Source organism: Salminus brasiliensis, chromosome 7 (genome assembly GCF_030463535.1).
Source record: "Salminus brasiliensis chromosome 7, fSalBra1.hap2, whole genome shotgun sequence".
NCBI classification, from domain to species: domain Eukaryota; kingdom Metazoa; phylum Chordata; class Actinopteri; order Characiformes; family Bryconidae; genus Salminus; species Salminus brasiliensis.
This window is the reverse complement of record NC_132884.1, coordinates 35,274,318-35,387,725: the sequence shown is the minus strand read 5'-3', so window position 1 is coordinate 35,387,725 and position 113,408 is coordinate 35,274,318. Positions and strand designations below refer to the sequence as shown.

The following is a 113,408-nucleotide window of genomic DNA, read 5'->3' as shown; positions in this document are numbered from 1 at the left end:
CAGGGGATAAAAGTGACCCCATTCACTCCTGCTGGAAAGATAACATCTGCCTCCGCGTGACTCAACCTCCTTTATCTTTATGATAGGAAAGATAGATAGTCAACATGTTAGAGAAAGAGAGAGAGAGAGAGAGGGAGAGAGAGGGGTGTCTGGGCATGAAGAGAGAGCACATGAAATCACTGCATTAAGTTTCAAAGACAGAACTATGTGTGTGTTGTTTATATCATGGGGATAAATATTATATATAACAACCTCGAGTCGCAGAGTAAAACATCTTAACTTTTAATGCACGTAAATGAAGTGATATAGCAAAAACATCCTAATTCCAAGCCATTTTGGAGCATTTCTATTGGCCCATAATTAAAAATAAATAAATAAATCGACACAGTGTCGAAAGAACAACTGCTAGACTCGTATTATGTCAAAAAGTGTACAAATCTGGGATGCAAACAGTATTATAAATAAATAACACCCTTTATTAACTATTATATCACTATTATGAACGGTACCAGGGAATCATTAGCTGAGCTGAGCTGCACCCCAGTGGAGGGAGGGGGGGGGGGGGGGTTTGGGGTGTGGGTGCAGGTAGGAGGGGGGTTCTTTATTATTTTCAGGTGATTCCAGTGGGCTAAACTACTGTTAAAAGATGAAAGACAAAAGCAACTCGACACTTCACTCGTGTTATTATTATTATCTCACTTTAGCAAAAAAAAAAAAAAGTGCTGGGGGGCACAAAAAAAAAAAAATTAAATAAATAAAAAAATTTTAAAAAAAAAAAGGGAGAGAAAAGAGCAACGCTGCCCAGATACTCGTCGTAACAACTACGGATATAATCCTCTGTTTTTAGGGGTGTATTGCCAACGCCAGCAAAATGGATACATTTTCTTACGCCCTTATAAGGTATTTTGTCTGGTTTTCCTTTTAATACAAGGCTGTTTAATAAAACATGCCCGGGTTTCTGCTAGTCTTATCTCCGACTAGAAACCGGTTGCCAACGATTGCATCATTCCTTTCATGTGACTCCCTTACGCCCCAAATTCGTCCTGCCCGTCTTAGGACTGCATCACAGCTTTCTGTTCACACAAGCTCCTCTCGGAGACACAACCAGCACCCCCTCCTGCGCCCGCCCCCTCCGCGCTCAGCCCGCGCGCTCATTGGATGTCTCTAAGCAAAAGTGCCGCATTCCTCCTTCGCGATTGGTCCGCGGACACGCTCGTCCGCGCCGAACTGCGCTGATCCGCGCTAGGTTGTGGCCGAGGCCCCGCCCCCGGGTTTGGTTGGCGTGGTGGCCGCGTATAAAAGTCCCCGGGAGTTTCCGAAATTCACACTCGGTGACTTCAACTGAACAATGGTTAACATGAGCTATCAGCAACCTCAACAAAAATACATACATACCCCGAGTCCAAGAGAGACCAAAAAACGACATAATAAAAGAAAAAGGGTGAGTAGCGTTTTTTTATCATTTGCTCACTTTCCCGTCGCGCTTTAATGCTTATTTCTGGTCAAACTTCGTGTCTGATCTCTGTCTCTCCTCCGCTGCTGCTGCTGCTGCTTTTCCTTTTGGAAAACAAGGGTGCTCATGTTTTGGCAGCTCTCCCACGGCTGTTTTTGGAGCGCAGTTGCCCCCCTCGCCTCTGAGCTTGACAGGACTTTCTATAGACCACCTCTCATTCCTCAGCGGATGGACGAATAGGAGAAATGACCGACGTCTTCATTTCGTTTAGTTTTAGTGGCGAGTTTTATAAGTTTGGCAGCCGTGCGAGCTGTCACTTCATCAAATCTCGGAACATGTCCGAACAAAACTCCTCGGAGACTCATTTAGGAGTTAATAATGAATAAAACGCTCAAACCAACTGTTAAAGTCGTTATTATTAATTTATTATTATTATCTAACATGTTTAAAGCGATTTTTAAGCTTATTATTAGTGAATTAAACCTTTAAATTATGTATTATTATTATTATTATTTATTTATTATTATTTAATTTATCCTGTGTTGGGATATATTGGATTTTCTTTTTTTCCTTTTATTTTTATTTTTGTAATTTTCTCCTTTTGTCTCCTCCGTCCTGTACTTTGCTTCCATGACGTAATTGGCTGGCTTTCAGTTTATTTAACCATTGTCCAGATCGGCATGGGCTCGTGCACAGTTATGCAAGTTTCTCCTCAACTTTTACATCTACAGACACTCATCTTATAAAACATTTCATAACTACTCATTATTCTAGTTCACCCCAGTGTGCCTCAATTTATAGCTATAATAATATTAATATCAATAATATCTGCTTGTCAAGTTCATTGGGACTAACCCTTAGTTACCTATGGGCTAACCTGGAGCATTGGGGTTTTCCAAAACACTAGGATGTCACACAGCAATTAATTAATTAATCTTTTAACTTCTGACCATTTACACAGATTTCTGTCAAAGCGTTTAATAATGTTCTGTTTTTAAAGCGAGTTTAAAGCAAAATGCATTAAAGGAAACTTACCTCCCAGGACTCGAATAAGTGCCTGTTTTACTGCTGACTTTTCCATCTTCTCTTGTAAAAAAAGAGGACAGGCAGTATTAGTGAGGAGACTGAATCAGCGCACTGCCTCCAGCCCTGTAGAGGAAGTCCGTTAGCTGGATGGGACGAGCTGTTGTGAAAGCTCCTCGTCTGTGATGTCAGACTCCCACAGAGGGCGCCACTGGGCTCCAAATGCTCCTTTTGTTTACATAAAGACCCAATGACCTCAATTTTGCTTCATTATTCTGAAACTAAACAATCAATTAACTTCAGTGATCTACTTACTGGGCATTTTTAACTTAATACCAATTTTAATTTTCTGTAAAAGCTTATTTATTAATACAGGTGCATTATTTTGGGTGTGAAAACAGTAATATTTGAGCTGATTTTGAAGAAGACTGGACCACAACTGTTTTTGCAACTGTTTTCTAAAAAATGTTTGTTTAGTTTCATTTAATTCAATTCCTCTTTTGAACAGGCTATATACTAATTATTTTTTATTTTTAATAGAATTTCTGGGACACAATATCGCCATCGTCCCACAATCACACTTGATTAAGAAGAAACGCTTTAAGGTAAGACTTTCTTTTATTTATTAATTAATTTATTAATTTATTTAATTTAATTTTTTTTTAGAAATGTTCATTTCCTTAATAATAAAATAGTCCATATCACAGTAATTGCTGTTGCATGTCAGGTGTATTGCACAATTTGACCAAATTAGAAATTGTCTGACTGGCTTGTAAAGGTTTGCAGCTGTTTTTAAATCTTGCTGAAGTTGATTTTTAAAATTTTACACCGATGTCCAGCTGTTTTTTTAAGAAGCATGTGCATGCAGCTGTGTGTATTATAGAATGGCTACAGTTGGACTGCTGTGCTTTCTGCAGTAACTCCCTCTGGCCACTGAGTGTCCTTGTAGCACTGAACGCCTTAATCTGTCAATCTCGATCTCGGCGACGATGGGTCACTGCAATTTCGATATTCTTCCACTACTCTTTGCTGCTAGTCACACTCTATACCGTTCTGTATGTGAGCCTGTTTTTTTTTTTTTTTTTCTTTTTTTTTTTTTTTAAATAAGTGGAGCTACCGAAGCACCTTGTTACCGCTGTGACCTAGCAACAGCGTTTGGAGATTTTTATTTATTTATTTATTTTTATCCCTGTTTTCCAAATTTTAAAAATTTATTTAATTTTTTTTTTTCGTATCTGGGCCAGGTCTGCTGTGCTGGGTGTGGAAGCATATCGAATCGTGTCTGTGCGTTAGCGGCTGATTGGTGAGGATGACTGCGGAGTGGCTGTACCCCCCTGGCGTGGGGCCGCTGTGTGGTGCAGAGTTGGAGGCGTGGTATGAGGACCTGCAGGATATACTGGGCTCCGACGCAGGTGGGGCCAAGCACACACGTGCCCCGCCCTGCGCCGAGGTCAGTCACGCCAAACGCTCCGTCTTGCCATCTTTCTGCTCTTCTGCCTCCAAATGTTACGCTCTCCCTCCTCCATTCTGTCCTCCGTAAATGCATTTGACGCTTTTGACGACCTGCTTTTCTCCACTGTCTGCCACTGTTCCCTTTAAGGGGTCATTTCAAGAGGAAACACCTGGTCAGAGATGACACCTGATGCAACTGAATTTTGTCCAAATGCTCACTCTTAGAGGGAACAGTGCTGTGGATTGGACTTGCATTTTGAAATCAATTCATCTAGTCGTCTTTGTCGGTGAATGACCTCTTCTCTCTCTGTCCTCTTGTTTGTTTCTGCAGAAGGAGCCGGAGTTCCTGGACGTTCTGGAGAGCTGCTCCCTCACCTGGCTGACGGAGGGGCAGGTGTGGGGGGAGGGGGTGCAGCGTGTGATGGAGGAGCAGCCGCTGCAGCTCCCGGGCCACCCCTCAGCCTCCTGCCTTAGCCCCCCGCCACAGGAGGAGCGCCGCGGGGCGGGTGAAGCGGGGAGCTCCGGTGGCGGCGGCGACCTGCTACCACCGGAGTTCTTCGAGCTGTTGAGCGAGGGTGGAGTCGGTCTGGTGGAAACCGGGGCAGTAATGGTGACCGGCGGCTACCACCATCACCACCAGCACCCCCCACACCCCCCACCCGCCTCTCCGGCTGCCAGCGAGGAAGACCTGCCCACCGTGCCCGACTCTTCGTCCTGTTCCTCCTCGTCGTCGGCCTCACAGTCGCCGTCCCTCAACTGCTCCCCTCCTTCCTCCCCACCTAGCCTCTCTCCGCCGGCACCTGCCTCATCTGCTGCCTCCCAGCGCCTGGGCAAGCGGAAGAGGGGAAGCGCCCTGGCCTCGCCTCCTTCGGGGAAGAAGAGCCGGAAGGAGCGGGAGCAGGAGAACGAGAGGAAGGTGCAGGAGCTGACCGACCAGAACGAGCGGCTGAAGGCTGAGATTGAGCGGCTCGGGGAAGAGGTGCAGCGGACGCGGCGCGCGCTCATTGAGAGGCTCGTCAACACCAGGAAATGAGGGGTGGGAGGGCAGGGATGAGGTGGATTGAGAGAATGAATGAATGAATGAATGAATGAATGAAAAGAAGGAAGGAATAAATAGAAACGAGTCCAGTGGTACACATGAAATGCACATTTAGAACGAAGAAAGGAAATAAAAAAAGACATGTGGGCACTGGGGGAGAGAGGGATTCACTTAGAGTCTCCCCTACGAATGGATGAAAGCGTGTGTAAGAGAGAGAAGCCAGAGAAAGCATGATGAGGAAGTCTAATTTAGCCATAGAAAGATACGTGGACCCCAGATTTGGAGTTTATGCTGTTAGAAGAAGCCTCAATATCAGGCACCTTATTTGTAATTTGATACATTGTTAGCTACGCAGGTATCTGACAGTAGGTTGATCATCTTTCCTTGAACATTGCAGCTGCAATACATTGCTTTTGAACTGGAGCGAGAGCCGGAGAAGCAAGCAATAAGACAGACAGCTTATAAGGTGGTAATAGACTCCTGGGGTGGGTGTAACTGGCAATTACTAGTTACAGCTTTCTAAAACTGAACGCTTATTACTACTACTTGTCCGTTTACCCTTGAAAACGATTTGCAGAAGTGTAAAATGGTTCTAAGTAAGGATTCCAGGTGCATTTCATTGTAACCCATTTACAGATGCAGTTCAACATCTTGTTTTATCATCAATAATTAAAGGGCTTATAAACACAACATTAATATTTTAGAGCCACGCCTAGTTCAGAGATTAACAGCTCAGGAATGTTTTTGCAGAGCGAATGCGTTATGCGATATCTGTTTGTTGGTTTTTATATTTTTATTTTCTGAAGCTCAGCTCAAGCCAAGGCCTCTAAGCGTGTGTGTATGGGAAATATAGGCGTGAAATGTGGTTGGGTGTAGTACTCATTTTGTTTTCACTATTTTTTTTTTAAATCTTCTTTTTTAAAATAGAATTAGCTGTTTACAATGTGCAGTTTACCCCAACCCACACTTATTTTTCTATTACCCGCCTATGTAAATCATTTATCATTATATATATCATCTCACACTGTAGCACTATAGTAATGTGTAATAAATGATATATGCATGCATGACAAAATTGCTGTATTTACATAGTTAAACAACTGTTAGACTTTCATTTTGTATTTACTTATTGTATTGGACACATTTATTAATAAAATTTTTAAACAAAATAAATGTGTTGAGTTTTCATTTCTCCAGTTTTCTTCTTTTTTTAATCTTACATGAGGCATCCACAACATTAAAAAAAGAACAAGTCCGGCTACAAATGCATATATTTTATTGAATTTTAAAAAGATCCTTACAGCATTTAAATATTGGCTATGAGAAGTACTGGAGTATATGAAGATAACCAGAAAGGACTGCTTTACTACACATGGTGGTTTCTGTAACAGTTGTACAGCTGTGCAGTGTTTGCACTAAAATAGACACCACGCCTCTCTCTAAAGGCTGGCTGCGGCTTCGTGTTTCCTCGAGCACACTGATTTTTTTCTTCCTGCAAATATCCCTGCACATTGTACCTCCTCCTACACGCCCAAAGGATGGAATCCTCACTTGTGCTGTGCCTCTCGTCACTTCTTCTTTCCCTTCTGAGGGGAGGGTTCGGGGTTTTTGCCTTCAGCCAGAGTGAGTTCCTTCTTCAGCTCAAGGAGTTTGGTGACCTCCACCGTGATCACAGACTTCTCCGCCTTCTGAGCCTTCAGAGCACGCACTTTATCACCCTGAGACACACACACACACACACACACACAAACAGTGAATCAAATATATTTAAGTTAAATTCTTTTTAGATTTTAAGATTTTAACACAGGATTTAATGTTGTCCATATTTAAGTCAACCTTTTCTGATCTGCTTTTAATGAATAATTGAATGCAGTAAAATATTTGATTGGATTGTAATGTGCATTCCTTTATTTACCTTTACCTATTTACCTCCTTTATTTTTTTATGTATGTAAAGCAACTTTTATTATTGTTTTTTATCCTGAAATTATTATTATTATTATTATATATTATCTTAGTATCCTGCAAAAACCTTACATTCACAGGAGAAGGACATCACCTAACCAACAAAAAACAAAAAAAAACAAAAAAAGCTTTGCGATTACAAAAAACAATTAACTATAGCATTATGGAACAATATGGTTCCTCTGTCTGTTTTTTAAAATATATAATATATATGAAAAGATTTCCTTATGACAGCAATTTAAAACGTATATTTTTGGTCGCTGTTACGCAAAAAGCTTGTTTCTCCATTTCCGCCGTTTTTTACTTTTTGGCATAATTTGAAATCAGCAACCGCCGTTTATATTGTGTCAAAATTCCATGAGCAATGGACCAATAGAAATGCTACAAAATGATATGGAATAAAATCTTTTTACTGTGACTTTCACTGAGCGTTTAGAAGGTTTTTCTTTCTCCTGTAAATTTGCTGTTTTAAAGATAACAGTGACTCTGTCTTGTCAGGGTCATTATATTTTGACTCAATATAAAGAACAACTGTCAGATTCAAATTGTGTCAAAATGTGAAAAACAGCAAAACTTGAGATACAAGACTTAAATAAATACATACATAAATAAACACATACACACACACACACACTATAGTCAATTATCTAGGCTGAATTTGTCTCCAAATATCAAAACACAATGGACAACAGTGGCCAAGCAGCCGACCACGCCTTTACTACTTGGTAGCGTATAGAAAACGGCACATGATCCAAATCGGCAGAGAATGTTTATTCATTTTCTCAGATTGTGCCTTATGCTATAAACAGTGGCAAGAAGGTAATAATCACTAGAGTGTCTTTTTGTGTCTATTTACATGTGTGTGTGTTCTGACCTGTTCGGCCACTGCAGCAGCCAGCTGTTTGGCTCTCTCCGGGTCGGCTGCGCTCACCCTTGCATTAGCAACGGGCTCTGCAGCAGCGGGAGGTTTGGGCTGTGCCGAGTTCACCATGCTGCTGGGGACCTGACCGAGACAAGAGCACACATACAGTATATTATATATCCAAAGGCTTCTCAAAAGAGTTTTACTCTTCTAGAAAAATGCAAACGGCACAGAAATAAAAATTTAAAAACGCGCACATATCACTCCACACACACTCCAGCCGACACAACTCAAACAGGAGCAAGTGACTGGGATTAAAAAAGATGGTACATTAACTGCTAGGAAATATGACTCCACAAAAGCAAACAATTAGTAATCCTTAGGGGGGAGGGAGAAATCCACAAACATGCATGTGTTTTAGTAAACATTAGTGATCATCCGGGCTGTGAAATTGCCATTCCTTTTTCTTATGCTAATGAAAAAGGCCAATCTGCACAGATGGCAGTTTGTTTAAATATCCGGATTTTAAATGAACTTTTTTTTTTTACTGCATGCCCACCGGCAAACTGTATTCAGAGTTGAGAAGAAAAAAAATAATAAGGTAACACTGTGACTGACAGTACTGGGCTTTGATCCCAGCGCTGCTGCGGTCTGAATACAGACGTCGTCGCTAGATCAATTTCATGCTTGGCGCATAAGTGGAGGTGGCAGTGCGGAGACACAAAAGCACGCAACAGTTGCAGTCAGATCTACCTCTCCTGCAGGGGTCTCGTCCTCTGGCTGAAAAGAGGGTAAGTCAAGCAAAGAGAAATGAGACAGGAGAAGGACTACATTAAAGCTCTGAGTAGCACTTGCCGGAACAGAGCCATGGCTGCCCCGGGACTAGCCCTGGACTACTGGAACACAGTAAGGTAAAGGTGCATGCGTGTAAACTAGGTGTTTGATGACCCTTTGCTATTACTGTGGGCAGTGAGTCCTGACCGGAGCCCGAAATAATCACCCCGTCTCTCATTTTGAACAAAAAAAACAAACAAAAAAAGTGTTGCAACAGGTGTGTGTGTGGAGCTTGTTGTTCCACCCCGCAATGATGTAACAACCAGACACCTCGCCGCTGTGTCATGACTCCTTCACCAACCGCTAATCAGGAGGCCTTTTTGTCAAATGACACTGAAGAAAATCTGTACTTTTCGCATCATCTGAGTTTTTTTTTTTGTTTGTTTTTTACACACCTGCTGTCCTCCAAATCTCTTTTTCAGAGCCTCGATCTGATCAGACTCCAGCTTCTGGAACAACGGACTGACCTGGCAAGAAAAAAAAAAAATTAGGTTGAAAAAGATCAAATGTACGTATTTTATTTGTTTATTTTATTCTTTTTTTATTTTAAATCACTAGTAAACCCACTGTAAATTCAAAGCTGCTAAGTGTTATAACACTGTGGTTACATGGTTATTACATGATCATTACCGTGCCGATTCGATGGCCGGACGAGAGAGTGCAGAGGAAGCCTCCGTCGGCACACAGCATGGCACTTGAGCAGTGAGCTGGAGCCTGCAGCTGGTCACGGATGGTCTGGCTGACCGTGGGCATGTATGGCTCCAGCATGGCCGACAGGAGACACGCCACGTTCACAGACACGCCCGTCACTGTGCCTGCACGCTGCCTACAGCACGCATACACACACACACACACACACACACACACACACACAGGTCAAATGGTGTGAATTCCAGATCAGCTGTTGATTGAGGAAATGTCCCTAAATGTCCCTAACTTATTTATTTTACATTCTCTAAATTATTTATTTATTTATTGTGTTTATTTATTTTGAGGCGGGTCTGGAATAAATTCCACGCCTTAAAAATTCGTCTGCCCTGCGACCCATTGCTTGACTAAAGTGACCCAGACTACAATCACACTTGCTGGTCCCACAAGACGGCAGATCACGTTCACTTGCCTGTCGTCATCTCCTCCTTTGATCTTCTTCCAGGGTTCGTTAACCTGGATATACTGGTTGCCATGGCGAGAGATGTTGAGGATGCACTTTAGGGCATCACGGATCCTGGCAACAACCAATAAGAAACGAGCAGACAGATATTTATGGTAAGCATTATGAAATATGTTTAAAACCTGTTTTCATATTTCTAACTACCTTCCAGCCAAAAACAACAGCAATTTTATTGATGAAGATATTTTGGATATTTGACCTCTGACCTTTTAGGCAACAAATCACAGCCATATAGAATATATCACAGGGTCTATAATTTTCCAGAATTATGATCCTTTTAAAATTTTCTTGATAAAAGGTTAACACTAAATGACCCATTAGATGCCTATATTGTACACAGAGACTCTTATAAAAAAAATCATACAACTGTAATAAAGTCCTATAAACGTCAAATTGTTTTTAGAACCGACACGTCTTTTAGTAATGATGACCTCAAATAAAAGACTATTACTGTATTGTGAGTTATCTGGGAAAAATCTGGACACTGTACAATGTGGCATCTGAGATCATTAAATAAAAAAAAATCTATTCAGCTGGGTAGTAAGAGGGATCTTACTAATATTAGAATGAATAGAAACAAGGCAAATATAAAAAATAAAATATTTATTATGTGTTCCTTTGCTTGTTTAACCACATCCAAAGCTCTCCCAAGCCTAGTATTATTATTATCCATCATCTAATATCTGAAATGGTTAATCAGTGCTTCCTTAAGTTATCAGGCGAGTTGCTGCCACTGCTGTTGCTGGTGGATTACAACAAATCTATGCGGCGGCTGGGAACACTGAGGAGAAACCGGGAACTAAACCTTTGTTCATTAAACAACCATATAAGAACACAAGGTTACTTTTTACTGTATTTATTTGTATTTGCCACTCATATTAGTAATAAAAAAGCAAATCCATTTAACTACTAATTTAATTTGTCTAATTTAACCATACAAATAAAACATAATTTTATTTTTAATCTTTTGATGCACTAAAAAAAACTGAAGACCAGACTATAATTACTATAATTACTAAAAATTATAGTATTATTAATTTTTTTTTTATATATATTAATTATTTGCACAAATAATATTGCATATTATATTTTATATATAACTATTTAATACATATTTTAAAATCTGAGTTTTAATATTTAATTACCCTTGTTACCATTAGCCATAACATTATAAATATTGCAAAGATTTTGAACATAAATATACTACAGAAATAAATATTCAACTTCAACGTGCATAAACATCCTGTTTAGTTTTTTTTTTAAACCAGTGCTCAGAAGTGTATTAATATATTAATATACACTAAGAAATACGCTGGTTCTTAAGCATAACACATTTTTAAAAAACCTACTGTATCCTCCTATTTTATGTTTGGAAAGCAAAATCATTCCAAATACCTTACTTTCATACCAAGCTTAATACATTTGCTGTATATAACATAAAATCCAGTTAATTAAAGTTATCCAGCAATATAATCTAACTTAAAGAATCTAAACTGTAACTAAAATAATAATTTATCATTTAGATAAAATCATCTAAAATCTGTAAATTTTTCCATATTCTTGTAATCAGCTAAAATATTGGACTAAATTGTCCCAATAACAATTCTCAGTTTTAGAGATCCTAACTATAAACACAGTTATAACCCAATGTCCTGAAAAATCTTCGGGATGAGAACTGTAGGGTAAATTATACAAGGTGCTACCTATTTAAACAGCATGTCAGGGGCGGGCAATGTTACCGGTATCATGGTAATACACCACTTCATCACCATTTCAAACACAGTGGCAAACAATGACAAATTTCTTGAATATTGTGCTTCTCATTTTTAACTGTTTTGTATTTCCATAAACATTAAAACATTAAAAATAAGGATTTTAATGTTTTGACACAAATTATAGATATAAATATATATATTATATGAAATATAATAAGTAATAATAAAAAAAGAAAAAGAAGAGGGTGTTTTCTGACCTGACTTTGTCCAGCAACTGGATGTACTGTTTGAGCTCCCAGCACACCTGAGCAATGAGACGCTTATCTTCATCCTGCAGCACCATTTCAGGCACATGTCCCTCAAAGAACTTACTGACAAACATCCCTGCCCTAGAAGAGAGAAAGAGAGAAAGAATGCGAGAGAGAAAACTGTACATGTCCACATGATACCACGAGTTGGGAGGGTTCAGACTAGTTGGTGCTTCCCCTGCATCTTCTCAAACTGCCACTAATATAGAACCAGCTCAATACTTTTAGAATTGAGCTGAATTTTACAATTTAAAAGAGTTAACTCCCAATTCTGTGGCATCAGCCAACACGCCACCTGTCCGCTGGCTATGCCGAGTGATGGGGGAGAGGGACGACCATCCTACCCTCCCAGGAGAGAGAGGCCAATTATGCGGCCTTGGACTCATATATTGAATATTTGTGTGTGTGTGTGTGTAGGTGTCTGATCTTCATACCTGTTGATAAAATTCCCCAGGTTGTTGAGCAATTCAGAGTTGTTCTTTAGAGCCATATCAGTCCAGGAGAAGGCCGAGTCCTGACCCTCAGGTCTCAGATATAGCAGATAGAAACGCCAAACATCAGACGGAATTCCTGTGTCTTTAGCCATGTCACCAAACACACCAACACCACGGCTCTTCGAGAACTTGGTGTCCTCATAGTTCAGGTATTCTGCATGCATAATAATGAAATTAATTAAGAAATAAATACACAAACATTATATGAATAAATTAGTAAAAAGGCACAACTTCTGCACAATCTGGATTTTTTTAAGCCATTACGTTTTACTGATTTAAAACCTGGCTTTTATACTTTCTCCCCATTATTGTTTTCTTCCTTTTTTTATGAATTTAATTGGACAAATTGCTGGACAATTAATAAAAAAAATTCAGAAGCTTTAATCGATGTAAACTTGCCAATGTAAAAAATTGCAGTTATCTGTAATGCATTTTTAAAATTCTGTGAGTTCTTTCTCCACTGTGTATGTTCATGTACTGTCCCCTTAAAACATACTACCGCTTGTGCAATCATGTGACTCCAGCCTGTCCAGTCTGCGATATAGAGCGACATGGAGAATTTAAGCAGGAAGTTAACTAAGCAACTCAAGCAGTTTCTCTAATCGTTCATTAATCGCAAATCAAGTTAAATTGTTTAATTAATCATGATTGACTGATTTGAGGTCATATCTCCCAGCACTATTCTGATTTATATAATTTCATTTATTGAACAGGTGATGATGTGCGGTATGTGTGGACAATGACAGGGGTGAGTCTATGTTATTTTGTTCAGGGTTAAGAATATAATTCTAATTAAGATTCTGTGATTTTGTCACATCGTCAGCGTCACACATCAAGCCTTGTATCTCAATTTTTTCACTTTTCACATTATGTGACCAATAGAAATGCTTTAAAATGAGCATGAATGGGATAAAATATTTTACACCGACTTCCATTGAAAGTTCTTTCTCCTGTAAGTAAAAAGTGTAAAGCTATTTTGGAGACACAAGGTGTTTGCAGTGATATACTGTATTGTAAATACAGGCTGTGTTGTGTGATGTATTTTGTACAGTAATCTCATCTGAATAAATTAAAGAATGGATTTTGCAATTTGAGATATTAGCTTTTGTACAATATTGTACAAAAAGCCCCAAACTTTCATATAAAAACATAAGCTAGATCCTTAATTGTAAACACAATAGAATATATATATTTTTTATTTTATTTGACTGTTTTAAGGCCACACATTTTAAAAAAAAATATTATTTTAATACCTAAAAACATGGAAATAATTTCTAGCAAATCTTATATTGTTTTTATTGACCTAACCTCCATTCAGCATTTCAAATTTCAGCTTTCTGTTACTACAAAATTAGACAAACATTATTTTGTGTATATGTGTGTGAGGTGTGTGTGTGTGTGTGTGTTATTCTTGTTTTCACCACGTCCCATTGTGAGTGTGTGAAAGTCACCTGTAGCAACAAGGTTGTTGACGAGTGTGTAGTTGTCCTGAGCTCCGAGCAGAGAGCAGGGGAACACTACACTGTGGAAAGGAACGTTGTCTTTCGCCATGAAGTTATACAGCTCCACCTGCAGGACACATGCAGGAAAAACATGTTGAATAATCCTGAAATAGTACAGAACAGCTGAATATGGTCACGGAGGTAAGATAAGGACACCTGCTGCGGATTCTTCCACCATTTCTCCCATTCGCTGGTATAGTTGGCTGTTATAGAGAGGTAGCCAATGGGGGCGTCGAACCACACGTAAAAGACCTTTAGGAAGAAGGAATACAGCTGTAATAAATGTATAATTAGCAGCAACTAAGCCTACATTTACAATACAAGCCTCATATGCGAGTTCTGGTCATCCGTATCTTTGACCTGTATTTTAAAGGGCTCCAAATACAGACAGATTTGCATAGTACCAGTTAGAACCATATAATACGAATAGTACACTGTCCTACATCGATTCTGTATGGATTTTAATGCGTGGTTCAGTTAATTAACATCTTGAGCAAGTACATGAAAATAATATATATATTTAATAAGTGAAACCATTTATCAACTCAGAAACACTGAGATTAGAATAAATACAAATAATAATAATGCAATTATTCAATATCTTCAATGTCCAGGACGTCGGCATTATTTGCATTATCCAGGACCTAATCAGTGTTAATCAGTGATTCATTAAATACATTATTTTAATGAAACACCTAAAGCCATTTAGAAAAAATGTGGATTAATGTTTGTTTTAACCGACTGAAATGATATGAAATGATGACACACTCAGATAATGTTTTATATAATTTTATTAGGAGCACAGGTATCCTCTCTGCAAGATTTTAGATCTTAGGTCTTAGAATTTAATTGTATTATTTGTCAAATATTTATATTCTTCGTTTTCCATTCAAGTATGCATCAATTCCACCACGGTATATTTGAAAACGACCCAAAAGGACCCTGAAAGGACCCTCATGCATACATTCTTCATAATTTCAAAATCAAATATGCCTGATTCACACAGGCCATGCTTATTTGCTCTGCAGGTTGGCTAAGAGATCATCAGCTGTTCTTGATGAAGTAAGCTGCTGCAGACTTGCTGTCACCGCTGATTAATGATGTATTAATCTTATATTATATTATCATTAATGAGTGTAATTTACTAAGAATTCTGATCTCAAATCGAATGTGTGTAAAGTGAATGCAACAGTTTGTCTGATAAAATGTGCAACACACTCTTGTCTCCTCCTACCTTGTCGATGTAGTCTGGGTGTGGGACAGGCGTCCCCCACTTCAGATCTCTCGTGATGCAGCGAGGTTTCAGACCATCTCTCAGCCACGAGCGTGTGATGTGCTTGGCGTTAGTCGTCCAGTCTCCAGAACTCGTAGATTTCTCCAGCCACTGCTCCAGCTCGCCTTCCAGCTAACAGACATGCCCACACACACACACACACACACACACACACACACACACACACACACACACACGTGCAGGAAAACAGGGGAAGATTACAACACTTTTTTTATTATTTATTTAAGCAAGTACATTCCATAAATCCATAATGTGGGGCTACAAAAATATACACATTTTAAAAAGAAAAAGAAAAAAACGCTAAATATTAGGCTTAAAAGGAAGATCTTATACTCTCACAAGAACCTTAAAACAAACAAATAAGTACCAGGTTGCTTTTGTATTTTGTCTGCATTTGAAGAACATTTAACTTATTAAACACACATTTTAACTGTTTCATTGTTTTGCAATGAGATTTTTTTGCAACAGCATCAGTGTACAGTTCAGTATCAGACACTGTATTGGTACTGAAGTTTAAATTCTGGTATAATCACAGCGTTATTGTGCACAAAGGTACAAATTTTTCTGTGGTCAGTCAAATTAATGTCTGTCAGTGGCTTGGAAGACACTGGGTAATGCTGTTCTACCCAATGTAATAATTATTTCCCAATATGTAATAACACTCAGAAATGTAATAAAATTACCTTTAATAAAATCTAATGGTGTAATAACCTGCCTAATATTGTAATTGAGGGTCTTGAACATTAATGTAATACCATTTTACCAATAATGTAATCCTTTATTACATTATTGAGAAATGATTACATTTTTAGCTTGATCATTTCTAATATCTCACATTACATTATTGGCTTTTATTACAAACACTTTAGTGCAAACACTTTCCATTTCTGGGATAATAACTACGGGGAAATTATTACAATACTAAGTGAAAAGACATGTCAACTGTCTTCCCAGAAAACTCCAAACTAACATGTTTCTGTACTTCTGTAGACTTTTCTGGTGCAGCAGTTTCCAAAGGTGTGTTTCCCCTCAATGAAGTACTGTGAGCTATATAGCAGACTATGTTGCTATAAAGAAACAGGTAAATAATAAAGAAATGTGACATTGGTGTTTATCATTACTGTCAGTGAGCCCAGTTAATAGAGAAGTTACCTTGGGCAGGTCCAGGAACAGATGTTTAGAGGAACGAATCATAGGAGTCTGCCGGCACACCTTACACTGCGGCTCCTATGAGGACGACACAAGCAAAAACACATATTTCCATTTACATCCGCAGCTTTGATCAGAGCTGGAAACGAGGGCATCCAGTTTCATCATCAGGTATAGCATATGTCAATTCAGCATCAAACATCACTGATACCACTGAAATGACTGAAAGACGAGCACTTAATAAGCATTTAATAAGTGATTTATTTATTTAATCTGACACTTCGACTGAAGTATCTTTGGCTATGTTTACATTGTAAACCTTAGTGATGTTCATGAAGGGTGCATTGACAGATATTGTCACTTTCTGTGAAAGATAAGATAAGATAAGATAATATAAGATAAGATAAGATAAGGTATGATAAGATAAGGTATGATAAGATAAGATGAGATAAGATAAGATGAGATAAGATATGGTATGATAAGATAAGATAAGATAAGATAAGATAAGATAATCCTTTATTAGTCCCACCATGGGGAAATTCTCAGTGTCACAGCAGAAAGGGATAGCAAGACACTCATTTACAAAACCGTAGATAAATAAATTACACTATATACACAAAAGAATACAAATCAGCACATTTTCTAAATCAATAACATCATATGCAAACGGTATATTTGGGAGATTATCCATCACTATAGGGATAAAATGCTGAATTGACCTGATCTGACTAACATCCCTATATACTGTCCTAAGTGTCAATTTCCCTGTTGCATCACTGACAACAGTCACTGTTACTGTATTTATTTTTTTTAATGCTCCTGGTTAGCACTTGCTAACATGCTGCTGATAATCATGGTGATATGTACATCTAACACTAACCAAAAAACACAAATCCTAATATTCTAATTACAGGTTTTCACCTTTTGGCATAATATTAATTTCCAAGCTGTCCCTCATATTGTGTCCAAAAATGGACAATAGAAATGCTCCAAAATGACTAGTAATAAAATCTTTTTACAGTGACTTCCACTGAAGGTTGAGAAGATGTTGCCTTCTCCTGTAGAGTGGCCATTGTGAAGATTTTTGAAGTTTGTAGCATGACAGCAACTATATGCAATGTTGAAAGGTTCATATTTTTTAAAGGTTTATTTAGATTATTTTTTAATGTAACTACTCTGATTTTTACCCGTTCGTTTTGCACCCAATATGTTGTTTTTTTTTTATGTATGTGCTCAGCTACATTACAAGTGAGGGTCCCTCTCAATGCCCTCATTTAAATACAAGTTTGATCTGATGTTTTGGTGAACAGCTCTGAAATACATCAAGAATTTGTTGCATTTAAAGGGATAAAAAATAGTATAGCATACCTTAAGCTCCACAGCGTTGATGAGACGGCCACATTTGTCACATTGGTCCCCTCTGGCCTCTGGGTACCTGCAGTGGGGACACACACCCTCCACGAAGCGGTCAGCCAGGAAGCGCTGACAGTTCTCACAACGCAACTGCTCCACTGTGTCCTCCAGCAGAAAGCCCCGCTCATGCAGCCGCCAGAATATGTTCTGTGAGATTCTGAGAGAGGAAGGAAAAGAGAGAGAGGACGAGAATGACATAAGGGAGAAGAAGAGCAGAGGATCAACCTCATAAATTCTAAGGTTGTTTCGGCATGACTTCAAACCCTCACTCTCTTAGCTAACTTACACTAAACGTCACTACATGCATGTCAATAATGGATAATGTGCCTCATAATTAAGATTGGATAATAGGCTGAGAGCTAAAAGTCACATTTAGTGTTAAATTTCACTTAGTGGGAACTTTCAGGACCATTTCATAGTGATAAGCTCATCCATTATTGTGAGCCCAACACCCATTCTCTCTCTCTCACACCCACACACTGTTAGCATACTCTGTCTGTCGTTCGGTGGTGGTGCGGCCAAAGTGGTCAAAGCTGATCTGGAACCACTTGTAAATGGCACAGTGGACGGCGTGGTATTTATCACAGATCTCTTGTGGCGTCAGGCCCTCCTCGCGAGCCTTGTTCTCTGTTGCAGTCCCATACTCATCTGTTCCACACACATAGAGCATGTTCCAGCCTCGCAAACGTCCATATCTGCAGGGGAACAGAAAGAGTTGTTTAAAGAGAGAGAAAGGGGCAAATAGGCCTGCTGCGATTAGTTGGCAAATTCAATTATTAAGGTTAATTAAGGTTACAGGATAAAAAATGCGTTATTTACTCAAAGACAAAAACACTGCATGATACTCTTTAATATTCATATGATGCACACGGTCAGCCGGGCATACTGCAATACACCACAGGAAGTGCAGGGTAAATGTAGCTTCTACTGTTTGTTGAGCCATAAAAGAAGAAACTGTGACATAGATGGATTTGAATGATGCCGGTGCTGCAACAAGAGCGAACTGAGTGGAAACAGCAGAAAGAGTTATCTATTTCTCAACTGTTTTCTTGTTACTTGTTTAAACTCGCTGTAACACCGAGCATCAGGTCAACCACCAAGCATCTCCATGCATTAGAAGTGGGCAATATGACAACATTGCCAGGTCAAAACCGTGATCATGAGGAGATGATGAGATACACGGGACAAGACAAAATCTGAGTAAACAGACGAGGGTCAAAAACCTGCGTAGCAAAAGGGGCAAATCCAAAACAGTAACTGGGCCATCATGGGTCATAAGAAAAATGGGTCATCATCAGATATGAACAAATATTCATACAAAGCTTGATTATTTGGATAACTGTCCATGATTGGTAGGTGCAATACATGTGACCGGGGTACTGGAAAGTAGTTAGAAACAGAGGGAGAACCGAATAGTGTGGTATGTATCATTAAAAATAAATTTAAAAAACCCTTATTGAGCATATCATGGATGGATATCAATAGGGCTTGAATAACTGCATGTTTCATCATAAAGACCATCATTAGTTTAACTGGATGGACTGCAGCACTAAGTACGGAATAGCTTTTGGATAGCGTTATTTAAAACCTGCTACTACTGGTGCAGTTTGTCTGCATGTCAAAATACTGTTATAAACATAAAAATACTGTGATATAATAATTGTGAAGGAATTATTACATTAATCAATCAAAATACTGTTGATAGGTTAATCAGTTATTTAAGTATTTCAGGGTGTTTTCACAGCAATATTTTGCTTGTTCTGCTCTAAATCTGTTAACAGGTCTGTAAACCAGGATCGTTTTTCGCTTTGGTTTGGTTTGTCACAACAAACCACGTGAGAACGTTCTCTCGGCTTATTGGTCAGACTTGTGTTCTGGACTAGTGCATAATTCTGTGCAGTTTAACATGGAGCAACGGCAGAGATGGCACTTGTTCATAGCTGTAGTAATTATCTGAGCAGTACACCAGGTTTAGCTCAAACTTGCAAAGTACACCTGATAGTTGGGTGGTCAGTAGTCATGGTCAGATCACATCCTCGCCACAAACAAACTGCTCAAGAGTTCGTTTGGGACAGGGCAGAGAGCACCACCTCTCAAGAGACTCAGTGTGGTTATTTTGGTGAGCATCTGTATTTTGGTGATTACTGTATTCACACTTTTCCAAACTAATCACACCAAGGGTTTAAACCTGTAGGATGTAAAAATGGCAGGTGTGGAAACAGCATTAGTTCCAGAACTAAAGCATCAACGTGCCAAAATGTAGGGCTGTCCTCTGCTTCCAAATAGTGGTGTAATACATAATAGGGGTGTAATAAAATATGGATACACTCGTGTATCACAATATTATGTTTTGCAAAACTGTACTGATTCTCAAAACCACAATATTGATTTTTTATTAATAGTTTACTTGTAAAGATTGCTGACAGACAGTGTATAATTTTGTGTGTGTTTAAATCCCTGACCAAGGAAAGAGAGGAACAGAGTGTAGAAGAGGGAGAAAGGCAGAGAGCAGAAGGAGGTAGATGATTTATCTACCAGCTGTTACCTGGCAAATACATCAGCGCTGAGCACACAACCGATGATGTTTCCCAGGTGAGGCACGTTGTTGACGTAGGGCAGTGCACTTGTCACCAACACATTGCGCATTCCCTCCTGTGGTAGACTGAGCAGAGCCCAAACATGCAATACGTTACACATAGGTTCAAAAAGGTTCTTAAATCAATCACTAATATATTACCCCTCAATGTTCTGTAAAACTAGGGCAGTACCCAAATTAATATTTTTTATAATAATAATTCTGATCCAATTATGCATCCCTACCAACTAGTCAAAATCTTAAGTAAGACTGTAATCTGACACAGGGCGTATTCATGAGTACACAGGATGTCTCCTCTGTCTTAAGGGGATTAGAATCTTACATAGGGTGTTTCTTCAGTGTGGTGGCTGGACAGTCTGGAAGTCCTTTACTCCAGGCCTGAGCAGCTGCCTCGATCTCTTCCTGTGTCATCACAGGCTGCGAGTCTTCCGTCTAAAGACAGAAAACAGTCCATAACACAGGGTTTAATACACATGCATGCAGCAGTTTCTCTTTCGGATGCAAAAGAAAAAGCGCTGTACCTCAGTGGCATCGGCACTGGGTGGGCTGTCCTTCCGCTGAATTTGTGGAACTGGCTGCTTTTGAAGGAAACCCTTCAGAGCCTCAAGCCCCTTCCCCTGCAGAACCCTCTGTGCAGCTGACTGGCACGCTGGGACCTGCCTTACATGCTCAAACCAGCCCCGCAAAGACGGTAAGTCACCTGCAAGCAGACAGGATTGGGTTATTATATAATGAGTATCATTTTTTTCCCCTCAAACATCTACACATCATCACCAATAATTACAAAGTGAAAACAGGTTTTTAGAAAATATGCTATTTTATTCAACTGACACAAATGAATTATTTAGTGGTTACTTCTGTACACCACCCCTAATACTTGGTTGATGCACCTTTGGCAGCATTTACATCATCAAGGCATCTTGGGAAAGAAGCTACAAGCTTGGCACACTTGTTTCTGGACATTTTTGCCCATTTGTCTTGTCATATCCTTGCAAGCTCCATCAAGTTGGATGGGGAGCATCAATACACAGCCATTTTCAGCTCCTTCCAGAGATGTTTAATTGGCTCTGGCTGAGCCACTCAATGACATTCACAGACTTTCTCTAAAGCCACTCTTTTGTTCTCTTGGCTATGTGCTTCGAGTCGTTGTCATGTTGGAAAGTAAAACCTTTGCCCCAGTCTGAGGTCTAGAGCAGGTTTTCTTTAAGGATCTCCGTGTATGTAGCTACATTTATCTTTCCCTCCATCAGATCTAGTCGCCCCTGTCCCGTTGGTTTAAGAGTGATCAAGGTGGCTTTTGGCAAACTCCAAGCGGGTTATGGTGCTCTCTGAGACCTGCAGCATTTTTTCTGTATTCTTCTCCAGATCTATGCCTTGACACAATCCTGTTTCTGAGGTCTGCAGATAATTTATTTGACCCCATGGCTTGAAGTTTGCTCTGACATGCACTGTTAACTGTGGGACCTTATACAGGCAGGTGTTGGCAATCCCTAATCATGTCCAATCAATTGAATATACCACAGGTGGACTCCAATTAAGTTGTAGAAACACCTTAAGCCGTATGCGTGGAAGGAAAACCTCCTCAGCTCAAAATGTGAGGAAGGTGAAAAGGGGTGTGCAGACATTCTTGGACAAGTACAATAAATATAACAGCACTAATAAACTAATAACTAATAACACACATAATTAAGTGTAAAAGGTAATTGTTTCTTATCTCACCAACTTCAAAAGATGGGTCAGACAGAACGGGATACAGCGCTGCCCACAGCACAACATCTGCAACTATCTCCTGAAACAGAATAAGAACACAAATCAGAAACAGGTTTCCACACACTGACACTCACCAGAGGGTCAGGAAGTGTTCAGGCTGATGTATGTGTATCACTCCAGAAACACTCCATCTGCCTTTATGTACATTAAATAAATTATAAATTATGGTACTATAGAGTGTAACAGAGGTACATGGTACATATTTGCTTGGTTTACAGGGGCTGGACAAATGCCTGAGACTCTAGTGGCATGTATGTATGTATGTATGTATGTATGTGTGTTTGAGACACTATGTGGTTCAAAACCAAGACCAGCAGCCTGTATCACAGAGCAGGTTCCTGACCAGGTCTCACCTTCACAGGAGCAAACATATCAACAAATGTAGCTATTCACTTTACGAAGTTGGTTAACAACCTTTTCTGTTAACACAGCCTTATATACTACAACTGTCCAATGACTGACAGCAATGCAGGAAAATGCTAAATTCAAAAAAGTAAAATATCCTAATTCAGTGGAATCCTAATCCATCAAAGTGGAAAAACAATAAATGAACACAAGGTTTCAAGGTGAATTATTGAAATGAATCACCTTTGATAGAGTGACTGTGTCAAACACTGACAAAATAATTCTGTGGGAGCAGGAGAGTGAACACTGGCACACAACCAGCACAGACTCACACTCACCAACACAGAAAACGGTAACTTGCTCTTACAGCCGACAGCACTGAGGCCAGGCAGTCAACAGCTCTGCTTACCCCTGTAAGGAATGATGTGGTCCTTTTACTCAGGTACTTCTCCAGCCAGCTCAGAGGTCCCTTCAGCACAGAGGCAGCCTCACTGGACTTCCCCTGGAGCGCCAGCATATGTAGCGCCTGCAGCAGCACAGGCTAACACACAAACACAAAGCAGTGATTACCACCATAGGACATAATTCAAGGCTTATGTTCAGTATAGTTTATTGATAAAAGCATTTATTGATTTAATTATAACAAACCAATTTCAGCTAATTCAGTTAATTCAATTCAATCTACAATCATATTTTATAATATATAAAATATGATTATATAATTATAAATATAATTTTATATTTTATAATCACTTTAGATACAGCTAACAGCCCACACTGATTTCTTTCAGTAGAAAAAAAAAAGTCTTTATGCAGGCTAAGACGTTTATGTACATTTTATGTGCAAATGTGATTTGCAGTGCTTTACCAAAGTAAGCAAATGAACAGCAAAACCAAACCTAAGAAGAAATTACATTCAGACCTTAATTTAATGTGTAACATGCCTTTATTGGGATTTACCAGTCCCAGTACAACGAAACCCTTCTCTTTGCATATCACTGGGTCAACCATGCTACAGCCCCTAGGAATAGAAATGTTTCAAGGCCTTGCTCAAGCCTTGCTTAGTTTAGTGGACATGGGTATTGAACCCATTACCCTGTGATCAGTAACCTAGTGCTCTAAACATTGAGCCGCCACTGCCACAACATTGAATGTATAAATAATAATAATAAACCTATCCTGAATAAGCGCTTAAGTGTATTTGAGCTGCACATTAAGATGGTTTAATTTAGGGCATGTCCGACATCTTCCGGTAGTTGGTTCCAGAAGATGTCTCAGTATGTAAAATGTATTATTTGTAATATATTAGTTATTACTATTATTATTACTAATTATATATTACTAATACTGTTGTAATTCAAGCCCCACCCCCAGGAAGCCAGACATGAGTAATAACATCATTATAATCATATCATTATAACTGTCTGTCAGCAGATCCTGACCTGTAGTTCTGTTGCTTCCCATTCTAGTAACTGATCGCTCCCGTCACTGGACTCTTTGCCAGCAACCTCGAACAGGTATCTGTGGAGACACAAACGTTTCAGACAGCAGCCCACGGAGCCTTTGTTCCTCAGAGAAAGACTACAGTCTACAGTGCCAAGTTCAGGATTATGTTAAGAGATACTCACTGGCAGATGGCATTAGCACTGAAGAGGTGTTGCCCGCTGGGCAGCAGCAGAACAGGTAAGACTGGACGATTTAGGAAGGGCACCACTCTTTCTGAGAATATTCACAAACAGACATGCAGACAATTAGGCAAACCACGGGCAAACAGACAGACAATGAAGTCAGCTGAGCTTTCACAATAACCCACAAGCATTCTCATCTACACCAGACCAGCAGTTACAGGAAGGTACAGGAATTATTACCTGGAACAGATTTAAAGGCCCCATATCTTGTTTCATCATAGTTTTTATATTTTAAAGAATTTGATGCAAGACGCAAACACTAAATCTTTACACTTTTAAAATGTTCACTCTATTATTATCATGTTGCATATGGCCCAAAATTCATTGTTTTTGACGGGCCAATAGAAATGCTCTGAATTCCTTGAAATATATATATATTTTTGGAGATATAGCTTTTCGTTGGACAGCAACGATATATACAGATCTGCATCCCAAGTTAGAAATAATTTTCAGGTTTTCCAATAAATGAAGGCAGTGGTGGCTCAGCAGCTAGAGCTCCAGGCTATTGATGACAGGGTTGTAGGTTCGAGCTGCCACTGTTGGGCCCTTGAGCAAGGCCCTCACCCTTTATGCTCCTCGGGCTGCCCAGCGCTCCGGGGACGTGTGCACCCTGTCCTGTGTGCGTTTCCCTGGTGTGTATGTGTATGTTTACTGCATGGGGGGGGGGGGGGGGGGGTGACTGCATATGTGTCCACAACAGTAAATATGGTTGGGTTTTGGGTTGGTAATAATATCTTGTGTGTGTCAACAGTGTGAACACCTGACACTGGTATGTATAAGTCCACTGGTTAGGACTTATATAACACAAGGGTGGCACGGAAGATAGTCGCCCACCAGCAAAAGTGATGATTGATACTACATCCTGAGTTTAAGTTGCTCACCTTAGGCCGGCACCATAGAGCATAGAGTAGCTATTAGAGTATCTCTAATTAAAAGAAAAAGTTCCTAATGCAATTAACTGTATTAGCAAAGCACATTTTATCTGCGTTAGGCCTCCTCTGTGTTATGTATATACGGCAATGTGTTGTATATTGTGGATGTGTAGATAAATGTCCAGCATTGGCTGGACAGTAAAGCTATTCTATATGCAGCAGCCAATCAAAACGGTGATTATCCACATATTGTCGCTGTCCAATGAAAAACATGTATCTCCAAAATAGAAACTTTACAAGAGGAGGAAAAAACCTCTGAACTTTAAATTGAAGTCAATGTACAAATATCTGAATCCAGGTCATTCAGAGCGTTTCTATTGGTCCATGTATTCAGAAATCTTCACACAGTGAACAGAAGCAGCTACAGGGTTCAAATTAAAAATGAAGGAAACTAAAATAGAGATGGATGGTTTTCTTGCCTGGACAGCAGTGATATATTCCTGAAGGAAGTCTGTTATTAATTGTTCATTCTTACGTATAAAAAAAGAGGCAGGAAATGGTCCCATAAAATAAAATGTGACTGTTCTGGCAAGTGGTCTTGTGGGACATGGGCTCTGTAATGTAGGCTGGCTGGGTGGAGTAGAGTTAGAAGGTACTCAGACCAGGAATGAGATCAGGTACTGAAAGACCACACATGGAGAATGTAAGTGACACATTTACATAGAAATCTCTCTCTCTCTTTCTGTCTGTCTCTCTCTCTCTCTCTCTCTCTCTCTCTCTTTCTGTCTGTCTCTCTCTTTCTCTCTCTCTCTGTCTCGCTCTCTCTCTTTCTGTCTGTCTCTCTCTCTCTCACTCTTTCTGTCTCTCTCTCTTTCTGTCTGTCTCTCTCTTTCTGTCTGTCTCTCTCTTTCTGTCTCACTCTCTTTCTGTCGCTCTCTCTCTTTCTGTCTCACTCTCTTTCTCTCTCTCTTTCTGTCTGTCTCTTTCTTTCTGTCTGTCTCTCTCTTTCTGTCTCACTCTCTTTCTCACTCTTTTTTTCTCTCTCACTCTCTGTCTCTCTCTCTTTCTGTCTCACTCTTTCTCTCTCTCTCTCTCTCTCTCTCTCTCTCTCATACAGGTGAGGCTGAAACTGTCTAGTGAATACCAAATCAGCACCACACACACACACACACAGCATGCCCAGATAGCAGCAGCTCAGTGCTGAAGTCAGCTCGGCTCCCTCACCCTCGTGGCTGACCAGCTGTACGTCACATTTCACGCCCGTCAGTTCCAGCGCCGCTAACACCTTCACGCAGTGCGGGTTCCCTTCGCTGACAAACAGTTTCATTTGGCCCCTTCTTCGCGTCTCTCCGTGATCGGAATGGAGGTGTGGATCTGACAGCTCTGTCCCTTTCTCTCCCGAAAACACAGCGCATTCAACTCAGCCGGCTTTCCAACCTCTTCACGCTGATGCAACTGCGCACCAACCCGAGACGGGGCGAGTTGTAGTTTCTGAACATCGAAAATAGCCCGCAAGTCTACGGCAGAGAGCCGCCGGCGGGACTACAATACCCAGAAACCACGTCCGGTGTCGTAAAGACGTCCCTGCGCGTGCGTTGACCTTATTGGTCGCTGGGTTTGTTGACGCGCTAAGCCTCCCTGCGCGAGTTTAATAAAGATGAATAATTGAGATTATGCGCGGTTACATGTTTACGCTGTGCGGCCGGGGAGTATATTAAATGCGCGGTTCTTTCACCCTGTTGCGTTCACTTGTTCTTTAATACAGCAGAAAAAGTTTTAAGTGAGAAATCGCGCTCTCCTCCATGTTAAACGTCCCGCCGGCTGCGTTCCAATCTGCATGCTAGTGTGCTCAGTAGATGGAGCTCATTAGAGAAAGGCTGCCTACTCTGCTGCCTTCGAGCCCTACGCGGAAGTCGCGCTCCGTGCTCACGCAGTACGACGTGGTTTTGTTTGGAAACACCATGAAAATCCTGGATAAAAAGGTTTGTTTGTTTACTACTTTAGTTTAAGCATATTTAGCATTTTTGTAGAATTTGAGCTTGAGGTTTTATCCGAAGCATCCTTTTGTAGTTACATTTATTTTTGTTTCATTTATAATTAAATCATGTAGTTATTATTAAATTATCCATATAATAATTTATAAAACAATATAAAATTATTATATAAAACATAATTTATACATATAATCAATAGTATGTAATTTAATTTTAGACTTTACAGTATTTTTAGAGTGTTCATGCGTTGCTACCAAATTACTAAAATACGACCAAAATACATATAATTCATATTTCATTTTTGTTAAGTTTTTTTGCATATTTTGCATGCTGTATTGACACGCCCCTGTCTCAGAAAGTAAGTCAGGTAACTTAAACCCAAGGTCTAAACCTGTCCTGTCCTGAAAGTTATGTGTTATGTTATGGGCCTCCCTGGTGAATCCTGCTTAAGTAAATCTAACAACCCCGATAGACAGGCTTTCGTTCCTAAAACACCTTTAAAATCACCAGTCTGTCAAAAATTGCCTGCGTTCATGTTAGGCTCAACACACGCAACAGATGCAAGGGGATATGGCCGCCTTCAAGTCCATCAGAATGACCGTATGTATACAGTGAGTGCACACAAGTGGCAACCTGTCGCAATTACAAGTGGGACACCTGCTCATTCATTGTTGCTCTTGTTGGAGAAACTGTCTCTACTCTCCAAAAAAAGGCTTTCTACAAGATGTTACAGCATTGCAGTGAGGATTTGATTGCATTCTGCCACCAGAGCATCAGTGAGGTCAGGATGTTGGATCATCACCACCCCACCTCATCCCCAAAAATATTGAATGGCACACCACCACCATCATCATTCCAGAGAACACAGTCCCCCTGCTTCACAGCTCAATGCTTGGGGGCTTTGCAGCCCCCTCTAGCCCACGCCTGGCATTAGGCAGAGATGGTGCCAGTAGGTTGATGTTTGTCTACTCCAGATAGTCCTATTCTATTGGCAGTGCTTCTCTACAGGGTGTCAGCAATGGGTGCAACTGGTAGGGGTGTCCACAAACATCTGGACATATAGTGTGTGTGTATACACAGCCTACAGTGTATACAGTTAGTTTTTGGCCAAACTAAAACCACTTAGAGGCAGTAAGTGTCCTTGCTAGTGCGCTACTTCTTTGTCCCAGAGAACGTGTGTGCGCCGATGGGAACACAGCCAGTTAGTGAGCGTCTCCCCCCCCTCCCCCCTTGTCACGTGACAGGGGACTAACAGGTTCTCGCTCGGGGCAGAGTGGCAGAGCGCGCCGCTGCTGCATCGGTGAGTTGGAGGAGGCATAAAACGCTGTGCTGATTTTATGGCATTTGGAATAAACAGGCGCCTGAAGCAACGGGTGAGTTAACACACAAACTTGGTTATTTAGATTAGCTCTTTTACAGATTTACAGACTCCTGCGCCTTCATTTTTACATATAGTAGCATGCATAATATACCAAATTACATGCATATACCATAAACCATGATATAGAGTGTGTAAAATGTGTATTTACATTAATGAGAGTAAAACACAGGAGAGGGTGTGTGAGTTTCTTGCAGTTATTTACTCACTAATTGAAAGACTTTTACTTATTACATGTGGTACGTATATATATATATATATATATATATATATACATACAGAACAAGGTGTAAAGAAAATGAAGCCAGTGGACAGTTTGAAAGAAAAGTGAGCTTTAGCTCCTGAAGGGGTCTCACTGGGGTTCAGCAGCAGTTTACAGTATTTTCTGTGCCAGTCTCCACAGGCTGCTTTGTTTTTAGCCTACTTACTTGCCTCCTGCAGACTCTGTGTTCTCAGGGGTGCTGGGAAATGTTTGCAAAGTCTTATCTGCCTTTTCTCTAAGGCCTGCTTTAACATAGATCTGGGCGATACTGATAAAAATGCAATATGCATATTTTCATTATATTCCCAACTATATCACATTATTAGATCATACCTCATTTGCATTAGTAAAGTTTATGAGCCCATCAAGAAGGGCTGCTACTCCTTGCTTATAAAACGTCTTACAGAAACTGGTGCAGCTTATCAGCTTCTCATAAAATCACCTTAAACCTGTTTATTATACTGTTTATCGGATGTTTATAGATTTCAGAAATCAGGCTGAATCATCCAGCGTGTGATATACGCTACACTCAGCTGTCCGTTCCTGTGTGCGATGGGTAACGTGCACAAAACATGGACTAGATGACCTTAGAGACCCTGCTGGTTCAGAGGCCGTATGTCATACCATGGATTATTGATCAGTTCACTTGCTAAACGCATGTATTACTAACAACATTTATTTAATATTAAAACCTCTCTGTGACACTTTCTGACACTTCTATCTCTGTAGATTAACAACCCACAAGCGCACGAGGGGCTAGTGTGGCCGGCGTGTCAGCTTGAATTTACTTGTATCTCTCAGACAAAAAAAAAATAGTGCACAATTGGGCCATTGAGCGCTGAGGGACAGTGTTTGTGTTTGTGTGTGAGAGTGTGTGTCCGCATGGTGATTGCGTGAGCTGGACAGAGCGAGAGGAAGACGGGACAGAGGGGCAAGTGGGCAGGGCAGCCCACATGAAGGGGGTAATCTAGCGTAGACGAGCACAGCTCTAGGTCACATTTAGGGCCTGGGTGGTAAAGTACCGGAGGCAAGTGCAGGTTTATGTAAGAGCAGTGGAGTCTGTAATATTGCATAATCTCTGCATAAGTCTGCGAATGAAATGCCCTCTGTCAGCCAGGAGCAGGAACAGGGCGAGATGGCAGGAGAAACACTATAACATGTGAAATATGTCACAGTATTTACTTATTTCTGAAGTTGTGAGGCAACACGTACACCAGTAAAACACTCGTGCTACATTTTGAAAGGCCGTGAAACAAGGGCGACACTGTTTTTGTCTTAATTACTTCCAAAATAAGTGTTAAAAAGTAACAGCCGGATTTCCTCTAAAGATCAGCACACAAAAATGTAGTGGCAGAAGAGAACAGCGTAGTGGTCTGGCTTCTGATTGGCTGCCTGTTGGGAATCTAAGCAGTTATACTGAAGAACGTGTGAAAGAACATGCCAATGGATGGTGTGGTGTAGCAGGTAACACCTTGAGCTGGGCAATATGACGATATTTCATCGTATTGTGATTATTTTTTTTTTGCTGTGATACACAGCATGCTTCTCTAAGCACATAGAGGATATTGTCAGTGCCTAATAATTACTGATCAGCTGCAGGTTTCATTATGAACAGTGTAATTAGACTGGTTTATTTAGATGAAGAGCAGCAGATGTTGAATAAAAATCACTGTATTCAGTACAGGAGAGGATCTGAGTAGTAGTTTATAAGAATCTGTTGCTACTGATGTTGTTAGTCTGTGATTACATGTATCATGATTAATATTGTGTATCGTGAACAATGTCTTTCACTATCGCAATATAGTATATTTACCAACACCTATAATTAAATAATATCTATCAATATCATTCGAGCTTCAGCTGCCCCCTCATGGACAGCTGTACACGTGCATTTGCTGACAGCCCGAAGTGAAAGAAGCATGTGGACTGAGGCGGTAGATTAAGCAATAGAGTAAGAGAGGGAGTGTGTTATTGAAATTACAGCTGTACCTCGAGTGTTGCTTTGGAAAATAAATAAATTAACAATAAATAAATTGAACGCAGCATTTGATATGTTTGAACGTTAGTGCTTCCTTCCGCCGAATTATAGCTAGTTCCTTAATAAGCAGCTTGTTTCTCCGTCACAGTAACGACCTCCACTCTCTCACTGAACAGCCTGCTGTTCCTTCTCCAGCTCCTAACACAGACCAGCTAATTAACCTCTTCATTCATGTTTTCTTTAGCTCTGGGTGTTTACGTTACTTCCGGGTTATGTATATGATTTATAGCAATGGTGATCAATGGAGTGATACAGTGTTGGAGCACTTCTCAACCAATCAGCCTGCGTGGCCAGAACTAACTGTTATATTAATAGTAATGTTACAGGATTTTACACAAACATAACTCAATATGCAGGGTTACACTGTGTTACACTGCAGCTCCACCAGAGTTATGTAGCGCAGTAGCATTCTTCTTGTTACAGTCATTTGTTTTTCATACTTTAAGATAAAATTGTTACCTTAAAAATGTTGGGTTAAATCAACCAAAGTCAGTCAATAAAAAATAATGTCTGTAAAATGATCAAATAAATAAATACAATAATAGTATTAATAATAATAATAGTAGTTGTTGTCCGAGTATCCACATAGATTGTCTGTTGTATCTAAGCTAGCACAGTATTTCAGTCTGTCTGATGATTTAATACTAGAAGACAAGATTGTATTGGTCATCTTTAAAACCTTCTGCTTTGTAGGTTTTAATCAGTTCTTTTAATCAGTTCTGTGTTGTTGAGTAGTTTCAGTAAAGTATCATGACTTGCCAGGTTGTTTGGTCAGTTCAAACACACGTATCTGCCAATGGCTTCTGGTTCCATCTATTTGCATGTCGGGCATGTCTTTCCCTACCTTCTTTCCCCTTGTTTTACCTACCATCACTGTGTTGTCTTTCCTCTAACTTGAGTAAGCTCTTTACAAAGGGGCTACAAATGGTTAAATGGTTAAAGATTCTTAGTTTGATGGTTCTTCATTTGCCTAAGTCTTTCTAAAACGTCCTAACAAAACGTCTACTTCTACGTCTACAGATTTGTCACATAAACTGAAGATTAGTTCGCAGCTCTGCTCTTAATGACGATGGATCCCATTGTCCTCATAAGTCCCCCTAACATTGCCGAACGTCTGAATCTTTGGGAAAAGAAGAAATTTATGCTTAAGAACGGTTGGTAAATAAGGCACATGGTTCTTTAAGGACACAAAATTGGTTCTTTTATGGCATCGCTCAAAGAACCATTTGCAGCACCTTTATTTTAAAGCAGCATTATGTGAGAATTGGGCCGATTCTCTGAGTCTGCGTTCTTGTCTGTACTTGTGTTTCTGTGGACTTGTGAAACGTCATCAGCTGCAGGCCAAGCACTGCTCCATTCAAAAGTTCATATACAGCCAAGTACAGATGTGTACGGATGCATCAGGACGTGGCTTGTGTGGACTTGGCACAGCCAAATACCCCCCAAAATGGGATGCGCACCACACTGCTGTTTCAATTGCATGATTAAAGTACGGCATCCTTCAGTTCTCACATGAAACACACCAGGGGACTGAGTCGAAGTTGGCAAGTCAGTACTACCAAGTACACCTGTCCGCACTTGGCGTGCTTTGTATTGAGAAGAATCCCCCTTGGTGTTTTATGCTCCTAGGCTCCCCCTACAGTTCAGAAGTGGAAGTCGTGCTTTGAGCCACCCCTAAAGGATTTTTGAGAGATACAGAACCATCACTGAGACGGAAAGAAGCCTGTGGATTGAGTTAGTAGAGTCCTATTACAGGATTTTACACAAATATAACTCGGATTGCATTACGCAGTTTTCGTGAGAGTTTTCGTGTGCCAAGCCGTGGCAGTAGCAGTGACAGAGATGCTATTCTCCCTATTACAGTCAGTAGAGTATCGCAATGATTTGGATGATGAGGCTAAATGCTTCACAATGTTGCCTTAAGATGGTAAAATAAGGAGGAACATCAGCAAATGGAGAAAGTATGTATGGAAATTCTCTCTGCAATGCAGTCATATTCAGATACCATGATTTTAATGGAAGTATCCAGCACTGATCAGGACAGAGCCAGGCCTCTCAGCCCTGAGCGTCAGGATAGTAGTGTGGGTCATTATGGGGAAACAAGGATGTGGTCAACATTGTTTCAGAATCATAAGACAACTCACTCAGCTTTAATCATGGTGCTCTGTCTTTACTGACACGGCACTCACAGTTTCAGTTTGACTCTCTTGAGGCTCTCTGAGCCGTGGGCACACGCTGAGTTTTCGAACATCCGCCCGCTTTCTCTAAAACGGTTAAAGTGGAGCAAGTGTGCGTCTCCGAGCAGACCTGCGTCTGTCAGGAGCATGTGATATTGTGGTGAGTACACTACTGACCCTACAAGAAGGAACAGAGAGACACACACACACATACACATACACACACATGCTCACACGCACACTGACATACAGTCACACACCACGCTGTAATGTGTTTATGAATTTTCAAGTGACCTTTCACACACTCACAGGGTCACATTACGACTATATATGTGTGTGTGTGGGTGGGGGGGGGGGAGGGTTGTTCTTAAACATTTTAAAGAACCAAATCGTACAGATTTAGTTATACAGCCACAGGGACTAGACATTGTAAGTTGTACATTTATATATATAAAAGCAGACGCTTTTATGCAGAGCAAAAAATATGTCCAGATGTTTGTGGACACCCCTTCTAATAAATGCTTTCAGCTACTTTAAGTTGCACCCATTGCTGATGTGACACAGATGTGCAAATGCTTATCTAGTCCCTGTAAAGAAGTATTGCTAATAGAATAGGACTTTCTAGAGCAGATAAGCATGAGCTTGTTGACATCATGCCTAATGCCAGGCGTGGGCTAGAGGTGTATAAAAGCACCCCCAGAACTGAGCTGTGGAGCCGTGGAAGGACAGTGTTCTCTGGAATGATGGATGGTGCTCCATCCAGTACATTTGGGATGAGTTGGTTAGTTGAGGATGAGGTGAAGTGGTTATCATCTAACATCCTGACCTCACTAATGCTTATGTCACTGAATGCAATCAAATCCGCACAGCTATGCTCCTCCAAAACCTAGTTGTAAGCCTTCTTCCCTGGACAATAGAGACAGTTCCTCCAACAGAAACAAAATAAAGCCTGATTTTTCTTTCTCTCTCTCTCTCTCTCTCTCTCTCTCTCACTCTCTGGATCAATGTGGCTGCTGATCTGCTGCCGTAAGCTCAGTGTGAGCACTCAGCCTCATCTCTGTGTTCAAAGGCCTGTAATGGAAAAATCACACTGACACGTGCTCCCATCACTCCAGTACAAAGACACACACACACACACACACACCCCATACGGGGCATAATCAAGCTGTGCAACTCATTCATGCACTGTGGACCTTCGTAAAGCCTTTCCTCAAACAAAGTCTTTGAAAGCCTGGAAGGAATACTCCAGCGTTTTCCAAACTATTGTCTGTCTGACTCACTTACTCAAAGCTCACTGTCAGTTGAAGCCCGCTGTCCTCTTTAACACCTATAAATGGGTTTATGAAGATGAATGGGTTTCTGTGATGGGTTTCTGTATTATTATGATATTATTAAGTGCAAGGAAATTATTACCTTAGCCCTTGGCTACATATATAGGTGGGGCAGATTTAGGGTCACAAATTTATGAAATATTTGAAGATATGGACATGTGATGTTCATGTGATCAGTTCTGGAAGATGAAGGTAATATTATTAAACACATACAACTAAAAAAAATATTTATAAAATACAATTAATATCACTTGTATTGTGAGGACCCACACATTTACTACTACTTACAATGCCTAAAATTAGAATCAGGTGCAGCACATCAGCTGCAGATGTTTAGAACATGGTTAGAGAGGATTCTGGATCAGCCTGTCTTGTTTAAACCTCAGGTATTTAGGGTGTGTCCCAATTGCATACTAATTACTAATACTAGCTTTATAGTTTTTGAGGATGACGTGTTTAGTACAGATAAAAGTATCCAGGTTAGGCATACTCAATTATCCACAATGTGAACTAGGCCCAAGCAGTCAGTTTTTAAGTGTGGTTACAGTGAACACTGTTATCCCACAATGCAATGAAAAAATTGAAAGGGAGGAGCTGCTAACATATCAAACAATTATTAGAAAAAATGGTGGGTAATGATGCAAGTGCAGCAGCAATGGCAGCTGGAGAACTAGCAGTGACGTATGTTGGCATAGCAACACTTTCATCATCATTTCCTGTTAATAGAAACAGGTTATTACATTACTATTGTGTGAACTAACCTGTAGTATAGTATTATAACCTTATAGTATTAGTGTGTATTATGAAATTGGGACGCAGCCTTTAGTTTGCCATTGATTGTTAAAGTGAATAGAGAAGATCAACATGGCCAGATCCAAAGAGCTCCCTGAGGCCTTCAGAAAGACGTTGTGGATGCAGAGGAGTCTGGGAAAGTTCCACTAAAAATCAGCATTAGAGAGGTCAATCATCCTAGCAAGTTGAGCCCAAAAGCATGCAGGCTGTTGTACTAATGAATGTTGGCATGTTCTAACTTTTTCCTCAAAATGAAAATTGCATTTCTATTTTTATTTTTATGAATGTAAGACATTTCTGCAGTTGTTTGTGTTTAGGTACATTACCTCCATCTCTCAGTGTTGTTCACGCGAAGATCAAATCTCCACATGTTTAAATATTTTATAAAAAGATAAAAGACTTAATGGGTGTCCTCATTTTTTTCACATGACTGTAGATGAGGTTGAAAAAGGCTTGAGCTTCTGTAAGATGCACAATACTACCCTGCTGCTGCTTATCTATACTGCCTCAGAGCGGAGCGGAGCAGAACATGCAAAGTAGAGAGCAAACACCTGATTTGTGTATTACGATGTGGACCTGCTGCCATAAAGGGTGAGGATGAGCTCTGCTGCAGTCCGAGCCATAAAGCATAAAGAGTAGAAGTCATTGTAGAGGATCAGCAGCAGATCAGTGTAGCACTCTTTGCATAATGACATTAGGCCTTTACCGAGCTCTGTTCACTCTTATAGCAGGAGAGTCCTGCAGCTGATCTGTGGACAGCGTACTGGTTCTGTCGATGCGTGATTGAACATCTGTCTCTCTGCTCTGGTGCTTTAGTTTGGCTCTTCTCCCTCCTACGTTTTCAGTTACCATGCCGAGAGTCTGGACTGACCAATAGAAATGCTTCGGAGCTTTTAGTGCCTTGCTGATTGGCTGTTTGCCGGAGAGGGAACGATATTGCTCTGTGTGATGCAAAGATTGTTGCATTTGTACACTCCCTGGAGCGAGGTGCTGTCTGAGAAATTAGATGGAGGTTTTTTTGTTTTTTTTTTGGGGAGGGTACGTCTCCACTCTGAAGTGGTTTCAGATCAGTTTATGAGTGATCCTCGATCCACACACACACACACACACACACACACACACACACAAACTAAACACTCCTACAGGGACACAGGGAGAGAGTTGACGGTATGCGTTTACTAATTTAGGAGAAGAGTAGTTTTAGGTCACTGTGCAGCAATTCGTTATCATTTATTGGAGTGGTGAGTGAATTGATTGGCCTCTTTTGGAGCCACAGTGGCTACACATGCGTCGCGTTGGCTCTGTATTGTATATGTGTGTGTGTGTGTGTTATTGCTTAGGGCTTGCACAATAATGCAATAAACTACAACTACAACAATAAATAAATGCCTCATAATGCAAATGACTTGAGCTCAGTGCTCTTCAGTAGAGGTGGGTGATACGGCATAAATGCAGTATCACAATATGTCTGATACATTAGATTTAGGGCTGCACAATATTGGAAAAAAGTGACGTTGTGATATTTTGCTGCAATATATATTGTGATATTAACAAAATAAGGAATTTCCACCAGATTTCACCAAAAGACAACGATCCAACGGTCATGATATTAGTAATGCACTGGGTGTATCAAACAAACAAACAAAAAAGAATGACTGCTGGCATATTTAAAATACTATAAAAATCTGCATATATACATATGAGTACATATTATTTTTATTCAGTGTTCAAACACTGCTCTCCACTAAATCAATTAACATGACAATAATCACAGTATTGTTAATATAATGCAGTATAATATATATATATATATATATATATATATATATATATATATATATAGTATTATATAATGTAATTTATCACAATAATGAGAAATGTCACCATATTGCCCAGCCCTGCTCTCTAGAATTAATAGTACCCTTGATAAATACACCTGGTCTTTTACACCTGGTCTAGTGACTAGTATCTGGATTTTATCCTGTTAAGATTTTAGCCACATGTATTTAAAAAGGTAAAGGTGCACGTATTTGTCACTGTACACTGTACAGCGAAATGTGTCCTCCGCATTTAACCCATCTGGTAGTGAACACACACTCACACACACACATGTGTTAGGGGCAGTGAGTGCACACACACACCCAGAACGGTGGGCAGCCAACTCCAGCGCCCTGGTACACCTGGTAGTCACACTAAAACTGATCGCTGTTTGGGATGGAATATGCAAATCGCTCACCACATGACAATTATTACTGGTGTTTGGGTCGGACTGGAAGGGGTTTTGTTTGTGCAATGTGTCTTGGAGAGACGGCTGTGTTCACACTGCTTGTGTGAACATGTGGCTCAAATGTGTCTCAGGCCTCCTCCTGAAGTGGTTTGAGTAATGGGCTTTGTATCTGGTCTTGGGTGAGCTTACGCTTGCATTTTTGTGTTATCCTTATAGATATAATCCTGATATTCAAGACTCATGAAGTAACCAGGTGTAAACAGGGTAAAAATTTTGAAAAAGTTTGTTAGTTTATAACATATTTAATTATTTAATAATTTAATTTAGATTTCACTCATATTGTTACTGTGAGATCAGGTTGATAAACATAGACATAAATAAGGTACTGTTTTGACCCATTTTACCTGATCTTTACCAGGGGTGCCGATAGCTCTCTAGGTCCCTGAAATGATTAGACGTGACTGGTTTGGGAAAACCCACTAATTTCCAACACGTCTCATATACTGTACGCTATCTATCAAAGCCAAAGGTGTGTAGACATCTGCTCCTTCACAGTTTCATCTGTTCTTAAGAGTATATATAGGCTGGTGTTGGTTCTCCATTCCTGCAGTAACAGCCTCTACTTATCTGGGAAGGCCTTAGACAAGACCAGTGGTTCTCAAACCGGCCCTCAGTGCCTCCCAGTTGGGTCATGTTTTTGCTCTGTTCCAGCTACCAACACACCTGTACCAGTATTCTTAAGTTGGTTTAGGTGTATTGTGAGCTCAGATAGAGCAAAAACATGGACAGTCTTGGGGAACACTACACTAGATGTTGGAACATTGATGTAAGGGTTTGATTGCTTTCAGCCACAAGAGCATCAGTGAGATTAGGTACTGTTGCTGAATGGTCAGTTCTGCTCATTTAGTCCAGAGAATGCAGCTCCACTGCTCAGCGGCCTAGTGGTGGGGGGTGGCTTTATAGCCCTCTGGCTGATGCTTGGCTATGCACGGGACTGTTTAGTCTGCATGGACTTTACACCAGTGTCATTCCCTCTGACAGTAATACTGAGAATGTGTCCTGCACTCACGCACGTCTTCATAATTCCTGCTATGCTTTCACATCAGTCACAGGCCTTCATTATCTCACTCTATCTGACCAGTTACTGTACTGCTTTCTTGTTATCTGTTGTGCTGTCTGGTGTAGACCAGAGGAGGACGGTTTCTACTTTTGAGTCTTGGGAAATCGAACTGAAATTAAATTCAGTGTCTCATGCTCATGGCCACTGGCTTTTCTATTGAGGTTATAGAAGCTGTGTATGGGGACACTCCTTAAATTAGCTGAATTCAGCCATTAGTAAAATTGTCTGGATACAATGTGTTTTGCAGAAGTGCTTTAAATAAGTGAAGCCTGTCTGCCTTTCTTACAGCAGCATTTTGTGAGAATTCCCCCTATAGTCAGGAAGTGTATTTTTGCCTTACCCCCCCCCCCCCGAAGGACAAGTTACATGCATTTCTGGACAAGCTGAGAGCTAAAAAAGCATGTGGACTGACACAGTAGGGTAGTATTACAGGACGTTACACAAATGTGACACAGGTTACACATTTCAGGTTACACAGCATTTCAAAGTTCTGCCCGTTTCACCAAAGTCCCATAGTGCAGTCAGCAGCATGCTGAGCCCGACGGTGCCCTGATAGAGACGCTATTCTTTATGTGACATGTCAAAAACTTTAAACAATAGCAAAACCAAATTTTAGAAATTATTGTTTAATTGTGCATGTGTGTGTGTGTGTGTGTGTGTGTGTGTGTGTTTCCCCAGTGTTACCTTAACCTTCACTCCAACAATAAGCGACTATGTGTTCAGAAAAGCAGCCTGGTGATTGCACATCAGCTTTAACTCAGTTGTTAGAGGAATGAGAGGCAGCTATTTGATGTGTGTGTCCTATGACAGCAAAGGAGCGTGGATCAATGGCTGAATCACTGAGGCGAGCTGACCAACCGAGCTTGACACTGTAATAGAGGATGAGGTAGAGTGGATATGTGTGTGTGTGTGTGTGTGTGTGTATGTGTGTGTATGCTGGTGCAAAGTATTTTGCAGTTTAAACTCTCCTCTAAATCTGATCTGAATGGAGGAGCTGTGGCTCAAGGCTGATCCAGGATCAGTCCGCAGGGATTAGGAGTGAGATATGGAGATATGGAGTCACATACACACACATTTTCAGCCCCTATACACACACTCTCAACCCGAAAGTTTAGGGATTAGGCCTGTTTTTTTCATGAGCTGTGAGAACCTATTTCCCCATTAGCTAGTTAATATTTTAATATGGAGCTTATGCCATTCCTCACATTGTTTCCCATCTGGGAAATATTGGATACAGATATATAGACTGTGCTAGGCTTGCATCATCCTCATCATGATCATCTCTCTCCTTTCCTCTCTCTCTCCCTCTCTCTCTGATCTTTGTGCCCTTCATTGTTGGCACAGGCTGGGTGTACAGCAGCTTCTATCCACTCTACAGGGACAAGTGTGTTTCTGGCACCACATGAGCTTATGAGTGTGTGTGTGTGTGTGTATGTGGGGGTGTGTACACGAGCTGCAAATAGCCTGCTGATGTCTGTATGTATTGGTTTGCATATGGCCCTAGACCAAGGTAGGAAAGGTGCTTTTTGCAGGGGATGCACAGAGATTTAGAGGCTTTTTACACACTGTGTTAAATCAGCGTATTAATTAGCTGTTTAATCATACTTTACAAATAATGCAGCATAAACATGTACAAAAATATGTGGTAATGACAGAATTTCAACACATTTAGTTTGAATTAGTCGAATCAGGTGAGACTTTATTTTAATTAAATCTCAAATTAGACATTTCAAAATGACTTATTCACTATGCATTACGTTTTTTTCATGATTATCTTTATTATTTAGGTAATTGGAGAACTCTTATGTGTTAATCACTGATAACTGCATAATCTGTTGCAGTCATAATAATGTAATAATGCACAATAAGCACTTTGTTACCACCCTGTAATGGAAAGCATTGCACTTAAATTATCACATAAATTTGTTAGTCACATTTTATTAGTGTGTAATTGACAGTACTGTCATTCATGTCAATTCTAAACAGTGCTCGATTAATAAGAGTTAATAATAATCACTAATACATCAATACATATTCTGTATTCCAAAGGGAGGTTCTACTCAACACTAATTAGAAACTAAAAAGCCCAAATATTGTGAAGAATATTCCAGAGTTATATTAAGCATTTATCTGTTAAAAGTGTCCAGAATACACTCCTGACATGGTTGAGGGGTAGAAAACGCATGCTAATATCAGAAGCAGTTATTAATTTAAAGAATAGCTAGATTGGGCGTGTGATTTGCTGATATGTCAAGACAAGTGTATTAATTTTACTGCATTCATTATTCTATAGATACACTGTGTGCTCAGAAGTTTGTAGACACATGTTTATCCAATGTTTCTTCTAAAATCAAGGAGACCCCTTTTGGTGTGCTAATTGCCTCTAATATTTTAGAAACGTTTACACACCAGATATTAGAACATTGCTTGTGGCTGATTGCATTCAGCCACAAGAGTATTAGTGAGATCAGGTACTGATGTTGAATGATCCATTCTGGATCAGAAATGCCCAAAGGTATTGGATGGAGCTCCATCACACCAGAGACTGTAGTTCCACTGCTCCACAGCCCTGTGCTGGGGGCTTTGTACCCTTCTTATGTATCGCTATTGAAAGGTCTGTAGGTACATCAGGTACAACGCATTGGGTATCAGCATGGACCCACAATTCCTGTACAGGTGTATTCCTATTGTATAGATTCTTTTTAATGGAAAACTGGTGGTGATGAACGCTCTGAGATTGAACCAATCCAATCCAATCATCGCTTCCAGCAGTATCTCGTATAATGTAGTTCTGGAAGGATGAGTGTGTTCATGCTGTCAGATCAAGATCAGCTGACATAGTACTGTGGCTATTTTATTGGTGATAACACTTTGCGTTTATCAGGGCTGTGTACATCATGCTGTTTGTTCGTATTTTTCCTATTCTAACACTCCTGGTCCAGAATATGTTAATAAGTGTTAATAAGTGAAGGAGATAAATCAGACTTTCTAGATGGGGGGAAGCATAAGGACTGGGATTGAAAAATATTGTATTAGTGCAATACTGGTATTCATTATAAATTATATTTAGAATGAATGTTTGTCACACAAATCTTTTTGACATCTGGCAGTTGTTTTTTACATTGTGTCATAAATCCAATGATGAATAGACCAATATAAATTGTTTTTACCTTGAACAGTTAAACATGGTGGAATTCTGCTCTCTATCAGAAAATCCTGAAAAATAACCTAAAGCTCAAGTGCAGTTGGGTTAGGCAGCAGGACAATGATTCGAAGCACAAAATTAAGCCTCTGAGTAAATAAAAAAAGAACAAAATTAAGGTTTTGTAGTGGCAAAGTTCTGACTTAAATTCTGTTGAGATGCTGCAGCAAGATTGTAATTAGACAGTTTATGCTTAAAAAACTCTCCAGTGAAGAAGAAACCCACCAAATTAAACAATTCAGCAGAGAAAAGCGGACCAGAATTCCTTCACTGCGATGTTAAAGAATCATTGCAAGGTATTGATTGATACATTTTTGATTGCAGTTTTTGCCAGTTTTTGGGAAGGGGGGTTCTTTTTATTACAGGGTGATATAAGCTTTGAATGAGTCGTTATAATTTAGCACATTGATTAATCATTTAAAAGCTGCGTTGTATGTGTAGTCATGTTGTCTTTATCTTATAGTAAAATCTCTGACGAATTAAAATAGGGGGCATATTTTACCCTGAATATGTGTTGTAATGGGGAAGAAATGTATATGGAGAAAAGGAGCAGCAACCTAGCCTCTGTCTGTTGGACTTTTGGTGATGTTAAACATGCGGTTTCCTGTTTTCTCCACTCGTCCTCACTGCACCTCTCTACTTCCTGTAGAGACAGAGAAACTGAGTGAAGCGCAAGGCAAACTCAACTGACTGAGAAGCAAAAGTATCAAAACATGGTCAGTTTTTTTTTAAGATGATAATATTATTTCTCATGCATCTTTGATGAGTAGTAAGGCTTTAAGGCAGTAAGGCCACATATGCACATATGTAGTAACATACACACACACTTTCACACTCACCTACACTCAGGCTCACTGGGCTTGAAGAGGAATTCTGCACAATTCGGTCATTGAGATGTAAACAAAGAAGTTCAGAGTGGGGTTGGTGTGAAACAGTTAATTGTAGAGAAACTTACAGACACTGATTTCCTAACAGTGGTGGTGACAGGAACCAGAGGTCACATTGTCTACAGTGCGGGCACAACCATTTCAGTCACGAAAATGGCATGTAGTCATGTAGTGTTGATGATGGTGAAATAGTATATATAATAATTCTGAAAATCTTTCTCTGGGGACTATTTTGCCTAAACGTCCTAAATGGAACCCTCCACCATTTCATTTTTCTTTAACCATTTAATTATGCATTTTGAAAATCACTATTATCAGAACACTTTCACCTTGGAAAGACTAATTCAGATTCAGATTCTACCTCAGTGGAACAGAAATGTATGGGCATCAAACCAGCCCTACCAGGCCCAAGCCCCCTTTTCTGACCTTCAGGCCACGGCTTCCCCAAAATGGGGTAAGATGATTGAAGATCATGTAGGTACAAATAAAACAAATGCAGTACAATTTCCCTTTAAAATGACTAATTCAGATTCTACCTCAATAGAACAGAAATGTATGGGCATCAAACCAGCAACCTACCAGGCCCAAGTCTATTTTTTAACCTTTAGGCCACTGCATCCCCGCTGATTTTGGGATCAGCCCAAAATTCCCATATTTAGTCAGTACAATTCCCCTTTAAAATGACAAATTCAGATTCTACCTCAGTGGGACATTTATGGGCAGCAACCTACCAGGCCCAAGCCCCCTTTTCTAACCTTTAGGCCATGGCTTTGGATTGGAATTAGTCCACAATTCCCATACATATATACATTCTCTTTAAATGGATTTTAATTCTGTTTTTTATGAGTACAGTTTCTCTTTAAAATGCCTAATTAATGGCATCAAAAACCGCAACCTACCAGGCCCATATCCATTTTTTTAACCTTTATGTTACTTTTCCCCCTAAAATGGATAGATGAATGGAAAACATGTGCCTGAGAAACACACTAAATGTACCCCTCCACTATTTTAGTTTACTTTATAACTATTTTATTGTTTTTTATATAAAAGCAGTACAGTTCCTATTTAAAATTACTAATGTAAAATGACTGCTGCGCCCAAACACCCTTTGCTAACCTTTAGGCCATGGTTTTACCCCAAACGTGGGGTAAGATGATTGATCATATGTAGGTATGTGAGTGTGTTGATGTTGTCAGATTAAGATAATGGTTAAATAGGTTTTCTTTGGACTATTTTACACATTTTCTTATTATGTACCCTTTCACCAATTTCACTAATTTACTTCACAACCCTTCAAATATTCAGACATTTCTGAATCAGTACAGTTCTCCGGTACAAAAGACTAATTCATATTCGACTGCTACCTTAGTGGAACAGACATCTGCTGAAATCCATTGTGTCTGTGTGTGTGTGTGTGTTTGTGTGTGCCTGTGCACGTGTGTGTTTTTATGGGCGAGTGTAATAGGAGTGCACGTGTGCTCCATATGCTGATAGGCAGGGTTTTAACCAAGCATCACTCAACCGCACCGCTCTGCAGTGAGGATTATCAAAGCTCCCCCACCCTTCCTCCACACACACATACACACACACTAAAGCACAAACAGACATACAGCAGGCTAGCAGACAGCTCCGTGGTTTTATTTACCCTTAGTATACCAAGCTGTTCTGACATGAACCCGCCTGCTATATAGAGAAGTGCAGTTCTACCTTAATTAACTCTTCTCTTAAATCTAGTTCTTTAGGATACACACTATGTGACGTCATTCATACAGACATAAACTAAAATTACGCTATTATATTAAAAACATTTACAAATCATATACAGGCAGTGTATATTAAGATGTATTGATCTGAGAATTTCAATTTATTGTTTTTTTTTTTTGTTTACCAGTTTTTAGCAGTTTGATCTAAATGAAAAAAATCTAAATGCCTGTTGTTAGTTTTTTTTTTGTTTCTGTAGAAAAACAGTTTGTATCATTGCATTTTATGAAATTGGTATATTGTTACACCCTTACACAAGAAAAAGGGTTCTTCGTGTTTTCTTTGGTAAATGCCATGGTTCTATACAGAATTAGGACAATTCAAAGACATCTTTGGATGCTTAAATAGTTCTTTGCCTGGTTCTACACCGGTAGAAAAACATAGATGGTAGATACCTATAGCACTTAATATTGTAATAATTTCCCAATATTCTAATAACATCAAGATGTGTGATACGTAAAATCTAATAATGTAGTAATTTCAGAATTTAAACATTATTGTTATACAAGTTTTTACCAATAACGTAATACCTTATTATATTATTGGGTATTTATTCAATCTTTGTGGTTGATCATTAGTTATACCGTATTAGATTATTGAAAATGTATTAAATTCTCAAATTGTGAATTTGTATACATCCACAGTTTATGACATTATTACTAAATTATTTCATTATTATTAAATTATTGCAATATTAAGTTCTGTAATGTAAGGCTGGGTATTCTACCGTAAATTAAAGCTTTAAGGAAAGTTCTACGAAGACTCTAATGCTCTAATCACTTTTACCTGGACCAGTCACCAGCTTCCACCTGTCTTTAAAATACCTTTGCCTACACGCCTATTCCACAGCTCTCCGATGCTGATGTTTTGTATTTTTCCCCTCCATTCTCCCCGCTGCCATCAGTTGGTTCCTGCCTGGTTGCCCAGAGGGTTGGCTCTGCCTCTGCCTTCTCATACAGCAGAATTTGTGACGGTTCAGATGTTGCAAGACCTGGGTCGACACCGGGGCCTAACTTACAAAGCATTGTCCCATCCAGTTGTTGATACATTGTCATATTAAAGGTTTTCCTTTCATACACTTGTCTCTGAAGTCTTCTGGTAGAAATATTGACATATTAAAAACATTAAATATATTTTATTCAAGATAAAAATGACCATATTTGTGATATTGCACCTGCTCCACAGGTTACCACCTGTGTGCGATTTAAATCCAAAAAAGGCTGTACACGGGTCATTTGTCTAGAAATGGATGGATGGCACAAATTACTTGGTAGAAACATCACAGTTAAAGGTGGCAGCATGACGACTTTATTTCACCCTCTCAAACAACATCATTCAGTGCTGAATGGATATTTACTAATATCCAGCATTCTGTTTTTTTGGTGTTACAAATAAATAGTGATACGTTAACATCATATTTCATCATGACAATATTGTATATTGCCATTTTTCATGAGCATATCGAGAAATTCTTTTTTTTGTAATACCGCCCATCCCTGCTACAGTGGTTCTTACGCTTTTTACTTACTTTACTTTTCTTACATTTCTGGTGGTACCTACTGCTCTCTCAAAAAATGTTCCTTTAGAGTTTCTTAGAACCACAATAAATGCTTAATTAATTATTTACCTGCTTAAGTGGTTCTTATCTATGGGAGACAACATCTTGGAGATGGTTCTTTACAGAACCTTTAAAAAGGGTTCCACTATTGTTGTGAGTCAAAGAACACTTTTACAGTACCATATAGTAATATAATGTTTCTCATTAGAGATGAACTTGTGAAGCTTCAGAGTTGCCGTAGAGACAGTTACGGCCCAGTTATTTTGCAGAGGAAAAAATGCATGGCTCTTTTTTTCTTTGTTGTGCGGATGCGTTAAAATGGGGCTGACCAATCAGAGCTCCGTTGTCATGGTTGCAAACCAAACAAACACAAAAGCCTATATGATGAGCAGCAACATGCGACCATACAAAGGTGAAGGTTAAAGTAAATATATGGTGGAGCAGAGCTGAAAGGCTGGGGAATGACAGTGAGAACTTCACAGCCACTTCATGAACCCTTATTATTATTATTATTATTATTATTATTATTATTATTAAGCTTGTCAAATGTTTTGAACGATTTTTGTATGTTTGGGTACCTTGGTTATGTGTTTATTAGATTTCCGTAGTGAAACAAATACACAATTACTGTTTATTAGCGGGATTTGACATAAAATAGCTAAACAGTAAAATCTAAAATGTGACATATTCCAATGTGCTATATTTTATCTTTAGTTCCCCAGTATATTAAATACAATACATTAACAGACATGTACCATGTTTACCGTCTCCCTCTTGGAGAAGTGCGAAACTTATTGCAGTTCAGACATCCCTTGTTGAAGGTTCTCTGATATGCTCTACTCTACTTTCTCTCTCTCTTTACACATGTTCTTTCTCAGATACCCCTCTCTCCTGATGTCTTTCTTCATAGACTGATAGACAGACATTGCAGACTTTGACATTTTCAGACTGGCAGTGTCTGATGATGTTGATGTAGATGTGCCTGATTTGACGGAGATAAAAACAAACATTCATGTGACATTTAGATGTGCACTCGTCTTCCTAAGTATCGGTGCTGTTCCTTGAAAAACAAAACACATTAGTTGACTAATAGTGTAAGTAAGGCCGATAATGTAGGTGTTATCAGCCTTACCCCAGTTTCCTCAGCTTGTCTGTAAGATATCCTGTTAGCCAGGTAAACAAATCTAGCTAGCAAGCGTATGAGCAGATTGTACTTTTTGACTCATCTGTGTAACTAGATATCTATATCTAGAGTTCATTATCATTGTTTGTAAAAGCTCAAAAATTGAATCAATAGTTCAGTCAGTGAGTCATTTAGGACCATTGACTCTTCTTGACCAACTCACTGAGCAGTCCATCCATGTTAAAGTTAAGAGCAGCCTTCATCAGTCCTGAGCCTACAGTAGAATAACTGCTGTAGCACTACAGTGACCCCTCACTGCTGAAAACATGTTAATGTAAGTATGTAATTGACAAAGAGCTGGATGTTCTAGTCAAAAAGAAGTACACAGTGTGCTACTTATGTAATGTTACCACAGAGGTCTACCTCTTCGCTTTTCTCTCCGTTCTTGGTTTTACTCAGAAGACGGATCTCAAAGAGAGGTCAGGACAGAACCCACCCGTTATAAAAATACTTTACTGAGCAATCAACGGTTTACTTATGTTACAATGAACTTGTGCTTTACATTAAATGTTAAGGTTCATTTATTAATATGCTTGTAAAAAAATATTTGCAGCTGACAGTGTATTAGTAACATGATAATTGCATTTATGCTGAAGTAGCATCTTTAGCATTTATTTAGCATAGTATTACAATAATTATATTGTATGTATTTCTTGTGTTGACTACTTGTGCGATCACTGACTAATGTTAACATCCAAACAACATAATTTACATCTTTTTCCTTTGTGTTTTTGTTTGTTGTAGCAATTGCCCATTTCTAACAGACCTGAAGATTACTAGTAGCATCACTGACCGTTGTTTAACTGGGTGAATCAGTTTCCTGGAGTTGCACCCTGGGAAATGTGGTTACTCCAGTTTTATTTACTCTAAAGGCAGAAAGTTGGAGGGTAACGTAAGCTGGAATAAATACCACGTTACTAAATTCCTGTTGGAGCATCCATGTGATGGAACACGTTCTTGAAGACTTCCGATTTTGAAGCTTCTAGGTGGTCGAAAAGTTTAATCAGGGATCCTGGATGTCACTCCCTGCTCTCATTGTAAACAAAATGAAAAGCCACATGTTTACAATCGTGTAAATGTATTTGGCTCTCAGTCCATGTTCAGTGGGCCAACAGTCATTTCTGCTTCTCTAGGCTAATCTGGACCACTTCATGTTTAAATCCCTGTTGCTTTTCTGTGATCTATAGTTGTCTGCTGTTTCAAATAATTGCATTTGGTGGGATCAGTCATTTTTTCAGGCCAGCAGTTCCTGGAGAATTCCAGTGCAGTTGCGACAATGCTCGTCATCCTGTGCATGTGTGTGGATTTAATGGTATGTGGTATGTGCTAATGTTTCTTTCTATCCTGTGTTTCAGAGCATGGCACAGTGGACATCGCCCAGTCTCCAGACCCTACCTTGTAGTGCCAGCTGCTGCCGTGGCGACGCCCCCTCCACCTGCTGCCACTGAGAGTCATGCTGTCGAGCAGCTGGCGGCGGGGCACGGCCGGACCCACCTGCAGCCTCCCGGCAGGCAGGGGGTCTGTGTCAGGCGGCACGGTGGTGCTGGAGGCACAGTATGACTACTCGTACCGCGGGGCGGACGGGCGGGTTGTCTCCATACATGAGGGCGAACGATTTCTCCTGCTGAGGAAGACCAACGCTGACTGGTGGCAGGCACGGCGGCTTGGAGTGAACATAAAGAGCAAGCCACTGTATGTCCCCGCCACATATGTCATTGAGGTGCCGATAGCCACGCTACAAACACCGCAGAACAGCAGCCATCCAGTAGCCTCACCTCAACGACTGGTGGCACGAGCGTCACTCACACCGTGCTCTCAGACACAGTGCTCAGGTATAGTCTTTGTGTGTATGTGTGTGCGTTGCTTGTTTGTGGGTTGTGGGGTCCCATTTTTAAAAGCTTTAGCACATCTCAATAGTCACTTCCCTGGTAATCCACGGATATGGGGGTGGAATTTGTTTCATTATTTATTTACTGCTGACCCCATTCCCATTCAGCTCTGTATTTTGGACCTTCAATCAGATCAAGCTTGGTGGCACAGGCTGTCCAGTCATCATGCCACAGAATAGAGACATTCCATTAGACCTATCACACACTAAGGTGTATTACTCAGTAACTACAGGTACTGTAGAAACCGGTGGGGCTATTCCTTGGTATTAGTTTGTAATAACACTTTCAGCCCACCAGCAGATTAACCAGCATTGCAGTTATTGCTGCTACGTTGGGTGTAAGCAGAGGCAATCACTTTTTCAGGACTGTGTTTTAAATATTTTTTCTTGATAACTATATAAAATGTCAATCATATTATTCTGTTCATTTTCTCTCTGGGTTCCTTTCATTCATTCTACTCAGGAATTCAGATGGGGGTAATGGGGGAAGTCTGTGAACAAATTTTTTACAAGCTGTTAGTTAGGAGTTATTGGGAAATCTTGCCTTGTCAAAAATCTTGCTGGATTAATGGTATTCAGAAATATATAGTAGCTGTTACTGTACTGTTTTATTAAACTCACTCTAATGCAGCAATACGCAGTGAAAGATCTATGAAGCACAATAAAAAATGACAAAATTTTAAAGGAAATTCAAAAATTAATGGTAATTGTCAAGCAAAATCCTAGCTAACTATGTTGTCCTACATGTTTCCTTCTGGTAGGCTTGAAGTATTTTACCCAACCATAAATTAGGAAATGTCCTATTTTCGAACATTTGATGTTTTGAACATAATGCAACAATCAGCTTTAATTCTACTGATTCATCAAAGTCGTCCACTGATCAGTCTTTCCACAACATACAGCGCATCCTAAAAATGCAGGGATATTCTGTTTCACCTTAAATGATGCTTGTATTGAAATGACTCTGTGGGTGGACCATTACAGGTAGTCAGAACTTACTTGCGAAGGGGTTCAGTAGAGTAAAGTAACTGATCTGACAGTTTATCCGTTTTGTACAAGAAAAACGTCTGTAGAACTTGAACAAATAGCTGTTTTTCAAAAATAAAGCCTGCTGAAGCGCTCTGCAGCGGCAACTCTGTATGTGTGAATGACCAATGCCCGCAAGCAGCAGCAGACACACTGTTATAGATGCTCATGCCATGCCGACACAGCATGTGTGAAACCAGCCTGAGTCTTTATCTACAGGATCAGAAAGCATCACTGTTCTCTAAAAATGAAATGCTATCTGAAATGAGGCTTTGTTAGGAACCTCTCACAAGCCCTTCATATCTGTACCTGTCTTTTAGACATACACAGATGTGCAAATGCACACGTACAGCTTGCCTGGTCCCTGTAGAGTAGTATTGCCAATAGAATAGGACTCTCTGAAGCAAATAAACCTTAGCCCTGTTGGCCACATGCCTAATGCCAGGTGTAAGCTAGAGGGTATAAAGCCCCCACATCACTGAGCTGTGGAGCTGTGGAACTGTGTTCTCTGGATTGATGGGGCTCCATCCAACACTTTTGTGATGAGATGGGGTAGTCATCATCCACTATCCTGACCTTGCTAACGCTTTCCTGGACAGTAGAGACAGTTACTCCAGCAGTATGCAGTGGTGGCTCAGCGGTTAGAACGCCGGGCTATCGATATCAGGGTTGTGGGTTTGATTCCCGGGCTTGGCAAGCTGCCACTGTTGGGCCCTTGAGCAAGGCCCTTTACCCTCTCTACTCCCCGGGTGCTGGAGTTGGCTGCCCACCGCTCTGGGTGTGTGTGTGTACTCACTGCCCCTAACACATGTGTGTGTGTGAGTGTGTGGTCACTACCACAGATGGGTTAAATGCGGAGGACACATTTCGCTGTACAGTGTACAGTGACAAATACGTGCACCTTTACCTTTTTAATACCTACAATAAATGAGCAGGTGTCCCAATAATTTGGTCCGTATAGTGTGTTCGAGTTTATGTGTTGCCATAATCTTCTGTCACTGAACACTGTTAAGGTATATGATCCTTGAGAATCCTTGAGATCCTTGAGGTTCTTCCATAGTTTCAAACTAAAGAATATCCAAAAATCCTCAAGGATTGTATACTTTTAACAGTGTACACTATATGGACAAAAGTATTCGGACATCTACTCATTTGATCTTTCTTCCAAAATCAAGGGTATTAATAAGAGTGTATCCTGCTTTTGTTGAAGTAACTGTCTCTACTGTCCGGGAAGAGCATTAGCAAGGTCAGGATGTTGAATGATCACCACCCCACCTCATCTCCAACTCCCCAACTCATCCCAAAAGTAGTGGAGTATCGAGCAAAACAGAGCTGCTGTACATTCCGGGAACTGCTGGACTTCACAATGACCTTACCATCTCCTTTGAGAACTCACTGGTCACTCCATCTACTAGAGCACAAAGCCTTGGTGTAGTCATGGATGATTAGTAATCGCTCTCAAGTCGCAAATCTAACTCGGTCATGCAGATTTCTCCTGTACAACATTCAGAGAATTCGACCATTCCTCTCTAGAGAGGCTGCCCAGGTGCTGGTTCAGTCTCTTGTTACTTTAAGACTTGATTACTGCAACTCTCTTCTGGCTGGTCAACCTTTAGACACCATCAGGCCCCTGCAACCTATCCAGAATGCATCGTCTTTAACGTTTCTAAATTCAGCCATGTTACTCCACTGCTGCGTTCTCTTCACTGGCTTCCTTTAGCTGCCCGCATCAGATTCAAAACCCTGACACTGGCCTACAAAGCCAAGAACGGACCAGCCCCTCCGTACTTGGTGGCAATGGGCAATGGTCAATGGTCTGCACCAAGAGCCCTTTGAGCTTCAAGTACTGCTCGGCTCGGCTTGACCTGCCATCCCTTAAGATCCACGGAAGACAAGCCTCAAAGGCTTTTTTTTGTCCTGGCACCGAAATGGTAGGACGAACTTCCCCGAACAGCAGAGTCACTCGCTCTCTTCAAACGCAGACTGAAGACCCCACCTCTATTATGGCCTCCTTATTGACTTGTGTTTAGTAGTGTCTAAGCTTAAAGGTATCTTTGAATTTTAGCGTCTGCTAAATGGCGTAAATGTAAATGTAAATTATTCCAGAGAACACAGTTCCACTGCTTTATACCCCTCTAGCCCACGACTGGCATTAGGCATGTGGCCAATAGGTTCATGTTTGTTTGCTTCAGAGAGTTCCTTAAGAATCTTCTAATCTTCTAGGGTCCATGTTACTTCTGGGTCCATGTCAGAATCAGCCTTTTTTAGTAAATAATGTGTAAACAAGATTTGCCAACTTTGGCCAACATAGGGCCCAACCGACATGTTTTTTTTTTGTCTGGTGCGTTACCAAAACATATAGTGTATTAGTCTAGATACTGTTTTGTATCACAAAAGCTCCATAGGTCTCCATTTAATGTGAACTCTCTTGGGGGCATCTTCTATTGTCTGACCAAATGAGAAAACTAGTTTAACAGGAAGTGCCTCATATTGTGTTCCCCAGGTGCACAACTATGTAAAGTATGTATCTGTGTCGCAACACAGAAGAGGATAATGGTTAAGGATAGCTTGTGCTATAGAAGTTCATGCCTTTCATATCTTAACTACACATTGTTCATCTGTGTAGCTGTGCCTCAAACAAATGCTGTATTGGCTCTCTAGTAGCAATGGGGGCGGTACCTTTCAGACAATACAAGGACTGAACAAGACATGTATGGACACTGACCCCTAGCATTGTAACTCGTTGTCTCTCCTCTTTCCTCCACCAGTGCCCTCTAAAGCATTCTGTCGTTCTATGGAAGACCTAAACAGAAACAGTGCCTTCACAAGCAAGCGCATGGGACGAGGCTCAGCAGGTGCTCATTTCCCTACGCTACCCCTGTCCACCTCCTCTGCCTCGCCGTCACGTCAACTCACAGTTCCTGGCGGGTCGCTGGGGTCAGGTGGCCTGATCTCACGCAGCCAAAGCTCCAGCAACCTACCCCAGAACCCGTATGAAGAAGCCCACAGCAGCAGGACAGGTCCAGGCAGCCCCACCAGGTCCTACAGCCAGTGGGACATGGCAAGCAGCACACGGCGGCACACTGATGGACACATCCAGGTAGAACACACAAAAAACTTATTTAAGAAGGATTACCTGAGCAGTATTTACCTTAAAAAAACAACACACCAGGCTCTGATTTGCTCAGCAGAATAAGACGTTGACACTGGCCCGAGGATTGCAAGTTCGAATCCCGGGACCTGCTGCTTCTCAATCAGCAGCCGGAACCAGAGGGAGCAATTGTCCATGCTCTCTCTGGGTGGGTAGATGGCGCTCGCTCTCCTCAGCACTCCCATTGTGATGCTGGCTGGCACAGGCATCTGCTAGCTGAAGTATTGGTGCACTCCTGCCTAGTAATGGTGCATTTTAAAAAGAGGCTGACTTAACATGTATGTTTCTCCTCACCCTCACCTGTTGGGAGCATTGCAAGTGATAGGGAGAGTCCTAGTGAGTGGGAGGGTCAATTGGTTCAGCTAAAATTGGTAAAATAAAATTGAAATAAATAAAAATTGATGTGTGATGATATAATTGGTCATTTTATGCAAGAAACTTAGTGCTGTCTTTATTGTTGAAAGCACTGTGATAGTTTCTGAAATAGCATGTGAAATAGCAAGTTATTAAGGCAAACAAACAAAAGTCAAAATAACAACAAACTGTCAAAATAAAAGTCACTAATACAAATAAACAAACAGATTGTCAAAATAAGTCACTAGTACAAATGAAGCAGTAACACAGAATACTAAGCTAAAATGACTGTCTCAAATTTCTCTCTTTTTTTTCTTTTTTTGCTGATCTGAAAAAATGATCTGTGATTCCAAAACCGCGAAGTGATCCAAACAGTGAGCTTTTTCATCAGTTTCACCACCAATTGATACTGATATGCCATCTATAGAGTTGATATAGTAAAAGCTAAGATTTGGTTCCACTTCTCCTAAATACTCTTTAGGCATTGCATGGATTCGATCAGTTCTACCACCAGCACATCTTTAACTTAATGAAGTATTGATTTGCTGATCCAGGCATTGGATGTAGTCACACACCAAACCACAGTCCATCGTATTATAGCCTATTCGTATTCATACTAATGTTGGTCTTCTTCTGAGCAGAAAAATGCTTACTGTGCAGATAAATAGCTATAGATGTAATTTGTCCAGGAGACCTTTACACAGTACTTTACACACACACACACACACACACACACACATACGCAGATACAGTATATACAAATGTCAAGGAAAATGCTAAATCACTGCCTCAGGACCGCATTGTAATTATCAGGCTGATAATAATTAACAATCATTCAATCTCTCTCTCTCTCTCTCTCTCACTCTCTCTCTCTCTCTCTCTCTCTCACTCTCTCTCTCTCTTTCTCTCTCTCTCTCTCTGCCTCCTTCTCATGCACTCATGACTCTAAACTAAGTAATCAGGGATTACGGCTACATTTAGGTCACAAGCTCCTCATTTCCCACCATGCAGTTTACGTAACACACATAAACACAAAACGCACACTCACATACTCCAAAGCTCTTCATCCTTACCAAGCAGTCTCCATAACATCCACATTACGCACACACACACAAACACACACACACACACACACACACACACACACACACACGCACACAGAGGTTTGTTTTCATGTTAGAATGTGGGACCATTTTTATATATTCAAACTATAAATATTTATATGTATATATTTATATATAGTGTGTCATTCAAAACCCGCAAAATGTCCAAAATATTATTCAAAATATCATTATTATTATTATTATTTTGGAGCATTTCTATCGGTCTGTTCCAGTGTGTGAGTGTTGGTCTTAACATTAGCCTTAGCTTTCTGGCCATGCTGCCGAGACGTCACCCATTCGCTCCGCTCCCCAAGGCACCCAGGGCTGCTGGCAATGAATCCTGCTCTCTATCCCTTAATAAACCCCGGATGTGCACCTCTAACTGGTCCATCATAGTGCTGACTAGCTGGCACCCATCACACACACAGTCACTATCATTATCACTATGGTGGAAAAGGGTTTAAAGTAAACATGCCACACCCTAAACAAGCAAACAACCCAGCAGCAGCCATAATTATGCAGGTACTCAACGCTCTCGGCTGATTTAGGAACTTACAAACTTTGTTGCAGGGGCAAACAGCTACTCTGCTTTCTATAAACAAAGACCAGTGAACTAAAAACGCAGTCTGAAAGCTGTTAATATGTGTAAAAAGCAATACATAAACTGAAGAGACAAAAGAGACATAAGCACTAGAAAGCTGAGAATAGCGCTGAAGCTGAGAATAGCGCTGAAGCTGAGAATAGCGCTGAAGCTTCATTAGTGATAAATGTGTAATCTGGAAAGTAAAGTGTAAGCTAAACTGTGTGTTTGACAAAAAGTCTGTTTGCAGGGTCTATAAAGGTTTGCATCTATGGCTGCAGACCAAAGTAAATGGCACACCACAAGTCTCATGTAAGGCTCACACGGATATGCCATGGTCATTATATCCATATGTTTAGGTCTGATGGTTTCCCAACATAACATAATTATATTAATATATGAGAGGGCAGTGCTAGCTTAGCGGTTAGAGCTCTGGGCAATTGATGACAGGGTTGTGGGTTCGATACCCGGTCTCTGCAAGGTGCCACTGATGGGTCCATGAACAGGGCCCTTCACCCTTTCTGCTCCCCGGGCGCTGGAGTTGGCTGCCCACCACTCTGGGTGTGTGTGCTCACTGCCCCTAGTTCACTAGTTTTGTGTGCTTATTACCACAGATAAGTAAAATGCGGAGAACCCATTTTGCTCTACTGTTCTGCACCTTTACTTTTACCTTAATTAGTGTTTATCTTAGTACCTTACACCCCCCCCCCAACTCCTCAACTCATCCCAAAAGTATTGAATGGAGCACCATCCATCATCCCAGAGAACACAGTTCCACTGCTCCACTGGTCAATGTTGAGGGGCTTTATACCCGTCTAGAGTAGACAAGTGTGTGTGTGTGTGTGTATTTGTGTCTGTGTCAACAATGGGTGAAACTTAAAGTAGCTGAATGCACTCAATAGGAGGGGTGTCCACAAACATTTGGACATAGCGCTCCTCTGTATTCAGAAGATATATTACCCAGCACTGTTCCACAGCTCAGTGCTGGGGGGCTTTTACTGGCATGGTGCCAATAGGTTAATGTTTATCTGCTGCAGAGAGTCCTATTCTATTGGCAGTACTTCTCTACATGGACTAGACAAGCTGTGTGTGTGTGCATTTGCACATATGTGTCAGCAGTGGTTGCAACTCAAAGTAGCTCAACGCATTCATTTGGACATTTATTGAATGTATATCTGTAACTTCTCATTTGTAAAGAAAAATGTCCTAAAACGTGTCCTAAAATGTTAAATCACTTTACAGGGTCAGTCTTACAGGGTCAGTCTTACAGGGTCAGTCTTGTTTATCTCTGATTTTAGTGCCAAATCAAAGCATTTTTGGACAGAAAGTATATGAAATCACACACACACACATGCACGCACACATGCAGATGCATCAGTGTATCCAGTGGAGCCTCAGTCACACCATGAGCCTCTGAAGTTTTTAATGCGCCCTCTATTTTTAATGAACTCTTTATACAGACCCATAAATACTCCTCGCTAAAATCTTGAAGCAGTCTGAGTCAGAAATAGCTCCACTCTGATCCAGCACATAGCCTCGGAGGTCTGCTCTGCTGCGTGGACATACGCCGATTGCCCACCCATATGCTCATCTTTCCCAAACTCTGGTTTAACCTTTGGCTAATTCTGGCACTATCCACACACACACACACACACACACACACACTCAGCTTAAGCTAAGGTCATATTTCTTCTAAAATGCCTGAAGGGAAGTGATGTAATTTCTGTCCCAGGCTGATACCACATGCTGCACTTTACTTCAGCTGTATTCAGAAATGACATTAGAGTGTGTGGGCTGTGTGTGTGTATCAAGGCAAGCAAACCGTTAGTTGGAACAGTTTATGTCTGTGTGTTAAGCAGTGGTGACTGTTCAGTAAAAGCACACACACACACACACACAAACACACACACACACACACACACACACACACACACACACACAAAGAACAGAAACAACATCAGTTGAACCACAACAGTTTCCCCTCTTCAACAGAACCTGAGGTGACTTCGTGAGCAACAGATCTACAGCCACCAACCCTGCGTACTGAAGCTCAGTATAAACTGAAGGGTTCTGATAGAACGAGTGCTCTGATACAGTATAGAGGAACAGACTCTAATAGAATATAGTATAGCATCAATATTAGAAGTACAGTAGACGCAGTGGATATTATATAAAACAAAAAAATGTGGAAGATTTACATTTCAGCAGGTCTGAAATGTAATGTGGAACAAATGCAAATTATTACATATAAAAATATTCATCATAACCAATATCAGACTATCATCTTCCTGGGAATTCCATGAATTTATCTTGAGATGAAGGCACCTGGCTGATGCTCTTCTTCAGAGTGGCTTACATGTTGAGTCATGTTACACAGGTCGGCGAATGCAGCTTTAGTAGTCTTCCTCATGCATCCTTCCTCAGGCGCAGTGGTGTGGATTCGAACCCCAGTCTGCCATGGAGAAGGAAGCCAAATCTAAGAATGTGCTTTGATACTTATGTACAACAAAAGTCTTCTCTTTACTCATCCCATATTAGAAAGCAGGGGTCAAAGTGCAGGGTCAGCCATCGTTCCAATAGCCTTCTGACTTGCCTCCATGTGATCTTTAGATGAACAGATGGGCAGCAGTGTTCTTTTTTGAAGAACTGCGGCTTTCTAGTTGCAGCCTTGCCATGCACGCCATTGTTGTTCAGTGTTCTTCTGATGGTGGACTTATGAACGATAACATTAGCCAGTGTGAGAGCGGCCTTTAGTTGCTCAGAAGGCACCATGGGTTTCTTTGTGCTGTCACAGGCTTGTACACGTCTGATTGTGGAATGGTGGAGTAGAGATGGTTTTGTAACCTTTTCCAGTCTGATGAGCATCTACAACTCTTCTTCAGAGGTCTTTAGAAATCTCCTTTGTCAGACCTTGGTAGATTCCTGTTCTTTAAAAAAAACACAGATTAATACTGGCTCATTTTCCTTAGTAAATAAATCACCAAGTCTAATGCTTTTGTCTTATTTGTTCGATTAGTTTGACAATCTGATAAAGTTTTCTTTATGCTGAAATATAGAAAATACACAATTTCCCAAACAACACTCAACTTCAGAGTATACAGTGTATATTATTTTAAGCTAAAAAGAGATGTTTCCTCTGTAAGTGTATACCAGGTTTGGTTCAGTCTCATAGTGTGGAAGTGTAATAAAATGAAGCATAACAATATATATATATCTTTTTTATTTATTGGTGTAGTGGTGGCTCAGAGCAGTAGGTGACAGGGTTGTGGATTCGACACCCGGACTCGGGAAGCTATCACTGCTGGGCCCTTAACCACCTCTGCTTCCCAGGTGCCGCAGTGATGGCTGCCCACTGTTACGGGCACATGTTCACTGTGTTCACTGTGTTCACTTTGTGTGTGTGTTTGCTTACAAGTGTGTATGTATCTGTTCACTGCATGTATGGGTTAAGGGCGGAGGCCAAATTCTGTCTGTGTCCAACACAAATGGTAAATATGGGTGTCTTTGTCTTTGTCAGAGGATCTGTGGAGGACCAGAATCTGCAGATCTATGATTGTGTGTTGTAACATAAACAGTCAGCGAGGTACACAGCCTCTCTTTCTCTCTCTCTCTCTCTCTTTATTTCACTTCACAGTGTGTTGCAGCATTTGTAGAGGGTGTATTGGATGATTCTTATGAAGCTTAGTAAAAAGAGCATCACAATAATCCATTGTAACAAATGCCAGGAAGTGGTTAACTTCTCCTGCTTCTGCTAATGTCAGCAAAACCGCCATCTGCTGGTGATTGTTAGAACTACACCTCATTCACACGTGCAGACAGGCTGTGGGTCAGCACTGGTGCTGAGTTATGTAATCCAATTCAGGCTGCATGAGCTCACCCTGACTTACCTGGCCCTGTCCCTTTCCCTATACACACCCAACACACTGAAGACTGAGGGTGCCTAAAGGAGTTTAAACTGAGTGCATTTCAGTGGAGGCTTTTATCTGCAGTCTAACTTTAGTGCTGGAGGTGACATCCGCCCCTCTGCGAGTTTTTATTTTTCTTTCTGCATTATACGCAAGTTTTTTCCTGTGTGCAGCCTCTAAAAGGCTTTAATGGCTGTCTCTTTCTCTCTGTCTGCCTCTATTTTTCCTTTTGGCCATTAGATCTCTCTCTCTCAATCTCTTGGTTCCTTCTCTTTCTGCGTATCTGCATCTTTAAAATTGAACTGATTTCCGTTCACCAGCTGTAGCTTGGAGCTGCCTGTTAACCTATTATAGCCTACATAGTACACAGTACAGAGTTTCATACTTGGGATCCTTTTGTTTCTTTTATTTTGCATAGATTTCTGTATGTTTAACATATTTAGGTTTGTATATTAGTGCTATTCAGCTGTAGAGTGAGTACCTGAGCCTCACCAAAAGCATTTCAATGCATGTACGTCCCGACATGTTGTGCAAATGACAAATAAAAAAACATGACTTGACTTGACAAAGGCAGTAACCTAACCCCAATCAAAGCTGTAAGCATAGGCCTCATACAAAACCATATTACAATCCATACAATGCATTATTTACCTTTTTTTATAAAGCATTTGAACCACAACAGTTTTTCCTCTACATCAGACTGTGAAGTGACTTCTGTGAGTAACAGATCTACAGCTGCTAATTCTGTGTACTGAAACTCACTATAAACTGAAGGGTTTTGATAAGGGAGTGCTCTGCTACTGTACAGGGGAATAGAATATAGGACAGCATCAGTAATAGAAGTAGAGAAGTAGAGGCAGTGTTACGGCCAAACCGGGAATGATTATCTGCTCAAGGTAAAGACAGCTGGACTCTATTTTATAAACTTTAGAAAAGGACGTCTAAGCTGTAAGTTGTGTAAAATTATTTTCTGCTGAACTTTAAACTAACAATTTTTTCTTGCCCTCCCTGCACCCAACTTTCCTCACAGGCCTACATCTCCCAAAGTTCATTGCCAGGACAGGAGCGAAGGCAGTGGCCGGAGCCTCCCAGTCCACTCCCGGGTCAGAAGCCCTTACAGACACTGCAGATGTGGGAGCAGTACAAAGACTTCTCCACTGGCCGCTGTTACTACGTCCACACTGTCACCAAGGAGCGCTCGTGGAAGCCACCACGCCGAGCTCGCCAGAGTGACCCTGGCCAAAACAAGCTAGCCAACCAGGTCAGTGGCATGTTGGAATTTTATATTAAAGGGAGTTCTTAATAATGATAAAATGGAAAATTCATTTCCAGCATCTGTCTTTTGTCCACTGAGTGAAAAAAAAAATTAATCTAATTTATTCAAATACAGTCATGTTAAAATCATGTAAAGTCATGTAAAGTTTGATCTTGAGGAAAAAGTTATAACACTGCCATTTTTATTACTACCTAAAATGCCTCAGGTGCCTCAGAATCAGGTGCAGCACATCAGCTGCAAATGATTAGAACATGTTTAGAAAGGATTTTGGAGTAACCTATTATTACTTTATCTGGTTTAAGTCTGGTTTGCTCTTCATGGTTGAAGTGAGTGGTTAAGATCACGATCATGGCCAGATTCAAAGAGCTCTCAGAGGCCTTCAGAAAAAAGGTGGTGGATGCAGATGAGTCTGGGAAGGGATTTAAGAAGAAATCAGTCATTCCACTGTCTGCACAGTAATGTACAAGTGGAGAACATTTAAACAACTGTCAGCATGGCAAGTTTAAATTTAAAGTTAAATGTCAAACTATAGCATCTACCATCAGAGAGACTCAACTAGTTGGAGGAAACACATGCTGTCTTGCTCGGATGTTATGTTACCCTGTGGGTACATATTACATATTATAACCAGATCAATTTATATCACACACCAACCACTAGGCCACTGACACCTTTAACCACTTCATCTCTGTCTCATCTCTCACTTTCTCTCTTTTACAGACCACACAAGTTGTCACACAGGTTGGGACGTTCCCACGGGACACTGGCCACCTGTCACTTCCCTTACACAACTCAGGAAGCAACTCGTTGCACAGGGTAAACCAGCTGTGTGGAGGTTTACAGTGTCTAAGTACAGTTACTAAGTGCCTGCTTGTGTTTGCACGCAGTTTAGCCCTGAGAACAAACATGATGGTGAGAAATGTAGCCATTACTCCTGACATTACCTGAATTTTAGACTAATGTAGCTATCAAGCTAGGTGGAGGTCTATAGCCCACCTATTCTGAGCTGCTAGGTAGTCTAAACAGACTCGCTTAAGTGGTGTAATAAGCTGTCAAGCTGTAAGAATTTGATTGCAATCAGCAACAAGAGCGTTAGTGAGGTCAGGATGCTGGATGTTCACCATCCCACCTCATCCCAACTTGCCAACTCATCCCAAAAGTATTAGATGGAGCACCAACCATCATTCCAGAGAACCCAGTTCCACTTCTCCACAGCTCAATGCAGGGGGGCTTTATGCTAGACAAGGACTAGACAAGCTGTGTGTCTGTGTGCATTTACCCATCTGTGTCAGCAGTGGGTGCAACTTAAAGTAGCTAGATTAATTCATTAGAAATATTGTCCACAAATATATGGACATATAGTGTTGCTCTAGTGGAAAACTCACACAATCACACAACTCCACAGTGCTGAGAGGTGGTAGGCTAGCATGTGCTTCTCCTGAGTCATGTGACAGTAGCTTACAGCTTCTTTTGGAACTGCCGCTAATGTCAATGCACAGCTGAACACGCTTGGAGGAGAATACTAACTCACAGCTCTGTTAAATCAGCTAACAGAAGCCCACACTGGCTAGGGAGCGGGACAGCCATTCTATCCACCCAGGCTGTGGCTGCGTTCTCAATGTGATGGAGTCTACACTGGAGACGGCTGCTTCACTCAGGAGCTAACCCAGTAGTTGTGACCCAGAACACTGCATCGAATGCTGTACCATGACCATAGATCAAGGTTCCTGCTTACCAAGGTTCTGTTTTACAATGAACTCAGAGGCCTAGCTTCTTCTCTCACTGAGTTATTTATATGCTTCAAAAATATACCATGTTCCGATCACCACACCAGTATTTGGAGAAGTGAATTTAATGGGAAATCCTTAAAGCTGTACTAATTTTTTCCAAGGCATAAAGGGCTGCAACAGTGAAATGCTAAAAGTGAAGTGCTAAATATACCACACAGTTAATGTGAAAAATTATGCTCTGAAGACCGTCACTGTCACACAAAAGCCTTGTTCCTCCAGAATGGCATCAAGAAGGAGAAAAGCTTCTTAACTTTCAATGGAAGTCAGTGTAAAAGGATTTTATTCCAAGTCATTTGGAGCATTTCTATTAGTCCATTTACATGGAAAACAACTGCCAGATTTACATGAAAGTAAATCTGGCAAAAAGTGAAAAATAGCAAAAATGGAGCTTTAAGTTTTTTTGCTGGACAGCAACAAAATATTCCAAGGCCAATATGTGGACAGCAGGGCTGGACATTGTTCAAATGGCATCAGTTTTTTCCAATCCAATAATAATAACAGTAATAATAATAATATTTTTTCCCCAAGATCATGCTTGCATTATTGTATTTTTCCTAATCTAACTTAATTATCATTTAATTATAAAGCTAGTCTGTGAGCTGAGCCTGCTTGTTTCACCTTAAAAAGCAGAAACATGAGGGGTCTCCAAGGCTGGCAGGATTGGGAAATGCTGACGTATGTCTAATCTGTGGTAAAATACCTAAATCTGTAAGTCTGGGATATGGCTGCTTTTCTCCTCCTCTTCCGAGATAGCTCGGTGTTGTTTGTGCAGGTGGTGTACAGCTGAAGGCTGTGCAGTTTTAGGTCCACGTAAGCCTGATAATGACATCCAAGAGATGAAGTGTAGGTTTGTCCCTGGCTGCCCTCTAACTGCTTCCTTTTATGAATGTGTGTGTGTGGGTTTGTGTGTGGATGTGCATTTGTGAGTGAAATGCTCTATGCAAGAACTGAGCTGATTAACAGAAGATTAAGTCATATTAGAAATGGAGCTATTACACAGAAAAGGACATACCAGTACAAAGCCGGGCTGTGTTTTCTGGATGACATTATCTCTGGACAATCCTTTACTTTCTAGCCAGACGTCTCTCGTTGACACACACACGTACACACACGCATGGAGTGGCAGCTTGCCCAAGCACAGAGGGTCTGCCTCATGGTGCAGATTAGAGCAGAAGGCAGAGCCAAATTAAAAAGGAGATTACGCCTGCCAGCTCCACTTATTTATTTATTTCCCTCAAATGGCTTTTTTGTTTAGCTAATCCTGCTAGTGCTAAGAGGGTAATGCCTGTTGATCTAATGCTGGGGGCCAGAACAGGTTCACATATATTGGTAACCGGATGCACGCACACACATACACACACACACACACACCAACATTGTTCAGTAAGTAGCCATATTATATTCAGGTTGCTCAGAAAAGCCTATTTAATGTCTGTGCAATATGGGTAACTGATCTTAACCCCTTAACAATGATGGACATCCACATCCAGAGGCCTGTTGTTTAGTATCTGTATGGAAAACAATGTCAAATGACTAAGGTGTGGAGTTACAGTGAATATTACATGCTTGGATCTGCTAGTGTGAGTCCTAAAGGTGATAATTAATAATAATTATGATAATAATAATAATATTAATAAAAATATTATTGTTATTATTATTATCAGCACTATTATTTTTGTAACTAGCTGTTTTTATTGTTTTTTATTATCTTATGTTGCGAAGCAATTTAAGCTTCATTATACAATAATAATAAAAAATATTATTATTATTTTATTGTTATTATAATAATAATAATTATTATTATATAATGCAGCTTAAATTGCTTTGCAACATAAGATAGTAGAAACAATAAAAACATCTTCAATATACAATATATATTATACAATATATATACATATATGTACATAAATATAAATATATATATATATATATTGTATATGTATATATATATATATATAAAGAAATAATAAATAAAAAAGAAAATTATAATAATATAGTATTTAGTAGTAATGAACTATTAAACACATTCTATCAATAAAATATATAATAAAAGATATAAGTAAAATTAAATTTTGATTTAAGGGCAATCTAAATAAAGACACTATATTGTCAGAAGTATTGGGACACCATTGGACTCTTTTGTTGTTTCTTCCTAATTCAAGGGCATTAAAACGTTTATCCTGCTTTTGTTGGAGTAACTGTCTCTACTGTCCAGGGAATAAGGCTTTCTACTATATTTTGGCGCATTGCCCCAACTCATTCCAAGCACCATCATTTCAGAGAACACTGCTCCACTGCTCCACAGCTCAGTGCTGGGAGGCTTAATACCCATCTAGCCCAGGCCTGACATAAGGCATAGTGGCAACAAGCCTCCAGAGAGGGCTATTTCATTGATAATGCTTCACCACTAGTACTAGACATGCTGTGTCACAGCAATGGGTGCAACCTAAAGTAGCTGAATGCATTAATTCGAAGGGGTGTCCAGGGCTCTGAGTGTTCCAGTGGACTAAGGTGTTGCTACTATGATCCGTGGATTGCTGGTTGGAATCCTGGGTCATGTTCCTTGCAATCAGCTGCCGGAATATGAGAGACCACAGTTGGCCTTGCTCTCTTAGGGGTGGCTTGATGGCACTTCCTCCCCACATCCCTTTTAGTGTCAGCAGTGCACATATGTGTCAGCAATGGGTGTAACTTAAAGTAGCTAAATGTGCTCATTAGAAGGGGTGTCCACAAACATTTGCACTTATAGTGTATATTTGTACTCGCTTTTTTAAAGCTGCTGATGTTTGGTCCATTGCAGCATTCTGAACTAGTAGGATTCTAGACATTGGTCTGTTTGCTGTGAACAGTGCTCTGCAGTAGTCTAGATGCAAGAAGACAAAAGCATGAATCGTTTTTTTTGTCTAGCAGCTTGAGAAAAGACCTGACTCATCTTGCATTTCTTAAATGTAAGAAAGCTGGTTTTGTACTTTTTGAAACATACTTAGTTTTTTTACAGAAGCATCCAGGGATTTTTTTCTGTTCTGGCATCGAAGTAGTGGAATGAACTTGCCCTGGATGTCCGAACTGAGCAGACTGAAGACCCTGCTCTTCCAGGAGTACTTGGGCAAAGAGTAGTGTGGCGTGTTGTGGTCTCCACACTGACTTTTGTATTTAGTAGAAATCTAAGCATAGAGGTATCTTTTAGATCCTAGCTGATACAAACTAGCTAAGGGTATTTTCTTAGTAAAGAGTGAAGCACTTTTGTAAGTCGCTCTGGAGAAGAGTGTCTGCTAAATACCTTAAATGTAAATGTGAATGTGATGTGTGTTTTTTCAGCAGGTCGTTATTGTAACATAGCAACAAGCTGCTTCTTAAGGAATTATAATTTAAGACATATGAAATGTTATGTTCACGGCTCAATTAATGTACGTTTAAAGCATTTGGCAGACACTCTTATCCAGAGCAATTTACAAAAGTTGTTTGCTTAAATGCGGCCAGAAGTCAGAATTTGTTTATTTCCTATTTTATTTATTTTCTAATTTGTTGTAAAAAAAGCAGAGGAGCACTCAAGGCCTTTGTCTCATGTCTGCTTCATCTATCTTTTATTCCTAAGTTCACTGCTTTGCACTTTTGGTTAGATACTAACTCCATTTCCATTGCCTGTACTTGTACCTAAAGCTTTTTGAGGCATTTTTGACCCTTTAGACATTTAATTCTACATTAATTGTCTAGAACGCAGCTACTGGATTATGCAGAAATTGTGAATTATCACTGGAATGCCCCTTTAATAGTGAGGGAGATTCTGGAGGTCAGAGAAGCTCAAACAATGAAACACTTCCTGTAGTGCTGAGAGAGTATAAGGCTGATTTTGCCACCTTCCTCCAAAAAATGAGGAAGCTCAGCTTTTCACCAGAAGAATGAGTGGCTGAATTGGGGCTGCGGTTCAGAGATGAGAACAACCTTTTAATGTGGGACACACATGTGTGGTAAGGTATGGGAAAAAGTGTGAGAGATATGAGCTTGTGTGTGAAAGTAGAAGACTCTCCCCTCTGGATTAAGCTGCAGGTTGCTGGACTGTAATCTGAGGTTAGATTGAGGAGCTATGCTGCTGTACGTTGGGTGTGATGTTTTAAGCAAAGAGGAAGAAACTCGCCTATGACTATTATTTCAGCTGACAGGAACTAACACATAGCTCGAGAAGGGCATGCTCAGTGAAGCGAAATGTAGAAACACAGCAGAACGCAGTCGTGTATCAGCACACTTTAGAGACAGCAGGCCTCCTGAAAGCTGATGGAAATATCATGCAGGTTTGTGACTTTGGGTTTTGAGAATTTCGTCTGTTGGAGAACTTTTGAGGAGCTTGAGTGAGGAGAATGCTGAAGAATACTGCCTTGTTTTTTGTCTCTGTTGCTGTTTAACGGTTAGTTTCAGTTTGGCTGTGCCTCTGTGGTGAGTGTGTCCACCTCAGCATCCTGTCACTGCTTGAAAGAGTGTGTATTTGCTTGAGTGCATATGTGTGTTTGTGTGTCACCTAAGATTTTCATACTCAAAACTTTCCCTCATTCTCTCTCTCTCTCTCTCTCTCTCTCCCTCTCTCTCTCTTACTCTCTCACAGCTCTCCCCTGACTTCATCTACAGTACCCAGAATGCAAATGCTTGGCAGCTGAGTCAGGTGAGGCAAATCATCTTCAAACACAAGGTCTGCTCTTTTGGTCATTGCTTGGTTATTGTTTGGCTGTGCGTACTCAGAAACCCTGAAGGGACTACTCTAAATGAGTCATTTTGCCAGTCCAGGCTGAATCTTCTCTTCCTGTGAAATAGGATGCTGATGGTAGCATTTTAGTGCTAGTGGCGAAACTCTAGGCTTTGATCTGTGCATATCCGACCCTAAATCAGAGGTTTCCATCTCTTCCCTGGGTTTTCCCAGTTGTAATCCAGACCATATGGACACCCGGTTGGGCTGATCTTCACTGCCACACTGCACACTTGGGGGTTCAGCCTCTCTGATAAGCTGCTTTGATCATTCCTACAGTGAATGAGTTTGTTCATGAAAATGAGAAGAAATGGAAAGAGAGAGACTGGACGTCAACCTGAACTGCACTGAGATATAGTAGAATGGTCATGGACGAGCACAGGGTCAGTGTGTAGTTACTCTTTCCTTTCTCGTTTAGACCATGCAGCGTGCAGCGTCATCGGACGGCCTCAGCTCCACCTCCTTCAATAGTGCCGATATCCAGCGCAGAAACTCTGCCTTAGTCGGGGGCGGGGATTACATCAGCCACTCCTACTCCAGTCCAATCTCATCAAATGGCAAGGTATTGCTGAACCACACACATACATGCTAACACACTCCATTGGGGACACCTGACTTTCATTTTTTCAAGTAATCTTTCATTTTCATTGTTATCTAAAAAAAGAACCGTATGTTTGGTTAAAACTGCTTAAAAGGATTCCTCTTGGAAATATTTCAGTGTATTCATTTCAGTAATTACTAATAATGAACCATATCTTTCATAACTGAGTAGTAACCCTAAAACTGAATGGCTTTTGAACAGCTGTTCACAAACACTTTGGACAGATTGTGCTGATTTGTATTACTGAGAGTAATAAAAAGTGAAGTACGGCAGAAGAAGTACCTCAGTTTTTGCAAAACAAAGTCTGCCAATATCTAATCAATATTTAATCAATATCTAATCAGCTTCGGGCTCTGAGTGGCTCAGCAGTCAAATGCACTACCATTATGGCCTGGAGGTCATGAGATTGAATCCTAAACCATGGCACTTTGCCATCAGTGGCCAGACAATTGGCTGCACAATTGTCTCTGCTCCCTCCGGGTGGGTAGACAGTGCTTTCTCCCCTCATCACTCTTAAAAGCAATGTTGCCTGGGACATGCGTCTATTAGCTGGTGCGGTGGATCTGGGGACCTAGTGCTTGGGCTGGGGAAGGCTATGCTATGCTGGGGACCTGAGTGTTTGGGCTGCCCGGCAATGTTAGTTTGAAAAGAGGTGTTGTTTGATTTTGCAGTTATCTGAGAAGACGTATGTTAAGTTCTTACCCTCTCTTAGTGTAGGGAGCATTAGTAGTGCTAGGGGGAGCTACGAATGGGTGGCAGTACCAAATTGGGATTTTTTAAAATTATTATTATTTAATATAGGAAGTTATTACCTATTTTAATATCATGAACTAAAAAAAACATTTTGAAAAGTAGGTGCGCCCAAACTTTCTGTACTTTCTTGAGTTGAGCCAGACTCTCAACAACAAAAAGACATATGAAGGCTATGCTGTTATGTTTTATTTATTTTCCAATATGTCAAATCAGCAAAATCCTTCCTAACTTCCTAAATTTTAATGGAAGTCAGTGTAAACTTTTGTAGTCGGATATGTATATTGTTTAGTTTCTCTAAAAACAACAGAGTTAATACAATCAATCCCTTCTGCTTTTAATCATGTACTTTTTATGTAATATGGAGTGGAGGGCAGGTGTGTCAAAGGCCCTGTTTACACCTGATCATTTCTTGCATCTTTATTAGCAGGGTAGTATCTGGATTAGACCAAGCCACCAAAAAATGCAAATGTGAACACACCCAAGACATTAGAGAACCAAAACCCCTCCCAGTACAACCAAAACACCAGTAATAATCCAAGCGAATTTGCATATTCTGCCCCACACAGTGATCAGATTTTATTCGGACTGGAGAAATTTGACTACTAAGTGAATTCATGTGGCTAAAATCTCATCAGGATAGAATCCAGATACTAGTCATAAGAAGAAACCAGGTGTATATGGGGCTCAGGGTCTGCAAAGTCTTTGGTATTGTATAAATTGTAACTGTATGTTTGTGGTGTAGCCAGAAAATGATGCAAATTAATAAACCTAGTTACAGCACACACCACAACGTAATTCTTTTCTCATGTTCGACAGTAATAACATTTTAATGTCCTTTTACAGTCAGAGTACCAAGTGGTGGTGGAGTCACCCTCTACTGACAGCTCCCCGGACAGTGATGGAATGACACCGGTGAGAGACACACTAAAGCATGCATGTTTTACTATGTTAGCAAGGACTGCAATTGATTTTTGTGTTGTTATAGCTGAGTAAAGCTTAACTACACCTAAACGTAAACCTAACCATAACCTTCACCTCAGTAAACTAGAACTAAGCTTAACCCTTAACCCTAAACATTAACCTCAGTATTTAAAAATCTGCCCTTTCTGCCCTTTTAGTTTGTTAGTTTGTGAAAGTTGCATGTGTGAACAGCTAGTTTAATAGCGAGGACATAAAAAATGTCCTAATTTCAGCTATTTTGTCATATTGTCCTATCATTATCATTTTTATTGCGGGGGGCAGTGGTGGCTAGGGGGGCAGTGGTGACTAAAGAGCAGTAGTGGCTCAGTAGTTGGAGCACTGGTTAATTGCTGACAGGGTTGTGGGTTTGATACCTGTGTTTGCCCAGGGCATGGGTGTGCTCTGTCCACTGTTTGGACACTGTGTGTGATTACTAGTGTGTAAGTGTGTGTTCACTGCACTGATAGGTTAAAGATGGAGGTTAGATTTCAGCTGTGTCTATCATAAATGGTGATGGCAGTTCAGTTGTCCTCACAATGATAGTAGTACATAAATCACACACACACACACACACACAACTTGAATTTGTTCTTATGTCTTAAGGCTTTTCTTGTCTGTAACTCCAAATATGAATCATTGTTCCATACGTGCTCCATCTTTAAGCAGTCGTAAAGCCGGCCATCCCAGGCCTACTAGCCTAAACAGCACTTTGGCTGTGTGTGTGTGTGATTACAGCCAGACTCTCCCAGACCTTTGTAGCACATTGGCTTTGTTCACATTCTCTGTATGTTCTCCTAAGTGGTTTCTTATGTGCTTGTGGGTTATTCATGTTCATAATGCTGGATATAGCATTTACACATTCCTCATGTCTGACCAGGCCTGCTGGACACTGGCCTATTTAACACTTAGTAACTCCTTAGAAGCTTTGTCAGAAGTAATCAGAGCAAGTAATGAATCTCAAAAGTGCTCTAAAGCTTCACATTTTTGTTAATCTACTGTGGCTTTATCGCTGCTATTCAACACTTTTTCACTGAAAATTGACTGTACGAAAGTCTGTTCTTGAAGTACTGCAAGTAACTGTACACTAACCTTTCACACACGTTAACATCCCGCTCACTTCTGCTGAACATATGCTAACATTCACTTCTTGTGATGCAGGAGCTGGAAAAAGCAGGTCTGCTGAACAAAACCAAGATAGCAGAGGGAGGCAGGAAACTGAGGTACGCTTATCTCAAATGACACGTGTCACAAACACACACACATATGGATGTGTAGCCATGTTTTCTTGCCTCTGTAGTCCTTATGCAATGTTCACTCTTTTACTAACATGATTTCTGAAGTGCTGTGGTCTCATTATCGTATGTCCAAATGTTTGTGGACACCCTTTTCTTTTTTTAAATCATTTATTTCTAATTTCACTCCATTTTCTGTTGCCCATCCCAATTTGAAAGGCCAGTTACCCAATCCTTGTCCCATTCATGTGAACTGCCACTTTCACTAGCAATGCCCCCAAGACCAGGACTAGGTGAAGACTAGCACGTCTCCTCCGACACGACATGTTAAGCCAGCCGCCGCCTCTTTTTGAGTGCCAGGTAGCCAGGTTGTTTCGGAGGACATGTAAAGACGTCAGTATCAGTATATTATCAGTATTGTTAAGCAAAATGTCTGCCCAAATTACATTCCATATAAATGTTATTAAATATATGTACAGTGCACAATATTTCATTTGTTCACAGTATTGTCATGTTGGCCTTTCACATGCTGATATTGCAGAAGGCTCCAAATATGGAAATGAGTCCTCTGACCTATCACAACCAGTCACAATGCGTAGCAATAAAACTATAGTACTCATATCATGCCGTCTTAGTCAGTTTTGTTCTCCTGATGAGAAATAACCTTTCAGAACAATTCACTTATCAATTCTTTAAACCTTTGTATGTAGAACTCCTCACATCATAAACATTTAGAAGGCCTGTGTTCATTACCTATCATTAGCTTCGACCCATAAGTGCTAGACCTAGATGTTCAGTTTAGGCCACAAATGTCAAAACCTGTTGAAAATGAGGATAACAATATAGGTCACATACATAGTCATACATGTTACAACTAGCAGTGAAATATTTTGATAACTGCCTGCTGACTTGAAACAATAAGATATTATATAAAAATTCAAAATATAAAGATAAAGCAAATATATCAATAAAAAAATTTATATAAAACAGAAACATGTATCAAATAACAAGAAAACAATAATAAATAAATTTTATATATATTATATTTGAAGCTATATTTGAATAATAAAAGACATTATTATAATAACAACACAGTACTAATATTTGAACTTTGAGAGCGTTCAAAATTCACAATCCCAAAGTCTGACTGAAACCTGGTTGAAACCAGAGTCAGTGATATACTTCCTGAGGATCCAGAGTGCAGTTTTTTTTTTTGGTCTTGCGTTTGTACATTGTACATTCTCAGTCAGTTCCTAATTGTGTTGGTGGTTAAACTGGTGTGTTAGCTTTCAGTTTTACCAGTGAGCTTTGAGAATTCTTTACTCACTGCATAGAACTTCAAACTGTGGTTGGCAACAAAGATTACATATTAAAATAAGGCCACTACTGTAATACTTGCAGAGTTTAAACACAAACATGATTCTGTTCCAGACATATATATTTTTTCAAAGTAATTCAAACTAGGACTGGAAACTGAAACCAAGTTCTGACATTAAAGACCTCGGAAAAGCCTTGTGTTTCAGAGCAGCAAAATTCATGAGAAACATTGAAACACTGGCCACCAGGCCATGTTGCTCTGCAAGTTTTCTGTTTGAGAAGAAAACTGGCTGTAACTGTTTTTCACTGATGCGGAGATGTCCCGAAAGTAAACCACCAGAATATTGGGTCATGTTCTCACACTACTTACCGCCTGTATGCTCTCATTTCTGAATATAACTCTAAATATGTGTGTGTGTGTGTGTGTGTGTGTGTGTGTGTGTGGTCTACAGGAAAAACTGGAACCCTTCCTGGGTGGTGTTGGTGGGGAACAGTCTTGTATTCTTTAAAGATCCCAAGACACAAAGTCCTGCCAGCTGGGTAAGAGGTCCTTCATGCATTAGAGAGGCTGATACTAGAGCAAAAGAGATCAAACTCCCTATTAATACTCTACATTTCATCAGAAACTTTAGATAAACAATTGGTTATGTTGGTTGATGGTGTACTGGTGCTGCAATTCCTTTGGTCTTTAGTGAATGGGACTACATTTTATAGTGATGTTTACATGCAGTGACACAAATTCAGTTGATTGTGCTGTATCTGTGTGGGTCTGTGTAGAAGCCAGGTAACAGTTGTCCAGAGAGCAGTGTGGATCTCAGAGGGGCTCAACTGCAGTGGGCCAATGACCTTTCCAGCAGGAAGAATGTCTTCAAGGTAAGAGAGAGAGAAAGAATGAGCAAGAGATAGATATACAGAGACACAGATGGGCTTTAAGGTTTTTACTGTGAAAATTAGAGTTTAACCAAAATTAGCGTTTAATTACTCAGTAAAACAGTTTACACAATAAAAGTCATACAAAAATGAGTGTTTTTTATCACTGTGTTCATTAAAACAGCTCTGAAGTTCTCCTCATGGGAGTCTGGTATTATTTATAGGTATCATCAACCCCCTGGTTTGATTAGCCATTGCTTAAGGGTGGTAAATCAGGTGAGCTGCTGCTGCTGATGGAATTGAACACATCCACACGCAGGAGAAATCTGGAACTGAGCTTTGTTCTTCAGACTAGCTCATCTCAACTACTTTCTTCAGAATTATTCAGGAATTATTAATCTTCGTAGGTCCCTAAAACTGTTGCACAGCACTGTAAAGTGACCAAAATCCAGAGGAAAAGATGTTTCTGTTTGTTTCCAGTAAAAAACAACAGCAGATTTTATAAAAATAAAAAATTTTAATTGCTTAAAAATGAAAGGCTTCAGTTTTAAAAGTGTAACCATTGCTGTGTTGAAACCATGTGTGACTTAAACCGCTAGTTCCTCTCTTACTTCCTCCATAAAAAAAGTGAAAGCTATAAACAGAGTAACATATATGTGGTGTGTGTTTGTGTGTGTGTGTGTGTGTGTGTGTGTAGCTGAGAACAGTTACAGGCAATGAATTTTTGCTGCAGTCCGAGACAGACTCTCTGATTAGAGAGTGGTACAGCACCATTCAGAAAGTCATTGACAGATTGGTGGGTCCTCCTTTTTTTTATATATATAAATATTGTCGCTGTCACACAAAAACCTTGTATCTCCATTTTTGCAGTTAAATTTTCATCATTCAGATGTAAATCGGGTAGTTACTCTTTACATTGTGTAACAGTTTCATGATATATGGACCAATAAATGATATATGGTCCATTAAAAGTTACAAAAGGTTTTTTTCCTTCTGCTATAAAGTTGCTGTTTCGAAGATACAAGGTTTTTGTCTAACAACAACAATATTTAATGATATAATATAGTTCATCTCTGTATTATTACCATATACTTGATATTTGTGTGTTTGTGTCTGTGTGTGTTGTAGGATAAAGAGAATCCTCTAGATAACGTGTTGCTGTATTCTTTGAGGAGAGCTGGCTCCATGGAGATGCTGGACCAGAGTGGAGATGAGGACGAGAATCGTGCAGGATCCAAGGCTTCACGTCAGTTAGACAAACACACTCACACACACAGGGCAGTTTAAATAGCGTGTAAATGTAGACCTTGGGCTGAGCTAGGATTCTGAAGAAAGTAGTGGAGATCTTGTGAGCTAGTCTGAAGAACAAAGATCGGTTCCAGGTTTCTCCTGGACGGCCCCAGCCCAGCCAGAACAGCGTGGATATGTTCAATTCCATAAGCAGTAGCTCACCTGATTTACCACTCATTAAGCTCTAAATTTACCAAACCAGGTGTTGGATGATATCTAAATAATACTATACCTCCATGAGGAGAACTTTGGAAATGTTTTATTCAACACAGTGATGGAAAACCACGACTTTATGAATGTTATTATTATTTATTCTGATATTAGCTCAAGACAAACTCATATATAAACTCAAAGACATACTCACATATTTCTCTCACTCTCTCTCTCTTCGCCTGTTTAGTCCCTCGTTCCAGCTCTAATTTGGAGAATTCAGAGCGGAAGCGAGTGAAGAGTCGTCTGAAGAAGCTCATTCTGAGAAGACCCCCACTTCAGGCACTACAGGAGAAAGGCCTTATCAAAGGTGAGCTAGCATCTGCACATCTATCAGCTACAGTAAACCCACAGTGCCACAACCATGTGAGATTTGCCACCGATTGACATGTGTTGGTGTGTTAGTAGCGTATGTTGCGCTGGTACGAGTGGTTCAGAAACAGCAGTGCTTCTGGAGTGGAGCTGATATAATGGGCCGAGTTCATTCCAGACCAGAGATTTCTGTGTACATATGGATACATTTGAAACATGAGAAATGAATTGTGTCATATTTAAAGTGAAAACACATCCTTAAGAGACAGAGAAGATTGATTCCAGCAGATATTAGATCATTCTGTATGCTATGAGCTAAACTGGATAAAGCTATTAGCACCCATTCATTTTGATAGTGCAAAGTAAACATGCGGAAAATGCTAGCTACGTGTGACAATTACAGAAACATCTTTAGGTTGCCTTTCTGTAGTTCTAGGTTCAGATCTGACAAGATTTTTTTATACATTCATATTACAGAAGCATGTCTTATCCATATATTTATATATATATTCAGACTTAAGATATAAAATATATCTTACAAAATCACTTCCAATTGAGGTTAATAATCAGGTTATCTATACAAAATAGAAATGTGAAAATATATTTCAAGGTGCACTATTTTGTTTTTCATTGTACCTGTAGAAATGACCTTTTCCATGTAATTTTAATTTCAGCCACTAGAAGGCATTGCACATTCACTAAGTAAGTCACTAGTAGTGATGTAGGAATTTGGCATGCTAGTTTTAGGTAGTATTCCTACTCTTTACCGACTGATGTGTTTTATTACACTAAAGTTAACCCCTTAAACAGCCTATGGATCGCCAGCAGGCCAAAAGTGTCATTACAAACTTCTATGACCAAATAACGCCAACCAGTTTGTATGGAGGTCCATGTAGTAACTGAAGAATACACCTTAGTGTGTAATAAGCCTTTCTGAATTAACGGGTTAAAGTAGCTTTAACTCTACAGATGACTCACTTGTCAAAGTCCAGAAGAACCGCATCCCCTATATGGTAAATACTCTTAAAAATAAAGGCGCTACACAGAGTTTCTAGAGCAATACCATAGAAGAACCACTTTTGGTGTCCTAAATAAGCATTTTTGTCAGAGAGATATAAGTGTGAAGAACCTTCAGTTGATGTAAACTTATTACCAGGTAAAAGGTTCATCACGCTCACACCTTTCTTTTAAAAAACATGGTTCTTTGTGGAACCCAAAGTGGTTCAACTCTCAAAGAACCTTTTGTAGCGCATTTATTTGTAGGAGTGAACATAATCTGCACCAAGACTTTTACACAACAAATTGATCTTCTTGTGGTGTTTTTTCGTGCAAAAAAGTAGGCCATGGTGGATGATGCAGTGGCAAATGTGTGTGTGTGTGTGGTTGTTGCTTTCAGACCAGGTGTTTGGCTGCAGTTTGGAAGTGCTGTGTGAGAGAGAGAAGAGCACTGTGCCACGGTTCGTTAGAAACTGCACGGAAACAGTGGAGAAGAAAGGTGCGAACATGTGACATGGCATATCTGTGACACTTACATCAGTCCATCATTACCACCTAAGAGTGAACCCACATGCACACTCTGGTAAGTAGGTAATTGACTTGTGTGTGTCTGTATGTTCTTTCAGGTTTAGAGTCAGATGGCATCTACAGAGTGAGTGGGAACCTGGCAGTGATCCAGAAACTTCGCTTTGCTGTCAATCATGGTGAGAGAGGGAGCTTGCGCACATGGGAGAGAAAGTATAATAATAATAATAATGTATTGTTTTGCTCATCAGTATCTCTATTCAGTCTTCTGCTCTGAAAAGACCTGATAAGATACTGATGTAACGAGGTGCGAGAGAGTGTACAGTCTGTATGGTGTTGGTGGGTGGGCTGTAACTCATGTCCATTTTTCCAGAGCGAGCGGTGTCTACAGATGGACGCTACCTATTCCCAGAGGAGTTAGTGCAAGGTAGCCCACCCAAATCAGCAGGGGTGAAAATCCTTGCACCTTCACACTCCAAAGCTGCCTTGCTATCAGTCTGTGGTCCAGGAGGAAGCTGCCTTTTTGCACTGATCTGAGCAGATGCTCATATGCAAGCCAAACGGAAGATATTTTAGAAGTCTTTGAAAGTCTTTAGCAAGAACCAAAGTGTAAAGTTATTTGAAAAGTTCTGGCAGAACTGGGGGGTTCTAAACTTTCAATCATCAGAAAGCATCAGAACATCAGATGGGGTGGTACCCTCAGGGTTTCATCTTCAGTATCTTTGATTATCTGAAGGGAACAAAATTGCACCATAGTTGAATCAACTCCATATCATCTCTACCTTAAAACACTACATGTCCAAATGTTTGTGGACACCCCTTTCAATCTAGGATTCCCCTTCTAGTTCTGTTCAGCTACTTTAAGCTGCACTCATTGCTGACACAGATTGTCTAGTCCCTGTAGAGAAGTACTGCCAATAGAATAGGACTCTGTTCTTTCGAAACATTAACCTATTGGCATCATGACTTGGGCAAGATAAATCTCCCAGCATTGAGCTGTGAAGCAGTGGGACTGTTTTTTCTGGAATGATAGTTGGATGTTCCAAAATCTAGTAGAAAGTCTTCTTCCCTTCACAGTCGAAAGTTACTCCAACAAAAGCAGGATAAACTCTTTTGTAATTTCCTTGATTTCAGAAGAAACTATATGAATAAGCATATAAATATGATCTCAGCATGGGCAGCTTCATCCATATCTTCGAAGCACACAGGCTTCTTCATGTCTTCATGGGCTCTGTGACTGACACCTTGTGGCTGATGTCACTGCGAGAGATGCATGCTGCTGTGTTGATCTTTATTGCTTGATGATGTCACGTGGCTCTCTTTTTTTGCTTGCGCTCCAGGGTAAAGCAGACCCGGGGAAATTCTGCATGGAGTTCATGATGGGCTCTGATAATTGAGATAGAGCTATTAGTTTTGGGAGTGGGATTGAGAACCAGTTCTCATTTGAGACGTGTGTGTGTGTGTGTGTGTGTGTTTGTGTGACCAGCAGAAAGGTACCTGAAGAGATGCTAAAGGCTAGTGTTTGCATTTCCACAAGCTGTCCTCGTTTTTGCTCTGCAGCAGATTCTACTTCTCTTTCTCTCTATCTATCCTTCGATTGTACACTCACAGTTCCTCTTCTGCAGCCTCATGCCAAGCAACTCAGCACCATTATAAGTGCATGTGTGTTTTTTGATGCTTTGTATAGCCCTCTGAGAAATGTGGGCACTTGCCTTCTCTTTTACCTCCCTTCTATTCCTTATGTCTGTGTTTTCTCCAATGCCTTCTCTTCTCCCTCTTCCATTCCTTATGGATGTGGCTCAGTGGAGCGTGTGGACCTGGAGGACCCGCAGTGGGAGGACATTCATGTAATAACAGGAGCCCTGAAACTCTTCTTCAGAGAGCTGCCTGAACCTTTGGTTCCGTATGGATTCTTCCATGACATTGTGGAGACTGTCAGTAAGTGAAAAAGAGAGAGAGAGTGTGATGGTAGATGGATGGGTGGGTAAAGGGTAGTCATGAAGTATCAGGATAATGACATTTTTTGTATATGCATTAGTTTGTTGCCTTGGGCAGGCTTGGGCTAGAGGGGTATAAATACCCCCAGCATTGAGCTGTGAAGCAGTGGGACTGTTTTCTCTGGAATGATGGTTGGTGCTCCATCCATTACTCTTGGGATTCAATGCAGCAATGTTCCAAAATCTAGTAGAAAGTCTTCTTCGCTGAACAGTCGAAAGTTACTCCAACAAAAGCAGGATAAACTCTTTTGTAATTCCCTTGATTTCAGAAGGGTAGGGTGAAGGGTAGTCATAAAGTATCAGGATAATGAAATTGTATTTTTGTTTATGCACTAGTTTGTTTATTTCTGCACAATACTAACACTAGTATTTGGTTGTGTTAACTACGTCTTGGGCAAAATTCAGAGACCACCCTTCATTTAATGCAGTTTTGAGCCAAAATAGCCAATAAGTATTATTCATTTTTTTCAAGAAAAAGAAGAAAAGAACATATATTAAAAAGAAAATAACACTGAAGCCTCAACAACTAAATATATTATCAAATAATTCAGTGTTTAATATGTTCGCCCATTACCATAATTACATCTTCCATTCCTTTCAGTTCTTTTACATACATCTGAAAGGAGATTTTTTTGACACCTCCCAAGTTCACTTTAAGAATTGGAGCATTTTCTGCTTCTCACCATCCCTGTGAACAAACACATTCAGTGAGGTCAGGACTCAGGAGCTGGTTTAGGCCATGAGAACACCATCAGCTTCTTTGTCCTGCTTTAATGTTTCCCTTTCCCTTTCCTTGTAAATGGATTATCTTCCATCTAATTTGCTCAGGAATATCTCCTGAAAATGAATGACCTGTACTTAATGGTTGTTTGGGCTGGAAATATCCAGACATGAAGGGTGGTTTGACTTTGTACAGTACTGTACATGGCAGTAACTACATTAAACCATCTGATAGACGTTTATTAGTGTGTAACTCCAAAACTACAAATTATATTACAAGCATTATATTATGTCACTGAGCCATTCGTCCTGTTGCTTTAATATGGACATGTCCATCTGTCCTGTAGAGATGTCTGAATACTTGGATAAGGTGGACCGGATGAAATTGCTAATCATCAGCATGCCACCCTCCAACCACGACACCATGAGACACATGTTTCGCCACCTTAAGCGGTAAGCAATTTGCATTCAGAAGATGTGGAATAATGTGTATACTGTATATAGGGGCAGTGGTGGCTCAGCGGTTAGAGCACCAGGCTATTGATGACAGGGGTGTGGGTTCAATACCTGGGATCAGCAAGAATGGCAAATACAATACAGGAGAAGGAGAAGAAATTTCCATTTAAGTCAATGTAAAAAATGATTTATTTATGCCAAGAAAAGAAAATTGCAACTGGCAGATTTAAGTTATGCCAAAAGTATTATGCAGAGATGAGGTACCTAAATACATTAGTTAAAAGCATTTCTCTCAGCAGTAAGAGAGTTTTTGCTGTAAAAACTCCAGATCACATTAGAACAGATGCAGGTTAACATAAATACAGTAAAAAGAACAAGAATTTCTAATTTTGAAGAAAGTAGTGGAGATTTTGTGAGCTAGTTTGAAGAACAGAGCTTGGTTCCAGGTTTCTACTGGACGCCCCCAGCCCAGAAAATATTATTATTTTCACTGAGCAAATAAGCACTTAATGCCCAGATAAGCAGCTTTTATATGAAACTAAACCTACTGTAAATATATAAAATAATGATATACAATATTGTTTATTTCATTTTCCCAACTGCAGAAATTACTCTTTAATTTCCATGTAATTTTAATTTCAGCCACTAGAAGGCATTACACACTCATTGCTCACGTTGAAGAAAGTTGGCTGAGCAGAACTGAGTATAATTGAGCAGAGTGAGTGCTATAGATAGCCACGTTTGCCCATATGTATCAAATCTCTGAGTGCTGAAGAAGGTTTTTCCTCTAATTTGGTAATGAATTTGATTACATGGCCCAGGGAGCTGGCCCTAAATCACCACTATCCTCTCACAGAAGTGTATTATATAAAAACAGCAGCCTATATAAACCTCATTAGTGCCAGATTGTGAAAAGTCTTTTCTCCATTTACTCCATATTGTCTTTCCTGCTCACTCCTCGCTTTGCTGTTTGCTGTCTCTCTATTGTCATCTCAAGTGATCTTTGTGGGGCCTCTGCTGGAAGTAGCACCAGGACCACCTCCGCCACCGCTGGAACCTCTCCTTTTCTCTTCTCTCCTCTCCTCTGGCGTTCTCCAGCTCCTCTCCTCCCTTTCTTCCCTTTTCCCCCCTTTGCTTTTTAATGTGGAAGTTTTGAGCAATTGCTGGCTGGATCTGTGGTTAAGTGGGAATGGCATTTTTAGAAGAATGCCTCATACTGCGGCTTTAACCCCTTCCTTTGTCCTTGTGTCCTTGCTGCACTCTCGCACACATGCACACTACTATAGTGTCTCTCCCTCTCTCTTTCTTTTCCCTCGCTCTCTGTCTTTCTCTCTCACTCACTCACTTACACTTTCTCTCTCTCTTGTCCTTGCAGGGTGATGGAGCACTCAGACAGTAATCGCATGACAACGCAAAACATTGGCATCGTCTTCGGGCCAACTCTGATGCGGCCGCAGAGCGACTGCGGAAACATGGCTGTTAACATGGTCTATCAGAACCAGGCCGTGGAACTCATCCTCAGTGAATACAACCAGATCTTTGGACCTGACCCACCCGGCTCTCTCTGACACTGATCCAGCAGAACCGGGACAGCAGCCGGGACAACCTGCCCACTGTGAACCAGAAGAACCTGAACTCAAATACGTGAAATGCCTGTAGAGGGAGGGTGGCATCTGATTTATAGAAATGTGCAGTTGTAGCAGTGCAACATGTTTAGTCCTGTTGGCCGGATGACGGACAGATTAACGGATGGATGGAAGTGCTTAAGCAAAAACTGTCCCTTTGTAGGCACCAAATCACACTCACAGATTATTTTATGAGGCTTTTTTTTTTGGTTTGTTGGGGTGGGTATGTGTGTGTGTGTATGCGGTGTCTCCTCGCAAGTGTTTCTCATTGTCTCGTTCAGCTAGTGTCTTTGGGAAAACCACACAGAGCTTTTTTTGTTGCCCAGAAAGACGTACGGCCTACACCAGCTAAATACTATAAAATAAAATCGGCAATAGTCACCCAATAAGCATAAACATGAGCGCAGGTCGAAAGTTTAACGTGTTGTTCAACTGCAGTTTGAGTCATTTAGTTTCTTTTTAATGGTGAAATAAAAAAAATGAGTAGGGTTCAATCCAAAGTGCTATGTAATCCCCTTTTCCATTGTTCCAGCGGTATGGTTGTGGTGTGTGTGCCTGTGTGTGTGTGGTGTGCGTGACAGATAGAAGTGCAGAGGTACATTCTGTATATTGCTCACTGATTGGGTGGAGCTCTTTGCCACTATTGGTCCAAATCTCTGCTTTTAATAACAGAACAAAAGAGGAGCTAAAAATGCATATGTTTAAAAAATGTGGAGACCCCCCCCCAGCACCATGGCTTTGGTAATTTTATATTGACTGTGGTTTGGCAGGAGACAAGAAGGAGTGTGAGAGAAGAAAAAGAACAGAGAGAAAGAGCGTACATGGATTTTAATGTTAAAGTTTATATATTTATTCATTTTTATTTTCTTATTATTGCAAGGGGACTGGGGAGTTGACTGAAGCACTTGCAGAAATGTACTAAAGCCATATGCTATTATGGTCACTTTGGATTGTTTGGATAGAAATGCGACAGTTGTCCTTGTCTTCACATTTGTTGTGATTTTCCTGTTTATCCTTGTGCCTGAACTGCTTTAGAAACCAGTTTTCCAATTGATGAATTTCAGAATTTCCATTTTCCATATGCAGGGTGTGGAGTATCACAGCAGAAGTCCAACCAGGACTCAACAAGATCTTTTTTTATTACCTCCAGTGTTGACCTAATAACCCACGTTTGAGCTCAGTGATTAGTGAAACCATTCCAGTTCCTGTACTTTGCTGTTATGTAGGTTAGTCCCTAATTCGGATTTTCCCTAATTTTCTGATTTATAAAAAATCCTTTTTTTATGTATGCTGTTTCTTTTTTCTTTCTTTTTTTGTTTTTATCAACCAACAGGCATCTCAGAAGACTGTCGTAACCCACCCCAATTTTCTGCTCCAGAAAACTGCCACGCTTGGGTCTTGCCAACATGCAGTCTAATTATTTGTCGATTCTTTTTCTGTTCTTCCAGATCCTGTACTTTGAGAGAATTATTTGACAATAAAAACCAACGAAGTAAATCCCTGAAAAAAATGACATCTTTTATGTTTGGATTCCGGATTAGGTGACCTAAGGAGACGCTTGTGTGAACGGAGTGTGAAAAGCCTTCTCACATTTGAAACTTGAGGCAAACGCACTACGTCACCGCAGCGGCTAGAAACGGCTTCTCTCTGTGGCTTTTGGCACATAGCTAATAATGGTGCATTAGTGGTTTAAAGTAAACAGCTAAATTATACACTTAAATTCGCCCATCCCGTCTTAGATTTATGATTATTGTACCACGTTCACAGTGTGCTGTTTCATCTTGTTTTAGAGGTTGTGACTTTTCTTATGGACCTGGGACCTTGAAGAACCCAAATGCAAACAAGCCGCCAACTGCCTTGTCCCCTAGCTAGCTTAGCCTAGCGGTCCACGTTCCTCCATTTTATGTTATGTCTTCTGTGGTAAAATGACTTTTTTGGATGTGTCTTCTGGCTTCAAAACAATGCTTTGAGAGTTTGACAAGTCTGTCCGCTGTGTATGTCCTGTGGGGAAACTTATGTCTCTGTAGAGAAACAGTGGTTGATGGCACATCATGGGCTTAGAATTACAAGGTTCTATACAGGGTTAGGATGTCACAGAATATAAGTATTGGAAATGTGTATTCAGCATACAGAAATAAAGTCCATGTTACATTTTTAAAATACAGTTACGTTTTTATATTCCCCAGAAAATCCTTTGATTACTTTATAAAATATTTAAATAAAAATATACATTGTTCAAAGAAACACTGGTGTGCAAACACACTAACAAGGAACTCAACAACAGCTTCTTTTAAAAGTCTTTAAAAGTTCCTACTAAAGCCTGAGTAGATTGATAAATCACTGTGCTGATCAGTTATTGATCTTAGTGTTACTGAACTCTACTAAAGCCTGGGTGGACTGATAAATCACTGTGCTGATCAGTTATTTATCTCAGTGTTACTGAGCTCTACTGAAGCCTGAGTAGACTGATAAATCACTGTGCTGATCAGTTATTGATCTTAGTGTTACTGAACTCTACTAAAGCCTGAGTGGACTGATAAATCACTGTGCTGATCAGTTATTTATCTCCGTGTTACTGAGCTCTACTAAAGCCTGAGTAGACTGATAAATCACTGTGCTGATCAGTTATTTATCTCAGTGTTATACTTATATATATATATATATATATATAAAAAAGGTGTTTCAAAGGGTTTTTGAGCAATGCCATAAAAGTCTCTAAAGAACCTTTTTTTGCATTTGACATCTACTTAATGTGAAGTTATTTAGCAATTTGCTAGTAGTTCATAGTAGGTCTTTTCAGAGATGACTGAACTGAACAGTTCTCAGTAATGGTAAAGTGATAAAGGTTTGTTACATGTCATTAACTGAAACTCACAGCTGCCCACTTTATTGTCCAATTTGGAAGAGTGTGTTATTGCGATATGGATTTGTTTGCTTAGCTCTTGAGGAAGTGGTTCTGCGTGGGGGAGTGTTGGAGCAGCAGTGGACAGAAGGAGGCAATGAGTGGAAAGAAAAGAACAACTGCTAACAATTTCAGGAACTTCATTAAAACAGTGAGGAAACATTTCATTAAATATTAACAGAAGAATTACATCAAGCAAACTATGCACCGTTACCAGCTGCAGTTTAATCAAGCTGTATTTTTAATAAATTCTAAATTAAGACATTATATTCACGTTAGCTTCATTATATTTTGTAATGAAATACACTACTGAATCCATTTACGACAGTTTAGGGCTCCGATAGTTCTCTATAGTGTTCAGTTTTCTGAGTATTCTTCACAGCTCTGGTTCTATCTGATATAATGTTACATATAATTATTTATTTAGAGTTTGCATTAAGCTAAAGACAAATAAAGACACATAGGTTGTCATAAGGTTTGTCTATCCTACAGGTCTACATAATAATGTGTCAATGTCCTCAAGCTCACAGAAGGCTGGATAGTTCTGACAATTTTCAAGCCACAAATATTACAAATAGACTTAATGAATTAATGATGAGGAAAGAGGATATTGGGTAAATAGTAACTACCGACTGATTAACTTATTTAAAACATACAGCTACTTTTCAAGTTAAAAGAAGTTAATTGGCTAATTGTTGTAATCTAGGCCTTTAATCACCTGAAAATGAACCATGGAAAATTACATTTTAATGTAATTATAGAATTAATTAATATTTTTTTAATTTATCAGTTAATTCAAGATCAATGCATAAATAACACAAGAAAACAAACATGATTTGAGTAATAGAAATTATTAATATAATATAAAAGTTCTAACAGGTGTAATCTTTTTAGTTAGTAGATCACTGTCTAATTTTGGAGTCAATTCGGATTTGAATTCCAAGCAATAGAAATAAATCAGCCAATTTCTTCAATTTGAAAAATCTAGACATATTAAAGCTGACCAGGCAAAAATATACAGGGCAGGTAGGCTATATATAACATTAGGATTTTGGGTATGGGGCCTTGTCACATTAACTTAATTAACTCATATTAGCTTAAATTATCCAATATGTCCATTTTAAAAGCTACTCACTACCTAGACGATTTTCCTAAATAAGGTTCTGGCTAAACTACACCTGATTCCATTCCGCTCGTTTAGGAGGGTAGATTTTCATTACTGGCATTGCTGTTCGCTTGTAAGACATTTTTTGTTTTTAATTTGGTTTTTCGTTTTTCTTTGTTTTTCACTATGTCCTAAGTACAATACACCCACAATACTGATGTGTTTGTTGTGGAAGGACACATTTATACGACTTGTCTAGAAAGTGACCACAGTATATCTCACACTTCATCTGCGTCCCAAAGCCGAGGCTGCAGCTCAGGCAGGAGAAAGCTGACTAGAACATGGATACAAGGCTCCTCCACTGGGCTTTCCCTCACTCATAGTTAAGATGATCTGAGCAGGCTGTACCGACAAGTCATGGTAAGCAACGTTCAATAAAAATGTATGTTCAGTTGTGTTTTATTACAAAGAGAAATGCAGCCTCGGTGGGATACAGCTGTTGGGCCATTTCTGTGTGTAATCAAGTCTAATGCTTTTTGGACCACCATCTCCAGGGTTGTTCATTAGACATCATCTGAAGCTGTTTCTCTAGCTAGTTTTCCTGTTGTTAGTTTGAGAAGTAGTTTGTTTCCATTAATTTACATGGAATATTATTGTCTCTCATCAATGATGACATTTTTATTAGTAAAAAGCTAAATGAAAGATTTACAGTTATTTTATTACAAATATAAAATTTATATCTAAATACTTTTAGATATCTACAGTGTTATTCTGACCCAGTGGCAGTTTTCAGCTTAATCTCACCTTACTTCAGTTTGTAATATTTTTAGCATTTATTTATTTATTTATTTATTTATTTATTTATTTATTAATGATACAATAATCATGAATATTTTATATGACAATCATCAGCAGATGTATTGATCAATACCAGAGACATAAAGGAGGAGGCCTTGAAGGACTTACCCAATACCCATTGCTAATTAGCTGTGTAGCTAGAGAGCTAACTAAACTATTACAAATTATATAGTTCTATTAAAAAAACAGCTACTTATCTAGCAAAATTAATGCTTGGTTGATGGTTTGGATCAGCAATTGCTTTGATCTGATGACCCTATACTGAACACGCATGTGCTTTCCCTCAGCTAGCACACCTGATTCATCTCATTAGCTGATTAGCAAAAATGAGCCTTTTTTGGCACAATGAACAACATCACTTTTGCTTCCATTGTAATTGATTCAGTGAACAGTGAACTATGGGTCAATTTGAGACACTGAAATGCATCATTCTCCCAAAACGATTACAAGCCAGTCCCACCGGAGTCATTCTCCAGTGTGACTCACTGGCAAGCTAAATTGGTAAGTGAGTTGTTGCAAGCGAAAGGGGATTTTCTCAGCATGCAGTTGCCTTAATGATATTCATTTTGTGGAGTTTAACTGACAGCTTGCTGAAGAAGTAAAAAGTGAAGTGAAACGAGAGAAACAGTAATCACATAGAGTAAACCCTGTAGTTTAAATAAACAAATAAGGCTAATTAAAATAGGTGTCCATGGAGTACATGAAATTAATGTGTATTCAGTTCAGTTTTATTTATTTTAAAATAGTGTAAGATAGTAAGAGCCTTTACTATATTTGAATCATAAAATCTGTGTTTATTGAGTAAATAATATTGCAGTGAAAAGCCACACTTCTCTTATTATATCTAAAATCTTTCTATGACATTCAGAAGTTTAAAGATTTGAAAGGTCATGACTGGACACACAACTTCTTGCTCAAAAACTTCTTTATCTTCTGTGTTTTGCGTCAAACATTCAGCTGATGCTAGGTAACATATACTACAAGATCAGAATCACTCATGTGAGTGGATTCCATTGGTTTTGTGTACTGCAAATATAACTGTATATATATATATATATATATATATATATATATATATATATATACACAAATTATATATAAATCTTACAATTGAAGTACTGTTAATAGTGGGTAGGTAGGCAGTAGTAATCCATGACTCCATGTCACTTGCTTGTGAGCAGGGCAGTTATTTAGCAACAGATTTGTAATTTTAAGTGTTTATATTTTTATCTATAGATAAATGACATGTCCTGTTTTTTAAAACATATTTTGATTTATTTTAGATATATTAAAAGGTTCTTTTAAGAGCCATGTAGGGACAATCCATTTGGCCAGGTAAACAACCATTCAAAGCCATCAAAGAGTTTTACATTGATCCCTTAAGAAAAGCTAGATTTTAATAATTGATTGTGTGCCTGGGCCTCACATAAACACATCACACGGAGAATGTTTTCATAAAGTTAATAAATATGTTTCCCCCTGAATCATGCATGCTGATGGCATCATTTCGTGGGATGAGATAAGTCAACAAAAATGCTTTCAGCTGACTCAGGCTAGTGTAAAAACTAGTTTAACACTTTAGTGCATTTTGTGATTTGTAGATTGGTGGAGACAGCACTTCATTTTAATGTTTTAATTCGGTTTTGTTGTTGGCATTTGTTTTGCATTGTTCAATTTATTAATTTGAGCCCTTATTTACTCAGAAGTACTAAAGTAGTAGTAGTGTTATTACATAAAGTATGAATATTTCACAAATTATTTAATTTGATGAAAAATAAATTATTTTCTCATTGTATTTTATTTGATTGATTTTATTTAGTTGTTATGTAGCACTTCTCAACCTTGATACTTTAAATGTACGTCATAACACAAAGTGTTGAGGTCAAAGCGGACACAGTGGTAGGACAGTGCAAAATCAGCTTCCCTTTTGATATTAATTTGTGTAGTGTGGCGGCCTCGGGACGGCCCGAAGTCCCCATTTGAGTCAGAATGCTAAAGGGGACCTCCGTACACATCAGGGGAAGGAGATGAGACATACTATTTTGCTATTTTGGTACACTGCACTTTGCTAATGTCTTTAGAAAAGCTAGGTAGCTACATGGGTTTTTTTTTTTTTTAGATATTTTAAGGAACTGTTGTTATTTTGGGAAGGCAACAAAGAGTGTATTCTAGGAATGTTAAGTGAACATACATAACACATACATAACATACATAACACAAGCCTTGATATGTACAACTTTATTAGATTACAAAAAGGTGTATGCACAAACATAAGCCGGTAAAATGGTACAAAAAAGCTTAACTGATTCTGTATAAAAGTAACACTGAAGCAGATTAGACACAATAGCTTAAAGGGGTATACATTTGGTAACATTTTCATGGTAACAGATTAACACTTAGTTTAAGATAAACATGTATAAAATGTTATGAAACTGGAGCCAAACCTGAATAAAAGCACCATTTCCCTTTTGAATGCTACAGATGCAGAGCTCTTAGCTAAACTGTTGCATGGTTAAGCCCCACACCTCAGTAATGTAGGCTAATCTGTCTCAGAGTGTATCTGCGGTCTTGCTCAGTGCAGTAACATTGTGCATCGTCCTTGTGTGTAGCAGGTTTGCGTAATCCTACATTGCTGGAATCTTTCTTTTTTTGATTTTATGTTCTTACTTTCTTTCCTCTTTATTTGTCTCCTTACTTATTCCTGATACACCATTTAATACTGCATTTGGTTAGTTTAACATCAAAGGCATTATTACTGCAAGCATACTTAAAAACACACAATGTGACATTAAAGAGTGCAAATGCTTGTAGGTCCTGTTGTGTTTTGAATGCATAAAGGAGCTATAAAATGACAGACTGTCTAACAGTAATGTCAGACCATGTGGAAATATATTCATGCTTTTGCATCGTTATCTATAAGTTTTATTAAACAATGAATAGAGGGGCTGAAAGTAACTATAGAAAAGCAGATTTAAATTTTCTAAAGTTTTTAGAGTTTTTCCCTGGGCTAACCCATACATAAAAAGAGAGTAATGTATTCTCTTGTATTTCCTGGGGTAGTAGGAGACTGGGGGGCATTTGATCTTCATTTGGACAATATTGAGAGATGGAAGTAATATAACTAAACACACACAACTAAATAAATGCATTCAAAATTATTTATGAAGTGTTATTAATAGAAAAGTAGTTTTCCTGTGAGGATAAAGTTAGGACACACCCTTACTCATTACTATTTAAAAAGTCTAACATTAGAATCAGGTGCAGAACATTAGCTGCAGATGATCAGAACATGGTTAGACTGCATGTTGGAGGAGTCTGTCTTGGTTAAACCCCAGACGTTTAGTCTGGTTTGCTCTTGATTTTTGAAGTGAGTGGTGAAGATCACATGGTCAGATCCAAAGAGCTCTCTGCAGCCTTCAGAAAGAAGGTTGTAGATGCATGTGAGTCAGGGAAGGGGTTTAAAAGGATCTCAGAACAGTTCGAAATTAGCTGTTCCTCTGTCCACTAAATCATTTAAAAGCGGAGAACATTTAAAACGGTATCAGTTTACTTGGATGATCCAATACTGATGCCTTGTAGATACTCACCTGACATTCACAAACATTCAACTGAATATGTAGTAAATGCAACTGAACCTGTATGGTTTTCTATTGAATGTAACCCTACACCTAACCTAACACTAACCTTACCCTTTATTTAAATGTTAGTTGAATGTCAGGTGAGAATCTACAATGGATCATCCAAGGAAAGTGAGACCTCTAAAGCGACTGCCAACATGGATAGATCAGGCTGTTCAAGGAGGTTCAGCCCATAAGCAGACCATATGATGTGTAAAGTTAACAGTCCTAAAAGGTTATCATAGGGCCTACAGTCTCAATGTACAGCATCTACTGTCAGAAAGAAACTGTACCCGTTTAAAATTCACGGGAGGTGTGCAATGTGGAAACCCTTACTGTCAAAATTTTTTTTTTTAGGTTTGCCAGACCTAAAACAAAGGCCAGGAATCTAGAAAAACGTGTTTTGGATAGATGAATCTTGGGTCTAGCCTGATGTGGGGTTTTTTTGACCTTCATGTACACCTCCCATGAAAATCACACGGGTTCGGTCTCTTCCTGATGGCAGATACTGTACTTTGACATTTTCTGTGGCAAGAGCTACCTGTAAGCTCATGATAACATTTTAGAATTGTTGAAGGCTTCTTTACCCATCCTGTGTACTGTTCTTGGCCTAAACCTGTTAGGATAGCTTGACCTGGCCATGTTGCCAGCAGATTCACTTGTAAATTATTGACAGTGGACTGGTTTCTTATTGTTCTGAGATCTTTCTAAATCCCATTCCAGACTTCTATGCATCAATAGTTACAATCGAAATTAATTAACCCCATTAAATTAGGTTAATTAGGTTAATTAGCTAACTTTACAGATGTTCAGCTGTTTGCAATAAACCAATCAAACAAGACTAATTTAAACAGCTTTCTTCAAATTCAAAACACTTCAGACTGAATGCCACTTTTAATGATGACTGCAGTCTGATTAGAATTCCTCATAAGAGCACACATTCGCAAATCAGGTTGTAAATCGAGGGCTTCACTAGCTGCATCAGGTGTGCGTGAGAAAAAAATTATCAGGAATGATACCAGAAGCTGTTGTTTAGTTATAAATCATGTTCGCAGCAGGTTATAACAGCAAAAGAGTGATCTACTAAGTACTAAGGACGCTTGTCACTGAGGGGTTGAATAATTCTGCGACTGCAGTCGTCATTAAAAGTGGCATTTTGTGTTGAGCAAATATTCGCAAATTAATTGCATTCAGCTATATAAATGGGTCTCGTTTGATTGCTTTATTACAATCAGAAGAAAGTTTGTAAATTTGCTAATAAATCTAATTTACAATGGAGGGTGAACAATTTCAACTGCAACTGCACAACCTTCTTTCTGATAGCCTCAGAAAGCACGTTGGATCTGGTCATGGTGATCTTTACCACTCACTTCAACAATCAAGAGCAAACCACACAAATGTCTGAGGTTTTAAATGAGACAGGCTCCTCCAAAATCCTGTCTAACCATGTTCTAATCATCTGCAGCTGGCCTGCCCCTGATTCTATTTATAGATTTTCTATTTTTAGGAAAATGTGGGTGTGTGTTCTAGCATTTTACTTTTTACAAATGACTTAAAAATATATTTCTCAGTTGTATGTTTAGTTATAATACCTCCATCTCTCAGTGTTGTTCACATGAAGATCAAATGTCCAGATGTTTAAAATGGGTGTCTAATTTTATTCACATACCTATATAAATAGATCTTTTATATATTTGAAATGTTATTTGCATAATATGTTATTGTTGTAATGAAAAACTGACGGTTTCAGCAAATGACATTTGCCAGAAGTGGTCACAGTTAAATATAAGAAAAAAAAAGCTATGATGGCTTTGGGTGACCTAAATGCCCCATTGAGTGGTCTGTAGGGGTCACAGTGCTTTATGGACACAACATTTAGTGATCAGCAAATATACAGTGCAGGATTTGGTCTTTTAGCCCTTGTATGTGCGTGTGACTGCATTGCTTGTAATGGCATGGATGTTTTGCATTGGTGTAGATCTGAAGGCACTTGCTTTGTTTATGTTCACAGCATCTTCACTGTGTCCTCCAAGAGGTAGGCCTCTTATCACTTACAGGAAAAGGGATTAAGTTCCTCTGTCCACTGCACAGTACAATCCATGTGGCTTATGTTCACATCTTTGGTAAACCCACTTAAAGCTGAAATGGCATTTTCTCTGCAGTTCCAGCAGTCTCATACTGTCACTATATTCATCTCTGGCCTGTCTGTGTTTTCATCTCCATTCTGCTCTGCTTTTATTTTACTGCTGTGATGGATCCTTTTCGTGTCCTGTTCTTCAGCCCCTGAACTTTCTTCTTCCTTCTTCTGCTCACTTTCTTCGCTCATCTGTTCCAGGCCTCCAATCCTCTCCTCACTCCCTGTACTTCTTCTCTCCATCCTTCTCTCAGGCAAATGGTTACTGAGCGAGCTCTCCTCTTCTTCCTCGTCCTCTATTCTTAGGCCTAGAGGAGCTCCGTCCAGGCTGGAATCGCTGAGGAACGTGGCCGCTTCTTCTAGGCTGAGAGGAGCTCTTTCTGCTTCAGCAGTGAGCTCCCTGCTTGGGCTAGGGTAGAGGGCCGCGTCCCCCATCACAAGCTCCTCTCCATGGCTGTCTGGGTCGTGGTCCCGACTGCAAAACGCGTAGCGGTGGTTCATGTGCTGTGAGTAGGAGCCTGAGTGAGAGAAACGCTTGCCACATTTATCACATTGGTAGGGCTTTTCTCCAGAGTGCAGCCGGCTGTGCTCGATCAGGTGGTGCTTGTGTTTAAATGCTTTTTTGCAGATCTGGCACTCATGGGGCCGTTTGCCTAAAAGAGAAGAAACAGGACATGTCAGCTGCTGTCAATGTCATTTATTTTTGCTATTACAACGTGGAGGCCTTGATATCATATATTTCTATTTATGTTTGTGGACACCCCTTCTAATGAGTGCATCCAGCTACTATAATTGCTGACACAGATGTGCAAATGCACACACACACACAGCTTGTCTAGTCCCTGTAGCATAGTAGGGCCAATAGACTATGACTCTCTAGCGCAGGTAAACATAAACCTATTGCTAGGCTTGGGCAAGAGGGGTATAAAGCCCCCTAGTGTTGAGCTGTGTTCTCTGGAATGATGGATGGTGCTCCATCCAATATTTTTGGGATGAGTTGGGAAGCTGGGGATGTGAGGTGGGGTGGTAATTATCTATCATCCTGACCTCACTAACGCTCTAGTCACTGAATGTAATCAAATCCTCACAGCAATGCTCAAAAATCTAGTAGAAAGCCTTTCCTGGACAGTAGAGACAGTTACTCCATAAAAAAGGATAAACTCTTTTTTTAATATCCTTGATTTCGAAAGAAGCAATAAATAAGCAGGTGTCCCAATACTTTTGTCCACATAAAATGTCATAGGAGACTGTGTTTGTGTTTGTACCTGTGTGTTCATATTTGTGGCGCAGCAGAGAGCTGCTCTTCTGGAAGCTTTTGTCACAGATGTCACACGCATACAGTCCTTCCTCAGTCTTCCTTAGTCTCTTTCTCCCTGGCCCATTATCCCCATCCAGCCCGTCCTCGATCAGAGTGAAGTAGTCGAGACATCCTTGATTTATTGCTTCACCCTAAAAGAGAGGAATTGAGTTGTTTTACCTGTTATAATACCTGGATTTGGCAAATAATGCAAGTAATATCTATTACAAATGTTGTACAGCGCATTCAATACATCCTCCTTTTTAATTTGTGAAATCAGCATATGACTGTGAACTTTGAGAATTTGTAACTGAACCGAGAACACCACAGTGTGTAAACAGGTTTGAATTCACTCTGCCCTTTATGTATGTGGAGGCAGGAATTCCCCTCTGAGTAATCTGCTTGTTTACAGCACCAATAGGGGAAACAAATGCATCAAAAGACACTCACAGAGAGTGAATGAGGGTCTGTAATGATATATTACATAATACCAAAGGTCATTGTCTTAGCAATACGATGCTCTCTTCAATAATGGACCCTGACTTACTCAGAAGGGTAACATCACTCTTTCTCACAGCACTGTGTTAGCACGACTGTTAAGCGTTGTGTAAGGAACCATGATTAAGTTGCAGAGTGAAACTGGAGGACACAACTGAAATGTGGTAAATATTGTGAAAATGTGTGTGGTCACATAAAACACTGAACCCGTTTGAGACGGTGCTGGGCTGTGAGAACACCAACTGCATGATTCTGAAGTAGGGCTGCAGATAATTTACCGATTATTTTATCGATTAATCGGATACTTTTGCTACATTAAAGAGCAACAGCAAATATATATATATGTTTGTGTGTGTGTTTATATTTAGACTTTTTTTTTTAAATAAAGTTAAGCAACTTTTTTCTTTTTAAAAACACAAAGCTGTCTACATAGCGCTATAATTTACTGAAAAAGAGGGGAAAGTCATAATGATGATTGATATTTATTACTAGGCCTAAATTTCATACTGCAAGTACATTAGACTGGCCATCATACATTTATTTACTATGTTAAAGGGCTGTCCTACGCTTGCTGATCCTGCTCACTGCAATCAAACTTATCTGAATATACTTGCTTATTGAATTGGTGAATGTTTGGGCTCTTACTGCTCCTTACACCACCTGATATTTTACTTTCTGGAATATTTTACACATCACTGTGAGGGAGATAGGGGTGTGTGAGGCTGTGTGTTTATGTTCCTGTGTGTGAGACTATGCCCATAAAGGCAACATGAATCAAGCTCAGGTTTCCAGAAATGAACTGCAGTGTTTTATTTTCTGTGGTAATGTTTATGAGGAACACTTAATGTTAAACAGTTAATGTAGGGACATCATAACAAGCCAATATGTTGACTAGTCATTAAAATATAGCTATAGGTAATGCACATACATTACTAGCCTTCATCTCAACTAGCAAACACACTGGTTTGCGCTAAATGCTAGCTTTAATGTGTAAGGTTCGCTCAGTGAACCGACTGTATTGACTGGATTCTTTGCTTCTGAGACGCTGAAGCATTGCTACTGTGGTAGACTGTGATTTTTAGTAATCCAGTGAGTCGTTTCAGCCCCATCTGATGTCTAGAGAACTTGCAAAGAGTAGAAATCAGGATTGGCCCACTGGTGGGATGCTGAACAAGTCGGTTTTAACCGTGACATTTCTCACCTGCTGTATTCTTTTCCTCACTGCCTCTGCCTCTGCCTCCAGCATATATGTCATAGGTGACAGAAATCCAGGATTAGGGGCCGGTGGTGTAAGAGGAAGCGACGTGAGACCATTATGCCCCATTCCTGTAAGGGCACTTGGCATAATAGGATTGAAAAGGGGATAGCTGCTGAACACTGTGTTTCCAAATAATGGTGTATAGGCCCCGCCCACTTGATGCTGAGGAGGTGGAGTTAACCTCCTAAACATGCTCTCCACATCCCTCCGATCCATCTGTGGGGAACTGCCATTGCAGGCTCGTTTTCTGGCCTCCTTGCTGGAGTCTGAGCCTGTACGTGTTTTGGGAATTGAGAGGTCTAGGGGCTCACTCTGACAGCCTTCTGATCGGGGGGACGGCCTGTGTTGGTTGGGTTGACATGGTGACGTGGTGACTGACAGGTCCAGGCAGGGTGGAGAGCTGAAGCCTGAGGAGAGCGGGTGCCTGCGTTCTTGTAGTGAAGGTGAGGTGGGACTCATGAGGGTAGAGTTTTGAGGGCTTCTGGTTTCCTTGTTTGGCCAATAAGGGTGTCCAGGATCTGGGCGGAGGTGCATAGGGGACTGTAGTGGCACAAGAAGCTGCTGTGGGACAGAGTGCCAAGATGCCCTCTGAGGGGACGAGAGATCTCTAGGCAGTCCATTAGGGGTAGAGGGTGTTTTCTGGGTGTCGTAGGGGACCTGCGAGGAGCGAGAGAAGTTGAGCGGTGATCCTTCCCTGCGACAATGAGACTGCTCAGCAATCTGTCTGTCTTTGTTCCTGCACTGATATCTCTCATGCTGCTTCAGAACAACCTCATTCGGAAAGATCTGAAAGCACCACTGGCACGACACGGCACCAACGGGCATCTCGCCTCTGCCCTCTCTTTCTTCCACCTCGTCTCCTTCCTCCTTCCCTCGCTGCTCTTCCCTTCCCACCTCTTTGCGCAGCATTTCCTGCAGGAGGTGTTCGAACTTGCCGCCGGATTGCAGCAAGGGCAAAAGTGTGGTCCCTTTAAACACCCCTGTCCACCCCTGTGGAGTTCGTAGCGTAGAGGTAATTGATTCCTGTCCCTGAGTGGGAAGCTTCTCAGGGTAGCACTGACCTAGCGGGCCATACGGAGAGCTCCTCCCTCTGATGTTCCTGCTTCCAACTGCAGGGGGCGATGTAGGGGAGGGGAAGAGGTAGGCGTGATGGGAGTGACCATTAAAATAGGCTCCGTTCCCTGACCCGCCCCCACTAAAACACTTCTTGCTGCTAAGGTGCGAGCTGTAGGAGCCTGAATGACTGAAACGCTTCTTGCAGTTGGCGCACTCGTAGGGCTTCTCACCTGCAGGGGCAAAAACACCAGAGGTTACTACTGGTTAAGGATCTCAGTTGAGGATCTCTTACAGTGATTTGATTCAATTATGCATCTTGAAGAAGCAAATTAATTGTGATCTAAAATGTTACCAATTATTTTGATTGTTGGAACAGTAGTGTACTGTAGTAGTGTTAATAAATACTAAAGTGATACAAGTATTTTAATCATTTACTGTGCTTGAAAATTGTTTGACGTTGTATTTCTGGTCAGAAAATGAGAGCATAAAGAATTGGACAGTATTATAATCCATATATAGTCATATCTAACTTTGTGTGTTGTATAGTAATAAATATTTGATATTCCATGCAATGTATGAATGGCAAGTTCAGGTTCTGGAGAACCACTACCACCATCCTATTTTTCCTTTCACTGTTCCCTGATTTTATGTACATCTGATTCAACTCATTCCTACTTTACCAAAAGCATCATAATGTGTTATTCGTTAACTAGTTCTTAAGAATGATAATTAATTAAAAAGCTTTTCTCAAAACCTTCGTAACAACAGTACTACGCGAACTTACTCACAATTTAATGTAAGTGTTTTTTCTGCAGTTCTTGCGGAGGAATCTTCTTATTCAGTTGGCTTGAATATTACTATTACTACTACTACTACTACTACTACTAATAATAATAATAATAGATTGTATTGTATTGTATTGTATTGTATTATTTAAAATCATTTATTAATATACATTTTAGTTAATTTATGCAGTCATGAGTATTTTAGCTGAGAACATCCATCAGTACTGTGTATCTGACTGAGCTGATTTGATGGTTTGAGTTCAGGGGAAAAGTCAACAAAGACGCTTTGGTTGATGAAACTTATCGGTAAAGACTCGCATGACCGACTCATTCTATTCTCATGTCTTTCGTTACTATGTAGTGTAGTATGTGCTAACATTGTTTTTGGAAAGCTCAGCTCCGCTCAGCTCGTTAGCAAGCCTTTCTTGAGTTGAGCTGGTTCTATTAGAGTAGTGATGCATTAAAACCTGGGATCACCTGGATGTTCTTGAATATATCATATCTTCAGATCCCACTGCTCTGATTGGACGAAAAGTAGGGATGCACTGAATATTTGGCAAATCAAATTATTATACGTGAAATAATAAGTGAAAAGGCTGGATAATTCATATGAAACAATGTGGTTTCTGATGACGCGATCAAATCGCAACCAGCATGCTGTTAGATGCTTTTTGTAAATGCTGCTGACATGTCACAACATGTGTCAGAAAAGGACCACAGAACGGCAGTTTGCAGACATTTCATGTATGGAGTGGTGAGAAAGGTGGAAAGATTAATGAAAACCTGCAAAAAATGAGTTCGGTGTTCGCCCAAATGTTCAATTTCATTTGGTTTCAGTTTTCAGATTTCATTTTTCATTTCGGTGCATCCTTAATGAAAAGTAAACTTCTTGTTTACTCAGATTTTATATATATGATGGTGTGATTTTATACTATGACTTTGATTTTCCTACAATTTTCTTTATATATCGTTGTGCTTACGGAATTGCAGTATATCACAATATATTGAATTGTAACCCGTTTCGCAAGTTCTTGCCAATGCACAATGCCTTACACTTCTTTAGAGTAATTTTACTGTTAATAGCTTCATGTAGGGAACTGTCTGGATGCTCTGGCCTGTTTATGAAGCAGAGAGATGGAAGAGTGTCACTTACCACTGTGAATACGCAGGTGCTCCTTGAGATGATGTTTGTATTTAAAGGCTTTTAAACACTGTGTACATTGAAACTTCCTTTTTTCCATGGTGGGCTCAGACACCAGACTCTGGAACAAACAAACAGACACATCAGTGGGTGTCAAGTCGGTCCACTGCAGGTTTAAGACATTGATTGTATTTCGGATATGTGCTTAAAAAGCCATCCCTTGTGTTTTTGCATAGGCATTTATCAGAGCCTTCTCCAGAGTCACTGGTTTTGAGTTAGGAATACACGTTGTAGCCCCTACCTTGCTCTGAACCTGGGCATGCAATGCCAGGTGCTGCTCCATCTGTGCCCTGTAGAGAGTGCTGTACCCACAGAGCGGGCACACACTGCGCCCTCCCTCCCGTTCCTGGCACAACTTCATGTGTTCTCTTAGAGAAGTCTCACATCGACATGACCGCTGGCAAAATGGACACAACTGCACCATCGTCCTCGTGGGATCTGGGCTGACGGGGTCGGTGTCTGTTAATCGGGAGAGAGTTGTTTACTAGTTGTTTATGCATGTTTACTGCACGTCAGTGAGAGATATCATATATTACAGTATGTCATACAGTTTCAGGAACCCCATAACCCCATCTCTTGCTTAAGAACTTGATGCGGTTTGAGGCAAGTGTGTGATGCTAAACGATGGTTACACTTCCATTGTTTGTTAGTTGCATAGGTCTTGTAGCTCCAGCACAAACCTAAACAACAACCCAAGCAAACTAAGGATGCATAACAGTAACAGTACCAACAATAACTCAGTCAGAATGATACCTTTTCTCTCAGGTGACTCCTGAACACCAGGCGACAGGGTGGATGGTGTGTCGTCCTGCACAGCACCTGTGTGATAGGAGGCGATGGAGCCGTTGAGTTGCTGGCCGTGTTGTGAGCGGGGAAGGTGGGAGTTTTTTTTCAGCTGCATGAGTAAGCCAAAACGAGCCCAGTCCTCCAGCACATGGGCATCTTTCTGCGCTAAAGGAACAGAGACAGGATGTGGTGGTGTTAGTTCATCATCTGTTTTGCTGTCTGAATTCTGAAGTCGCCTTCTCATGATGATCCAAGTCTAGCTTCCTCTGTCTGTATTGTCTGAGTTGTAACAGCAGCTTCAATAACTCAGTGGTCAGCGGGGTCTTCTGCACTGCAATGTACGGTGGGGACTGATGTTTAATGGTGGTTCTCGAGCCCAGCATAGTTTGTATTATTACGTTTTGTATTTTAGCTGCTTTAACAAGCTTGAAACCACATTTTGGACTAATTAAATGCTTACGATGTAAACAAAGTCCTTCCGAGTGATTTGATATGAAACTTAGCGAGTCAGAATTGCTCACAGTGGTGGTGATAGGAACCAGACGTCTGTTTAATGCCCCTAAAAGCTACACCACAGAAAGTATTTGCACGAAACGGTTATGAATACGCTGCCTAATGCCTTAGATATTGTTTTACTGTAGTTTAGAGATGACGTTTCAGCCTGAAACACATTTTTACACAGGTTCATGAGAGGCAGATACATGCAGGGCATTGTACGCTCTTAAAAAAAAAGAAAAAAGAAGGAGTGATAGAGAGATAGAGAGAGAGATAGATAGATAGATAGATAGATAGATAGATAGATAGATAGATCACTTTATTTTTCCCACGGGGAAAACCAGTTTTTACAGCAGCAAAATCAAACAAGAGAGCAGCATAATAAAGGCACTTAAAATAGTAGTAAGAAGTGGCAAATAGGAAACAGTAAACCTGACCACAAATACAGCTATATTAATAAATACAGCTATAATATACATAATATAACCCAATTATATAAATAAGAAGTACGAGAAAAAGTGATTGCAGTGCAGTAATTACATTAATATAATGTAATATACAGAATGAATTATGTGTAATGTAACAGTGCAGTAACTACATTAATATAATGTAGTGATGTAAGGCATCCTGGGGTATCAGTACAGTATAAGTGATAAACAATAGAGTTTTAAAGGCCGGATTCACAAAAGTGTCTTAGGAAAGAAGTGTTTTTAAAAACTGATATTTTGCAGAAACCTTCTAGAAAATTTTACTTTTCAGTATAGAAGAATTCCAAGGACATTTGGTATTTTCCAAAACAAAAATGAAATATTTACTTAACCTTATGATTAGCCTCACACTTCTCAGAAGGAACTGGTCTAAAATGATCAGTTTAAAAACTTTAATTACTAGAATTAATGTCTGAATGAACTAATTTAACAGGATGGAAAATGTTTTTAAAGCACTGTCAGTGTGTACATGAGGAAAATTCACTTTTAGCTCTTATTGTTTCCTGAAAAACACTTTCAGATTTTTCTGATTCAGTTTCCTTCCATTTTGCTCTCTATCCATTGCATGTATGAACTGTTAACTGTAGCATTTTTATGATAAGCTGTGAAAAGCAGCATAAAAGTCTTAAAATAAGAAACAAGAAGACAAGTGTTATAAGACAGTCTTAAGAAAAAAAAAGACATTTTTAAGAGAATTAAAAAATGTGGAATGTTTTTTAATGATCATCTTTGTGTTTCTTTTAAAATCATTTGTAAGTTTTTTCTTAGGAAATCTTTTGAGAACCCAGCCCCAGATTCTTTAGGCCTTTAAAAGGTCCTTCACTATCACACAAACAACAGCGCTTCTTCTGTGCACAGCTGTTTTAAACACCTTTATTTTTGTAAGTGTAAAACCCCATGCTTTCAAGTGCACCACTGTTTTATCGTCATCATCATCAATTACTGTGACAACTCAGAAGAAGTGTAGCTTCACCAGTGGTTTTTCAGTGGTAAACAAAATGCTATATTTGTTTTGTCGACATCATGATCCCTGGTTAATCAGACATCGAATCAACACCACTGCATAAAAAAAGCAGAGTCTGACCTCTCTACAGTGCAGCCTTTCACACTAATCCACTCTAAATTAGTCCACCAATTCATCAACTGTATTTTGGTAAGATTTTGAAAAAGTAATTAATTAACCCTGAACTAAGTGTGAAAGAAGCTGATGAGGGGGGTTTTACAGCAGGGAAACACACAGAGCTCTTGTGCATTGGACAGGGTTTTGAGAACCACCATATAAAACAGCACACAGAAAACAGGACACAGAAATGTGTGTGTGTGTGTGTGCGTGTGTGTGTCCAGTCCTTATTAAAGAAAAAAAAAGAAAGAAAGAAAGAAACCCATCAGGGGAATTTAAAAGGCTCTATAATGGGAATGATGAGAACTGAAATGTTTCTGAGATTCTCCCATGGGACCAATAACAGCCAGAGAGCAAAAAAAAAAAAGAGAAAAACATCAGATAATAATACAGAAAGAAAGAGAGAGAGAGAGAGAAGGACAGATGCCAGCACAGCACTGTGACTTTGAGGAGGATTTTTCAAATGTTTGCAGATGTTGGCATCATATTTCCAGCTTTCTCTAATGTGGCCAGAGAAGAGCCAGAGTGCTTCACTGCAGTTAAAACTCTGTTTCGTCTTCATTAGAAAGAGAGTGCAGCGAATGTTTCTAGGCATGCCGGTGCCGGCCTTTGATGTCTGCAATTATAAAAAGAAAGCCTCATAAGCCCGAGTTTTGATTGCGGAATGGGAACGTCACCTCGTTTGATGTGACAGGCCTTTGTCATGCTTGATGAGGCAACTTTTTGAAAAAGAGCCCTTCATACTGCAGTGACTTCAGCGTTATCTGAATGCGAGCAAGAGGTTTCAATTTCCGTCCACGGTTTGGCTATTATCATTTCTAATATCTCGGAGGCGTTGGAAATTGCTGAACTCTCAGAACTGGTACAGAGTCAACTACTGCAATGATTATTATCATGCTCAGTTCATCATAACTAGTGTACGGGTGTGATGGAAGAGATCTGTCTGGTCTAGTGCTGATGGGTTTAGAATATGGTATGAATTCAGGATTTTTATGTACGGGCAAGAGATGCAATGTCACATAGCTGGTATTCATTTGTGTTTCAGAACCCCTGATGTTGCCTCTGTTTCTTCACCATTCAATATCATTCATCTGTTAGAACCAAAGCCAGCCTGATCGCCTAGCCCATTAAACTGAAAGGGCCTAAATGTGGTCCTATCCTGGTTCTTTGAGTGATGCCACAGAAGAACCACTTTTGGCTCCATAAAGATTCATGTTGTAATAGAGGTGTTTGAGTGTGAAGACCAAGTATGGTTCTTTATGGAATTTATTTTAAGTTGTTACTAGTGTCAAAGTGTACAGTTATTAATAAGTGAATTATAGGATGGCAGTTTGGGGGAGTAAACATGGGTATGGACTCATTTCAGAGGAGCCCAGGTATCTCCTGGTATTTTTTTTTATCAGTTTGGCTTCAGTAGCTGTTCAGTAGAGTTTACATTTGTCATTTGTCAAATCTGAAGCTTAAACCCTTCACATGAACTAAATAACTATGTGATTTCTATATTAAGATCAAATCAGTTACAGAGTAATTCATAGCACTGAAATTTGAGTCTTAACATCAACAATATCATTTAAATGGGGCTAAATTCCCTCACATACCATGTAAAAGAGTAAGTCCTGCCATTCTCGGACACCTTTTAAGACTAACTGTAATTGCCAGTTGATTTTTGGTACAGGCTTTTTTTACAGACAGATCTGGTCAATGTAATGACAGTTACTCACTGTACATGTCGTGTGCAGGGTTGTCTGGCTCCCCGGGTGTGGTTGGGAGGCCTGTGGCCTCTGTTTCGTCCCAGCGCTCGTCAGGGGGGCTTAGGCTGTGAGCACGGGCAAAGCGAGTGGGGCTGCTGGGCTCTGTGCCCTCGCTGGCCGTCGCACTCATCTTATCCTGCCCGTTTCTTTCATCCTGCACGTCCGTCCCCCATACACACCCCTCATCCTCTCCCTCAGAGTCCAGAGAGTGCTCTGTGTCAACTATCAGAGAAACAGAGAATTACAGAGGAGTTAGGCTGTTAGCATTACAGTTTACTTTAGACTCTCTAAACAACTCAACAACAGTTTAAGGTGTTAGCCTTTCTGAATGTACTTTTTATTCAATGAAAAGTGCATTCTGTGTAATGAGCAATGAACATGTCCCTGCCATATATACACATGTGGGTAAGGCAGGTTAAGGTAGTGTTAGTTGTATACAGTTGTATACAGCTGTGTGTTGGTTAAACACATGAGAAAACACCATTAAAATGTATTTATAATTCAGAACCGTGCATTTCAGGCTGAGTATTTAGAACTAGGCTTCGAGTTTTGCTCATTGATTTGGGCAATTACATGCAATAATGCAAGTCTAAACCAGAAACTCTTGATATGAGAAAGGTGAACCATAAGCAAGGGTTTCAAATTAGGGCTTTGAAGCAGTTTTGATTTCACAATTAGCAAAATTGTTTGCATTCTTCTTCCCCTGTTGCAAAAAGATATAATGAATCGTTTAGTTTTATGTGCGCTGGCCCTGCAGGCTTACATTTCTTATTCTGCTTATTGAGCTTTTATTACTCTTATTTTGTATAAAGGCAGAAATGGGGAACTTGATTAAAAGGGGCATATGATTCATATCAGATGGCTATAATACGTTTATATGTACACTTGAATGAACTGGCAGCCACCAGACTTGCTTCGTTATAATTTTTCCAAGTGATGTGAAGTATTTTCGGGCTGAAGAACAATTGAAAATGAAGAACTGAAAGACGTTAAAACCACCCGTATTTTGAGGAGCATCATGTTTTACTGAGCAAAAAAAACAACATGCAAAGTACTGAGAGAAAGTGCAGCTGAGGAAGGATAAGCCTTTTCAATTTGTTCAATGATGCTTTGCACCAGAAACTGATCAACGTTATGGCCCTGCATTATCAGAAAGTATTTGTGCCAGAAACGGAATATTGTGTCAGCTGGGGCTGTACTGACAGTCTCTCCGCTTTCCGAAAATGAGATTGATGATTCAGTGTGTTCAAAAGAAGCGGCCCATCTTTTATCTCTTTGCTCTGTGAAATTACTTTAGCTTGGCATTAAGAGTAATAATTAAAACACAGAAATAGAATGCCTTCAGAAATGGTAAACAAATGTAACCACAGCTCCAGAATCCCAATTCAATTATTAAGGCATGTCGGATTTTTTTCCTCCCCCCAAAAAAAGATTGCACAGAAAATTGTAATTATAAGCATATGCATAAGACTCTCATTTTTTACTTTCTGGGCTACATCTGACCCACAGATTTACCACAATTATTTTACATAATAAATAAACAGTAATTTAACAGAAATGACAGTTTTTGGACTTTTTCAAATATTTGGAAATATTGTTTTACAGGAAAAAGAAGAAAGCGCCTCCTTTTACGGCCCACTGGATGCAGAAATCTGTAATATGTTCTCCATTTGACAGAGGTGTCTGTACAGTGTATGTGTGTGTGTGTGTGTACGTTTGGGTTCACTACCTTCACTCTAATCAGTTCATAGTCAAAGTGTGAACATGCTGGCATTGCATGGCAGGAAGCTGCAGTTTCAGTTCGACTGTGATGGAAAAAATAACAATGCAGCTCTGACAGTACGTGTATGTGTTTATGTGTGAGTGTGTATGTGAGTGTGTGTGTGTATGAGTGTGTTTATGTGTGTCCGTCCTACTGTTGCTCACTCATGAGTAATACACCTTTGCAGCAGTGGTGTACAGGACCAACCAAGTGAGTGTTCCCACCAGTTGGTTTGCAAACTCATACATACACACACACACACACAGCGTACACAATTTGTCCTTTGCTGTTATGACTGTACAGCAGTATAATGACCCCACAAATGTAGACGAGCCTGAGGTTTTGGATAAGACCTTATATTTGCGCACACATACACACATCATGCACAACGTGACCTTTACTGTTATGACTGTGCAGAATAGTGGGGCAGTAATCCCACTCATATGAGTGTGAGACCTGTACAAGCATTTATATCAGCACACACACACACACACACACACACACACACATATGGCAATGATCAGTGTTGAAAACACATATTGTCATTGTAAGACATTAATCTCCATCTCCATTTTTGCCCTTTTCTGAGCCTTTTTGGCAGCTGTTCATTATATTGTGGCCAAATTTCATGATGAATGGACCAATAGAAATGCTCCAACATGAGTTGGAATAAAATGCTGCAAAATTGGCATTTTAAAGATTTTTGTGCAGCAGTGTATGGTTATATCTTTTATTTATTACATATACATGTGTATGTGTTATGCATACATATAACAAATAAAACCATATATATATATATATATATATATATATATATATATATATATATATATATATATGTGTGTGTGTGTGTGTGTGTGTGTGTGTGTGTGTGTGTGTGCTATACATACTATAGCAGTAGTATATAGTTGCCAAAGTAAGAGTGCTGACACAGGATAATGGATTCACTTAACGCTAATATAAATAGATAGATAGATAGATAGATAGATAGATAGATAGATAGACAGATAGACAGATAGATAGATAGATAGATAGATAGACAGATAGACAGATAGATACATTTGGTCAAAGAAAAAACTTACGATTAAATAAGTATAAAGAAACACGACCATCCAGCACCTAGTTCACCTAATAAGCCCTTCATTATAGTAAGTCAAGGAAGCTGCTGGCGTTTACAGAGTTTACAGAGAAATGTCAGTACCCAAACCTGTGTTCCTCTCATCAACACATCATTAGCTTTACTTTACAACTTTGACAACACTCACTCATCACAAAAACCTTGTATGTTCTTTTACGACATTTTTCACTTTTTGACCTAAAGTAAATCTGGCAGATGTTCTATACATTGTGTCCAAATCCCATGATGAACGGACCGACAGAAAGGTTCCAAAATGACTCTGAATAAAATCTTTTTACATCGGCTTCCACTGAAAGTTAAGATGGATTTTCCTGTAAAGTTTGGATGACAGTGCTGATATTCGTTTGCTGTTCCTCCTTTTGCAACTCTCTCTGCTTTTTACTGCTTTCCGTTTTGACGGATGGATTTTTTAATGGACAGGGAACTGAAACTGTAGTAGTTTGTTAAACTGTTCATATGTCTTCCTCTGCAGGTTTGTTGACATTTGCATTCTATATTTCGTCTGAAAATATGCTTTTAAGTCAGTAAATCGGCCACTTCTACAGGCTGTGCCACCTCCACTGGTGGGGTTTCCCTGTAAGCACAGCAGAAGAGGGCCTGCTCCGCATTAGGGCTGAGTGGAGTATAATTTGTGTTGCCGTGGCAGTGAATGACAGTGGCCTGTGTCTACATTGTGCAGGGATGGCTCTCATTATCTCCCCCTGACTGATTTATTTATATATCTGGGCTGAATCGCATTCTTCACTCGCTCTTAAATTTCAGCCAGTAAAGCTCTGGGCCAACGCAGGGGCTCGTGTGCTCGCGTGTGACTGTGTCTGCATACCTACACCTGTGTTTGAAAACGCTCTAAATGCAAAAGGTGTTGGTATGTTGAACCATACGTCTAGGAAACAGGAACAGACCAGTTGCTGAGTTTGTGTCATGGAGAGCCAGAGAGGTAGAGAGGCAATTGTTAGGAAACTGCTCTGATGGTTAATGTAATGTATAGCATTGTGCAGTGCAAGTCTTAAGCAGTCACATACACAGTGTTTAAAACTGTTCATGTCAGCTGTGAGAGTGTTTTTGTTGGTGACAAATCTGTGTAATATCATAATAACTACCATTAATAAAGTAAAATAAATAGAAAATGTGTTGTTATTAGTAAAGCTATTGATATATTGGTCAGAAGGACCAGTTAGAAAGATTTAGGTAGGTTTGGTTGCTAACTCCAGCCACTGTATGGATTTATTCAGTCCCACCAGCAACTCATCTGATTTACTTTAGTGAGGGATTGATTAGGTAACATAGGGATTAAATAATATTGAGATTTTTGTATTTATTATCTTTGTATATCAACACTGTCATGCAAAAAACCTTATATGTCCAAAATGAAAACATTTGAAGATAACAAGATATCAAAAACCTTTTGGAAGTCAATGTAAAACATTGGTCCATTCATCACGAACTGAATCTGACATTATGTCAAAAAGTGAAAAATGGAAATACAGGGCTTTTGCGTGACAGTGTCTAAATGCTTTTATGTATTTATTCATTTATCCACTATATCCAACTACATATGTCGCCGCTGTCATGTCAAAACCTTGTATCTCCAAAATGGCCACTACTTTATAGTAGACGGAAAAACCTTCAATGGAAATCAATGTAAAAAAAAATATTTTGGAGCATTCATCACAAACGTTAAGAACAACTGCCAGATGTGATGCTATAAGGTTGTATGACAGTGACTATATATTTATATATACATATACACACACACACCCATCACCTTAAAATGTCGGATTTTACTGGAACAGGGTATCCTCCAGCAGTGGATTAAGTATCCTATACTTCTCAACATCTGTAGCATTTTGTGCGTCTCTGTAATTTTACTGTAATTTACTTGCTTCAAGTTCTCGTCTGTTAAAAATAATTAAGCCTAATTTCAAAACAGAAATTGCATCAATACATTTACATGAAACATATGACAGCATCACTCATTTATTTATTGTACCAGAAAAATATTGCTCCACTAAATATATGACTCGTATGAGTCAAATTTACATTAATATTCCATGTAATAGAGCAGACTGTGTCCCCTGTGACACGCTAAGGGGTTTAACTTCATTAACGTCATTGTTTGTTCATTTCGGCACCAGAAGACAATACATATAACAAGAAGCAGAATCATAAATATATATAAAATGATTATATAAAAAAAATATATATATATATATATTAAAAGACACAGTTAAAGCATTTTACTGGCAAGAGACACATATCTGATTTGCAAAAAAAATATGCCAGTTATGCTGTAAATAAACAACACACACAAATCTGAAAATACTAGAAATATTAGGGGCAACTATGACCGTATTGTAGCCTTACTGTTTCACTCATATGATACGTACATACATACATTTTACATATGATATTACTGCCTTCGTTTTTGTACACGTCCTACAAATCCTATGAAACTGTACTGCGGCATGTTTGCTACAAGCAATGACAAGTTCTGTGCATACATGATTATTTTGTATAAATCGAAATTGTTAAGTTCTAACAGTATAAACTAGGACTTCAAGACAGACTTCTTTAGCATGTGTTAGAGCTTTAGCAGCGTAGTGAATAACTGCTATTCTGACACTGTGGTACTATATGGCATGTAGGTGTTTCTCAACTTTCATTTTTGCACATAAGGAAAGCCATAGGCAAAGTTCACAATTCAGCTTCACCACCGAGAGCAACTCCTGTCTGAAAATCATAGTACATAAAGTTTATGAATCAAAAGCATCACTACACCGAGTCTGACCTGTGAACCTATGGAAACTTACAGTCTGAAAAAGTTATCAGTACAGTGGAAGCCACATGAAAACATGAAGGAGCGTATCAGCTCGAGCTGTTTTAAGATGAAGAGAGTTCTCTCCACAAGTCTCTAACTGTAAACCTAAACACTGCACTTTATAGAGAGGTTCAGAGAGTACCCAGTGAGAAAAAAACCTTAAGCCTGAATTTCCTTCACTGCAGAACACCTCTCAAATTTCTGAAGATTTTTTCAGAACATGTCGAGGACTCGAGGCTGAAGCAAGCAAGAGATTAAAAAGTTTCATTTTTTTTACCTTCTGGAGCCGAGACGAGGAGAGTTCATAACTGAATCCACTGTGTTTAAGAGTTTATTACGCAAGACTTTTCACGAAACGGCGACCGTAGCCTCCTTAAACCTTAAAACATTAAAAACATTTGGGGAATTATCTGACGCCACTATTTTCACACTCTAACAATGAGTCACACACACACCACATCACAGCTACAACACCTCCTACGGCCCTCTATGGTGTCTCGTTGACACACACACACACACACACACACACACACAGACACGAACACATGCATACACGCTCACATTTACTAGTCAAAAATAATACACATGGACACACACAGACACATATTCAGGCTTATGTAAACACCCAGGCTCACTCAAACGTCAGCCCCTCTATCTATAAAAGAGTGGATCACTGCTCCACTGTACATTAGACTGTTAACGGCTTTGCTGCAGTGTTTGTCATTCTCTTGTTTTTAATACCTGTGTCAGAGGACAGTCATGTCTGGCAGTGATAACCCGTGCAAAACATGCTTCTTCAGCTAAATCCAGATGCCACATTGACTACAAGTTTCAAAGTGTGTCATTCTGTGTGTGGGGGGGGCGATGGATAGTGCATGTGTGTGACATTCTGTACTCTCGTAGGGGCGTAACAGGGTTGTATAAGGTGAGTCGCGAATGTGTGTGTGTTTTTTCGGCTGTGTTTGTATGTGTCGCACGATGTTATCGTAAAATAGGAGCCAGTGTAAGCTCCACTGTATGTGACTCTGGCTGCGCTTGTTTACTTGAATGATTGTTCTCTCACACTGAACAGATGTAATCACCGTCCTCCGAGGCTACTCACACGCACACACACACACACACATACACACACACACAGCGGTGTATCTGTAGTTGTTCTTAAAAGAGGCTTTAAGTGGTTTTCTTTGTTCTTGTTGCTGATTACAGAGGCCCTTTGCCCACTTTGACTTTATTACTGCCACACTAAAAAGGGATTCGAGTAGATTTCAAGTAATAAAGCTGGGCTATGGTGTTTATATACAGAGCCAAATTTGTGTTTATAAACCTTTGGATGAGTTTGTGTGTGTGTGCATGTGTGTGTGTGCGCACATTTGTGTCTACAGAGGTTTAAAGTGCTTGTGTGTGTTTGCGAGGAAACAAAAGCTTTAATTTGGTGCTTTTAACTGTATAAAATCATAAGTTCTAAGCTTATTATTTAGTTATTAATCTTAATACTTATTATCTAGTAGCTTCTGTGAACGTCTCATCAATTCAGCATTGTGAGACCACAGTGTAAGACATGTAGTTATAAAAAAGGGAGGCATGGAAGTCACTGGATTCACTGAGTCTAAAGGGTTAAATGGCTTATATTTGAAGCGTATTAATAGTCATATTTATTTCCATGCATATACATGATTGTTCGTTCCACTTTTGCCTTCACGACTCTTGTAATTCATATGTTTCATGTTCCTAAATTTTTAAACAAAAAAAAACACATGGCAACAATTTGTCTAAGTGGATATACTCAAGTCAAAAAAAAAAAAAATACTTTGACCGAAACAAAGCAAAGAAAGTAATAATTCAGATGAACAAAAGCTGTACTTATCCCAACACATCAAATCAGCTTTTTTTACCATGTGTCACTTTTTCAGTGTATGCACAGACATAACGGTGCCGATCACACCAGAACATATTGAAGCAGTAAGTCCTGCTATTTCTGTCTTCTTCCACAGCCACTGTTGAGAGGATGGACATGCTTAACAAAATGCTGGCAAAGGCCCGTTCAGCTTAATGAGAGAAAGCAGTAATATTTCTTTAGAGTCGCTGTACTTCAACTCGGGTTTCCAATGCAGCCAACTTCAACCCTCACCTTTCTTTTATAAGCTACGATTATTATTCATTTGAAAATAACTATTCCTAAGTTATAGGACTGAGGAATGCTGGAATTCTGGTTCTGTGGCGCATAAGAGGTACTACACTGCCAAACTGGACTGTGTTCCCATTTTTGACTTTTTCATGAATTTCATGATGAATGAATAAAATAATAGAAATCATCCAAAATGGCTTTAAATGAATAAAAGGAATCAATTAATTTTGTGGAATTATATTATTGGCTGAATTAAAAATAATTAACAATTAAATGTGTTTGAAGTTTAAGGGCTGGGCAGTAAACTGGAAAAAAAGAATCAAACCCGACATTCAGAACCTCTAATCGATGTAATCCTGCCCATGATGATTATTTATTTATTTATTTTTCATCCTGTTAAAAAATATGTTAGTACTTTCCCCACTGTTTGTGTTCATGTACTGTCCCTGTAAAAACAAACATACTACCACATGTGTAATCAGCCCTGTCCAGTCTCTGACACTGAAGCAACATGGAGGAGAACTCAAACACCGAGCCAGCTGAGCAACTGGAGCAGCTTCTATAATCGTTAATTTATCGTAATCGAGGGTAAATGTTGAATTAGTTGTGATACTGATTTGAGGTCGTATCACTCAGCACTACATCAAGTCTTGGGTTTTGACTGTGCTTTAATTCCTTTTTGGGCCGAACAGATTAGATCTCATTAGGCTGATTTCATTTCTACACTTGCTGCTAAAGGATGCATCTGTGAGTGGAGAATATGTAGTTCAAGTCTGTACAATCTTTAAAAAGTAGGTTCTTCAAGGATTCTTGGTGCTATATACCATTACCCAAAGCTCAAAGAACCAGTTCTTGTCCTGGTAAAATATTTCTTCTCTATGATGGATGACTTGGTAGATAGATCTTTCTTTAAAGAAGCTTTTTTAATGGATAAACGTAATAAAAGGTCCGATTTGAACATTGCGGCCCTCCTTTGCCTCTTCATAGCACATAAAAATGATTAACAGCACTGCATGGATGCTTTACAGCGTCGACGCGGAGGCCTGCTTAACAGGGCTCGTCCCTCTGGGGGTGTCGTTCAGTTGAGGAGAGACAGGAAAGAGGGAAGACTTCTGAGAAAGACAGAAAGGGGAGAGAGAGCTTAAACTAAGCGAAAGTAATGTGCAACTCTCTGTGCACATGTTTGTGTGTTTTTGTGAGACCCTTGACTCTTGACTCAGATCGCTCTAGAGCAGATATTCAAGCAGCCGAGGAGAAAGGTACAAGGGGAAATTCCCCAAGCTGAGCTCCACTGGCATGATGACAAAGCTTTTTTCATGGCTACACCCACACCATCCCCGCATCAGAGCACCAAAAACCTAACTGTAGACTCACTTCATCAGAGTACACCTGATGCAACCTGAAAAGGGCCCACATCTTGTGATAATAATGTAAGAAGTACGCCGGCAGATGCTGTACACTATTTAACAGCAGCTGTGTGGTTATGTGCTTGAGGGATGTAGCTCTTCTGTTTAGGTGGAGAACCACAAACAAATGACTTGATCTACCAACAAGACAAGATGCCACACTGCTCATCAAGTGATGGAGCGTGTTGAGAAGAAGAGAGGTCCTGGTGATGTCCAGCCAACAGAATCTCTAGATTTAAATTCCAGTGAGAACTTGTGGATGTGTGTTGCAGAAGATGGAGTGGAGAAGTGGAGATGAGGAATCAACCAAAGAATCTTATTTAGTACCGAAAGAGGTTCTTTGACTTTTTCAGTGATGGTGGAACACTTTTTGGTGTCTACTGAAGGTTTTCCACCAATCTGAAGAATCCTTTTACCCGACAAAGAACTATTTAAGCATCCGAATGGTTCAATGATAAGCCACCACTGCCTTGACTGAAGAACCCTTGAAGAGCCCTTTTTTAAGAGTGTGAGGTGTGTGGATGGCACTGAGGAATGTGTGAGAAGCTGGTTGTTGAGAACATTTTAAGAAAACGTTATAAAAATATGATAAAGGAGTGTAAGGAGAACATCAAGACCAGAGGTGGACCTACACAATACCGACTATGCACATTTTTACACTGAGAACAGTAAACAAAAGCTAAATTAGTGATAGGAATTGTGCTGATGTCACATTTTATTTGTGTATGATGATTTTTGTAACCATTATAACCACCAAATGTAACAATTTATATCAGTATATATAAATATATTTTTTAATAATTATTTGGTGTACTCTGTATGCAGTTTGTTTGGTGGCCCAGTGTAAACACCATTAAAGAAAGAGGGAGAGGTGGAGAAATGCAGAGAAAGCAAAAGAGGGAGAAAAAAACCCAGAGTGTGTGTGTGTGTTAACCTGTGTGTCAGAAGCCAGTGGAAAAAATAAGCATCTGATAGTATCCCCTAATCAGATGATCAGAGAAAGATCAGATAAATGCAAATAGCACCTTGTACCATGTACATCAGAGGTGTGTGTGTGCCTGTATGTGTGTGTGTATATTCTCTAGAGAAAATCTCTTATTTTTACATCACCTTGTATGTGTGTGTGTGTGTATGTGCAAGTGTTTGAGTGTAAGTGTGTGTGTGTGCGTCCGCTGGCTGCCTGCATTGCTGATCGAGTTACTGCTGCGTCAGGAGCCACAAAACACACTATATCCTGTTTGACTCAGGTAAGTTTCTCATCAAAGCTAGGTGTGAATGCAGACCCCTCTAAGGCACGAGTTTTGTGTATGTCTAGTATGTGTATGTGTGTGTGTGCATGTGTGTGTGTGTATGGTTCAGTGTCTAACACAAAGTCAACTGCTTTGGACTATATTGTGCCTGACCAGCAGTTAGTGTGTTCTAGTCCTTTAGAATACGTACAAATCACCATAAATACAGAAAAGATGAGACGAGTGTCCTGTTTCTAGTTGCATTATTAAAAATACTGGCTAGAAAAATAGGATTTATTAATATAGTTAAAATTCGATCACATTCTTCCCTGGTTCTTATATGTCCACCAGTAATAGTCTGGACTTAAACCAAAACAGTGTAGCAATTTAGTCTTAACTAGCAGCTTTAGAATCATGTAGACGCTCCCCTGACTGTAGCAGCGAGAATCAAGGCCAGAACGCTGCTACTGCACTATGAAATTTCGGTGGAGCCGCGCCAGAACTGTGTTAAGGACACCAGATAGCGTTTTGAACTCTTATGGCCCAAAAAAACATCCAAAAACCACCCAAAATGCCAATTGTACAGGAGAATGGAAAAATCTTCTTAACTTTCAATGGAAGTCAACGTAAGAAGATTTTATTCCAAGTCATTCTGGAACATTTCTATCAGTCAATTCATCCTGACGTATTAACACAATATCAAGAACCGCAGTCTCATTATGTAAAAATGTGAAATATGAGGTTTTTGCGCGACAGAGACGGTATATTTAGATCGTTAATAGATGGTTATAACTCTTACAGTGTCGCTGCTCAAAAGGGTGTTTCCACAGTTAGTGTACTAACATTGCTGGGGCGCTCACCTCAGTTCTGGTGTCTGTGCGTGTGTGTGTATGAATATGACTGTACATGTATCAGCGAGTGTATGTGTGCATGTGTGTATATGGTTTGTGGGACAGTACTGGAATGCAGAAGAGAGTGTGTGATCCCACGCATGCACCACACTGAATCAAACTCCTCTTCATTACACTCTCGTAATGTCACACACATCTCTCC

At 39.8% G+C, this 113,408-nt stretch overlaps 4 protein-coding genes across 9 annotated transcripts in view; 2 read left to right on the top strand and 2 right to left on the bottom strand.

The window, feature by feature from the left end:
* The first annotated feature begins 1,340 nt into the window (after positions 1-1,340).
* On the top strand, positions 1,341-6,140 carry ddit3 (DNA-damage-inducible transcript 3). Its single transcript, XM_072684761.1, has 4 exons — positions 1,341-1,441; positions 3,017-3,081; positions 3,721-3,926; positions 4,260-6,140. The coding sequence occupies exons 3-4, from the start codon at positions 3,786-3,788 to the stop codon at positions 4,959-4,961; spliced, it is 843 nt and encodes a 280-aa protein (XP_072540862.1). The 5' UTR covers positions 1,341-1,441; positions 3,017-3,081; positions 3,721-3,785; the 3' UTR covers positions 4,962-6,140.
* An 86-nt stretch (positions 6,141-6,226) lies between these two features.
* mars1 (methionyl-tRNA synthetase 1) lies at positions 6,227-26,405 on the bottom strand. Of its 2 annotated transcripts, XM_072684760.1 has the most exons (22): positions 26,169-26,405; positions 24,013-24,103; positions 23,827-23,905; positions 22,794-22,925; positions 21,989-22,058; positions 20,791-20,969; positions 20,592-20,701; positions 20,219-20,335; positions 18,165-18,368; positions 17,629-17,830; positions 16,264-16,338; positions 15,052-15,222; positions 13,974-14,069; positions 13,767-13,884; positions 12,256-12,469; positions 11,771-11,902; positions 9,744-9,852; positions 9,258-9,449; positions 9,023-9,094; positions 8,547-8,573; positions 7,806-7,934; positions 6,227-6,685 (listed from the first exon to the last, which is right to left on the bottom strand). In XM_072684760.1, exons 1-22 carry the CDS (start codon positions 26,269-26,271, stop codon positions 6,536-6,538), a joined length of 2,772 nt encoding a protein of 923 aa, XP_072540861.1. In that variant the 5' UTR covers positions 26,272-26,405; the 3' UTR covers positions 6,227-6,535. The 2 variants fall into 2 exon arrangements, with proteins under 2 accessions (XP_072540861.1, XP_072540859.1); XM_072684758.1 differs by lacking the exon at positions 8,547-8,573 and having other exon boundaries at positions 26,169-26,367.
* A 1,816-nt stretch (positions 26,406-28,221) lies between these two features.
* Positions 28,222-82,023, top strand: arhgap9 (Rho GTPase activating protein 9). Of its 4 annotated transcripts, XM_072684754.1 has the most exons (20): positions 28,222-28,311; positions 48,210-48,686; positions 52,537-52,868; positions 59,892-60,122; positions 60,858-60,953; positions 66,525-66,581; positions 67,081-67,224; positions 68,860-68,928; positions 70,135-70,196; positions 71,978-72,065; positions 72,303-72,398; positions 73,093-73,191; positions 73,524-73,641; positions 74,086-74,205; positions 75,604-75,702; positions 75,830-75,907; positions 76,102-76,155; positions 77,532-77,666; positions 78,793-78,898; positions 80,277-82,023. In XM_072684754.1, exons 2-20 carry the CDS (start codon positions 48,308-48,310, stop codon positions 80,467-80,469), a joined length of 2,556 nt encoding a protein of 851 aa, XP_072540855.1. In that variant the 5' UTR covers positions 28,222-28,311; positions 48,210-48,307; the 3' UTR covers positions 80,470-82,023. The 4 variants fall into 4 exon arrangements, with proteins under 4 accessions (XP_072540855.1, XP_072540857.1, XP_072540856.1 ...); XM_072684756.1 differs by lacking the exon at positions 60,858-60,953; XM_072684755.1 differs by lacking the exon at positions 76,102-76,155.
* A 5,613-nt stretch (positions 82,024-87,636) lies between these two features.
* LOC140560349 (zinc finger E-box-binding homeobox 2-like) overlaps positions 87,637-113,408 on the bottom strand; it is a 44,069-nt gene continuing 18,297 nt past the window's right edge. The window contains exons 1-8 of one of the 2 annotated variants that reach the window (XM_072684753.1): positions 107,873-107,953; positions 101,848-102,099; positions 97,991-98,188; positions 97,479-97,696; positions 97,190-97,298; positions 94,139-95,481; positions 92,408-92,591; positions 87,637-91,795 (exon numbers count right to left, since the gene is read on the bottom strand). In XM_072684753.1, the coding sequence (XP_072540854.1) occupies positions 91,182-91,795; positions 92,408-92,591; positions 94,139-95,481; positions 97,190-97,298; positions 97,479-97,696; positions 97,991-98,188; positions 101,848-102,007 (2,826 nt within the window). In that variant the 5' untranslated portion in view covers positions 102,008-102,099; positions 107,873-107,953 and the 3' untranslated portion in view covers positions 87,637-91,181. Of the gene's footprint in view, positions 91,796-92,407; positions 92,592-94,138; positions 95,482-97,189; positions 97,299-97,478; positions 97,697-97,990; positions 98,189-101,847; positions 102,100-107,872; positions 107,954-113,408 lie in introns of those variants that run through there. The other variant, XM_072684752.1, reaches the window with a different exon arrangement.

Excerpts from the sequence above, each read along its gene's own strand:
- mars1 (XM_072684760.1), bottom strand. The coding sequence starts at position 26,271 with ATGAAACTGTTTGTCAGCGAAGGGAACCCGCACTGCGTGAAGGTGTTA. Across the intron at positions 18,369-20,218 it reads AGCGCTGATGTATTTGCCAG|ATATGGACGTTTGCGAGGCT; the intron begins GTAACAGCTGGT and ends GTTCCCCTGCAG. Across the intron at positions 9,853-11,770 it reads CAGTTGCTGGACAAAGTCAG|GATCCGTGATGCCCTAAAGT; the intron begins GTCAGAAAACAC and ends GGTTGTTGCCAG.
- ddit3 (XM_072684761.1), top strand. The coding sequence starts at position 3,786 with ATGACTGCGGAGTGGCTGTACCCCCCTGGCGTGGGGCCGCTGTGTGGT. Across the intron at positions 3,927-4,259 it reads GTGCCCCGCCCTGCGCCGAG|AAGGAGCCGGAGTTCCTGGA; the intron begins GTCAGTCACGCC and ends TTGTTTCTGCAG.
- arhgap9 (XM_072684754.1), top strand. The coding sequence starts at position 48,308 with ATGCTGTCGAGCAGCTGGCGGCGGGGCACGGCCGGACCCACCTGCAGC. Across the intron at positions 60,123-60,857 it reads AAAACAAGCTAGCCAACCAG|ACCACACAAGTTGTCACACA; the intron begins GTCAGTGGCATG and ends TCTCTTTTACAG. Across the intron at positions 76,156-77,531 it reads CCCAGAGGAGTTAGTGCAAG|TGGAGCGTGTGGACCTGGAG; the intron begins GTAGCCCACCCA and ends GATGTGGCTCAG.